Here is a 144,179-nt window from a genome sequence, read left to right as displayed (position 1 = left end):
GTAATGACTTAGGGGAATCGGACACACAGTTGTTTGTTATACATAATATTCAATATATAAATACACCTCAAATAAGATATACATTTTTTTGTAAAACAAAAATCAAGTTATTTGTTTTTGCAAATTAACTCTTACAGTTTTTCAGGACATGAGCATATCTGATGTGTTCACAAGTGAAGAACAAAATGTATCAGTTTTGTGATGTCACTGATAATAAAACGTTGTATTATTTGTGTCGTGTGGGCGCAGGGCCTGTGTTTGAGTTGATGATTCTGAACTTGCTGCCAGCATTTCTCAGCACATCTGACATGTTGATGTTATGTGTGGAAACAGCTGAGTAAGAACAGCTCTCCATCTCCTCCTATTCACCTCTGCAGCATTTTGAAGCATGTTATGCGATTCCTCTTCAGAAAAGAGAGGGCACTTGGCTTTAGGAAGGAACTTACAGTTTGTTTATACAGTCGGTCATTAACTTCTGTGCGCTTTTGTTTGGGTTTACGCATTGCTGTCTGTCTGTGGATTTCTAGACACAGTTTAGTAAGATTGGATCACTTGCAAAGGTCTTTCTCATGAGCTCAGTCATTACATTCTCACGAGAAGAGACACATTTGGAGACTTTTCATGTGCATTGCTTCCTTTTTCACTAGCAAGTTAATGCAGTGATCTTAATTGGCTTCGCTGACTGTAGTTTAATGTCAAAATATAGTGATGACAGGTTTTTAGATCTTGCTAAAGTGAAGACAGGAGCTTTTGGTAAGACGTAAACAGTTATTTGTTGTGGTTAGTTCATTTATGGGCCATTTAGAGCTCTGTTTTTACCATTGGGCTTTGATTACGTTTGTTGACTTCTGGTGGGAAAATATTTGGTCAGATTTCTGTCAGAAACGTGAGACGGGTTTTCATATTTGCGAGTTAGTGATCTCACAAAGCCTCGGGCTAGACAGCCCATACAGTCAGATGTTCTTATGGGAATATTAATAAAGTTTACTTTGTGACAAAGTACAGTAAGCCAGACAGTATCATAGTAAACATTTACAGACATTAAAATATGTCTAAAAATACTCACAGCCTCAGATGGATATTACTACTTTTAATAAAAATAGATAATAAAAAACTATATAGTTTAAGAAAATTATTATTGTAATAATAATAATAATTATTATAATGATAATAATAATAATAAGAAGAAGAAGAAGAAGAAGAAGAATTATTAAATTCTTGTGAAATTTTAATTATTTTTCCCAAATGAAGACAGTTATATTTCTTTTTGTTTTTCTGTAAAAAAAAAAAAAAAAAAAAAAAAAAAAATATATATATATATATATATATATATATATATATATATATATAATGATAATAACATTAATAATAGTAATAATAGTAATAATAGTAATAATAATACAACCAATTATAATAATAACAGTAATAACAGTAATAATAATAATAATAATAATAATAATAATAATAATAATAAATAAATAAACAATAATGACAACAATAATAACAATATTATAAATGTAGTATTTATAATATGCAAAAGTCAACATTTTTAACAACCATAAGAATATTTTATTAGAAATTCGTATTTTAAATTAGTCATGGTAATTATTATATTTAAAAATGTTTTACAAATTGAAATTAAACAGCACTTGAGAAGTATATTTAAAATAATTAAAAAGCCCTATGTATATTAGCTATATGTTGATAATAATAATAATAATAATAATAATAATAATAATAATAATAATAATAAAAATAATAATAATAATATTAACAACAACAACAACAACAACAACATCTATTAATATTTTTCATAATAATGTAATTAATACTATTATTATTATTATATTACTAATATTGCTGTAGTTATCATATACAAGTATATTTATATTGTCTATGCAGGATTTATTGTCTATGCTTTCAGTCTTGCTTTAGTTGAATTCTAACATGCCATTCTCTTCACGTGTGATTTATCAGCTTCAGTCAGGCACATGCAAAAGCCGTGCAGATAAAGACAAGGTTTCGAGAAAGAGGATGTGTTTATGCAACTCAGTTCTTGCTCTCTGTGATGATAAAAATGTTTCTTCACTAAGTGTCTCTGTTCCCCTAGATAAAAACTCACTTCTGAGCTTCCCATTTCTGTTTGGAAGCTTAAGGCCTCTTGGTTTTTTGTACCGGCAGTTCTGTGAAACAAGACTGTGTGTTGATGTTAGAGGCTTCAGTCCATTAGATAAGAGTGAAATCGGCGTGTGTTTTGTGGTTCTCCTCCTGCAGTCGCTGTGTCGAAGTGGAAAGGTGAGGCAGAGGTGACAGCTTTCCTGTGTGGAGCTTCATTTTGTGGAAATGGTGCTGTCTGTGGACCTGAGATGAAAGTTAACTTGGTGAAAAAAGACCAGGTTGGCTAGAGAGATCTGTGGGAGGACATTCAGCTGCAATTCCTGAAATGTTCAGTGTCATATATTGACTATATGTTTGACTTTTTCCGCTGAGCTGAGTGATCTTAAGAGACCCTTTTAAATAAATCTTACAAATAAGAGATTTTTTTCTGTGAAATATTTAACATGTATTTTCAGCTGTGGAGGTTTATGTATTTATGTGGAGGTTATTTTTGTCTTTTAATTTAATTTACTATCTAACACTCAATTAATATAGAAAAATGATTTAATTAATAAATGGTGTCATTAACAAATATCAGAATGATACCTTACAGTGCTCAGTACTCCCCATTTTGAAAATTATTTTTTTTTTATCCGTTTCTCAGTGAATATAGGTAATGTATTTGGTACATTTAAACAAAACAGATTTATTTATTACAATTATTTTTTTATTCCCCAAACATGTTTAGAAATTGAAAGGTAATACAATTCAATTCAAGCTAAATATTGCAAAAAATAAAAAATAAAAGCAACCTACAAAATTTCAACTATTCATTTTTTTTGCTTCTCTTGATTTTTCCTCTTGTAAATTTGTATTTAGTATTTTTCTCTTACATATGCATTTGGGTATACTAGTTTTTGGCTTCAGTACTGACTAATCTAATGTATATGCATTTATACATTTTATATATAACATATATATTTTTCAGTAATATTTATAGTCAGTCAGAATTTTGAGAACATGCTTTACAAGAATTTTATTTTTTTAAATAAATAAAAATAAATAAATGAATCATTTAAAAAAAATCCTTTATTTACTCACTTTTAGGCTATCTACGATGAAGGCTTCCTCAGATCAAAAGTAAAGGCTGTTTTTTTCAACTCTTAATGCATCTGTAGCCATTAAATGGCAATTTATTTTCCATTCATGAGACAATGAGTCCTACGGTTTCAGTTAAAATATTCTTTCATTTTTGTACACTGAAATTATTTATTTTATTTATTTAAGTTATTTAATCTCAGATGACCTGGGCACATATTCCCAATCACCCTGTGTTGGAAACTTAACAGCTATTGTTTTATTTATTCCATCATTTATTATTTTTTGGTGATATCTTTCTTTAACAATTTTGAGAGATGTGTAATCATGTACATGTGTATAAAAAAAGCATACATACAGACATACAGACATTACATACAGACATATACTCACAGTATGTTACATTTTTTAATCTGAAGAAAGTGTTGTATTATTTCGCCTAGAATAAAAGCAGTTTTAGTTAAAAAAACAAAAACATTTTATGGTCAAAATTATTACCTACTTAAGCTATATATTGTTTTTGATAGTCTACAGAACAAACCATCATTATACAATAACTTGCCTAATTACCCCAACCTGCTTAGTTAACCTAATTAACCTAGTTAAGCCTTTACATGTCACTTTAAGCTGTACAGAAGTGTCTTGAAAAACATCCTGTAAAACATTATTTACTGTCATCATGGCATAAATAAAATAAATCTGTTATTAGAGATGAGTTATTTAAACTATTATGTTTATAAATGTGTTGATTTTTTTTTCTCTCCGTTATACAGAAATTCAGGGGGCTAATAATTCCAACTGTACAAACATACATACAGTACATAAATACATACATACATACATATAGTAAAACAATGTAAATCTGTTATTTAGTTACCTTACCAACTATGGTGTAAAACTGTATGCCATTACTAAAAATTTAGGTTGTTGACTTTATTTATTGCATTATTAGTATTAGTCGCAACTATACATTCTCAAATAATCTCAAATATATATTACCAAAAAATGATCAGCAGTGTCCCATCAATTTGTCCCTTTTGATGAACTGAATGAAATGTGTAAATATACAATGAAAAGTTCCTCTACAGCAGCTAGAGTGGTGAGGTTGTGTTTCACACGGCTCATTCCTCCACACGTCCCCCGGGGGCCTCCGCAAGACCTTAAACCTCTGGCACTTATCTAATTAGCTGAGGGAAACGCTGAATTATTAAAGTGGCCTAAATCATTCAGAGCACGAGCCTAATGTCTGCCGTGTTCACAGGAGGTAGAAGGACGCGGAGCAATAATGTCACTGCCTGCCGTCCAGCTGTCAGGATGATTGTTCTTCTGAAAGATGTTTGTCAGCAGCATCGGTTACACCGGCGATCCCTCACTCGCTGTAACTTTACCCACGCATTCCTTCACACGCCTCGCCCTTTACATATCAGAGGTATTTCAACCATGAGATTAGTGTTTTTGGCAACTTCATCTTCAAGTCTGGGAACAATCTTTTTTTGTGTCCTCGTTCAACAGCTGGAAACGCTTGTGCTTACTTTTAATGCGTCATTGTAAACACAAGTGATCTGAGGGACAAAGAATAAAATAAACAGCTTTCTCATCATCTGAGTGTTCAGACAGGCCAAGGGAATGATGGCACTTTGGTTTAAAGATATTGGTAACACTTTATTTTGATGGTCCATTTGAGTATTTGTAGATGGTCTGCTTAGTATCTGTTGATACTGCTCCTTCAAGAGACATTTAACTTACTATGAAAAATTCTGCAAGTACACGTCAACTTATACTAACCCTAACCCTATCCCCAACTCTAACCCCATCCTAACAGCCTATAATCTGATGAGAATTAGTTGGCATGTAGATGCAATATAACTTAAATTCAACAAACAGACCATCAAAATAAAGTGTGACCATGATACTAACTGACAATACTGCAACAATCTGTCTTTAGCAGTGTTTGTTTTTTTAAAGCCATTAAAGAACAGTATGGTCTGACAAGCCAATAAAATATAATATTGATTAAATTCAATTTACATGTAGTAGTAAACATGGCAAAATGTAAAGTGTAGATGTTTTTGTTGCTTTCTTCTTTGACCAGAGAAAAAAAAAAATAACATATAAGAAATGCAACAAAAATGGTGTGATGGAAATAATGTGGTAACATTGCCATCTAAAACTATCCATTTGTCAAGTGTGACGTCACGCAAAGCAGCTTCCAGGTCCAAGCGCTGTATCAAACTATAAAAATATATAGATGTATAAAAATATCTATCTATCTATGCCTAATACCCGATTACCAGAAAGGGATTAATTTTTTATAAATTGTTAAAATATTGGTGCTTGTGATGCAGCGAGTCCAGAGATAGTTGTGTTCACCATGATTTTTAATAAAATTCACTGTAATGTGAGACATGACTAAAAAGTTCCATGAACAAATATTTTCTCAATTCAAACAAGTAGTGGCTTGGACCCTGAAACAGAACTCCATACGTCACGACTAAAGCGGATAGATTCTTTCTTCAGCAACATTTGCCCAGTCAACAATCTGAGAGGATATAGTAAGTCAAAATCTCCATACCTTTTTATCCCATGAAAACCCATTTTCAACTAAGACTTGGACCATCTTTCAATGTATTTAATTTATTACAAGTAATATTAAATGGTTCAATGTGGTGGGATTGCAGTCTTACTAAACTGTGTTGGTCCTGGAAGGCCAGCAGTGTTCATAGCTGTGATGATAGTTGCAGTTCAATGCACTTGAAACCATTTTTTATTCTTTAGCATTTGTCCATTTCTTGGATCATAAGTGGTCTGAAAATCTTAAATCTATAGTAGCCAATAACTTTTGATCTGAAAAATTTTAAATAACACATTCGAATAAAAAAAAAAAAACATCTTTTATCTTTGACCCAGACCATATTTAATAAATGATCACATTCAAATATTAAAATTTAAAAGTAATTAACTTTGGAAACAAAAACAACCCACCCCCCATGTATTTTTTTTTCCAATTTCTGTTTAACGAAGAGAAGATTTTCACATTTCTAATTATAATTGTTTTAATAACTCATCTAGATTAACTAGGTTAATAAGGTTAACTAGGCAGGTTAGGGTTATTAGGCAAGTTATTGTAAAATGATGGTTGGTTCTGTAGACTATCGAAAAACATATAGCTTGAAGGGGCTAATAATTTTGACCTTACAATGTTTTTTTTATTTATTTTTTTTTATTAAAAACTGCTTTTATTCTAGTCTAAATGAAACAAATAAAACTTTCTCCAGAAGAAAAAGTATTAACAGACATGCTCTGAAAATTTCCTTGATCGATTAAGCATCATTTGGGAAATATGTAAAAAAGAAAAAAAACTCAAAAGGGGCTTATATTTCTGACTTCAACAGTATATAATTATTAAGACGAGGCAATGATGATACTTGTTCATACTGAAAAAAATAATGCAACCATCCGTCAAAACCATCAATACATTCTCTAGCAGTATTTGTCCAACTTAGGAGGACTGTAAGTGTTCTGAATATTCGTCCCACTGACCTTTCCTGGCCACAGCTGATGTTGAAGCTGGAAAGAACAACAAATTTGGGTTTTATATAACCACTTGGATTAATATTTGTGGACACAAACCTCTCCAAACCCAAATTTCTCTGGGCTGCTTGATTGATTCCAGAGAGACTTCTCAAGGCCCTTTCACATGAATCAGGACTGCAAGCTCATCTTCTGGCACAAGCGTCATTCGCAGTGTTGACCTCCAGAAAATCAAAGATTAGCATCACAGAATGATGGTTTTATGAAGCTGCTAGTTGGTTGCCAAATACACAGGAAATGTATACTGTTTTGGGGCTGTTTACGTTGTAAGATTTTTTTTGCTAAAGAAAACGCTAGGAAGAGGACAACAGAACAGGATACAAACACTCTGTATGCTTGGCAAGTGGTCATTCTGCTAATGTGATTGGTCCATTGTGGGCGATGCAGTACAGAACATTTTCATTTGGATCTCCACAATGTCTGCATGATGTTTTGAAATTAAATTATTATTGTGAAGGCTGCATTTTAATTAAACAAATAAACACAGTATCCTGAGCTGTACATGTGTAAGTGAACATTCATTCTTAAACCAATGAAACATATATTTTATATATGGTGCTATATACAGTATATACAGTTGAAGTCAGAATTATTAGCCCCCCTTTTATCTTTTAAAATTTATCTTCTTTATCAAAGAAATTTTCACAGTATGTCTGATAATATTTTTTCTTCTGGAATATTATTTGTTTCATTTCGGCTAGAATAAAAGCAGTTTTGAATTTTTTTAAAACTATTTTATGGGCAAAATTATTAACCCCTTTAAGCTATATTTTTTCCTCGATACTCTACACAACAAACCATCAGTATATAATAACTTGCCTAATTACCCTGACCTCCATAGTTACACTAATTAACCTAGTTAAGCCTTTAAATGTTGTCACGTTGTTGTCACGTACTTTGATTATATACAGCTACTCAGCTAATATGAAAACTTTCATATTTCATATTTCTTGGTTTCTTCAAAAAGCCTGCCCTGAAGAGGCTCTGATTGGTCAGCTAATACTGTGCAGTAATTCGCAGAACTGCACCATGTAACAGGGAAAAGCGTCATGCCTACAAGCATGCACTTTGCCTCAGCTGTGTAATTACTGTCAGTCACAGCAGCTGTTAGCCTTATCAGTTTGAGCCTGTCTTTTACATATATTCGGAATAAGCATGTGTAAGTAATATAAAACGTTTGCATATTTTTCACGAGTTTGTTATTTGAGATGTAGAACGCAAGGAAAGCAGCCGCATAAAGAGACACTGCAGTGCTGGTGAAGACTCTGGGTGTTTACAGCGATTTGACTGATAAATATGAATATGTAGCTAAATTGTTAGCGGTGCCGAACAGCATTTACCATTGTTTACATCATTGTTAATGCTAGAAACTATGCATGTATAAGATTCATTTTAACAAATAAAAACACTTACAGGTTGTGGCTCACAGTCCACAGCTTTATCTTTTAAAGTTGGAGCTGCTCCTTCTTTGAGGAGTTTTAGCCGAATCCAGCATTGAACTGGAAGAGACTCAGGAAGCTGTCCTTTGTCAAATTCTAGAGCTATATTTCTTTTTCATAACTTTCTGGAACATAATTAAAATGAAATTCTAAGCGCTTTTCTCTTTTTTTGTCATGTCCTTTTGAAGCCTAAATACAGAAACAGAAGAGGCTTTGTGGAAATAGGAGCGTTTAGAAGGCATTTTAGCTTTCTCTGCTATCACAGAGCTTCCTGTGGCCATGCCCCTTTGCTGCATGTGGTAAGGTGCGTTCGACTTCATGCAGTGCTGCGCAGATCGATCGAAATCTGTCTTAAAGCGGTGCATGCTGGTTAGAAATCTTGTTCGCCACGTGACTGTCACATGTGCCATCAAAGTACCGCGACAGCGCTCCGAGATCAGACGGCTGATTCAGACCGTGCAGCATCTGAAGAGCGACTGCAGGAGCTCTGATGACGACACCGTTATTACACGATTGGCCGAGTTCACCACATGACAACAAACACGTGTATTTCGGGTTTATAATTGGACAACTTCCGATTCAAAAGTTTCAAAACAAACGATTTACTTTTCACACCCTCTCTATCTTGCACACATCTTACTTATTAAAAGAATACCAATATTTTACTGCAGTAATCATCTTTTGTTAAATAATCTGGTTATAAAGACTGGCTTGTTTGCAGAGGTTTATTTTCAACTTTTTTTATACAGACAATTTACTGCATTCATCTCCGTGAACGATTTAATTGATATATTTTAGTGTATATTTTAGTGAATAACCTAAATATGAACTCAAATAGGTCTTACAGACTTGAAATAAGAAAATCATCATCATTGATCCTGCCACCCTAAAGCTCTCTTAACAAATTAAGTTAAAGAACTATTTTATTAAATAATTATAAAATGGTTTTATTATTATAATATAAATATATATTTTATTTCCTGTCTAGCAGTTTATAGGCTACCTGCTCTTTCTGGGAAACTTCTACATCGCTCACTTATTTTACCTTTTGTTCTTTTCAACACAATGTTTTTGGATTAAAGTGCTTTTTTGAAAATGCATTCATTATCCAAAATAATCTCATTTATTAAGACCTAATCAAAACACCTTGTTTTGCTTTTTACATTGGAAATTTTTATATCTATAAATGTACATATATGTAAACCCTTTTTAAGCATATTCAAACAAAAAGTATTAGCCCAAAGATTGATGTTTAACCTAGAATTTATGCTTATTGCTTTGTATTTAACAGACCTGTCCGTTTTTATGTTTATATTAACCTCTTATTTCTCTCATGCATTTGTTACGTTATTTATAATTTTCCCTTATTGTTTAAAAAGGAACTATAGTTTGTAGAGACTGTATTCTGTTTTATTTGCAAATGTTTTGTTGTTATAAATATAGATAAATAAAAAATTATGATGACTCCATGTGATCGATCATGACTGCAGCAACTTTGAGTCCCGAAGTGTCCAGCTGTCCGTCTTGACTGCTTCGTTTTCAACTCCGCCCCCGCCTGCGCTCGGCTAATCTCATTGATCATCGACTGCAGCTGAGCTTCATGTCGAACGCACCTGTAAATGCACGTAACCTGAAGCATTTGTCATCTCACTAGCCTGGATGTTTTGTTTTGTATTTTGATTATGTAATTTATATTTTACTTTATTTATGTGCATTTGTATTTTTGGATGTCTAAAGATGTTAAAATTGTATATTTGCTGTTGTTTAAATACAATAATAATTATAATAATAATAATAATAATAATAATAATAATAAATAGTCCCCAAACTTCATTAGTTGTAGGCTTTGCTAAACCAACTCTGTAAAAGCCAATGTTTCCCTTTGCATCTTTACATTTAAAGATGTTGTTTATATTCAACATCTACATTACACATTAACTAAAGTTTAAAATATGATATCTTAGTGGACCATCCCTTTAATATTGCTATTAAATTAGATAAAGGGTGGCACGTTGGCCCAGTGCTTAGCACTGTTGCAAAACATATGCTGGAATAGTTGGTGGTTCATTCTGCTGTGGCGACCCCTGATAAATAAGGAATTAAGCTGAAGGAAAATGAACTAATGACATTAGATACATATTGCTTGTATAATTTGCTATTTTTATTAAACGTTTTTATTTTTACCTCACAATTGTTGTATATTTTTGTCAATAACAAGACATTCCATTGTGGTGAAATTATGTATTATATAGGGTAAAAACACTTATTATGGCCTTAACCTGTTCCTACCCCTAAACCCAACCCTCATAGGAAATCTGTGGCAAATCTGGAATGTCAAATGATTCTGTTAAGTATGATTTTAAGCATTTTAAATTATGAGAACACAAGGCATGATATTATAAATCACCTTAACAGAGTACAACTCAGTCATACCCATGCCAGTATATAAATTCTTCCTCGTAAACCACTTCAACAAGAACATACACACAAACAAAATCAATAAACAAAAATAAGCCAATTTATATTTGAGATTTTACATCAAATCTCAATACATCATTTTTCCTAGTTCTTTTTGTCATTAAATAACTTCACATGAGAGTTCTATAAACAACAGCTTGAAAATACAGATAATTTACAGTGACATAAATAATTGCTTACATATTTTGACATTCAGCTGAGAATTTAAGAAAATTCAAGAAAAAAAAAAAACTCTTACTTTAGATAAATAATCATTTAAAAATAATTTAATTTTACCTCACAATTGTTGTATATTTTTGTCAATAATTAGACATTGTAGTGAAATGACGTATTATATAGTGTAAAAAAAACGCTTATTACAGTATATGGCCTTACCCTGCTTCTAACCCTAAGCCCAACCCTCACAGAAAACCTTAAACAGGAAAATCTAAAATACCAACAGACTCCATTAATTATGATTTTAAGCATTTTGAATTATGAGGACACAAGGCATGTCCTTGCAAATCACCTTAACAGAGTACAACTCAGTCATACCCATGTCATTATATAAATTCATCCTCTTAAACCACATAAACATGAACACACACACAAATACACAGAATCAAAAAACAAACAAAAACTAATCTATATAACAGAAAAAAATATATATATATATCATTGAGTTTTCCAGTTTTTTGCCATACCAGTTAAGTAACGTCACGTAAAAGTTCTATCACAACAGCTTAAAAATACGGATAATTTACAGTGACAGAAATAATTACATAAATCAATATTCTGACATTCAGCTGAGAGTTTAAGAGCAAAACTTGGGGAAAAAAATAAATAAATAAAAAACGTGAAATAAAGGAATGCATAACTAAGTAAAAACAATTGACATAAAATGACATTACAAATCTCAAGGCATTGAGGCAAGCATCCTGCCTTAACCTTGTTAATACGCCTCCCTCCCCCGCTTCATTTCAATTAAGAAAATTACTTTTTAGTTCAATTAACAATAATTCATGCTTAACTGAATAAAATTTATTAAACAATTAAGGCAGGCGGCGAGAGAGTGTGAGCAATGTGATTAGAAGACAACAATGTGAGCTCCTGGTGGAAAGGTAATGCGAAAATATTGTCTAGGCTGAGAAAAAAGGAATAAATAGCAAGCACAAGAAAAGCAAGGTGCGCATAAGAGACTGTCATCGCCTCTGTTGTGCTTGATCTATTACAGATAAACGTGCCACCATGGCTCGGAATACAAAGATAGCATCCTCTCTTCCCCTTGGGCGATGTCTTGCCTTTCAAAGACTATTTTCACCATATTCTGCTCTTTACAAGGATATAATGAGCCCAGGCGCCGTTTCAGATACGTGCACCAGCTTAATTTAAAGCTCTTTTCCCTTGAAGAACGCATTTAAATATGTTCTTTGTTTTAAGTAACCGCTCACTCGCACTCCTAATCATGGCGGCCCCGTACCCGACCAGAGATGATTTACGCATCCACAATTATTGGATAATCCCCACTGTCATTACTCCAGGCATCTGCTCTGTCACAGCGCTAAGAGCTTTTGGCTGCGCTTCTGTGAGGTTATTGTGCTCTCCTGTAGCGAGGCCGACCTGCCTTCATTCCGCGGAGTTAAACGCTGTTTAAGTCAATGGATTAAAATTAGGATTTTAGTGTAGATGGTTTGTGAGGGTCGCTGGTAATGTTTCCCACGAGTTTAGGTTTTGTAAAGTGAATGGCCAAATGTATATTGAGTTTGAAGGCCTTTTACAATAATGCAATAGTTACTGTAGTTGGTGTTATGATAGAGAATCTAAAAAAATCAGAAGCTATCAAACATGTTATCCACCAGAGGCCGCTGTTAACTGACTGTTTGACTGACCAATGACTGACCCACTTTCCCCCTTCCCCAAACCCAACCAATTATATATTTTAAAAGCATAGACTGACCCGCTCTCCCACTTTATTAAACCCAGCCGACAAATTTAAGAAGCAATTCAGAAAAAGAAAACCCTCGTCTGACTTTTACCACATTTTACCACATTCTCACCCTGTTGTTTACTTGTTTATTTTTATTTTTTTGTCTTCTGTTTTTATCTTATCGCTTTCTGGAACTGTTCTTCACCAGACTCAAACCCTGTCGTCATGGTCAACTCCTCTCTGCATCTCAAGTTCACTGATGTACATGGTAAACTAACTGGACAAACTGGTAACAGTCGGAAAGTCATCTATACGGAGGTAAGTGCGAAAAAAACAGCATCATACTTCACTGTAGCGTTCATTTAAAAAATGAAATGCAGCCATACGTACTTCTGGCAACATGTTTTGCGATCTCTAGAAATGTATATAGGGCTACATTTTCAGAATGAGCCTATGTTGATAAAAAAATATATAGATTATTTAAATAAGGCAAATGAGTTAACTTACTATTGCTAATGGGGTACATATATTTCAGCCAGTTTAGATTTAAGTTCGTACTCTCTGATCAAATAAAAAAGTTTATCTGGATTGTTTAGATCAAATAATTAATTATATATTTTTATCAAAGTCTTGTCACTGTGCACGCATTGTCAGCTGCGAAGCCAAGCAAAAGTAAATCAGGCTTAAAATAAAAAAGATGGCTTAAAAAGTGAAACCCATAGCCGAATCCTGGACATTTTAGAAGATTTAGAAACCGCGGACAGACAAATTTTTAAGTCCCAAAAAGGCGTGTATCAATGGGTCTCAGCAAAGCATGTGAGATTGTCTGTGACAGTGCTGACAGTTCTTGCACACACACAACGAGAAGTAGAAAACATGTAGGGCGAGAGGAGATTTTCCACTAGTTAAACGATCACGGATGTGTGGACACAAAACAAGTGTAAAAGGATGAAAATAATAAAAAGTAAATGTCACAAAATATACTTGTTTATATACCTGGGTGGCCCGCCCAAGTAAAGTCTATGTGTGGGAAGCACAAATGTTGGTAGTTTTTCAACCCTTATGTCGTTACAATACTCTGAGACCTTTATTCATCTTCTGAACACAGATTAAGATATTTTAAATAAAACCTGGAAGCTCTTTCATCCTTTATATACAGCAATTGTTCTCAACTCATTCAAAGAAAGGTACAAAAAACATCCTCAAAGCACATCATATGCCTTCAGTGGTTTAATTGAAATATTATCAAGTAACGAGAATATATTTGTGCACAAATAAAATGTGTTGGACTTGGCTATACATATTACCTTGGACAAACATACGCAATATACTGACACTCAAGAGAATAAATTGTTGAATAAATTCATTGTTTTTGTTTTATGTGCACACAAAACTGTTCTTGTAATTTGGTAATATCCAGATTAAACTACTGCAGGCATATAATCTGTTTTGAGGATGTTTTTTTGGTACCTTTCTAGACTTTGAATGAATCTGGACCATTGCTGTCTATAGAGGATGAGGGAGCTCTCAGATTTCCAACTCAGGCTCATTCTGAAAACTTAACCCTATATACAATTCTAAAGAGCACCAAATACATCCCGGGAGCTATGTTTTTTGCAGTTTTTGTTTTCACGAATCCACCAGAGGCTGCTTTATATGTTTTTTAAGATCTGAAATTTTTCTCGTGAGTGCCACTGAGAAGCCGCTGTTGACTGCCTGACTGATCGATTGACTGACCCACCCTCCTCCTTCTCTAAACCCAACCAATAGTGTTTTCAAAAGGAAAGATTGACATGAGCACCCAATTCCCTAAACTCAACCGACAGTGTTTTTAAAAGCAATCCAGAAAAACAATAGCCCTTGCGGCAGTCTGATTTTTACCTCGTTTTCAGATTTTACCGTCATATTGTTAATAGCATAAATTGTTATGTACACTAAAGTGTTACCATATGTTTTTGTTGTTGTTGTTTTTGTGATGGCTTTACATAAATGTCATTAAATGCTAAATATTTATAGGTTACAAGTCATAGACGATAATGTTGTCATTTGAGTTTTAATTATCTTTTGGGTTTAAAATCTATGCTGTGTTAATGTCACATGACAAAAGGCCACAGTAACTGATGGTTCTTCAATGTATCATAATTATTCACTGCATGTCTTTATCCTATGTGAAGATGCTTTTGAATATTCACAACTTGCATTCATTTGCTGTTTGCTTTGACAGACACACCAATCTGTGAGATTGCCTACAGTAACTGAAAAGATGCTTCAGTATAAAAGTACTAGCAGGCCAAACTCCACCATTCATTCACACAGACAAGCAGAATGTGCACACTGCATATTTAAATAGTCTTCTGTGGTTTAACATACACAGAAAATCGTCCACATTGCGATTTGATTAGGTGTACAGTACTACTTTGGATTTTTTCATCCAACATTTCCTGAAGTCTTTGTCATGTATTATAGTAAATTCAATTTTTATAGCCAAATTCTGTTATTCTGTCCACGTTTCCCACATTACATATCAACTTACACTTTTAAAGTGAATGAGTCGTGTTGAAATAAGCAAATGGCTCATATTAATACCACCAAGTAAGCCTTTAAACTTATAAAAAATGCACCAGTACATTCACAATAACATATACATAATTTTCTATGTAAAGTCAACTGGCTGTGCATTTATTTATGTATTAAATTATGGCAGTTACATGGTTTATGGGGATTAGTGTCATGTATAGTAAGCTTATATAGTACTGTATGTACAGTATACAAATTTTGTTGTGTGTAATACTGAAGTGGCGATTGGTGACGCAGAAGGTAGCACGTTCGCCTGGTCGCTGGTTCGAGCCTCGGCTGGGTCAGTTGGCATTTCGTTGTTAGTTTGTATGTTCTCCCTGTGTTAGCGCTGGGTTTCCTCCGGGTGCTCCGGTTTCCCCAAGTCCAAAGACGTAGTGAATATAGGTGAATTGAATAAACTAAACTGGCCATAGTGTTTGTGTGTGAATGAGTGTGTGTGTGTGTGTGTGTGTGTGTGTGTGTGTGTGTGTGTGGATGTTTCCCAGTACTGGATTGCAGCTAGAAGGGCATCTGCTGTGTAAAACATATGCTGGATAAGTTGGCACTTCATTCCACTGTGGCGATCATTTTGACGGAATGATAACCTAGGATAAAATTTTCATGGTTTCACTGTACGACGGTATACTGCTCTTAAATTGTGTTCTATATTTTTAAATGTCGGGTGTTTCCCCATTGAACACAATATATTTCATTTTAAACATGTCAGGCTAATAATTAAATCATTGACTTCTGCTGTCTTCATTGGTTGCAAAAACAGATTTCTTTACATCTTTGGATATCTTTCTGTTCTGTGGATATAAAGTAAACCCTCTGCACTATTCAGCTCTGTAACATGTATATAGCATCTATAGCAGATGTTTGCTGAATCGTGGCCTGCCCAATAGCTTTTGATGTGGACATACTGTTTCCCCTAAAAAAAAAGTAAAACACATAAAAAAAAACACTTTAATATACCGTGGGAATTGTATAACAGACAATTTTGGCGGTTTTAAACCTTGACTTTTCCAAACCATTGTAAACCTTGAAACGTGTTATTGTGCCATGTCTTCTGATAAATAAAGGGACTAAACTTTCATTTAAAATGTCACTTTTTTAAATACAACTTTATTTCTTGCAAGTATGAGTTTTTAAGCTGTCTTGCAGTTCTGAATTTATTTTATACATTTTTTTTGGATTGATACAGTTGAAACCAGAAGTTTACATACACTGTAGAAAAAGGCACTTAACCATTTAAAAAGGTCAGATGTTAATGTGACTAAACTTTTTCTCTATTAGGTAAATTAGGATTATTGAAAATGTGTTTCTGTTATGCTTAATTGCAGAATAATGAGAGTTTTTTTTTTGAGAAATTGTATCTTTTCTTGAAAGTGAAGTTGATAATTAGATTATTATGCCTCTGAAAAAGCTCAGATGATGGTGTCAATGTTTTGGAAGTTTCTGATTGGCTAACTGACAACATTTGAGTTAATTGGAAGCGCAACTGTAGAGTAGTATTTTAGGAAAACCTCAAACACACTGTTTCTTTTTGTGACAACATGGGAAAATCAACAAGCCAGAATTAACAAAAAAGTCAGATTACAATTAGCTAAATTACACTGGGAAAAGAATACTTTTTGGAGACATGCACTGTGGTCTAAGATTGAACTGTTTGGCCATAATGACCAGTGTTACATTTGGAGGACAAAGGGGAAAGCTTACAAGTCTAGGAACACCATCCCAACTGTGAAGAATGGGGGCTGCAGCATCATGTTTTGGGGCTGTTTTGCTGCAGGAGGGACTGGTTCACTTCACAGCATAGATGGCATCATGAAGAAAGAACATTATGTAGAAATACTGAAGCAACATCTTAAGACATTAGCCAGGGAATTGAAACTTGGCCACAAATGGGTCTTACAAACAGACCATGAGCCTAAGTATACTGCTAAATTAGTTAAAATGTGCTTTAAGGACAACAGAGTAACAACAAATGTTTTGGAGTGGCCATCACAATCACAAAGCTCTGATCTCAACCCTATGGAAAATTTGTGGGCAGAGTTGAAAAAGCTTGTGCAAAAAAAGACAGCCAACAAATCTGACTCAGTTACACCAACTCTGTCACTATTGTGATAAGCTTGTGGAAGGATATCAAAAACATTTGACCAAAGTTATACAGTTTAAAAGCAAAGCTAAAAAAAATGCCAAGGAAATGTATGTAAACGTTTGACTGTCTAGAAATTAATAACAAAAAATAAAAATAAAAAATAAAAAATTCTCTCATTATTCTGGCATTTAGTAAATGTAAATCATTTAGATAATCATAACGGACCTAAAATACTAAACGTTTAGTATAATTTACCATCAGGCATTTAAAAAAAAAAAGTTATGTTCCTTATTTTACAGTGTATGTAAACTTCTGGTTTCAACTGTATCTTGCAATTCTGTTTATATTGGTTAAGTTGTGACAAAGAAATCTGCGGTTGCAAAAAAATAAAGAAGCTAGAATTGTAAGTTTAATAATTTTTAAAATAATAATAATAATAATAATAATAATAATAATAATAATATGAAGGCGGCATGGTGTCACCTTCATATCACCTCACAGTGCAGTTTGCATTACTTTGTGGAGTTTGCATGGGCTTTCTCCAGGTGCTCCGGTTTCCCCCACAGTCCAAAGACATGCACTATAGTTAAATTGAATAAACTAAATTGGCCATAGTGTATGAGTGTGTGTGTGTGAATGCGAGAGTAGGTGTTTCCCAGTACTGCGTTACAACTGGAAGGGCATCCTCTGCGTAAAACATATGCTGGAATAGTTGATGGTTTATTCCACTGTGGTGACCTCTGAAATACAGACTAATCCATGGGAAAAATTTATATATAAAAAATTATATGAGTGACGCAGTGGCGCAGCAGGTAATGCTGTCGCCTCACAGCAAGAAGATCACTGGTTTGAGCCTCGGCTGGGTCAGTTGGCATTTCTGTGTGGACTTTGCATGTTCTCCCTGCAAGCGTGTGGGTTTCCTTTCGTGTGCTCTGGTTTCCCCCATAGTAATGCAGTACTGCTGGATAAGTTGACGGTTCATTCCACTGTGGCGACCCTGGATTAATAAAGGGACTAAGCTGAAAATAAAATGAATGAATAATAATATGCATTATTATTATTATTATTATTTATTTTATTTTTGTATCATCATATATTTCAGTGGTTGAAACTAACTTCTAGATATCAAATGGTAGATTTAGTATATTGTCATGATTGCAAAGCTTGAATATGTGTCTGATCACCTCACCTCAGCAAACATTTAATAGTTTATTGGTGTTATTGTTGAACACTTCTATATCTATCCTTGAGCTCATAACCTTTCAAAAACTTCATATAGTTGAAAACTTTTATTGAAATGGGGATTTTTTTTCTTTTATTTTCTATGCACTGCCCTTCTAGATGCCCATTCATATTTCAATCAAATAAAGGCTATTCATTCAACTTTCATATCTCGTCCTTTCTTGACTATGGGTTTATTATTAATAAGGCTTGTATTGCATAATGTCCTTGGAGTGTCTAAACTGAAAACGCATTCACGATGCCTTCACTCATTTGACAGCACATATTAATTTCTTTCATTGGCAAATAAATGTTTTCACAATTTCTTACATACCTATTTGTTTGACTATTATCCCTTGATGTATCAGTAAGACGGTGATTTGCTCTCTAGTTTTGGATGAATTACAGCAGGGATTTGGATGACTCTGGTCCAGCAGTGAGTGATTGAGATGAATGATCTTTTATTGTCATCTATTTTGTGGGTATGATGGGGGAACACATTGTGACCCTCCACTCCAAGCCGCTGGAGGCCACGCTGGCAAAGGGGAGAAATGATGATTAAAGACGGAAGAGCCCGATTGCAGAATGTGGTTTAATGAAGCCCAAATGAAATTAATAACCCTAGTGTCCCAGCAGAAGACCAACACAAATGAAAATATGTTATGGGAGCTTAGCGTCTCCCAGATTGTTCATGTTTCAAGGTGATAAGGATACTGAAAGTTTTTTGCCCGCTAACCTAGAATTTGAAGGAGTTCTGCTATAATTAAGTAGCTCGCTAGACAGTAAAGGACAAAACAGCTCTGCAGTCGAGACACATCAGGGTTCTGCTTGCATTTATAGGACACGTGAAGGAAAAAGATTTCTGCTTTTTTCTCATCTTTTTATTTAATTTAATTGTTTTGCAGATTTATATTCAGTAATGATCTCTTAGGGGTATGTTTTTAGATCAAATCTGCATTCAAGTTTATGATTTTTCTCTCATTTTTTAATTTTTCAATAGTTCATTGCCGGAAAAGATGAAATGTCTTTAGAATATGGTGTTTTCTCATGTTTTCTTTATGGAAATAGGAAGAAAAGAAAAAGATTACTCTAATTTTTATTGTGATATAAACTTGAGAACTGACTAAAATGAAAAAAGAAGAAACGGCAAGATTAAAGGTAAGAAGTCAGAGTCCTCTGATAATTCAGACTTTAAGTTCTTTATTTTTGCACATTTAGCATATATATAGTTTCCCACTTCTGGGTTGTGGCTGGAAGGGCATCTGCTGTGTAAAACTTGCTAGAATTTGGCATTTCATTCCGCTATGGTGGCCCCTAATAAATAAGGGACTAAGCCAAAGGAAAATAAATGAATGAATATAAAAACATAGACAGTTCTAAGTTTATCGAGAATTTATCTTGCAAATTTTTTTTTTTATTATGTGCAATTTTCCACTCAGAATTGATGCTTTGTTTCCAGTGTTGGGCACGTTCATTTAGAAGAGTAAATTAGTTACTAGTTGGGATGTCTAAATCCGATCATGTGATCGAAAATTGGGCCCGATTAGACTCAATCTGAATCGGACGTTACTTCCCAATCAGGACTGTATATATTCTCGTAATTTTTTAACACATCTACAGTTTTGCGGTGACACAGATCCAATGCCCCACCCCAACATCAGAATACAACCCCCATCGAAAAACCCTAATCGGGACATCAGATTATTAGTTACTTCTCACAAATAACTGAGTTAGTAACTGCGATGCATAATTATAAAAGTGACTAATTACCAGGGCAAGTAACTTTTAAAGCATTAAGTAACTTTAAAATAACTATAAAACATTGTACACTCATCTATGCTATTTTAATGTTGTTGTGAGACAATGTGAGAGACAACGGCATCAACGTCCTCAACTATATGAACAGATAATGTTTTGTTTAATTCTGTCTAAGTAATAAGAGTTTGCGGTGGAGAAAAATTAAGTTTTATTTGCTTTGACGTCATGGCTTCATCTCTTCACGTAAAGCCACTAATTTTGTGGTGGTATGTGATTGATGTCACCGACTCAGTCCCAGTCATTCCCCTCGCTGGCCAGCAGAGGTCATCATCACCGGACTATTGACATTACGTCATCCACTTACACTGATTGCCCACACACCTGATGCACATCCAGTCAATCACTCTCCACACACATATAAGCAGCACTCACACGCTGCTTCACTGCGAAGTCTTGTTCTGCCCTGGCTAAGACTACTGAGCGGTCTCATCCTTGCCTGCTTTCCCGTTGTGATCCTGGTTCGTTTATTGACCCAGTACTGCCTGCCGCCTGCCTTGTACTTCAGCCTGAATCCCGACTTTGATCCTAGCCGCCTGCCTTAAACTCTAGTCTGCTTACCGACTCTGATACTATCCGCCTGCCTCTGACCCATGCCTGCATACTCATCCTGTGTTTACCTGCCGCCAGCCCAACGACAATATACTACTGTGATTGATGTGAGTTTGCGCACCCACAACAACTGTGTGCTATTTGTTATTAAACTGTGTTTAATAAAAATACTGCAAATGGATCCCTCTGTGTCAGCCACTTCGTTACAATCGACATGAGGTGCTTCATTAGGTTAAAATTACTTGTCATACTTTTCCTGGGCATAAGTTGCACGATGCATAAACCTCATCATGGGAAAAGTAGTGCTAATATTTCCAGTTTGTAAATGCTACCTTTGAACTTGTAGGAATTGCCATTATTCTGAATCTTGGTCGTTGGTGTGTGTGCGACTGACTGCATGCATGTGTGTGAGAGAGTGTGAGAACCGGCAATACTCTGCCTCTGATTAGCAAATAATGGAAATGTACTCTAAGCCAACCATCACATTCTCAGTTACACCATGTTCACAGACACACCAATTATCATTGCTGGTTGGTTATGTGTCCCACCTTTGCCCCGAACACACACACACACACACACACACACACACACACACACACACACACACACACCACAGAGAAAGAAATGACCTATTAGACATGCTACTCACATTAAAACCGATTATAGTAACACATTTTATTATCAGTAAAGATAACGGCGTTGTAACAGGGAAACAGTAATTCATTTGAGTATACATTACTACAAAAATCTCGCCGCTAGTAACACCTTTTATTTATAGTGCTGTTATTACCATCACTGCTTATGTCTCAGATTTTAAATGAAAGGCCAGCTCATACATTTCTTGCAACTTTGAGTTGAGGTTATTGTTTTGCATATATAGATCTTCTTATATAGATTCTATCTGCGTTCTGAATGATTTTAGATATTGAGCTTTAAAGTTTTTGCATTTCATATAGCAAACAGTATGTGTGTAACATTTGTTTTTTTTTTTTAAATAAATAGTCTTAAAATGTTAACAACTTATAAAAAAAACATCCCAAAATGTAAGCTGTCATTTAAAAAGAATACGTCAATAACTCAATTTTGAAAAAAATGTCAGATAGAACCTTATAATTCTAAGGTGACAATGTTGTACTTTTATTATTATTATTATTATTATTATTATTATTATTATTATTATTATTATTATTATTATTATTATTATTATCACCCCTTGGCTGCAACTTCTCATTTTCCATTTCCAGTTCCTACCTATTGTTTTCATCATTATACTCTGATCTTATCTCGTTCCCTTAACAGTTACTGATTAATTTGCAACCACCCAACTGGTTAATGAACAGCAGGCTTTTGGTTACCCATTATTATTGACCACAACCTATTCTAGTTACTGATCACAAGCAAGCAGGAGCCCATCGAAACACCACCTACACCCTCAGGAATCATTCCCTTTGCTATCCTCTCTTTTTTTTTTTTTGGTGAATGCGTCTGTCAATGGTGGAAAGCAGCTCATGTGTGTGTGCTCAATATGGCTGAGTGTATGGGCTCTCCAGGCTGCTGACAGCAGGGGAGAGCCGTGATGAGCTCATTCCTGTCCTACTGGCAGGAAGGAAACGGCAGACTCCAGACTCACAGCCCCCAGGCCTCAGGTGCTGCGCCGCTGCTCATTTAGCTCCTGGCTGCTCTGAGAAACACACCAGCAGCACCGCAGGCAGGAGAAAACCTGCGCAGACTTCAGCAGATGATCACCTGCGACAAACAAAGACCAGCAAAGCGGAGAGACGCGCAAATTATGCACTTTTGGGTTGATTTTTAATAGGTTTTCAGGGCCGTTTGTTTTTTATTATTAGGACATATCCACCTGTTTTATGCACCCGATCGTGCTTTGTTTGAATTATGGAAGTAACTTCTGGTAAAGTGTAATTAATCAGTGAACAGGGTTGCCAGGTTTTCACATCAAAGCTAGCCCAATGGCCAATCAAAACTAGCCCAATAATATGAAAACTAAATTTTTAAAATGCATATTTTACTTTTTTTATTTTGATATTATTGTCTTATTTTGAATAAGACAATAATATAATTGTTTATATAAGTTACTATTTGAATGTTCCTTTCATGATCCCGTTTTACATGTCATATCACATAATTTGTTTAACATCATTGCGTCACCAGCTATCCACATGTCCTTCGGTGTGTCGTGTTTCGTTTTTTAATTTGTTGACTTTAACTGCAGTTTGGCACTTTCACTTATATTCAGAAACATTTCATGCATGCCCGTCGTGACAAACAAGATATTGGATATGAGTATGAAGTGCTGAAAAAGAGTTGTTTTAATGGAATTTGATACAGCATGCCAAATGTAGACAGAAAACCTCTGCATTTCGCGATGTATGGTCCTTCACTGACTCAGTAGGTGCAGAGAATAGTGTCAAACAGCCATGAATGTATAGACTATCTTGTTGCAAAATGTGGCGAAAGTCCTACATGATGGTAATAGTTTGATTAAGGTGTTTACATGTCTGTACTGTTAAGTTTGAGTATGACTTTAATCAAATTAAATATAATATTATAATCTTCAAATATATATAAAAATAATCAATTGTTCAAGTAAAACAATTTTTCATTCAAGCTTATGAATAATAAAAGGCTAATGTTGAGTGAGTATTGTATTCCTAAACAAAAAAATATTAATTTATTTTTTCATTCATTTAAAAACGTGGAAATAACACCCTCAATGTAGTCTTTCTCATGTATAGACATACTATACATTTATATTCAAAAGCTGAATGAGTGACGGTAACACACAGATGTGACTTCTTTAGTATCCTGAGCAGCATTTCAGAGAGCGACTCTTACCAGTAAATGTGTCTGAGATGTCTGTTTTTGGCATTGTTAGCGTGAGAGAGCAGTGAAGTCGCAGGTGTTTTCACCTCAGGGAACAGGCATCTGACAGCAGACACGTCTCACCTATTGTCAGGTGTCTGTTACAGCACTGCAAGCAAAACTGATGAGCACCTTTCATTATCTCAACATTCACTTTTGTCAAACATCACACACCTAAGCGTCTTGAGCATCTCTTCATTTGCACAAAAATCAGTTGTGTAATAATAAATACAGTCTTTTGTTGAAATTGATGACATTGCAAAATTTTTGATGAGTTATCACAAGTGCCTAAATTGATATTTGTTCTGATAAAGTTGTTCTGATAAAGGCTATGGGCTATGTTGAAAATCAGCTTGCTTAACAGTATGTAATGTAGATTAGTACAAATCAAAATCTTTTTGTATAAGTTGTAAAAATTAAAAACCTTTTATGGGTATCAGAGTCGACATTTTTAAAAATATTACTGTTTTTTGTCACTGTGTAAACTACTAAAATGATTCTGTGAGAATAGTGATATGTCATGTCATGCACATGTATAGTGTTTTCATGTACACTTATTGACCTAAAACTGACAAGAGATGTTTTTATGCTACAGTATTTTTGAATCCATGTAAACAAATCATTTTTACAGTGTGTTGTCTGAAACTTATTAGAGATTCAAAAAAAACAAAAAAAAAACACAAAAAAAAAAAACATGCATTTCTTTGTGAACTGTGCATTGGGTACAATATATGTATAATGATAAAACTGCATGTCCAGAAGACATAAAAATAGTGTTAGTATTATTTGTAAATCATATTATTTGGTAATTTTATTAATGCTATATTATACTAATAAATATTTTATTATTGAATTAAAACATTTAAATGTTAACATTTTTCTGCAAACAAGTAATATTGTTTACTGAAAAAATATATTTGTTGATATCAAACTATAATTAAATTAAAGGTAACTAAAATTAAATAACAAAACAATTCAATAACTAAACAAATTAAAATTAAACATTTTATTGTTGCATAAGCTAAAATAAATTTAAATCTACGTACAATTTTTCTATATATCTGTGATTAATAAATGAACAAAGCAATGACACCAATGCAAAAATAATAAATTAATTATATTATACTTATTTGTCAGGTAGTAGACTAAGAACATATTTACCAACAATAAATATGTAAACATGTTGTTTGAGTTTTTCTCCTCTAATGGCCTTGTTATGTAGTCTCTGTCACCATACAGTATATACATATATATATATATATATATATATATATATATATATATATATATATATATATATATATATATATATATATATCGACTATAGATATATAGTTTATCTTTTTTGTATGTTGTAGTGCAGTATTTATACCACAGTTTGGTAGTGTTTCTGGTAGTGTTTGCTTTGCTTTTTCATTGTTAACTATTGTGATATCCTGATTGCAACAGAAGTACTGGGAAATGGCTAGACTGATGGCATTTCTTGCTGTTTAGCCTTAAAATCTTAAAATGTCAGCAAAATCACCTGCTTTGTCTTCACTTTAGACACTACTCTGGGAATCATTTAAATACTAGCTAAAGTGATGTTGGTGAACAGGGGCGGACTGGCCATCTGGCAGACCGGGCACTTTCCCGAGCCGACGTACTTTTTGGGCCAGGCTGATCATCGTCTTGTGATCTGATCGGCCCATAAAAGGCTTAGCAGCCTATCGTTTTTTTTTCTGCCTTATTAATTGATGCTGCTGTGATCTGTGATCCTCTGAAAGTAGATGCTTTTTTCCCAGACAGACAGACCGGGCCGGCCCATGTGACACTCTGCAGCCCATTGGCTCTTTTTGGTATTGACATTGGGCTGGCCCAATCACAAACTCCTATTTTGGACTCTTTGTGAGCGTGCGTCGTCTGTGTGTATTTGTCAAAGTAGTCGAGAGTCAGAGAGAAGAAACGCAAGGAAGGCGCAGAGAAATCGCGGGAAATACACCGGCGTTTCATTTAGCGATTCTGAAAAGTTCTCTGTTCATTCTAGTACACGGCTAAAAGCGCAAATCAAGTGACCACACACTCTCTGCCCAGAGCTGCAGCCAGTAATTCATTGGGTGAGCATAAACCCCAGGTGAGAGTATAGTGCATGTCAGACAGTTCATCTGCTGGATGATCTCATCTCACTATAGTTGTTAGACGTGATATTGAATTCATCTTGTTGTCTCTATCTAACAATTCTTATGTCTTTTGAATCACTTGTTCTCAGTTAACCGTTTTGGCTGAGTGCAAAGATAAGCTAATATATGAACTTATGTAACCACATACACTGATTCTGCACATTGACTGGTTGCTTACCTTTATCGTTTAAATTTAATGTACGTTATACTGTTATAATTTCCATTATTGGTTATTAAAACTGATATTCTGCAAAAGAGACAGGGTAAAGTTAATTCTTTTCAATGGAAATGAAAAGAGGCAGTTATATTTAAGCCCTCTTTTGCTATAAATATGCTGAGTGAAGATGATGCTCATATAAATATGCAGCTACATGAGGCTGTTTGGTGTCTGTTAAAGATAATATCAAAATGAAACAAATTTGACTTATATTATGTTTTCATTGTTTAGATAGTGAAACAGCAAGCAGGATGAGGTAAATGAGGTTATAAAGTACACTGTTCCCTTTGAAGATTTACCCATGCATTAGCAGGCAGTTTTTGTTATGTTTATTATTGAATATAGGCTGAGTGAATAGTGTATTGAATAAGCTTAATTGGCTGTAGTGTATGAGTGTGTGTGAATGAGTGTGTATGGGTGATTTCCAATATTGGGTTGTGGCTGGAAAGGCATCTGCTGCATAAAACATGCTGGAATAGTTGGCAGTTCATTCCACTGCGGCAACCCCTGATAAATAAGGAACTTATGCGAAGAAAAATAAATGAATGAATATTGTATTTTTTAGAACTCAACAAATATCTTTATGGACAGTATACGGAAATTAAATTGAGATTAAAGTTTGTATTTATTTATTTATTTCATATATATGGCTTTTGTGTTTTATAGAATATGAGTTGATAAAAATATTGGATGTGCATGCCATGCCCAAAATGCCAGGGCCGATTTTTTTGCCCCAGTCCAGCCCTGTTGGTGAATGAACAAAGGTTTCTGCTGTTCTGTCAGCTGCAGATGTGAATGAATGGCAGAAGAAAGTAGTTCCTTATAAAATAGTTTTTGAGACTCTCTGTCTTTGATTTTCTTTTTTATACATACAAATATGTCTTCCAATTTTGTATAGATGCAATATCACACTCGTAACAGTACAATATGGCTGTAAATTGTCACTGGTGGGACACTTATGCCAACATACGCCTCCCACCAGAGCCGATACAAAGCCATATTGCACTGCTACTTCTGATAGATAGATAGATAGATAGATAGATCGACAGATAGATCGACAGATAGATCGATAGATAGATATATTTTAATATATTTTATAAGTATATTTTTTATTACAGCTTTTCACTGTCCTTTCCAGGTGTCACGCTTTCTTTCCTCCAGCATTAGCTTCATCCGACACAGTGTTGGTCAGTCTGGCACGCTGTTTCACTGTTACGAGCTCCATTCGCAGCTGTTCCCCCCCTCCGATCGGCTTTACCTCCACCGTCGTTCACTGTTAGTGCAAGAGTGCTGCTGCTAATCACAGCCGCGGCCTCATCTGCCAAACAGCCACATTGCTAGGAAGCTCAACAGGGAAGCTCCTGCCAATTTTACTGCCACTCTTGGTGGCAGCAGCAACACCTGTGTCATCCGAGACTTCTGACCCGCGCTCTGTTTTCCCCATCTCTCTACCCTCCCTTTATTTATCTCACTCACTCGCACCATTGTTTGTCTCTTTGAGTTGAACACAGCAAAACACTTCTTGTGGTTTTGGAAATGGAAAGTGAAATTAATGCTGGGTTTGTTTTAAAGGGGTCATATGATGTTGCTAAAAGAACATTGTTTTTCTGTACTTGGTGTAAATGCAGTGTTTATATGGTTTAAGGGTCAAAAGTACATTATTTTTCACATACCGTACATTATTGTTGCTTGTCTCAGCTCCACCTTTCTGAAACGTGCCGAAAGTTCGTCAGTCTGAAAAGCTTAGTGTGCTCTGATTGGCCAGCCATCCATATCATTGTGATTAGTTGAATCCCTCAAGCATGTCTTGAGAGTTTAGATCCCTAACACTAGAACTGTTGAGATGGAAATTTAAAAAAATTGCAGTTTAATAACTTTGTTAAAATAAACCCCATATAACTATAGTAGTAATTCCAACCCAGGCTCTGAATGCATACCGATATATACATTTCTGGAGAGCGCCAAATATGTCCTTGTAAGTGGGTTTTTTTTCACTTTTTGATCTCACATAAATCCACCAGAGGCCGCTGTTGACTGACCGAATGACTGTCTAACTGACTGAGCGATCAACAGACCCATCGTCCTCCTTCTCTAAACCCAACCAATAGTGTTTTCAAAAGCACAGATTGACCTGTCCACCCACCTCCCTAAACCCAAGTGACAGTTTTAAAATGCAACCCAGAAAAAGAAAAGCCCTCACCTGATTTTTTACCATGTTTTCAGATTTTTACACAATATCACCCTATTATTTACTTGTTTATTTAATTTTTTTGGCTTCTGTTTTTGTCTTATCTGCTTTCTGGAACCGTTCTTCACCAGACTCGAACCCTGTCATTGTGGTCTTCTCTCTGCATCTCAAGTTCTCAGATGTACATGGCAAGCTACTGGACAAACTGGTAACAGCGGGAAAGCTGGAGATAAGCAGTCAGTTGGTCAGCATGAAAAGGAACGATGTCACACCACCCTTTTTTAAAGAGGAAATGCAGCATAACACAATTCTGGCTATACATAATTTGCCATGTTTTGCCATTTTTAAGGCGATGGGTTTACTCACTTTTTTTAAGTAAAGTCAAGTATAATCACTTTTTGCAGTGTAGCTGTTTTTCAAATGTACTGCATGACCGCTAGAACAGAATGTTCTATATAATATGAATGTGGATAGTATAAATGGAACTCACCAACATTTGTCATTACCTATAAGCACAAAGAAATAAAATCATTTACTTTAGACATCAGTTTGTGAAGAAAGTGACTGTGAAAGTTTTGGCTATAAAATGACTCCTGACATTTTCCAATGTTGATTACCTTATTCTTCTATTAAAATAATAAAGCTCCGGTTTCCCCCAAAGTCCAAAGACATGCGCTATAGGTGAATTGAATAATTAAAATTGGCTGTAGTGTTTGTGTGTGAATGTGAGAGTGTATGGATGTTTCCCTGTACTATGTTGCAGCTGGAAGGGCATCCGTTGTCTAAAACATATGCTGGTGGTAGGTGAGTAGGTGGTTTATTTCGCTGTGGATGAAAATGAATGAATGAATGAATAAAATAAACAAATGTAAACAATGTATGTTTAGTGGTATGGGTAGCTTTAAGGGTAGGTCATCTGTGTAATTATAAGTCTAACAATAGAAATTAGTTTGAGATGGAGTTTTTCTAAATATAAGTAAATACTGTATTAAAGTCCTACTGAACCAGAAGTTACTGATAGTTTAATTTCAGTATCTTGATCCCGACTAATTTCCAACTGAGTCAGAGTATTGAGTAGGGGACAGAGTTTTCTTTTTGCACTTTATTCCCTTGTAGCAAACGGTCTAAGAATATTGAGAATATTGTGGCTGAAGCATCAAACTGATGTCAACAGAGAAGGACCATCATTCCAATGCGGAAGCAAATTACCAGATTTCAATTGAGAACAACCAAAACAAATGATTCTCTTTCAATGAATTAACTTGCATGGGCTATTTGTTCACCTAAAGATAAACAATGTGCACTAGCACAATATACATAGTAAACCTTGATTTCACATGGACTTTAAAAACATGTGTGTTCTCAAGTGCATTGTACCAAATTGTTGATTTAAATATAAGCAGAAAGTACCCACAGTCCAAGGATATGCTGTATAAGTGAATTGGATGTAGTAAATTGCCATAGTGAATGAGTGTGCATGATTGAGAATGTATGGGTGTTTCCTAGTGCTGTCTTGCAGCTGGAAGGGTATCCACTGCATAAAACATATGCCAGAGAAGTTGGCGGTTCATTCTGCTGTGGCAACCTCTGATAAATCAGGGACTAAGCCAAGGGAAATTAATGAATGAATTAGCACAAGGCAGTTAAGGCCATTTAATATAAAGCAGGACCAAGATATTTAACCCCACAGTTGAGTTTATCCATATCTGACATGTTAAAACAACCCAGTAGTGTTTGGAGTAAAGAGAAAGCCAGACCTGGGACATTTTCTTTCTCTCAGGTGACTGGAATGCCATCAAGGACGTGACTTCAGCCCATGCAGGTGTTGTTTGTTGTTTTTTTTTGTTTTTTTTTTGGGTTGAGGTGTCAAAAGACGACCTGGCTAACCAGTTTAAGCTTCTGCTAGTGATTTGGGACTTGACTGCAGAGCTCTTCATCTGCCAGTAATTCTCAGAGCACATTATCCAGAGTGAGGTTGTTTTTGCCATATTTCTTTTGTATGTCAGAATTATAAATCCATAAAATGCAGTCTTCTAGTTTGGCGAAATGAGTATTTTCTGTCAGATCAAAAATGATGTGGGTTGGAAAGTGCATTTTGGTTTTGGAAAAGGATTTAATATTTGAGCTCATATTGAAATATCAGATTTTTCTCGGAGGCCTTTGGGTTGCTGAAAAAACTGCAAAAATTCATATTAAATTTATGCTTTTCACATCATGTGACAAACAGTCAGAATTATTAGCCCCCCTGATTTATTAGCCCCCCTGAATTAATAGCCCCCTGTTTACCCCATTTCTGTTTAATGGAGAGATTTTTTTCAACACATTTCTAAGAATAATAGCTTTAATTTCTAATAACTGATTTATTTTATCTTTGCCATGATGACAGTGAATAATATTTTACTAGATATTTTTCAAGACACTTCTATACAGTTTAAAGTGACATTTAAAGGCTTAACTAGGGTAATTAGGTTAACTAGGCAGATTAGGGTAATTAGGCAAGTTGTTGTGTAGCGATGGTTTGTTCTGTTGATTATCAAAAAATAGCTTAAAGGGGCTAATCATTTTGAACTTAAATGGCTTTTAAAAAATTAAAAACTGCTTTTATTCTGGCCGAAATAAAACAAATAAGACTTTTTCCAGATGAAATAATATTATCAGACATACAGTGAAAATGTCCTTGCTCTGTTAAACATCATTTGGGAAATACAAAAGAAAATATCCAAAGGGGGGTTAATAATTCTTACTTCAACTGTATGTCTTATTCTAATGGATAATTTTACATTAAATTAAAGTAAATTATAATAGAAATAAAGTGCAATCCAATTAGTGTTACATTAAGTATTGAGACAGTGTTGTCATCTCATAGTAAATTAACTGTTATTTTTACATTTTCTGTTTTCATTTCATTTGAAAAGTTTTAGTAACTTGTGTTTTTGTCATATTCATATAATCTATATATTTATATTTAGAAATACATACAATATACACACTACATATATATATATATATATATATATATATATATATATATATATATATATATATATATATATATATATATAGTTTTAGTTATTTGTGCAGTCAAGTGAAATGAATGAAAAATGAAATGAAAATAATGAAAATTTGTTTCCTTAGCAACTAGCTAGTTTAATTGTGTGTGTGTATGTTTATATATCTGTTATACATTATATATACTAGTAATTTTAAATGAAATGTACCAGTAAAAGAGAGTTTTGAGAAAGAAACATGTGTTTAAAACCAATATCTTGGCAAAAAAATAAATAAATAAATAATCACTGACTGTGTAAGCAATCCCTCAAAACTTAAAGAACAAATAGTTTGTTCTGTGTACCTCTCTTTCTCTTGTCAATGTATTGATGGAACATTTTTTTGGCTTTTCTTTCTTTTGCAATTAGAAAATGTAAATCAAGCAGGTGCTGCTGGCACCATTCGGAATTTGTATTTATTTTACCTGAGGCTTCAGATCCTCCCTTTTTTCTCGACATTACACCAAAGAGAGGCCGACACACACACGCACTCACACACACACACACGGTCCGCTAGCAGCTTGTTGTTGTCAGTTCAATCACGACGGCTCTCATCTGTAGACTGAAGCCGTTCTGACAGCCCCTCAAGATACTGTGGTCAAGGTTACTCTTCCATCATTCTGCCATTTTCATCACTTGACTCCACTGCACAAAAATGCGAACACTGCTCACGTATTCTCATTCTGTCACCGTGTTAAATGTGCTGGAAATACATTTATGCTCTTTTATTTTAGTTTGTTTAGTATTTTTAAACACTAGTTTACTTGTTTTTATTTATTTATTTTGTTTGGTATGGTTCAGTATTTGTTTGTGGTTTTGTTTTGTTTTTTCCGTGTTCTGTTTTCTTTTTTTTTTCTGTTTTCTAAGTAAAAAAAAAAAAACAAAAACAAATTTTGTGTAAATCTTTAAAAAAAAATTTATATGTTTTTGTTTTGCTTTTGTTTGTCATTTCTTTGCTGCATTAGCTGTCTTATTTCAGATGCTGTATCCTCCGCAGGATTCTTTAGAAGGGTCTCAGTTTTTAAAAATTCGAAGGCTTCTTCAAATGCAGCATCAAAACGCATCCTTCTTTTCCAGGTAATAAAGAATATAACTGGTGGATTCTTTACAGCCTCGAACAAACAAAGATTCATTGCGCTCTAATAGCGGCAGGATGTTTATAAAAGAAAACTCTGGATTTAATGTATGAATTAAGTTTGTTTTACTTGGATATCTAAACACATTGTCACCTTGGAATAATAAGGCTCTATCTGCATTCTGAATGATTTTGAGATATTGAGCTGTAAAGTTTTTGCATTTCTTAGCAAACAGTATATGTGTAACATTTGTTTTTTAAATAAAGAGTTTTAAAATGTAAACAACTTATAAAAAACATACCATAATGTAAATAGGATGTCATTTATTAAGAATATGTCAAAAACTCAATTTTGTCAAAAATGTCAGATAGAACCTTATAATTAAGAAGACGACATGTTACAAAAAAGAAATAGCATGACATGTCCTACTAAAAGGGGATTTTATAGACAGTTTACATTTTTATGTGTACATGTTTAAATCAAAGGAAATCAATTTCCAGGTTTTGTAAACCTTCTGATTGCTTGTAGTATGTTTTAATATCACTTAAAAAAAAAAAGTCATAACACATTTTATTACTGCTTAATAATGACAGCTCTTACAGTTGCTACAGGCAGATGATACGATCTGTCCTCTTTAGGCTAAATTGTGTCATTTAAAAATGCTTGGCTTGTTCGATTTGTATCAACTTCATCTGTCATTGCGATATTACTTGTTTTTTGTTTTTTTTGTAGTTTGGCTTGGTTTTGTATTTGTTTTTTTGTTTTTTTGTTTGTTTTTTGTTCTGTTTTCTCGTAAAAAAAACAACTTATTTGGTTTAAAGCTGTATTATTTCTTTTTTTAGGTTTTTGTTTTTTTGTTGTTTTTTATTTTGTGCTGCACTGTTTTTGTGTTTTGTCTCGCTGTTTTGTTTTTCTTTTGTTTGTCTTTTTTGCGCTGCATTGTGTCTCAGTTTTGTTTGTCTGAAAAATACTATATTACTTGTTTTTTAAGTTTGGCTTGCTTTTGTATTTTGTGGTTAAAAAAAATCTCACTTTGTTTCAATCTGTATCATTTCATTTGTCATGTTTTTGTTTTGTTTTTTGTTTGTCTTTTTGTGCTGCATTGTTTTTTGTCCTCAGGTTTTGTTTGTCTTTAAATACTAAATTACTTGTTTTTTTTTGTGTTTTTTTTTATCTTGGTTTAGTATTAAAATTGTCTTTATGTTTTGTCTCGCTGTTTTTTTTTTTTTTTTTTTTGTCAGTTATTTTTTGTGCTGCATTGTGTATTGTCTCTTTGTTTTTGTTTTTCTTTTTTGTGCTGCACTGTATTCTGTCTCATGGTTTTGTTTGTCTTTCATTACTAAATTGCATGGTTTTTAGTTTGGTCCGGTTTTGTATTTGTCTGTAATATCGTGTTTTTTGTTCTGTTTTCTCACAAGTATAAAAAACGTGCTTTGTTTGAAGCTGTAGCATTTAGTTTTTTATGTTTATGTTGTACTGTTATTTGTCTTTTTTTTTGTCTTTAAATACTGTATTAGAGGCCTGCATTTCCGCGGCTGTTCTGCGGGAGCTGCAGGACCCGACCAGTTTTCTTGCGGCGTGGGAATAAATTTCAGAATAGAACGCGGTAGCGGTCGGAAACTCAAGTGTAATTTAAACGGGAGTCGGTGGCCTATCGGTGGTCCAAGAGAAAGTGCGCATGCTCATGAGTGAGAGAGAGAGAAAGAGAGAGAGAGCGAGAGATAGAGAGTGAGAGAGAGAGAGAGAGAGAGAGAGAGAGAGAGAGAGAGAGAGAGCACGCATCCGCTGTAGTGTTGTGTGTGTGGGAGAGACAAAGAGAGGGAGCGCTACTGCTTTGCACTACTGCCCTTATATGGGCTAATATGTACCTGCTACATGTATAGAAATAATGCTGATATGATTTATGAAACGCAATAAGTAGTTGGCAAATATATTGAGTGGATATGTTTGTAAATCTGACTTTGAAAGAATCAATGCCTCACCAGCCACAAACCTCACATTTAAAATGGCACTCATGTCTCATCACAAAGGGCCAAACAAAACTAACATTTAGCCTACAGTCGTTGCACAACCTACACTTTTATCTGCTATATCTCTCTTTTGGTATAGTGGGCAATTTTAATGCAAGATTTTGAAAACCAGATCTAAAATTATCGCTAACGTTTGGGTCGGGTAGAAAATGGGGCGGGGCGGCGCAGGATTAAAATTTTAGTCCCGTGCAGATCTCTACACTGTATTACTTTTTTTTTTTTTGGTTTGGTTTTGTATTTGTTTGTGGTTTCTGATTTTTTTGTGCGTTTTCTAGCAGGTGTAAAAAAACTCGCTATTAGTTTTTTGCTTTTCTTTATCTTTTGTATTTTTTTTGTTCTGCACTGTATATTGTTTCTTTGTTTTTCTTTTGTTTGTCTTTTTTGTGCTGCACTGTTTGGTCTCATGGTTTTGTTTGACTCTAAATACTATATTACTTGTTTTTTAGTTTTGCTTGGTGTTTTATTTGTTTGTGATTTCGTTTTTTTTCTGTTTTCTATAAAGTATAAAAATTCTCACTTTCTTTGAAGCTGTAGCATTTAGTTTTTATTTTTCTGTTTGTCTTTTTTGTGCTGCACTGTTTTTGTGTTTTGTCTCTTTTTTTGTCTTTTTTGTGCTGCACTTTCTTGTCTTTTGTCTTGTTTTTTTGTCTTTAAATACTAAATTACATGTTTTTTTAGTTTGGCTTTGTTTTGTATTCGTTTGTGGTCTTGTGGTTTTTGTTCTGTTTTCTCAGAGATTAAAAACACACTTTGTTAGAAGATGCAGCAATTTATTTTTTATCTTTTGTTTGTCTTTTTTGTGCTGCTTTTTGTTTTGTTTCTTTTTTTTCTTTTGTTTATATTTTATACTGGATTGGGGATTTGTTTGTCTTTAAATACTATATTGTCTATATTTGTTTGTGATTTCTTGTTTTTTGTTTGGGTTCCTCACAAGTTTAAAAACTCATTTTGTTTGAAGCTGTAGAATTTCATTTTTTCTGTTTTTGTTTTTCTGTTGTCTGTCATTTTTGTGCTGCATTGTTTTTTGTGTTTTGTCTTCTGATTTTGTTTTCCTTTTGTTTGACTTTTTTGTGCTGCATTGTGTTTTGTCTCATAGTTTTGTTTTGTTGACTGTTCCCACTTTTCCATACATATTCTCACACGTTAAAAAAACAACACTATCTTACTTAAAGCATTTTTTGAAACAGAATCATTTGCATTGCAGAATAATTTGGACGTGCATTAAAACATCTATCATCAGTTGTTAGATCTGGATCCCTAGTCACCATTAATACTCTGTGGAAAAGAAATGTTCTACATACTTATGAAGGGAATCTAAATAAAATAAAACAAGAACACTAACAAACATAAAAAACCCTTATCAGTATGCTAATATTAGGACAGTGGAAAGTAACTTTTCTCAGGGCAAGAAAAATTTCAGAGGCCCACCACTGAGAATTAGAGCCATCAGGAGTGGTTTATGTGCACAGTACTTATCTCTTTGTGTTTTCATGTACGGCCTTTTTTTTATTCCACTGGCAAGAGTCTTATTCCCACCAGCTGTCGGAATGCATAAAAAAGCAGGCTTGTTGTTAAGTCTAGGGCTTAAGTCTCTGCCAAAAAGAAAAGCGTGGCGAATAACGGCATTAATTCTATGATTTGAGCCACCACTCACACTCGCATTTAAAAGTGCTTAAAAACTAGCAGCTGGTGTCAACAAGGTAATAAAACGAGACACAGGGGAGCATTCAGTGCGATTAGTGGGACACGCGCAGGTTTAAACTAGAGCAGAGGCGCGTGCTACTCGCTGGCATGCAACAGTGCCACTGTTACGGTTTAACTGGTTTCAGTGTTGACTGGTGACCTGCTCCAGATGTAAGCGGTTCAGATTTGCACATTTGCAGATTCCTCAGTTTATCAAGTCTGTACTATATGCTCATACTGTATCAATCATACAATCTCATTACATGCTGGTGCTATCATTGTGTACAGTAGTTATGTTATTGTTTCCAATGGCAGAAGAGCATTTTGCTGGAAACAAAACATAATAAACCAAATGCTTGTTATGGGATTCAAACTCAGAGAGAAAAACATTTCAAGAATTTTCACACAGAAATGCATGAAAAGCTGAGCTAATCAATCATTAAGAAATATTTGGATATTTAAATCAGATGGACACATGTGTTGTTTCATTTTAGTAATGGATGGTTTGTGCCTAATGATCACAATCTAGTCTCTCTCTCTCTCTCTCTCTCTCAAACACACACACACGCACACACACACACACACACACACACACACACACACACACACACACACACACACACACACACACAGACACACACACACACACACACACACACACACACACACACACACACACACACACACACACACACACACACACACACACACACACACACACACACACACACACACACACACACACACATCATTAGTATATGCAGTGCTTGGTGTAATTAATTACAAAGTTACTAGTTACTGTAACTAGATTACTTTTACACAGAAAGGGGGATTACATTTTATAATATAATATAATATAATATAATATAATATAATATAATATAATATAATATAATATTAATTCATTCATTTTCTTTTCAGCTTAGTCCCTTTATTAATCTAGGGTCACCACAGCGGAATGAATCGGCAACTTATCCAGCATATGTTTTACGCAGCGAATGCTTACCCAATTCACCTGTATTGCATGTCTTTGGACTGTGGGGGAAAACGGAGCACCCGAAGGAAACCCACACGAACGCAGGGAGAACATGCAAACTCCAGACAGAAATGCCAACTGACCCAGCCAAGGCTCGAACCAGCGACCTTCTTGCTGTGAGGCGAAAACACTATATTTTGCACCACTCTGTCACCATAATATAATATAATATAATATAATATAATAAAATATAATATAATATAATATAATATAATATAATATAATTACTAATAACTGTAAACTTGCCTAAATACTGTAAAATAAATTTATTTATTCATCTATTTATATTTTATTTTTATTTGTATTTTTATTGAATGTTATACAAACAAATAAATATTTGCAGAATAATTCTATTTGGCAACTAAAGAACACATTTGTCAAGACAATTGAACATGCTTAAGAAAACTTATTAAGAAATTATTTCAGAAATTCAGAGAAGCAGAATAATTGTATATAAATATATATATTTTTTTGTACAACTCTATTTTTCAACTGAAGGTAGTGGAAATTAGATTCATCCAAGAATTGCACGCACTCTAAAAATGCTGAATGCATAATCCAACATTGGGTCAAATATGGACAAAGTCAGTGTTGGGTTATTTTTTAATTAAATTTAAATTATTTTTAACCCAAGCATATTTGACCAAATTTGATTAAAGTGCATGCTTAAGGAAAATGTATTGAGTAAGAAATTTATGAGAGTGTACACACACACAAACACACACTCAGAAATAAAGTTACAAAATCTGTCACCTGAGCAGTACCTTTTCAAAAGGTGCACTTTTTAACAATCAGGTCCACATTGATATCTTAAAAGTATGTTTACAGCTGAAAGGTACAAATCATGTACCTCATAGTACCTTTAAAAAATTTTCTTTTAAGGTACTAATGTGCACCTGTAGGTACAAAAGTCTACCTTTTGAAAAGGCACCACCCAGTGACAGCTTTTAACATTTATTTCTGTATGTAAATAGAAAAGTCACTTAAATACAATTTTAATTATGTAATTAGTAATTATACTTTTTTTCAATGAACATACCCAACACTGACAGATCATTTATTATAGCTTGTCAAATTTGCTTCTGTTTGGAGTGTGAGGTATCACTTTAAATGCAAACGAGCTGCTTCTGCAGGTAGCCGGAGCCTTTATATGATGTTCTGACACTCCAGAAACAACAAAACAATTGACTCTCACACAGGTTAATATCAGAAATGACCAGTAGAGAGATAAAACCTTACATTTTCAAAACTTGTATGATGTCATTCCTGATCCAGAAATTGTAAATATGTAACTGCTAAAGCATCTATGCTAAATTGTGTTCTCATGACAGAACAGTTTGCATGCTTAAAAAAAAAAAAAAACTTTTAACCAGTACACCCTTTTTACTTGCAACTTGCAAAAACAAATGCATAAGACATGGCTAACGTTTACCAACACCAACATAATGTTCTGAGAATCTGTAATTTAAATGAGTAAATCATAGATTTGATTAATTAAATAATCTGAATAGTTAACATCTGGATAGTCACTGGTTAACATGGAAATCATTAAATTCATACACAAAACTAACTTTCTTTCTGTTTCTTTACTTTGACTGGTCAGATTGTGGTGTTTGTGATTTGTGTGTAAAGGTCATGACTGCCTCGATTTCTTTTTATTTCTTAATCTTGTAGTAAATGTTATTATATGATTCACTGAAAGAAACCCAAAAGTGAAGTGCTGTGATTTTCATTCGTTCCTTTTATTTAACTTTATTTGAAGCAAAAACCTTGATTTGCTGCGCCTGTGGAATATTTGTGTCTAAATATACACGGTAAACAGGAATGAAGGCTCTTTGATGTGAGCAGCCATGCATTCAGGACTAACGCGATTAATTAGAAGATAAACTAACCTCAATTTCACCTCAGTAAGCTTTACCAAAAACAGTGAATTGTCAAAGCGATGGCCTAGCCGTTAGCATACATGCTCCTACACACTGGGCTGCATGGCTAGTGTGAATCTGGCTCACAATATGTGCCCCCTCTTTCTGTTTCACTCCTTTCTCGCTTTCAATTAAAGTGGCGAAAGGCCAATAATAGCCAAGCAAGGCCAAACAAGAGGTGAAAGTGGTTAGAGAGAATGTAATGCTCATCAAAGTGTGAAAGTTTTTATGCCAGAGCGAATGTTTATAGTAATTGATACCACTATTGTGATATTTGTTTATAAAGTAGATAGTGTAGTGGGGGTATGCAGAAGTGAGACTAGGCCTAATTATTATCGTTGTCTCTATGTCTATGTCCCAGCAGATATTTAGAAGGTAGATTTTCCAGATGAATCATCTGTTGACCTGCATCCCAATCATTCCAAATACTGCAGAAGACCTATTGTAACCCACATGGACCCACGATACATAAATAAATCAGTCAAGTTTGGAGAAGAAAAAGCCATGGTTTGGGGTTAAATTCAGTATGGGGGTGTGGGAGAGATCTGCAGAGTGGATGACAATATCAACAGCCTGAGGTATCAAGATATTTGTGCCATCCATTACATTACAAACCACAGGAGAGGGCAAATTCCTGGATTGGCCAGCCCAGTTACCAGAACTAAACATTATTGAGCATGTCTGGTGTAATATAAAGGAGGAAGCATTAAAGAATCTTGATGAACTCTGCAAGATGAACTCCTGCAAGAGCCCTTTCTTTGCCATTCCAGATGACTTTATTAATAAGATATTTGAGTCATTGCAAAGATGTATGGATGCAGTCTTCCAAGCTCATGGGAATCATACACAATATTCATTCTCTTTTCACTGCACCATCACTTTATATTCTATACTGTACGTTATTTCAATTAAGTATCAAGACTTTTTGTCTAAACAAAGTCAGACCTTACTGTTCTAATTAAATAATTAAAAATCAATGCATCATTATGTTTGATTTTGGTACAGTAAGTTTAATCTAGAGGCCTTTGCCTTTCTTATTAGCCACTTCTGATACCAAATGATCAACTAGAAGTCAAGTTATTATTTGTTGTAACTAAAAAGTGTATGTGTGTGAATGGGTTTGTATGGATGTTTCTCAGTGATGGGTTGTGGCTGGAAGGGCATTTGCTGCGTAAAACATGAGCTGGATAAGTAGATGGTTCATTTTGCTGTGGTGACCCCGGATTAATAAAGAGACTAAGCCGAAAAGAAAATGAACAAATAAATGAATAACAATAATAATAATAATAATAATAATAATAATAATAATAATAATAATGAGGATGACGATAATAACAACAATTATTATCTTAAGATAAAATAATACATTATATTATCTAGAATTTACAGTTCTAACACAGTGGTGTACATTCTTCTAGTTTAACTGTTTAGATTTAGTTTAGAACAGATTATAACAGACTGTTTAATGTCATGTTCTACTGTGACAAATAATATATATATATATATCAACATCACAATCCCATTTAGCTGACAGTATCACCTGCTGACTTTCATTCCAGCTCCTTCCTGCAATCGTCTTTAGACATTTCAAGTATCATCCTCACCATCCCAAATTGTAAGCCTGTGTACTACATTGTGGCACATTTCTTCATATTGGTTTCTCCATCCACTTCTTCCCTCATCTCTACCTACAAGCAGCATGACGACCATATTTAGAGCATCCATTTTCGTCTTGACAATTTACAGCAGTTAGTGCTCCACCCTGAGCCATCTGGTCTCCTGTGCCTCGCCGCTCGGCAGAAATACGCCATGTATAATTCATTTAACAGATTATCTTTAGAATAGATTAATACAATAACGACAGTGTGTGAAAGGTCATTTCAAGTACAGCTACCTATTTAAAGTAATGATCCCTGTTTAACAGTATGAAGCTTTCTGACAGTCCGCACACACTCCGTTTTATAGTTCATGCTCAAACGCCTGTCTGCGGGGGAGGGTTTTCTTTATCTGAAAGCATGGCATAAATATATGCCCCGTTTTACATTAATCAACTGATGTGTAAAGGACAAAGACCCGAATTATAGAGATCAGTCAGTTTTTGACGAGGAACGGACGCCTCTGCAGAAGCTTAATTGCTTCAATCAGAAGGTTGAAATAAAAATAACTAGACATTTCAATTACAGTGACCTCCACTAATATTGTCACCCTTGGCTAATTTGAGCGAAATAGGCTGTGAACAAAATGATTTTTTTTTATTTATTTATTTTTTTTTTGTTGTTTGACATGTTGATCATTAATGTCATAATAATATAAATAAATAATATAATAAATATATAAAATAAATAAAATTAAATAAGATAACATCTAATAATAAATAAATAAGAATAAATAAATAAATAAATAAATAAATAAATAAATAAGAATAAATAAATAAATAAATAAATAAATAAATAAATAAATAAATAAATAAATAAATAAATAAATATTTATAACTTAAATAAATTTACTCTTATTTAGAGCAAGCAAATGCAAAGACAACACATAACAACACATCAAGTTACACTTTATTTTGATGGACATTCTGTTAAAGATACATTACAACTGTTTGCTAACTAACTCTACTCATTAGAGTATTAGTAGGCTGTAAGGTTAAGGTTATTGTAAGTTGACAATCTTGCCAAGTTTCCTATAGTCAGTTGAATGTCTGTGAGAGCCGTGTCTGCAGATTGTCAATTAATAGTCTCTAAGGGCGTACTCACACTATGTACAGTTGCCTTGAACAGGGCCGAAGCACGCTTGTCCCCCCTCTCCTCTCCCCAGTCGGCCTGCAGTCACATTGCAATCACGCTTAAGCACGCTTATGTCATCAATGATGTGCTGTTCAGTTTAACAGAAGAGAAGCGCTCTCGCTTCATCCCCAGTTGAGGGATGCAGTCGTTTGGGATGCAGTGACATGCAGTCAAATATTTTGGCGAACAGATCTGCCACTTTTGATGTTCACAAACAATCATAACTTCCTCGTGGTGCAGGAATTAGAAGGTTTGCTAAAGGTTCAGCTGTCGAACAGCGAGGGGTTTGCGTCTTCTATAATGTAAGACAGTTTGCGTTCATTCAACAGTAAGAATGATTAATAAACTCATATGAAAGGGTCCCTTAAAAGTCACGTCTCGTCTTCAGTTTCAGGCTCAGACATGCTTTGCAGCGCTCTGGCACACTTCTTCCAACCAGGCCAGGGCCGGCCAACCGAACCATGCCTGAGCCCGATTTAGAGAACTCACACTTTTCAAACAATGCAGAAAACGGGCCTGGGCACGGTTTGGATAGCATAGTGTGCCCTAAACTTCTAGTGGACATATAGTTGCAATGTAAATGGAGAAAAATGTTTATTGCCTGGCGTTAAACGAACAGAAATGCGATTGGTGTGAAGCGCCAGTAATGTGAGAGAAAACCATGAATGTGCGCACTCTGATACATTGATTTAATGAAGGAACAGTACAGATTCTAACAAAAACTAAATGTTAAATAGTTTTTATCTTTTTGATTACGTTTATTTTCTATGAAATTGGATACTGATAGTCACTGTTAGTGTCTAATAAAATTTATGTCATCTTGTCTTAAAGGTGCAGTAGGTGATCTGCCAAAATGCTCACCGGTTAGCATAATATCTTTGAAACACAGTACCACCCCTGCTGACGAAAGCCACGCCACCTGAAATCGCGAACGCGCACACCTTAAAGATGACAGCAGATAACCCACTAGATCATGTCATTCACCAGTTAGAAAACTTTACAGTACTTTATAAAACTGCAATTCTAGCACGTTTTCAGTTGTGTAGCCAGCAATACTTGTCATAATGTGCAATATGTCATGCTAATAAGTTAGCAATTCATTTTGCTGTGGCGACCTCAGATTGATGAAGAGACTATAGGTCGAAAAGAAACTGAATTTATGAATTGCTCAGTCCAACACCTACATTACCAGGTTGATGAAAAGGAAACCAGGGTGGACATTTCAGCAAGACAAGGATCCCAAACACAGCCAAGCAAACTCTCAAAGGCTATCAGAAAAAAAATTTAACTGCTAAAATGGCCCAGCCAATCACCTGACTTGAATCTGAAAATAATAACTAAATAATAAGATTAAGAGTTCGTAAAATAAACCCACAGAACTGTCAAGATTTTCAGATAAGTCTCTGAGCAATGCATGCAACTCAATTATTTACCTTTTAAAGATTTTTATTCAACGGTTAGTTCAGTTACTTTCTCCTTGTGTCATTCCATTGTTATTACAAATACCATTATTTCATTTTTTTTTTAAATGGTGTAATTGATTGGGTTTTCATTAAAATTGGTGCAATTTCATGTCAGCAGCACTCTTAGAAATATATTTATCTGGAAAAATCATGTTGAAGTCTTTTTTTAACCCGCTGTACGTGAAGAAACACAAAGGCCAACTCACTCAGTCATTCATCACGATGAGTAAAATCAAATAACAGAGCTCTGATTTGCAGCAAAAGGATGACAAAAAGCTTCACTAAAAGGGAAGTGGCTTTTACGAAAATACTGTAGCAAAAACACTGAAAATGCCAATTTCCTGCCATCAGAGCAATAATGGAAGAGTTGTGAATCAGTCTGGAAAAGCATGTGTGTCTGTCTTGTCCATACACACTTTTAGGACGCTAATTTGAGTGGTAATTTTTTTAAAGAGGTTGTTAAATGGTTCTTGGGGTCAGAAATTCTCCAAAACTACAATCCGACATCACTTACTCTACATTCGGTCTCTGCACTGATTTTTAAAAATAATATATTGAGCAAAATATCAAAATGTTAATCAACAAAGACATTTATTTATTTTTTTTGTCAGTGCCTCTTTGTTCATATTTACAAAGGGTGCCAATATTAATAGAGGACACTGTATATCTAGCGCTGAAGGTCAATAGAGGTTGATGAGGAAAAGAGAAATGTTTTATTAATTACGCTCAGGGAGCCATTTGGATTAAGAATGGGGCTCAAGGATTATTTCCTGATTCAATAAATTGCTTTTCATCACCATTAACACATTTCCTTAAATTCCCCAGAGGCACGTCTGGAAACGATGTTTACTGTGAGATTGTTCAACAAACCTGCACCGGTCTCCGATTTAGCACATATTCGCGGGTCCACCCAGGGGAAGCGGTCCAGAAACAGCTGTTCTTTGTGCAAGAAGTGGGCTGTACCTGCTATAGTGCTTTGCGTGGGATTTGAACCGTCGCCGCAAGATCGTGCCACCAATTTTTTTGTTTATTAATTTATTTATTTTAAGTCGAGGAATATGATAATCAACCTGGTTTGATAGGGTAATTAACTTGGCTAAATGAAAATCCCATGAGATGAAAGGACGGAAAACAGATGTTCCATTAAAGAGGAACACGTCTCGCGAAGGACTGTGTGAAGATAAAGGGAGCGTGTTGAGTTGTGCTGGCAGCTCTGGTTGACAAAACACCTGAGTTTGTGCTCAGGATGATGCTCTTTTGTTGTTGTGGGGGGCTTTATTTGGGGACAGCTGTTCAGTCTATCCCTTCCTGGTATTATCAGGTAGGTATTATCTGTTAACCTGTTTACAAAATGTATGAAAAAAGAATGTTGTTTAATTTAATTTAATTTATTGTAATTTTGTATTTTCTTTTATTTTCAATTTATTTTAATTAATTAATTTTATTTTTTATTTATTTATATATTTTATGTTTTATTTTTATTTTATTTATTTATTTATTTATTTTATTTTGTATTTAATTTTAAAATTTTTTTCATTTCTTTGTTATTCATTCATTCTTTTTCTTTCCGGCATTCCGCCACAGCAGAATGAGTTATCCAGCATGTGTTCTACGCAGCGAATGCTCTTTTAGCTGCAACCCAACACTGGGAAACACCCATACACTCTCATTCACACACATACACTATGGCCCAATTCACCTATGGACTTGTGGGGGAAACCGGAGCACCTGGAGGAAACTTACACTAACTAGGGAGAACATGCACACTCCACACAGAAATGACAACTGACCCAGCCGAGGCTTGAACCTGCGACCTTCTTGCTGTGAGGCGATCGTGCTACCCACTGCGCCACCGTGGCACCCCTTTTTATTTTGTTTCATTTTGTATTTTATTTTATTGTTTTTAATTTAATAATATAACTTAATTTAATTTTTGTTATCGTGAAAATCCGTGTTACCGTGTTGTTACCGTGAACAATTTTGAATTGTATTACATTGTCTGAGAATGAAATGTCTGAGGCATATGGTTGATGAGAAAATTCCTTGTGTTATTTTGTGCCAAGTTTTATCTAATATTGGTTGATTTAAATCTGTCTCCCATTTATTGTTACACTGTAAAACCCAACAGTCAGCTTTATCAAATGAAATGTGTATTACATACCTCATTACTTCAACTTAAATGGAGTAACTTCACAGTACTCATATAGAATAATTTTGAATCAAATGGTTTGTAGCAATTGGATTCCTTAAACAGTTTGAGTTGCCTTAACTTACTTTTACAGTACTCAATTGTTTTGAGTTCTCTTCATTTATTGGGTTGTACTGTTTAGTCAACTGGATTTCACAGTACTCATTCGGATTTGAACTTAAGTGATTTGTTGCAATCTGTTTCCTCAAATGATTTGAGTTACCTTAAAGGGCCATGAAATCCCCTGTTTCAGCAGGGTGTTTTCACACCTCTAGTTTGGAAAAAGTCAAGAAAGTGGGTGTGTCTAGCTCTGTTTGGGTGGGAGTGTTGGAGGAGGGATTTTCACCAGGGAAAAACAAACACAAGCAGGCGAGAAAGACAGTGACTGTTTAAAGACGGTAGAATGTTTGATACCGCACGCTGTATAAGAGAAAAAACCTCTGCATTTCTCGGTAACTTAGATGCACTCGGTAGTTCAGAAAGCTGTGTGTGTGTAGACTATCCTGTCACAAAATGCAGCGAAAATTAAACACAACAGTCGGCAATAGTTTGCTTGCATTGTTCACGTTTACACTCTGAGAGCAGCATTTACAGCAGATCTTTTAGTCCATAATATTGTGATGATATTAACGTAAACTAAGTAACTTAGAAATCATTTTGACGAAGGTCTGTCTTTAAACACTGAAAGAGTACTGCTGAAGATACAAATTATTACTTTGCCATTTGAATGAACAAAGAAAGGGCACTGATCGCACACACTTACTAAATATGCAGAGACAAGACAATCAACACATACTGGAGCCGCGTGTTTTTTAAAGGAGACGAGCAGCAAATCTGGATTTCACAATTTCCAGATGCGAAAAGCTCTCTGGTAAAAAATGTTCCGTACAAACGTAATTCTGCTGCGCGTCACGTGCACTGATCCACACGTGAGTCCAGTTGTGCTCTTATAGAGGGAAAATAAAAAAAACAAAACCTTCGTTGCAGCACATTATAAAAGCAACACTGACGACCCATATCTCCAAAAAATTCTTATTCTTTTCCCACTTCTTTTGGCAACACAACGTGTCGTTTCTCTGCCGTCTGAACACTGTTCAGGTACAAACAGTCTTCGAAGCTAGCATGCATATTAATGAAGTTGCACGCATACACAATAGAGCGCACTGATTGGTTTGAACCAAGTCTTACTTATGAATTAATGTAGCACACTCAGAAATGTAATACGGTACTCCCAGGTACAGACGTCCAGTCTACAAGCTGGAATACATGCTAAGATCTCATGGCCGTGACGCAGCTTCAAAAATTTGTTTCAAATCAGAAGTACGAATTTGCTCGAAAAAACGCAAATACAACCAATTTTCAGTTTTTAGTGAAATATATCTGTCCTATTAGTGTTTTAAGCAGTAACAGCTCAAAAAATGTGTTTTGGTGTTTCGTGACCCTTTAAGTTAGTTGGGTTTTACAGTGTAGGTACAGTAAGTCGAATGATGCTAAGTTATGTATGTTGAGTAATTCATAAACCTTGCTTATAGTTTGTTTTTTGAGTGGTTTACATTGAAAATTGAGTGTATTAAAGTGATTGGGGGAAACATTGGAAAGTTGCTGGAATTCAAAGCTACAAAGTTCCTAAGTTGCAAGTACCTATAAAAGTGTAATTCGGGAACGTCATATTTCTGTACCAGCTGTTCAAAAGAAGCAAAGTTTTCACTCTATTTTATTTAAATACCTTATTGTAAATCATTTCTAAACATGTAAGTCTTTGTAAACATCTAATTAATATATGAATAGTTCAGATGAATTTATTTTTTCAAAATTCCATCAAAATTGAAAATTTTTCTCAGTCTCCTTTGTTTAAGTTAAGGTATTTTACTTTTAATACCAGGAAAAAAGACTTATTCTTCACCATAAATGTGATATTACTGGACCTACACACAGGATCCTGATGAAAATGCTAATTTTTTGAGGAAATTTTTATATAGCATTTTTATCTAAACTCTTCATATACATAATAGTTTTATTTTATTTTACACTTTATTTTGATGGTGCGTCTGTTGAATTTACATTGTAGTAGTTACATTGCATCTACATGCCAATTAATTCTCATTAAATTAAGTAGACTGTAAGGTTGGTGTAAGGGCTGGGGTTAAAGTTAGCATAAGTGTAAGTTGACATGTACAGTACTTGCAAAATTTCTTATAGTCAGTTAAATGTCTATTGAAGGAGCAGTATCAACAGATATTAAGCAGACAGTCTACTAACACTCAAATGGACCATCAAAATAAAGTGTTACCAAGTGAGTATAGTGTAAATGTCAAATTATCTTCTTTATAACACTTTTTAGTGCTGTTTTTTTAGTCTGGTGCTTAACCTCAACATCTTTAATTCACTCTCATCATATGAGTGGCTGGATTATAAAAAAAACGGTTCTACATTCTGTAAATTTGGACCCACATGAAAGGAATCATGACTGGAATAAGAGGAATCAAGCAAATCATGACAGATTTTAAGCTTTTAATCTAAGACCACATAAAGGATATTGAGATTGAAAAAAGACACATTAACTTTTAAATCTGACAAAAGCACTATCGGCGTTCACACTCACTGATTTGGATGGTTGCATCATTTGATGGTTTGCGAAAATGCGCATTGATGTATTTATTTATGTTTGTGTCTTCACTAAGGCACAGAGTGTCTTTTTGTCAGAGGGTGGGAGGACTGAACAGACTGACTTCACCGGTTGGCTGTTGACTTGGTGGAGAGCAACATCAGTGGCACAACCAGAGGCAAAGTCACACTCCACGGCAAACTCACACGGAGTGAAGCCATCTGCTGCTCTCTCACAACTCTGGAACAAACACACAAAACTGTCAAAAGTTCCCCACGTTCGCCTTACGCTCTCTCCTTCACTCGCTTTCACACACACTCTCTCTCCCACCCTTTCTCGCGCGCTCAGTAACACTATCCACATCCCAAATGAAGTCACATGCGCTTTGAGAAATGGTCATCGGGTTGTGTGTAATGTTCTGACGCTGCGGTTTTCCTTTGTTTTAAAATTGGATGAGAGTGCAGATGGAAGTGAAATGTGGATTTTTACAGCTTCGTAAATTCCCACTGTTGTGTCAGAATAAGACTGAAATGATGTGTCACTTCATTTACCGCAAGACTTAATGGGTTAGTTCATTCACAAATAAAAATGATGTTATTAATTCCTCACCTGCATGTCATTCAAACCCCTGAGACCTTTGATTTTCTTCGGAACACAAGTTCAGATGTTTTAGATGAAATCTGAGAGCTCCCTCATCCCCTATTGACAAAAAGAAATACAAAGTATAGAAAGGTACCAAAATTGATCTTCATAGCAGATCTTTTGTCTTAAGTGGTTCATTCGGAATATTATCAGGCTACGATGATACTTTTGTGTGCACATAAAACAAAAACAACGACTTTATTCAACAGTTTCTTCTCCTCAGTGTCAGTATATTGTGCACATTCATGAGCTCTGTGCAGTGAAATATACCAATCTAAATGACTGTACGCAACTTTTTTTTTTTTTGAGAGAAAGCACAGGTGCATCTGAAGTAATTTTCCGAAGGCGGTGAGAGCATCAAAGGTCAATTTGGCCACCCTAGCGACAACGATGTCTGCCTTCAGCTCAAGCGGTGAGAGCGTCAAAATTTGCTACATTGATATCGTATTTAAAGGGGCCGTTGCAGCATATTACATCAGTTACGTTTCTGCATAAAACATGCCTTCTGGCGTGAAAATGTTGCACACTTTTTATCAAATTCATTTAACAATAGAAGATCAAGTTGCATGTTTTGTGGCTTCACTCCACTTAATTTTCTAATATGTCCATATGTCTGAAATATTCTGAAGCAGAAATACTGTTTTGCATTGTCGCATAAGATTCACGCTTTTTTTTAAAGAAAAACATATAAAAATAACATTAATGCACATCAGTAACTAGCCAGTAAAATTTTTAATGTATGTTCCTGTAAGAAAACATTGTAAATAACTGGACATCCGGTGAACGGAATAATCAAAACCTTGGGAAAAACTGTGGTCGGAACCAAAGTTCACAGTGACTGTGTTCTCTGGACTCCTTTCAAGAGGTGGACCCCTCTACATTCTGATTGCTTGCTGCCGAATCGCGTCATAGCTCATTACCATACAGTTGACTTGATTTCAACTCTCCTTGATACCGGCGAAGATGCACCACACGGCTCGTCGCTGCTTATCACCGCCGGCTCCCATTTAAAATAAATGACTTTGACTACTTTAAAGTACTCAGCGCTTTTGATGTGAACGTACAGTAAGGCAGACATGGGCATTTTAAAACTTTTTTGATTGGCCCGCGTAAAGTATTTATTTATTTTAGATTCAACCACAAACAGGACCGATATTGCAAGTCAATATCAGGTGGACTTTAACATAAAGCATCTTTTACGTGCTCAGTTTCATTATCGCGCCTGTTCTGCGCGCAAATAAGAAGGGATGCACATGTGGCATGTCACACTCATGTTTTCCAGGCGTGCATGGCGAGTTGAAAAAATCTAAACATTTCAGAGTACCATGAGCAAACCACAAGTCGTGTGACAGGAACCAACCAGGCAGCTTTACACTTTGTATAGAATTACACTGTAAGAAAGGTAGACTTTGACCTCAGATTAACAATTTAACAAATCTAGATACAGATACTCTCTCAGCAATGATCATTGCTTACATATCCACCTCACATTGACCTGACTTCAGTGCACTTTTTCAGCCCAACACAGGCTAGAATTCTCTCCAAAAATCATAAATAAATAAAAATAAATAAATAAATGTACGAATAAATAAAAATGAACTTAGGTGAAGCAATCAAACAAACAACCTTGTGGCATTTATATGAAGTTGATATTGTGATGCTGGTCTTTAAAATACTTTTTGTGTAAAACTGATTCTTTTTTAAACATTTTTATGATGTTTGTTGAATAGTTTCACAGAATGTGTTTTTTTTTTTATTAAACAAAATACCTGTATTGGTCTGGCCCTCTAAAACCTGCACCAGAGTCTAATGTGGCCCCTTTAAAAAATCAATTGCCCACCCCTGCTCTGAGGTGAATAATTAATAACATTTTTAAAAAAAAAAATTTTTGGGTGAACTAACACCCTAAAACTTGCACAAGGTTAATCTAAATCTTGCTCATAAAGTCCCAATTTACTTATTGTGATGTTCTCTTTTGTTCTTAATACACAGGAAAAAAGAAGAAGTTTAAAATAGAGTATAAAATACTTCTAGCTTAGATATGATATAATGTAAAGTTTTTTTAATTCATTTTTACATATTGTAGCAGATTGCTTTAATGAAAGATGTTTTACAGCATTAAACATGAGGAGATGGTTTTAGTGTTGGTGGAGTTACAAAAAAAAAAAAAAGAGTTGCTAGTGTACTCTTGATGAGTAATGTGCCTTCCTATGATTTTCTTTTTAAAACTTTTCATAAATGATGTTTAACAGAGCAAGACATTTGTCACAGTATTTCCTATAATATTTTTCTTCTTCTATAGAAAGTCTTGTTTTTTTTATTTTGGCTAGAATAAAAGCAGTAAAAAAAAACATGTTAAGGTTAATATTATTAGCCCTCTTAAGCTATTTTTTTTTTTTTTTTAATTGTTACAGAACAAATCATCATTATACAATGATTTACCTAAATATCCCAACTTTCCTAATTAACCTTTTCAAACAAAATAATTGTAAAATGATTTTGCAAGTGCAGTGTAATACTGACTAGAATGAAGCTGAGTATATACAGTTTAAGCCTTATATTGTATAAGTGTGGGCCTTTTTTAAGTTTTCACAACAGCCTGCATGTTGTAATAAATAATGCAATCGTCCACTGTTCCCACATAGCATGAAATATTGTGATAGGACAGCATGTTTTATCAGTATCACCAGAAGCCCTGTCTGTGGTGAACATTTCTGAACTTCCTCATCACTGAAATACAGCACCAACAGAAGTTATAAATCACATCTGTGCAGGCCTTCCTCTCCTATGATGCCAAACATGATCTATGACGCTTTTATTGAACATATAGCCACATCGTATTTAACTACACAGCTGATGCTGTGAACACTAAATCATATTAAGCCTTTTACAATGATCTGAAACAAGGTTTGCAGTTCATCTTGTTGTGAAAGGGCACATTTAGTGCTTTCCTTAAGTGAGTAAGCAGTTAAAGTTTAACTTAAAAATTCCCGTTACGGCTTTCTGAATAATCAGTACATCATGTTACATTACAGCCACAAATTACTCCTAGAAAAACCAGCTCTGACCAGCGTGAATTTCCACATTGGGTTAGTTTTTGGTTTATACAGAATAGTTCTGGTGTTATAGTTAGTGACTAACAGTTATGGAGAATGCTAAGTTGGTGACTGAAACAAGAGTTAAGTTTATTCAATGCCTGAGAAAGACACATATAATTGATCTACACTGCAAAAAATATAAATAAAATAATAATAATAAAATAAAAAAATTTAATAAATAAATAAATAAATGCTTTTCTTACTTAGATCTTTTGTCTTATAGTCTAAATATCTTTAAAAAAAATCTTAAATCAAGAAGCATTTTCTAGACAAATAAAAAACATTGTCTTGTTTTAAGAAATATGTCAAAATTAACTGACAAGCACATTAATCTGCCAGTGGGGTAAGCAAAATACTCTTATGCCAGAAGAAAAAACAAGATTATTTTGCTTACCCCATTGGCAGATTATTTTGCTTGTTCTAAGGGAAAACGTTCGAGGTTACTAAAGTAACCCTTCGTTCCCCGAGGAGGGGAACGGAAGCACTATAAGTGGATTTGATTGTAAAATCCACGCATTGGGAGGTTCGGTTCAGAAGCTACTCGTCTGAAAGAGTATTGAACGGGCCAATTAAGAATGAATTGGCAGCGCAAGCCTGCGCAGGTGAGCAGCATAAGCAATCAACTGAGTATATAAGCTCACCTGGCGCCAGCAGACGCTATCCTTTTTAAGCTGAAGAGACTTTTAACAGCTAAGGGACAGTCATTATGGCGACGGAGTATAGTGCTTCCGTTCCCCTCCTCGGGGAACGAAGGGTTACTTTAGTAACCTTGAACGTTCCCCTTCGGGGGGAACTTCAGCACTATAAGTGGATTTGATTGTAAAATCCACGCATTGGGAGCCCATTGAAAGCGCCATAATGACTGCACCTTACCAACACCCCCGATGAGGAGATAGTCAAGCAAGCGTGACGCACCCACATCATGGGGGGCGCGGTCCTCCAACGTGTCCCTGGCCCTAATTTATCCTACTTCAACAGAAGTTTTACGGATTTATATATATTTTTTGGGAAGTCGTGAGCATCTAGATAATTCTAGGAAAATACGACAGTACGTTGGGAAGCGTGCAATCCCGATAGGGAGGACGCTGCGGAGGCCATCCGTTACCCAAGGGGGGATAGATGGCAGAATTTACATATGGTCTAGCCCTAAAAAGGGGGAGTACGCATAGCAAAAGAGTGGTTAGCGGGGAGGGAAGACACGGGTCCGCCCAGGGGGGGGGGACTTAACCGTGGCTGAATAAGCATATGGGATCGCCTAGTGGGGACCACGCATAGCAGGCACCTTTACCCAAAACGCGGGCTGACCAGCGGGCAGACCTACAACGTAGTGGGCCAGCAAGTGACTCCTCCGCTGAGTCAGTGCTGGGGGCCACGGAGGAATCTGCAGGGCTCACCTGACGGGGAACTTTACTGACAGATAAAAAGGCGCACGTATCTCCGTGTTAGGGAAAATGGCGCATCAAGCGTGTTTCAACACCCTACCGAATTGTTTCCTCAATCACCAAGGGTTACCTAATACCCTTGAGGAAACCGGCTCCACTCGCAGATTGTAAAACCTTGCAAATGTGTTGGGTGTCACCCAGCCCGCAGCTCTACAGATGTCTGTTAGAGGGGCGCCGCGTGCGCGCGCTCGAGAGGATGCGAAGCTCCGAGTGGAGTGCGCACGCGCTCTCGGGGGACGCGGCTCATCTCGGCTCTGATAGTGAAAGAAAGGCATCCACAATCTAGTGGGAACTTATTTCGGTACGGCACTTCCCTGCTGCCGACCGCTATAACAGACGAAGAGCTGCTCAGATGATCTAAACTCTGAGTGCGGTCCGGATAATACGCAAAACGCGAACTGGACAATAAAGAAGGGCTGGGTCTGCCTCCTCCGAGGGCAGCGCTTGCAGGCTCACTACCTCGTATTAAAACGGAGTGGTAGGAACCTTGGGCACATATCGCGGGCGGGGTCTCAGGACGTGAGAGAAGCCAGCCCAATTACAGGCACGAGTCACTGACCGAAAAATGCCTCCGGGTCCCCGACCCTCTAATCGATATCAACGCGACCAGCAGAGCTGTCTTCAGGGACAGAAATATACTGAGTCGAGGATCGAAGGGATCTGACGCGGCTTGTGTAGCGAGGGCGAGATCCTAAGAGGGCATGAGAGGGGGCGGGGTGGATTAATTCGCTTAACGCCCCTGAGGAACCGGATGATGAGGTTATGCGTTCCCACGGTGCTGCCAGCCACCGCGTTATGAGAGCGGAGATGGCAGCCACGTAACCTTGAGTGTGGAGGGCGACAGCCTGCTCTCCAACTTCTCTCGGCGTAAAGAAAGCACAACGCTGATCTGGCAAATTACGGGGGTCTTCTCAGCGAGAGACACACCATTCAGTGAATAGACTTCACGTCAGGGCATAGGCGCGCTCGGGGAGGGGGCTCTAGCCCGAGTGACGGTATTAGCCACCGCAATCGGAGGTTACCTAAGTCTTCCTCGCGTCTAAAAATCTCCAAAGATCGGCGAGGGTGCCAGGTGGTGCCCTGTCCCTGAGAGAGTAGGTGCTCTCTCGAAGGGACTGCCAGGGGAGGGCTATCGCGAGGGAGAGCTCTGACATCCAGGTCCGGTTGAGCCAGAGGGGCGCAACCAGTAACCTGTTCCTCGTCCTCCCTGACCTTGCACAGTAACTGCGCGAGCAGGCTCACTGGGGGAAACGCGTATTGCACGTGCCCCGAGGCCAGCTGTAAGCCAGTGCATCCGTGCCGAGAGCACTCGGTCAGGGAAAGAACAACTGGCAATGAGCGATCTCGGGGGAAGCAACAGATCGATCTGGGCTTCCCCGAATCGCGCCCATATCAGCTGAACAGACTCGGGGTGGAGTCTCCATTCTCCAGGACGCAAGGCTGCTGTGAGAGCGCATCGGCTGCACGGTTGAGCTTGCCTGAATATGAATGGCGTGCAGCGATTTCAGCCGCGGATGACTCCAGAGGAGCAGACGGCGGGCGAGCTGAGACATGCGGCGAGAGCGCATACCCCCTATACGGCTGATATACGCCACCGCCGCCGTACTGTCCGTCCTGACCAGCACGTGTTGCCGCTCCAACACCGGAAAAAAACGGTGGAGAGCGAGGAACACTGCCAACAGCTCCAGGCGATATGCCAATGCAACTGGGTACCTTTCCACAGGTCCGCAGCCGCATGCCCGCAACGCACAGCCCCCCAGCCCGTGTTGGAAGCGTCTGCTGAAACGACAACAAGACTGGACGCCTGTTCTAGAGACACCCAGGCCTGTAGGAACGAGGGGTCGCTCCAAGGGCTGAGGGCGCGGCGACACAGCGCAGTAACAGAGACTCGATGTGCGCGCGCGTGCCATGCGCGTCTGGGGACTCGATCGTGAAGCCAGTGCTAAAGTGGTCTCATATAGAATAATCCGAGCGGCATGAAGCGGTTGCGGATGCCATATGCCCCAGGAGCCTCTGAAATAGTTTCAGTGGGACCACTATTTTACTGTCCAGCTCTCTCAGACAGTACAGCATCAGCTGAGCGCGCTCTCCGGAGAGGCGCGCTGCCATGGTGACCGAGTCCAGCTCCAGCCCGAGAGAAGAGATCCTCTGCACGGGGGCGAGTTTGCTCTTTTCTCGGTTGACCTGAAACCCCCACAGGTGGAAGTGCCAGAGCACTTTGTCTCTGTGCATAATCAACTCTGTGCATAATCAAAAGAGAGGGCAAAATTCAGCCAGTCGTAAAGAAATTGAGTATGCAGATGCCCGCGAGCCGAAGGGGCGCTGAGGCACCCTCCACGGGCTTGGTGAGGACCCGTGGAGACAGAGAGAGCCCGAAGGGGAGGGCTTTGTATTGCCAAGCTCGACCTTCAAACGCAAACCGCAGAAACTGTCGGTGGCGAGGAAGAGTGGAGACATGGAAATACGCGTCCATCAGGTCTAATGCTGCAGACCAACCCAGAGGACGAACGCACCGGAGGATGCGCTTCTGCGTGAGCATTCTGAACGGCAGCTTGTGCAGGCAGCGGTTCAAAACGCGCAGATCTAGGATTGGCCGTGACCCACTGCTCTTTTTGGGCACGATGAAGCGTGGGCTGTAAAACCCGCTCTCCATCTCGGCTGGAGGGAGCGGCTCGATTGCATCCTTCGCCAGGAGGACAGCAATCTCCTCTCGCAAGACAGGGGCGGACAGGGGGCTGACCCTGGTGAATACACACCCGTGACTTGGGGGGCCGTTTCGCGAACTGAATCGCATAGCCGAGTCTGATTGTGCGTATGAGCCACCGCGAAGAGCTGGCCCGCGCTAACCAGGCAGGCAGAGCTCTCGCTAATGGACTCATCGCTACAATCGCTGACGTACCAGCAGTGGGGCAGCGCGGAGTGGGTGTGCTGATCCGGGAAGCTCGCGGGTCCCACGGAAAAGCTGGAGGTGAGATATTTGCTCTCACTCCAAACCCGAGCTCCGGAGGGGAGGCTCGAGGGGTGGGAGAAAGGAGACCGTCCTCCCAGCGCTCGTGAGCCACTGGCGAAACGCACCGAATCTGCAAGCTAGAAAGCATAGCGTCCCAGACTGGCAGATTTCGGGCTGTCACATCTGGGGAAGTGAAAAGTGCCCTTTCATAATGTTTTCATGGCAGTAAAAAGTGCCGTTGGAAATGGGGCCCCGCCCTCCAGCGGGGAAAGAGCAAGTTCCCTCTTCTCCAGATGGCCTGTCCCAGGGGCGCTTCGCGGTCCGTTGCCGGACTTAGCGGCGTTCTGGGCAGGGGGGCTGCCTGCTTCCGAGGTGCCCGACGCGCTCGCTTCGTCTGAGGCGTGTGCGGGGGCGGAGCAGCTCTCGTAGGCGGGCGCCTTCGGCGAGGAGCAGGTATGAATGGCACGGCGGGCGGAGCGGGCTACGGACCGCCGATAAGACATCACCCACCAACTGCTCTCTCACCGCCTTGAATTCCTGGGTGAATTCACAGACAGTGTCGCCGAACCTGGCTGGGGATATGGGGAAGTCAAGAAAGCGGACTTTGTCGACTTTGCGCATATCAGCCAGGGGTGGCGCTCCTGGACCACTAATGTGGACATCGTCCTCCCCAACGCACACGCAGCGGACTCAGTAGTCCGAAGAGCTAAGTCGGCGGCGGTGCGAAGCTCGTAAGCCTGGGTTGGACCCACCCTCGTGCAGCTCGGCCAGCGCCTGCGCTTGGTAGCGCTGGTAGGTGGCTATCGCATGCAAGGCGGAAGCAGCCTGGCCCGCAGCTATGTAAGCTCTAGCTCCGAGGGAGGTAGATAACTTACAGGCTTTGGATGGGAGACGAGGCGGACCCCGCCAAGAAGAGGCGCCGCGCGGATTTACCGCCATCGCGCACTCAACCTGAGGAATCGCCACATACCCCCTGGCTGTTTCACCGTCAAGAGTGGTTAGGGTGGAGGAACACGCAGCACGAGCAAAAAAAAGTGCTTTAAAAGACCGCGTGAGCCTACTGTGCACCTCCGGGAAGCACCTCTAGTCGGTCCGGCCGCGGAGCTGGGGGATAAACCATCTCCAACCCACGGCCGAAGCAGCCCGGGAAAGCACGGCTAACATGTCCGTTTCAGGATCCGTAGTGACAGCGCTCACCAGCCCGAAGGGGGCGAGCGGGTCTGGATCATCATCGGACAATGAAAGCCCACCCTCCGATGCCGCGGTGGACATCTGGTCTCCGGTGTCATCGGGCGTAAGGGCTACCATCTGTTAGACGGATCGCTTCCCCCGCCCGAAGCTTGGATGGAGCGCTTAGAGGAGCGGGAGGTCCGCGGGCCCGTGGGCGACGGATTATCTCTCGCTGAAACCCTCAGATCTGCCCGAGTGCCCGCTGCAGAGCAGGGGACAACTGGGGTGGTTCGCCCTTTTGCAAAGGCTAACCGCGATCTTGCGCAACAGTCATGGCATCGCAATGACGACATTAACTGCCCGCGAGCAGCGCATTAACATGCTGGACCCCCAGACATGTAACGCAGTGCCCGCGCCCATCATCCGAGGACAGGAAACCACCGCATCCAGAAACGCACAGTCGGAGTGCCGTCCTGATAAGGACGTGCTGCACGACTGTGTTGCTCTTTCTGTGAAGTTTGCAACTTTATACGCACCGCTCTGGAGGACCGGACCCAAAGAACGCCAGGCAAGGGAGAAACCCAGCTCGACCGTCTGCCACTGCGTGTACACACTCTGGACCGGGAGAATGCTCTCGTTCGCTCAGAATCGCTGGTCACAGCAGGAGGAACCCTCATCGACTCGATCAGAAAGTCTCTGAAGCGAAAAGGATAGCGTCTGCTGGCGCCAGGTGAGCTTATATACTCAGTTGATTGCTTATGCTGCTCACCTGCGCAGGCTTGCGCTGCCAATTCATTCTTAATTGGCCCGTTCAATACTCTTTCAGACGAGTAGCTTCTGAACCGAACCTCCCAATGCGTGGATTTTACAATCAAATCCACTTATAGTGCTGAAGTTCCCCCCGAAGGGGAACCATTGTTAGCCAACTACATTCGTAAGTGTAAAGTCTAAATTCATAATGTTTTTAATTTATAGATTATTTATTAAGAAATATTTGTGCTGCAGACCTGTATGACATGGGCTGTTGGTTAGAACATTTCTGCAGTGGTTTTAATGTCAAATTGTACTTTAAAAAAACATTAAAATAAAAAATAAATAACCAATACCCTGCTTAATAATAATAGTAATAATAATAAATAAATTAAAATATTATTATATATGATTTTTTTCATTTCTTAATAAATATCCTACTGTAAATTATAACCATTAATGATTTATATGATTTATATATGAGATTACATGTTTGTAAATTGGGTTTATGTTAAATAATGGCATATTCTCAAATAATATTTGTAAAGGAAACATGGGCCCTATGTGCCATTTACATATGAAAAAACAAGTGCATGTTTTTACCAAAACTAATATTGGATTATTTTTTTAAAATGTTTGCACGTGTAAAACAGCATAAATAGCACAAAAAATTATTATTATTTTTTTTTCTCTAAAAAAGTTACTCCACACTGTTTAGAGCGTCATTATGGGCATTTTACATTATAACTAACGTGGTTCAAACAATAAATCTGAAGAAACTACAGTTTTGGGAAACACTGGTCACTATATCGCTCTTTTCCCAAACAATTCTTACTATTTCTAATTTAAAGGCAAATGAAACTTATAACAAACAAACAAATAAACACGCAAAAACAAGCAAACAAACAAAACAAGCAAATAAATAAATGAATATATAAATAAATAAATAATGTGATTTACAGATGACTCATGAATTCTAAAATTTCACTCAGGTGTAACCATATTATTATATTTCTACATATATTTAATTTCATAACCTATCAGGCATTTTTAGAAAAAAATACAAGAAAAAATTTAATTGATGACAATTTATAACACTCTGATTAACCCTGTAGGACCTGAGAGCTGGAACTGATTATTAAGTCTTCTAGTAAACAAATTTTTCCATACGCAGTTTTGTCATGGTATTTATTTTGTATCACATTTGATACATCAGTCATTTGTGCAACTTTTTGCTCACAAGTTTGTGACATTTTGGCAACAGAGAACATTTCAGGCAATTTCAGGCAGTTTTACTTTGCCACTTCAAACCACTGTAGGTTTTAACCATTTGTCAGCAAGATTTTTTTTTATATTATAAATTAAAAAATACTTAAATTTAAATTGAACATTTATATTTTTTTTTATTTAATATAAGAAGAAAAAAGATTAGAAAAATAAGAAAAATGCATAATTATTACAGTTGAAGTCAGAATTATTAAACCCCTGAATTATTAGCCCTCTGTTTATTTTTTTCCTCAATTTCTGTTTTACGGAGAGAAGATTTTTTCAGCACATTTCTAAACATAATAGTTTAAATAACTCATCTCTAATAACTGAATTATTTTATCTTTGCCATGATGACAGTAAATAATATTTGACTAGATATTTTTCAAGATACTTCTCTACAGCTTAAAGTGGCATTTAAATGCTTAATTAGGTTAATTAGGGTAACTAGGCAGGTTAGGGTAATTAGGCAAGTTATTGTATAATGATGGTTTGTTCTGTAGACTATCGAAAACAAAAATAGCTTAAAGGGGCTAATACCTGTAATTTTGACCTTAAGATGGTTTCAAAACATTAAAAATTGCTTTTATTCTAGCTAAAATAAAACAAATAAACTTTCTCCTGAAGAAAAAATATCAAATATACTGTGAAAATTTCCTTGCTCTGTTCAACATCATTAAGGAAATAATTAATAAAGAAAAAAATCAAAGAAACTGAATGTTGTTTAGATTTTTATACAAATGTATCATGCTGAATGAACATGGATGTACTGTATGTCAGCTACATTTGTGTCTTTCATTTTCACAAAAGTTTTCTTGAAAAATGAAAGTAGACAGTTTACTTGAACGCAATATACATCCTACATCCTGCACATGGAGTCACAAAATGTCATTTTAACGAGAAAACTTAAATGGGAGGTCTCATCTTTGCAACTACTTGGACTTGCGTGAAAAGTTTTTCTGAATCTGGATTTAAGCCACTTTGATCATGTGTTTCCTCGTTGTTGTTCATCAGTAGGACTTTTATCTTTTGTTGACCATGCAGGGCTGCCATGGGAACACTTATAATAGTTCATTTAAAATCCACAGGGTACTTGCCGCTCAAACCAAAGAGCGTCACATTCCTCAGCAGTGCTTTTCCCCTGCTTTGTTCGCTGTTTTTCTCATACTTTCTCTCTTTCTCCATATGTGGAACTTCTAGTCCAAAGAAAAAGGCTTTTTTTCTGTGCTGGTGAAGCATTTCCTTTACCAAAGTCAATCATTAGCATGAGTAAATGTTAAGCAGAAGTCTTCACCCCCCTCCCCATGCATGCCATGCCTCTAGCTTCTTGTCGTTCTTGTTGACATTTGGAGGCCTGTGACAAAGCTCTCCTTTCACGTGGTCCCAAGCTCGTGGGAAATGCTGGTGTATGTCGCAAATGCAGCTTGGCACCATCTGCCACCAGGCTGGGAGCGGATGATAAAGTTAGCATGATCATCGCTAGCGTCTTCGTCCCACTGCATCCTCCTCCTTTTCAGTGCTGGCCTCTTCCAGGAAGTGAGTGTGAGTCAGACGTCCAGCTGAGTGTGGCTGACCAGACTTGGCTCCCATCACGGCCCTGTGGGAGGGGGAAACGGGGGAGAAATCAGAGGATGGGATGAAGGGATGTATTGTGGTTGCAGGTGGTTGACTGTCACAAGGCTGCACAGCGGAGTAGTTGACTTGAGTTTGGTTACTTATGCTGAAAATGTATTGACAGCTTTCAAGTCTTATGTAAATCTGTCCCAAATTAAGCAACTAAGGGGAATCTCTGAAATGGGGTTTTAGCAAGTGACATTTTTAGGGGGGTGGGTGGGCGGGGGTAATTAGTATGTCATCGGTGTTGGGTAAGTTACTTTAAAAGAGTAACCGATTAAAAATTACTACTAGAAAATTGTAATCTGTTTACATTACTAATTACTTCATGTAAAAAGTAATCAGATTACTAATTACTTTACTTTGAAGTTACTTGTAAAAGATTTAAAATATACATATAAAAATATAAAATAAACAGAAGCTCTTTCAGTAATCTAATATTAATTGAAAAACAAAACAATTGGTTGACCACAGCAGCTTGAAAATACTTAAAGAAACTCGCCCAAAACTTAATTCTCTCATAATTCCCTTGTTGATACCTGTAACCACTCACATCCATAGTATACAAAAGCTCTGCAGTGTTTGGGTGTTCTGTGTTTGTGTGAGGTATTTAGTCTACCTATACTGTATGTGTATATTCCATACAAAGCATGAAGCTGATTGGTCAGTTCTTGTCGTGTCACCCGTGGTTTTCAACTGGCGCACCTGGAAAATGTGAGGGCATGCAATATGGGCTCCAAACATGTGTGCGCAAGCCGCGCACCTTCATTGCAAAAGACGTGGTTTGTAAACAGCTCCATAAGCAGCTATGCTTCTTTTCACATTTAGACCTTCACTCCGATCCTGCACACAAATCCAATTTAGCCTGTTTAGGCCGAGTTGCGCTGCTGTATTTTTGGGCATTGGTGTCCTTAATGGTGATGAATAATGTCATACTGTAGAAAGCTTTTATTTAAATGCTTAAACAAGTTTCTGGTTGAGGGCAAAGCAGTGGCGCAGTAGGTAGTGCTGTTGTCTCGGCTCAGTTGGCGTTTCTGTGTGAAGTTTGCATGTTCTCCCTGCGTTCATGTGGGTTTCCTCCGGGTGCTCTGGTTTCCCCCACAGTCCAAAGACATGCAGTACAGGTAAATTGGGTTGGCTAAATTGTCTGTAGTGTATGAGTGTTTGTGTGAATGTGTGTTTGTATGTTTCCCAGAAATGGGTTGCAGCTGAAAGGGCATCCGCTGCGTAAAAACTTGCTGGATAAGTTGGCGGTTCATTCCGCTGTGGTGACCCCGGATTAATAAAGGGACTAAGCCAACAAGAAAATAAATGAATGAATGAAGTTTCTGGTTGAGTTAAAAGCAGATGAAAGATCTTTAGAGACTGGACATAGATTGAATTTTTACAAGTGGTGCTCACTGCAGAGCCATTTGGGCAGAGCTGAGCTCCAGCGAGGGGGAGCTTGAGCTCTCACTCCTCCTTTCTTGCACTTCTTCTACGTGTGATGTCAATGGGGCTAGGGTTAGGGGTGGAGTTGGTGTACGCATTAAAACAGCTTATAGGAGGAGGAGCGAGAGCTCAATTTTTATCATCAATATTGCTTGCTTTTACATTCAATGTAATCAAAATGTCTGTATTTCCACTTAAAGAAGCAGCCACTCTCATCGGCAACCATTTCAGCTAGCGTTCTCCAGCAATTTAAAAGCACATGTTTTTTTTTTAACTGTGCAGTGGAAAATGTTATTTAAAAGAAGCATTTTTTTTCTTCTGAAAAATATATTTGTAATGTAAATAACCAAATTACATTGACTTTAGTAACTGTAATCAAATTACACAAATTTAAAATGTAATTCATCACATAACTGCATTTCACAACATTTTTATAAGAATACAGTAATGCATATTCCAACTCTGATCATGACAAAGGTTGCATTTAAAATTGCATTTAAAAAATAGACAAAATTATGTCAGAATTCTCAGTGCTCATTAAAGGTTGCATAGAATGTATTGATTCAATGTGATAGATTGTTCTCTGATATCTACTGAGTAGTTATGTACAGAGATAAGTTAAAAAACTCTCCCAAAACAGTTTAATATGCTCAGTTATAACTAGGTCCACACAGAATCTGTGCATGCAGGGATTCGCAGATTTTAGCCAATCATTGAATCTATTAATTTATTTGTGTAAATTTGTATTTATTCAGTTTTTAAATTAATTTCAGTAATATTATTGACTAATGTAAAAATATTCCTATGATTTTTTTTTTATAATACAGTTTGTTAAGTAATATTTCCTGTGTTTTAGTAGATATTTTATATGAGGGACTTTTTTGTTGATCAAAAACTTTTAATTGGATTTGCATTGAATAAAAGTTAAAAACTCATTATTTTTATTTCATATATTAAGTTTTAGTTACGATATTACCATTACCATGACCTATCTGGCCCAAATTATAACCACAAAAATTCTAGAATGAAAAGCTCAGTTTTGACCATATTTGGAAGGGTTGTGAAAAATTGCTTTTAACACTCCTCAGCTTGTTTCAGTTCCTGCTCTCATTTTTTCTCCCTACTTTTTTTTTTCTTTTTTACAGAATCTACCATGTAAATAGCAAATCCAGCATAGCGCAACCATACTCTAACAGAAAATAGGAGCGAAGACTCTGATTGGCTTTATGCAAGTTAAGCTCAAGACACACCCATATTTCATTAAGGGAATGATAACAAGCCTTTTATACCATGTGTCAGATGGGCAGACTGTTATTTCTGTCTTTAAAATAGCAAAAGTGCATCTGCAGCATGCACTTTAGACCAGTGGTTCTCAACTGGTTTGGCCATGGGACCCACATTTTTACATGGTCATCAAGCCGCGACCAAAATGTTTAGGAACTATAATATAACTTTAGCAATTATAATTCATTTGTATTTATTTCTTAACACACACAAGTAGTGACAGATAAATCATAAGAAAATCACCAAGAGTTATATAAGATAAATTCTTGCTTATTGCTGTCATTTAACAAAGATTTATATTGTGCAATTTCATTGCTGTCATTTAACAAAATGTATCAAATGATAAAAATATTACAAAGTAAAAACTTCAAATACTGTAAACAGTGGTTAGGGTAAGGAAAAGTTCAGTTACCATTAACTCAACTGAACTGTTAATAAAACATAAACACTGATCCTGTTGAACAGAACAAACCAGCAAATAAAGTAAAAAGATTAAAATAATCATAACCGTTTTTATGATAATCACCAGTTATTTGCTCTTCTGCTGTTGTGTGGGCTTTCTTGGCCTAAAGTGCCTTTACTTGCTTTGAACTTGAAGATGTTAGGCACTTTTGTAATGTCCTCAGTTATTGGAGTCATCTTTGAAAATAGTCCACAGGTTTGTCCTTGCAAATGGGATGTTTTGTCGTTTTAATTTAGAAGGTTTCATGATCTCTTGTGAGAGCACCTCACTACATATGACACACGGAGGTTTTAAGCCTTTTTTGTGGTCAACATAAATAAATCCACACTTTACATATTCGGGGTTGTACTTACACTTCAACATATTTGTCGCCATAATGAAATGAAATTTCACATGTCAAAGTGTACGGTTTTCGCCTGTGCATTTCAAAATAAAAGTCTGATATAAGCAAAATAAGTTAAAAATTAAACTTTAGTTGTTTTTTTGACCACACACTCCGCGACGCACTGAAAATGTTCCCGCGACCCACTTTTGGTACGTGATCCACCAGTTGAGAAACACTGCTTTAGACGATGTCCTTGGATTGTTAAAATAGAGCCATTCAATTCAAAGTACCACATCTGGATTAATGTGAACATATAGCCTCTGATTCACTTGGAAAGATTCTGTCGTTGCCCCTGGTCAGGACACGTACTGGCAATACTTTTTTAGATGCTAAGTTATGATAAATGGCAGTCATTTGAGTTTTATCAGTTGTGTTAGTTTTTAATTTCAGTGTGACGAAGAGGCCATTTTGGTTTAATTTCACCTGTTATTAATTTCCGGAATTTCTGATTTGTATCTCTGTGTCTTCCCGGGCTAATCTTTAATTGCTGCTGTTTAGGCCACAGAAGGAGGTTGATTAGCTGACCGGATTTTCTGGGCTCTTTCCTGTATGTGTGGCAATGGCCACTCATCTCTGCTGGCAGAGACTAGGAGCAAAGAAGCGTCAGGAGATATTTAATTAAGACAACAGTTCAATTAACAGCTCAATTAGCTGAGGTAATTAGAAGCTCTGTTGGAACAAAAGCCAGCACACTCAGTGGGTCCCTGTGCAGAAGCAGGGTGGCTCAATTCTGCCATCAGCATCATAATCCTGCTTAAGCACTGGACTGAATTTTCACCTTGAGTGCCTGGAGTGGAAGCTTGTACAAACCTATAAATTTGACATGCTCATTTCTTTAATGGATTGAGGGTATTTTTGTTAATCTGAGCAAACTTTGGATTGGCGTGTTGTTGTTTTTATTTCCCGTAACAAGAATTATAAATACCTTCAGTTTGCTTTTGTTTGACTAAGCTGTCTGTGTTTTGACTAAGTTCAGCTGACTAACCATCTCAAGTGAGCAGTGTCTATAGTTGTTTACACAACTGCATGTCATGGTCAGTTGGGAAGAAGACATCAGCACTAGTGACTGAATGGCAATTCAAGATTTTATCTATGTAAGTGCTAGAAACATTTTTAAACTATATGCAACACAATCATTTCATTTTAAGGAACTACGTATAATTGGCCAGATTATTTGAGAGCTTGGTTACTTGGTTATTTTTTTATTTATGTTTTGTTAAACTTAATAAAAACCATAGCAGATCAGGAGTATTTTTTTAATTACTCATGCCAGCCTGTCCAGTTCCAGGAAACATGTCACATTCAAAATCCCCCCAAAAATCATCTTTCCTTCTGATTCTGACACTCAATTTGAAATTTAGCAAGTCAATTTGACCACATCTACATGCCTAAGTACAAAAAATTTCATCTGAATAATGAAATTGATCTCATGGGTCTACACACTATAGATGTTTTCATTGGGCAGAGATAATCTTAGACTATTCGATTGACATTTACTGACTATTCAAGGAAATCTAGACATTTGCCATTGAACTATTATTGCTCACCCCCAATCTCTTAATCCCTATTTTTTAGCAGCATTGTAAGTGTAAATCTGAGGCCCCTTTTACAAAAATACGTTTTAGTTTTAAACTGCATACGTTTTGCAACAGTTAAACCTTCTGTCCACACCTTCTGTTTGGAAATGAATTGGCTGAAAAGGCCGTTTTGGTTTTAAAATGCTGCTTTTCCATGTCAGTGTGGATGGGGAAAAACTGAGACATTTGAAAACGGACACGTGGCTGTAAGTAGCCTACTCAAGTTCAGACTTGCATCCTTTCCTTCGCAAGTTTATAACAAACTAACGAGGACACGTCAGGAGAATCTTAAAATGTAACAGCAGTTTACTTTTATAACGTCATTCACGTCATTCATCTTAACAAAAAAAAAAAAAAAGAAAACATAACATAAAGCAATGTCTCTTTTAATTTTCATATTTACTACTTAAACATAACAGACACCAAAAATGTTAAGCCATCATGTACTGTACATATTTAGGCTATATGACCGTCATCTTGACTGTGCAAATTTATAACAAAATGAAGCCTAATAACTGCCTCCTTTTCAAAAAAAATAATAATAATAATAATTGAAACATCAGGCTCACTGGGTGGTTTTAGCCACATGTGCTTAATATGCTATGTGCGGGAATGCATGATGAAATACAAAATAGTAGTTTCTTTTTCTGAATATAATAAGCTATATCAGTATATATCAGTAAGCTATAATTTTAATAATCCATAATAATTATAAAAGTATTATGTACAATAAGTTTATACAATATAGGAAATAAAGGCAAATTGGTCAAACGTGCGAAATCAGTGTATGTAGCTACATAAATTAATAGGTATATTAACTTATCTTTGCGCTCAGCCAAACACGTTACCTGAGAACAAGTAGGCTAATAGATTCAAAAGGCCGACTCGTTAGATATAAATCTACACATGATAAATTATAGATCGCGATTAACAACCAGGGGCGGACTGGGACTAAAAATCAGCCCTGGCATTGTCAGCCCACATTACCACACCAACACAGCCCCACCCAAGGACACGCACATTCACTACTTATATTGGTGTACAGATGGTAAAATTATATAAGCAGTACCATATTTAAGAGATATTTAAACATTTAATGTATGTGACTGAAACAAAAACAACCCATTTATATATGCAATTATGTCATTCATTTTCTGTTTGGCTTAGTCACTTTATTAATCTGGGAATTGCCAACTTATCCTGCATATGTTTTACACAGCAGATGCCCTCAAAGCTGCAACCCATTACTGGGTTACCCAATTCCCAATTGGCCTACCCAATTCACCTATAGCATGTGTTTGGACTTGTGGAGGAAACCAGAAGGAAACCCACGCGAACATGCAAACTCCTCACAGAAACACCAACTGTCCCAGATGAGGCTCAAACCAGCGACTTTCTTGCTGTGAGGCGACAGCACTACCTACTGCGCCACTGCACTGCCCCCTTTCGAGATTAGTTCAGTTAATTTTATGTAATTGTCAATGTCTGACTTGACTGCCTTTCTCTTTTTATGGTCCATCTCTGACAATTAGCTTGTGTTGCACTCACTGTTTGTTTGACATTCTTGCCAAATTTTAATTATGTCTGCGTAAGCTCAGATTGGGTCGGCCCATCTCGGTTGTTGCTGATTGTGCCAATGCTTAACATTTCCTATTATTCTTACTATTATCACCATCATCATCATAATATTCACATCTCGAGATGTGAATAAAACGAGATAAAAGCTGCCTACATTTAAAAAACAATACATATGAAAAATAAAAAATAAAAAAAATAGCTGACCGGCCCACATTTTTAAAAAATGGTACGGCCCTTCTGGCATTTGCCAGATTCGCCAGATGGCCAGTCCGCCCCTGTTAACAACTACAGAGAGATGATATCCAGCGGCAGATTCGGGATGGACTGGCCAATGTTCAGCTGTTCTCAGTCAGGCAGGTGTGCTCAGGGCTCCCGCTGACTGCCTGTAGCAGACGCGTAAAATACCCTGAAGCAGGTTTCAGTGCATTCTAGAGTGGGATCTGCATTTTCAGCTGTGTAGTGTGGATGGAGATCTTCTCGGAACTGCTAGATGAAACACCACCGTGAACGTGGATTGTTTTTGTTCTAAAACGCCGTTTTAAAATAAAAAAACTTATTAGTGTAAATGGAACATGAGAGTTGTCCCTTTAAGAATGATTAATTTCCACCTTGTGTATTGTAAATAACAATAATGCATAGCTTCAAACAATTGTGTTGACAATACAACAATACAAATGCAAACAGGGCAAAAATGTGTTTAAATATTACAAGTATTTGGAGCCTCATAAAGATTTATACCTTATACCTTTATACCTAGTTCACCTTTACCAGAAACAATATCTCAACAAGAACGCATCTTTGCCATATTTTTGTAAAAATCTAACCCCTAAGCTACTAATACTTTAGAAAACGTATAATTCCTTTAATGATAGAGTCAACTACAGTTTCACAGTTCTTGACACGGCTTCATCAATATGATGTATGTTTGTTAACTTTTTGCTTTTTTGTTTAAAATTGTTACATTTGTGTTGTTCAGTCCAGTTTCTTATCAAGATTTTAAATCCTGTTTAGTTTATACCCATCAGTTTTAATAGGTGAGCTATTGTAAAAGAAAATGGCTAAAGTCTAAACTAAAGTCTTAGTTAACCTAAAACATCCACAGCGCCCATTTGAAACATCTTTAGCCATCAGTTTATCCCTCTGAGGTACCGTGTACTCCAAGTTCTTGTGTTGGTCTTGTCTGCAGAGTGTGTCAGCCTCCTGTAGAGGGTAGAGATCACAGCGGGCGCAGCTGCTATGTTTAGCCCAGTCCTTGTGTGCCTACGTCGGGTACGACTTCATCCCCTAAATCCTGCCTCACCTAATCAGCCTTTGTGTAAATCACCAGGTGAGGCTCCTTATTTGCTGTTGTGCATAGACTGAGATCTCCAGCATTAGTCCCTTTCGGAGAGCAGCTGAACACCTGATGACATGTCCGTCAAGACGCGGTCTTGTCTCCAAAGCAGATGGGGTGCTGACCTCAGGGACTTTTGGAGGCGGCGTGTGGGACTGTGTGTTGGCTGTATTGGTGAGGAAAGAAAATTCACAGCCATGGTCCTGGTCCTCAGCATCTCGCTGTAATGAGATCTGCAAAAGCTGAGGCCAGCTGGGCACAGCAGGGCAGGTCAGGAGACAGATATGTAGACCGCAGGTAGAGTTAGACTTACAGATGAGATGAGCTCATTTTTGAGACCTGCTGCAGATGCAAGGCATCAGGCTAGTTTATATGGTTTAGAACACTGGAAATACTGTACCTGGTGGGAGGTGTCAGAATGTTTTTTTTTTTCATTATTATTACGTGATAATTTGTTCATTATACTAATTGCTTGACACTTAAAATGCAGCCTAATATTGATAAACTTTTTTTTTCAGAACCCTGTGTTATTGGTTTTAATAATTACCATGAAAGCTTTCCGTATTTACTTCATGTATATTTTAGTCCTATTGTGCGCAATCAGTATCTGCTATTTTAAAAGAAGATTTTTTTTTTTATCGTGATGTAACATATTATCTCTTATCACAAGGCTCTGTTGCATGTTAGCATTATTTCAATTAAACTGATATTAAATGATTATATCAATTGTTTGTATGTACAAATTGTACAAATGATTGTATCAATTTAATACATTTTTAATATTAATAAGAACAAGGTCATGAAGCACACAAAAAGTCACAAAAAATAGATAGATAGATAGATAGATAGATAGATAGATAGATAGATAGATAGATAGATAGATAGATAGATAGATAGATAGATAGACAGACAACTTAACTATTCACAAGACTGTTTTCTAGTAAAATAACTGTTTGTTTCAACATATAGTCTAAAAGTAAAGTCAAATTACATGCACAGTTTGACTGAAAGTGACCTCAGAAGTACCTAATAGGATACTGCAGGTCAGAATACACAAAATATCCCACAAAGCATTGAAAACTTAAATACATATTATTAATAAATTAGATGTAATTTAAACAAATACATACATTTGATTAATCGAAGAGTGTATTACAAAAACTAACATTACTGAAAAAGTTGACCCCCCTGATCGTCAATGTATAATTTGCACCCTGAACAAAACAAATTTTCTCCTATAGAATATCCAAGATGATCCCAATTTCTGAAACCATATTCGCTGTCAAGTCGTGGTAAATCTTGTGACAGGATGAAATGGCGCTCGTCACTAACAGTCGAGGGCTGAGGGCTGTTGCCACATGCCACATGTTGCCCTGCACTTCCCCCGCTGTTACCTCATCACCCCCCGACAGCTGGGCCTCCAGACCACTTTCTGACAACCGCAGTCTCCGCAGGGCATGTGACTGCATCACCAGTGGACTGGTGTTAGCATAGCGCGGACCTGACTTCCAGGCTTCCTGTCAGCAGCCCTCATCACTTCCTACTGTTGGTGTGAGCTGCGCCCCCTCATCCTGCCAGCTGCTGCCGAACACAGAGCAGTAGATTCACGCTGAAAACACCATGTTCCTGTGACCTTTCCCTATTTATGACATTCGCCATTAACAGGAATCATCTGAATTAGCACAGAGGCTACAAGCTAATACGTTGGACAACATTTGAAGGTGGTATTGATCTTCTCAGTGTATCTATGAAACACACTTTTTATGTTTCACGTCTGTGCATGTGCATTTATGAGGACGTTTAAAGTAAGGTTTGTGAAGCTTTGTCCTTGCGCAGAGGTAGGACGGCTGTTTCCAGAGGCTATATTGACAGTGACTTTAAATGAAGGGCTGCTGTTAAAAAGAAAGAGCCGGAAAGACAGAATGTGTGAGAGTGAATGCTGATAGAGGTATTATGGTTCACTTCTAGAGTCTGCCAGGGTCACATTCACTCAGCCAAGCAATCAACTAACCTGAAAATCACACATATATATTACACTAAGGTGAGCACTAGTACCACGGTTGGGAGCTTTGTCCTGCATCCCACAAGATTTGCGCAGATTCATATTTTCTATTTTCTTTTTTCTCCTATAATTAAACTAGCACAAAAATGCTAATACTGTATCTTTCGTCTTTCTTTTGTTGTGTGTGTTTGTTTATGTCTCATGTTGCTCCCATAATGAATCCTTTTATTTTATAAAATATGTTAGTTTGTTTTGTCAGCTTACTGTAATTAATTGCTATTTTATTCATCAGTTTTATAGTCTAAAAAGGTACAATGGTTAGCAGGATTGCCTTACAGCAAGAAGGTCACTGGTTCGAGCCTCGGCTGGGTCAGTTGGCTTTTCTGTGTGGAGTTTGCATGCTCTCCTGTGTTTGTGTGGGTTTCCTCAGGGAGCTCTGGTTTCCACCACAGTCTAAAGACGTTCTATAGGTGAATTGGGGAAGCTAAAATGTCGGTAGTGTATATGTGTGTGAATGAGTGTGTATGGATGTTTCCCAGTGATGGATTGCAGCTGATAGGGGATCTGTTTGTAAAACACATGCTGGGTAAGTTGGCGGTTCATTCTGCTGTGGCGACCCCAGATTAATGAAGGGACTAAGCCGAAAAGAAAATGTATGAATGAATAATAACACTAATAATACTAATAAGGCGTCATGGTGGCGCAGTGGGTGGCATGATCGTTTCACAGCAAAAAGGTCGCTGGTTCGAGCCACGGCTGGGTCAGTTGGCATTTCTGTATGGAGTTTGCATGTTCTTCCTGTGTTCATGTTGGTTTCCCCTGGGTGCTCCAGTTTCCTCCACAAGTCCAATGACTTGGTACAGGTGAATTGAATAAGCTAAATTGGCCCTAGTGTATGTGTGTAAATGAGTGTGTATGTGTGTTTACCAGTGTTGGGTTGCCGCTGGAAGGGCATCCGCTTCTTAAAACATATGCTGGATAAGTTGGCGGTTCAACCCGCCATTACTACCCCTGATTAATAAAGGGACTAAGCCAAAAAGAAAATGAACGAATTAATAATAATAACAATAGTAATAATTTTTTTTCTATTTTTGTATTTAATTTCTATATTAAAATATATATTGCCGTCAAAAATCTTCTAGTTGAATAGCTAACTTACTTCTGCCAAACTGACAAATAAAGAAAAAATAATAATAAAAAAATAAATTTTATATATATATATATATATATATATATATATATATATATATATATATATATATATATATATATATATATATATATAGTTTTATAATATATATAAAACAGAACAAACCATTGTTATACAATAACTTGCCTAATTACCCTAACCTGCCTAGTTATCCTAAGTAACCTAGTTAAGCCTTTAAATGTCACTTTAAGCTGTATAGAAGTGTCTTGAAAAATATCTAGTAAAATATTGTTTACTGTCATCATGGCAAAGATAAAATAAATCAATTATTAAAAATGAGTTATTAAAACTAATATTTTTATAAATGTGTTGGAAAAATTCCCTTCATTAAACAGAAATTAGGGGAAAATAAACAAGGGAGTTAACAATTCAAGGGGGCTAATAATTTCATATATATATATATATATATATATATATATATATATATATATATATATATATATATATATATACACATACATACACACTGTATGTATATATATATATATATATATATATATATATATATATATATATATATATATATATATATATATATATATATATAGTTTAACACAAAAACAGATTAACTTAAAATGAAAGGAACAAAAACATTTGTGGTCATGACTTTCTGTCAAAAATTCTTATTTGCTATATAATACTGAATATTGTTTAAAACTATAAAACATGTCACTTTGTTACACTTGTTAATGTCAACATTTGTCTCAGCAGAGATCAAGGTCCCATAATACAATTATATTATATATAGGGTATATATAGGGTTAAAGGCTGGAGTTATAAAGGGTATATATAAATAGTTAAAGTAAAGACTACTAGACTGTACACAAGACGTGTCACTTGTATAGTTTTGCATAGGGAAAAGTGTAATGGTCAAAAGGGTGAATGAAACCCTGCGTCCTCCGCCTACTAGTACAGGAGCCAATAAGCAATTGCTGTAGTCTGAAATTTCTCAGAGGGAGAAGGCTTGAACAGACGTGTGCTTTAACAACAGACATAAGAAATATATCCAAATAAAGCACAAAATCTGATGAATGAACCAAGTGCACTTGAAAACAAACGTTTTTTGGTATGTGTGTATGAAACAAATGCAATCTACAGTCCGTCCTGTCAAACGCACATCACATGACAGCAATTACTCAAACATCCACAAACTTGTAAACAGAGTCGATTTCATTTCTGGAGGAGATTCGCCATCAAGACCAAGTTGTGGATTACTTCAGAAGAGCAGCGCGATCTGATGATCATTATTCAGAGGATGATAATATGTAGAATGGTCATAAATGAAACTGGTGTCTTAACCTCGTTCCTTTCGAGTGCACATGCGCATTAGCTTGGGCACCCTGAAAGTATGCAGATTTTGTTTGATTTGGAAGTTTAGAAACAAAACTTATGAGACAGATGTTGTTTAATTTTATTGGTGATTCAAAATATGTAATGTAATCATACGTTTGCCAAACCTTTTTTAATAATTTGATGTTTTCCCATTTAAACAGAATGCCTGAGTATACTGCCCGAGAGGTGTTTCAAAGATGGCCGCCAAGTAAAATAACTTGCCTTAAAGGGATTCGGTTAAAGGTAAACATATTCAGTAAGGTAGAAATAATGGCTCGCTGTATCTAAATGCGCATATTCAATGTAGAGCCTATCAACTGTTGATGAAGTGCATTATGTATATATTCAGATGTGCTGCATGAATACATTCCAGAGAATCCAGAGAATGATTTCCATACTATCCATCATTTTGACACAACAAAAATGTGTGTTTTATATCAACTTTATATCTCATCAGCTTTTGTGGCCTCTTTCGATAATAAGCTTTGTATTGAAGGCACTGGTTGAGAAGCAGTACATTCTGCAAGCTCCATAGTGTCTTGGTTATCTTCGAAAATCAATTTAGCACACAAAAAAAGAATTGTACGGTTTTAAAAAATACACCCTCTACCTTATAAGCCTTCTTTTGACTGTGTGTGTATGTGTGTGCATGCATTTAAGAGCAGCACTGAACCTTGGCATCAGAGAAATAGGTCAACCATTTTACCCTGGGGAAACCTGCACAGTTTGCATTCTAATAGCTGATACATGCTCTTTTTTTCTCTTCCTTCCCACCAGCTCACTCTGCAGCGGTTTCATCAATTTCGCTGCGTCTTTCTGCCCTGCCCGAGACCTTTCAGCAGTATTGGTCATTTATAATGATAATAAGAGATCTGGCTGTTTAAAAATGAATGGCGTATCTGTTTCTGCGTTTGAAAGGAAAGTGCAGGCTATGGAGAATTCCAGCGCAGTCCTTTAATTGGCCTGAAGTCGTTTCTCTGGCCGTGTGCTATCTGAATAATGCATGGCCTTTCTTAATGAAGCGTGCTCTTGTTGTTTTACTTCTGTAGGATATAGGGTAAAATTAGCATAGTCCTGTGTCTGCATCTTAATCGCCTCTGATAATCAAGCTCTAGCTTTGTTTACAGCTTCCCACGGGCCTGCTGTTTACCAACCGACCCCATAATGCCAGTTTACCTCCAGCTTACCATGGGTCTCCTAGCATACCATGTTAGCCATGGCTCTGCTGGATACTGCAGGTCTTACTGTGTGAAATGGAATTTTAAACGATAATGTGACTGGTTTCTGTGACTTTATTTATTTGTTTGTGGTCCTGTGCTAGTTATTAGAAATAAAATTTAAATATATATATATATATATATATATATATATATATATATATATATATATATATATATATATATATATATATATTTAAGGCTAATGTTTTACAGGGGTTCAGATTATTGTTTTATGGCCCAGAATAATCAAATGTTTTTTTTTGTAAGGTTTTTTTAACATGTTTTGTCGAAATCCATAAAATACCTAAAGCCTATGTTCACATATTTTATAGTTTTTTTGTTTTTGTTTTGTTTTTTACAATTCTATAATCACGTTTTTTTGTTGTTGTTGTTGTGTTTAATTTTGTTTTTAGCGTGTTTGTTAAAATCCATAAACTCTTAAAAGCCTAATGTTCTATTTATAAAAAAAATTTAAAAAATAATAATCCTTGTATAGCAATTTTTAAACATAAAATGCAAGTCAGAGGGATTCACAAGCATACGCAAATATTTAAAACAACATCAACATAGTGTAATCAAAGCTTTGATTGATTTGACAAAAATAAGAAAACAAAGTAAACATAAAACAAGAATAAAAATGATCAACAAAAGAGACAAACAAATAAAAGCAGATAAAAGCAAATACACTTAAACAGTAGTTTTGTTTTGATTTGCTCCGCTTTGTTTCATTTCGTTTTGTTTCGATTTACTTTGTTTGTTTTCATTTAGTTACACTTTACTTCATTTTGTTTTGTTTTGATTTGTTTTGCTTTTTACTCCGTGTCCATTCACTTTATTTTGTTTTGTTTCATTTCATTTAATTTCGATTTGATTTATTTCATTTCGCTTTGTTCCATTTTGTTTAATTTTTTATTTTGTAAAATAACCAACTTTTCTCATTAAATTAATTTATATTTAGTCCTGTAGCAGTTATTATTAAAGATGCCCAACTGATCGATGGTCAGCTCAGAGTTTCTGCAGATCCTTTGCAAACTGCAGCATCTGTCTAGGATGGTGAAAGCGGTTGCAATGCTTTCCCCCCCTTTTTTTCTCCATCCTGAGGGGGCAGGTGGTTTATCTCATGGAGTGGAAATAACTCTACCTCTGCCTTTGGTGTGTGCAAAATGGGAAGTCAGCAAAGATGATGTACTGATGGAAACAAGGGAACACTGGCCATGTCCTTCATTTGTCATATTCAGGAAAATTGTGCAAACCTCATGCTTTAACCCTCATGTTCTTTTGAGATTCCTCATCTTTCCTTCCATAAAATATTTTAATAGCTTTACTGATAATTTTATACTTATCTTCTGTTGGGGTTATTTAATTATATTTTTATTTCTATTTGTTTATTTATTTAATTATTTTTTATTTTATTATTATTTTTTAATTTTTAAAATGAATTATTATTTTTTTTTTTTTTGTTAAAATCGACGTTTAAGAAATACTTTAAACCTTATGATCTGTTGATGTACACATTACAATTTTAGGTCCCAAAAAATGTCAAGAAAAACAGAATTTATTGATCAAGCTTTTTTATTGATCTTAAAAGATGTCCAACAGATGTCCAAACATAGATGCCTTGGCTAAACAATGCACAATTTGGGCTGTCAGTGACAATTTAATAAACATCTAACTCTGTCTAATCTCTTTTTTTTTTTTTTTTTTTTTTTGACAATTGTAAGACATATTATACATTAGATTTAATGACAGCTTAAAAGTTTAGCCAAGACATATTTGGTACATCTATTAGATGCCATTACAAAAATTTTTTGGTGGTCTGTTTTAAGCGTCATGATACTAGTCATATTTGGAGTAAATTTAATCCCCACAAAAAAGATATCAACTAAACAAACAGAATTAAAAGTTCAGTAGAATGTTTTTCTACAAAGTTATCAGATTGGAGATTCTGAACCTCAATATTAAGTATGTTTTTTGAAAGATAAAAAGGTTTCTTAATAACCAGAAATTGAGGGTTAAATTTCAACCAAGCTAAAAGAAGCTTCCCTCATGTTTCAGTGTAAATCGTCAGTCTGTCCTGTTGTGTTTGAAGCATTTTGAGAGCATATTTATCATTGTGTGGAACGCTTCCCGAAACCGTCGCTCCATATTTCAAAGCCAATGCATACTGAGCTGAGTGTCCCTTTAACAGATTTCATCCAAATACAAACACCACATGGCCACATGCAGCACCAGCCTATTTTTGGTCGCAAAAAAAAAAGACCTTAAAGATTGCAAACTTGGAGGTGGAACATTCCAACGTCTCATCAAGGCATGCAGAACGGATTCAGCTAATCCAACGATGCCGTTTCTTTCATCTGTTGAGGCTCTCATCTGTTTCCAGTGTGAGTCCGGAGAGCGAAGCGGCAGGTGGGCTTTTGCAAATGCAACACATCTCACCAGTCTATCAGAAAAGAGCTGAGCAGATCTCACTGTTTACCAGATCCGTTCTGCTCACCTTGTTTTACTAGACATGATCAGGACTGGATGTGTTTGCTTTGTTGAAGCTCATCTTTTGGTATTTGCCTATAATTGTGTGGCCCGCTTTAAGGATCCAAAGAAAGCCATTTTGAATCAATTCAAGCTGTTTGTGTTACTGCTGAGAGAGAGTTAACATATCTAACTAAAAACAGATGTCTATTTAATATGATCTTTAAATCAAATGTATGAAAAATAATGTTTAGCAAAAAAATCCATACACTATTATAAAAATCATGTTCTGTTCATGTACTGTTTTACATCTGAATTTTTAATGGTTTGTTCAAAGATTCATGTAAAATTGAAAAATACTTCAAAATATTTACAAAAACTGTAGCATTGTATTTGCAATAAAAAAAACATTGATAATAATAGTAATATTATTATTAATAATAATAATAATATTATTATTGTAATGTAATGTAATATAATAATAATAATAATAATAATAATAATAATAATAATAATAATAATAATAATAATAATAATAATAATAATATTAATACTACTACTACTACTACTACTACTAATAATAATAATAATAATAATAATATATAAAATAATAATATAATCAAATAATAATGTTTTGCTTGTTTGTTAGCTTGTTTACCTTCACTGGATTATATTAGTTTTTTTTTTTTTTTCAAGAATGCAGTTTGGTGCAGCATTTTGGAAATGGAAAGGTATTTTTTCATGTTAACCTAATGTTTCGTATCCCCCATGCAGGCATATAAAAATAACTGGTTCAGTTCCTTTCACCCTCTTCCCAGCATGTACTAGCATATGAATTATTCATATGGTTGTATTTTTTGATACTGTTTGGCAGTTTTATTTACACTGCAGTTGATTTTTGTGTTCGGTAACTACATATTGCTCAGTATTTTATACATATGTATATATACTGTATATGTTGGATCTTCTATATTTCAGAAGATGAAGAAAATCAAAAATAATTAAAAATAATAAAAATAAATGTATAATAAAATAAATATAAAAATAATTATAATAATAAATAAAGCATTTTAAGAGCTTAATCTAAATCAAGGGTCAGGAACCATTTCTGATTTTTTTATTTTTTTGGCAAATGCTTTTTTTAAGAACTATTGGGGTATATATATATATAGATCTTCTATATTTCAGAAGATGAAGAAAATCAAAAATAATTAAAAATAATAAAAATTAATGTATAATAAAATAAATATAAAAATAATTATAATAATAAATAAAGCATTTTAAGAGCTTAATCTAAATCAAGGGTCAGGAACCATTTCTGATTTTTTTATTTTTTTGGCAAATGCTTTTTTTAAGAACTATTGGGGTATATATATATATATATATATATATATATATATATATATATATGTATATATATATATATATATATTTATATATATATATAGTTGAAGTCAGAATTATTAACCCCCCTCTTTATTTTTTCCCCCAATTCCTTTTTAACGGAGAGAAGATTGTTTTCAGGGCGACGTAGTGGCGCAGTAGGTAGTGCTGTCGCATCACAGCAAGAAGGTCGCTGGTTTGTGTCTCGGCTGGCTCAGTTGGCGTTTCTGTGTGGAGTTTGTATGTTCTCCCCGCGTTTGTGTAGGTTTCCTCCGTGTGCTCCAGTTTCCCCCACAGTCCAAAGACATGCGTTACAGGTGAATTGGGTAAGCTAAATTGTCTGTAGTGTATGCGTGTGAACAAGTGTGTATGGATGTTTCCTAGAGATGGGTTGCAGCTGGAAGGGTATCTACTGTGTAAAACATATGCTGGATAAGTTAGTGGTTCATTCCGCTGTGGTGACCCCGGATTAATGAAGGGACTAAGCTAAAAAGAAAATGAATGAATGAATGAATGAATGAAGATTTTTTCAACACAGTATTAACATAAAAGTTTCAATGGCTTATTTCTAATAAGTGATTTATTTTATGTTTGCCATGATGACAGTCAATAATATTTTACTAGATATTTTTCAAGACATTTGCTTATAGCTGACATTTAAAGGCTTAACTATATTAATTGGGTTAACTAGGCAGGTTAGGGTAATTATATTATAATTATATTGAAATCGAAAAAATATATATAGCTTAAAGGGGCTAATAATTTTGATCTAAAAATTGTTTTTTTTTAAAGTAAAGTTCTGCTTTTTTTCTAGCCAAAATAAAACAATTAAGTCTTTCTCCAGAAGAAAAAAAATAAGCATATTAGACATACAGTGAAAATTTCCTTGCTCTGTTAAACATCATTTGGGAAATATTTAAAAAAGAAAATTCAAAAAGGGGGCTAATAATTCGGATTTCAACTGTATATATAGAATTTAAACAAAGCCTTTATTTATGTCCATGCACAACTCAACAATAAACAAATATGAAGCATCATATTGAACAAGTCCACCTCTCCTGCAGTCATACCAACACTGACTCACATAATTAACACATCTCTTGACTCTGGTTTAACCCCACTGCTAAAGAAACCCAACCTGGACCATACACTACTTGAAAACTACAGACCAGTATCCCTGCTTCCATTCATGGCCAAGATTCTGGAGAAAGTAGTGTTCAATCAAGTCCTGGACTTTCTTACTCAAAACAATCTCATGGACAACAAGCAATCCGGCTTTAAGAAAGGCCACTCAACTGAGACTGCCTTGCTCTCGGTCGTGGAGGATCTCAGACTGGCTAAAGCAGACTCAAAATCATCAGTCCTCATTTTGCTGGACTTGTCAGCTGCTTTTGACACTGTCAACCACCAGATCCTGCTATCTACGCTCGAGTCACTGGGCGATGCGAGCACTGTTATACAATGGTTCAGATCTTACCTCTCTGACAGGTCATTCAGGGTGTCTTGGAGGGGAGAGGTGTCCAACCTACAGCATCTAAACACTGGAGTACCTCAAGGCTCTGTTCTTGGGCCACTTCTCTTCTCCATCTACACATCATCTCTAGGACCAGTCATCCAGAGACATGGATTCTCCTACCACTGCTATGCTGATGATACCCAGCTATACCTCTCTTTTCATCCTGATGATCCCTCGGTTCCAGCTCGCTTCTCAGCCTGCCTGTTGGATATTTCACACTGGATGAAAGATCATCATCTTCAGCTGAACCTCGCAAAAACGGAAATGCTTGTAGTTTCTGCCAACCCGACTCTACATCATAACTTTTCAATCCAGATGGATGGGGTAACCATTACTGCATCCAAAATGGTGAAAAGCCTTTTGCAACGATTGATGACCAACTAAACTTCTCTGACCACATTTCTAGAACTGCTCGATCGTGCAGATTCGCACTCTATAACATCAGAAAGATCCGACGCTTCTTATCTGAACACGCAGCTCAACTCCTTGTTCAAGCTCTGGTTCTCTCCAAACTGGATTACTGCAACTCTCTACTAGCTGGGCTTCCAGCTAACTCTATCAAGCCTCTTCAGCTGCTCCAGAACGCAGCAGCACGAGTGGTCTTCAATGAACCTAAACGAGCACATGTCACTCCGCTGCTAGTCCGTTTGCACTGGCTGCCAGTTGCTGCTCGCATCAAATTCAAAGCTCTGATGTTTGCCTACAAAGTGACTTCTGGCCTTGCTCCTTCTTATCTGCTCTCACTTCTACAGATCTATGTGCCCTCCAGAAACTTGCGTTCTGTGAATGAACATCGCCTCGTGGTTCCATCCCAAAGAGGGAAGAAATCACTTTCGCTCACGCTCACGCTCAATCTGCCTAGTTGGTGGAATGAACTCCCTAACTGCATCAGAACAGCAGAGTCACTCGCTATTTTCAAGAAACGACTAAAAACTCAACTATTTAGTCTCCACTTCACTTCCTAATCTGCAATTGCCTCTCTGGATATCACACTAACTGTACCCAAAAAAAAAAAAAAATACTAATACTACTAATACTTTCCTTCTTAGACTTTACAGACCTGAAACTTGCCTATAGCACTTATTCATTGTTGCTCTTATAGTTGTGTAAATTGCTTCCTTGTCCTCATTTGTAAGTCGCTTTGGATAAAAGCGTCTGCTAAATGACTAAATGTAAATGTAAATGAAGAAAAAACAATATATTTAAATATTTGGTAAATTTACAGTTACTTTAAATAATTGAAAATAAGGTATAGCAACATTTTAATTTTGGCCGGTTTTAAATAACAAAATCCTATTTTACTATTATTGATAAAATATAGCGCAAATAGCTTGCATTTTTATGGTAAACAGAAATATAAGCTGTTATGCATGTGACTTGCAAGCCATAGATTTAAAATAAAAAAAGTATAATTAAGAAGAATACATCTATTTTCACTCAATTTGTTTTAACATATTTTTTAATCATCATTTTTCAAACACTTATTTATAATGTGCTTTTAACGATATACTTTTAACTAGCTTTTTGACTATACGGTCACAACTCTGCAGTCCAAAAATGACCATAATGTCTACAATTATTTCAAAATGCATCTGTAGAATTCCAGCCTAACAGAAAGCTCTTCCATGAATTCATATGGCTGTGATAACAAGGGTTTTCTGATCGGTTTTGGTTTCTGCGCTCTCCTTGGAATAGAAAGTTTTGTCAAAGTAATTGACTTTTCAGCTTTTCCTGAGTTTATACACTTATCTCGGCTTCTCAGCCCAGAGGGAGAGAGAGGCTGTGAATATACGCGCGCTGAATTATTTAAGGCAGATCTTGTGATGGCGGAAGATTCAGACAGCTGATTTTGGCAGCCATTGGAATACCTGTCAATTCACACATTCTGTGCTGTCTACCAGGTTTAGACAACTCTCCTGTTTTTTTTTTCTTGGCCAGAAACACAGGCTGGCAAAGAACCAAAAAATAAAAATAAAAATAAGAGAAAAAGAAGTGCAATCACAAGACATTTCTTCTCCGGGCGAAGTTTGCCAATCAAAAGTTGCCGCCTCCACACTCTCAATAAGAGATCTCGCCATTGGCAGTCCTGTCACCTGCGCTGCTTACCTGTTTCTGATGGCATATCATACAGTATACCATCTTCATCCTTTATACCCACTGCTGCTTCATCCTGTTCTCCCTTTGTCTTTTAATCTATTTCTTTTGTTTTTTTTTTGTTTCCTTTTGTCATAATTTTATTCATCAGGTTTATACTGATAAATGTCCCTGTGTGATAATAAAAATAAAAATAACATTATTTATTATATCATATTTGCACAATTAAAATTGCAAATATTCATTGCACTACGTTGCACTAATTAATCTTGAATTGTACATACCCACTATACACATACATTAGTAATTATGTTCATATCTATCTGCATACCTCCGATTATTAATCGCAACATGTACTGATATTCATCTATTGCAAATCTCTTTTCATAGTTAACACAATCTGTATATAATATCCATCTGTAAATATCACCATAGTTTTTCTATAGCTGCACGTTGAATATAATTTCCATATAGCTTATACCTATATCCAGCACTTGCTGCTATTCCACTCATAGTGAGACCTAAACTGCATTTTCTTGCCATGAACTTGTACATGTGTAATGACAATAAAGTTGAATCTAATCAAATCTACACTAATCTAATCTAATCTAAATTGTTGTAAAATATCTGATGTGAATAATAATACTAATAATACTAATAATAAAATATCTGATTATTGAATAATGATATTAAGAATAAAATGTCTGATAAAATAATAATAACTGCAACAAGAATAAAATAAAATATCTAATAAGTAAAAATGATAATAAAAATAAAATATCCAAGAAAAAAAAATATTAATAATAATAATAATAATAATAATAATGTTATTAGAATAATAATAGAATAAAAATAGAATAGAATAAAAAACAAAATAATAATAATAATAATAATGTTATTATAATAATAATAGAATAAAAATAGAATAGAATAAAAAACAAAATAATAATAATAATAATAATAATAATAATAATAATAATGTTATTATAATAATAATAGAATAAAAATAGAATAGAATAAAAACAAAATAATAATAATAATAATAATAATAATAATAATAATAATAATAATGTTATTAGAATAATATTAGAATAAAAATAGAATGGAATAAAAAATAAAATAATAATAATATAATAATAATAATAATAGTAATGATGGTGATGATTATTATTATTTTTTATTCTCATTAATTATATATCAGACATTCTATCATTATTATTATTATCATTATAATAATGATAATAATAATTATTATTATTAATATCATTATTATTATTATTATTATTATTATTATCATCATTGATTTATTAGACATTTGTAAGCATTTCTAAACATTTTTAGAGTTATTAATTTTATTTGTATATAATTTGTGGTTAATAATAATAATAATAATAATAATAATGATAATAAAATGCCTTATAAGCAAATAATGCTAATAAAAATAAAATATCCCATAAAATATTATGGGATTTTTTTTATATATATATTTTTTTTTATTATTAGAACATTCTAAATATTGTATTATTATCAGTATTAAAGAGACAATTTAATAATGCTAACCAATATCAAATCTTATATAAGTAAAAAATTTTAATATTTAAAAAGAATCTAATATTTGCTGTTAATAACAAGGCATTAAAAGTGTTTGATGATCTAAAAAACTATGGTCAGTGAAACACTGACCTACACCAAATAAGTACCAATCTTTAAATAAAAGCAAGGAACATGCCAGACACACAGAGCTGCTGAGAGCGGAGCCTAAGTGTTGGTTTGTGCAGCATCATCTGTCTCTGCTAATGGGACTGTTAGTGTGAGTCTGCCGGTGTCCAAAGCTCGGTGTGTCTGTGCGAAGGGTTAATGCCAGTACCTTCACCCTGGTGGCAAACAGTGACCAGAGACGTCTAGTGTCCAAATCCAGGCCAGGCATGTACACACAACTCGAGCTGTGTGAAAACTGTGTGGCTTTTATTGACGAGGTTTGGCACAAGTCACAGCCGTTTTTTGTTTGTTTGTTTGTTTGTTTTTTTGGATAGAGAGATGCCTAAAGGAAATGATGAACAAGTTCTGGAAGACTGTGTTAATTATGTTTCAAATCATTGTCATGAGAAATCCCCTGCTATAGTTTTATGAGTTGGTCTGAATGTAATGTTACTCAGACGCAACAGGGGCTTTTTTTGAAGGGGGGGTGGGTATTTTAAATAGGAAGTGTCCCTTGTTAGACAGCAAGATGTATTTGTGGTTATTATTTCATGTCATCAGCTCGCAAAACAAAACGATTAACAAAGCATGATGCTGACAAATGTTCACAAGCAGAAACACATAAAAGACAGTTTACCTTGGGGCATCCAGCTAAAAAGTGTCTCAAAAATAACAAGGAAGTGGTGAAGAGAAATGTTTCAGAAAACAATGAGGTGAGACTTTCTTTTGCAAAACGCGAACTAATGAACCACCTTTTTTTTTTTTTTTACAAAGAGGCTGTAACAGTGTCGTGACTCACATATACTCAGATATTGTTTATTGTGGTTAAATTTCTGTTGCAAGAGTGTCTGTAAACAGTTTTCAAACTGCTTTACTAACCAATTAATGTCTGCCATTGGTTGACTAAACTGTTAGCCCTTTCCACAAGCTCATGCCATTGGATTTAGTGAATGTTGCTGTTGTCAGGCAAACTCTTTTTTATATAGTTATTTATACAACTGTATCAAATTTATATGTCTTTCCGGGAGAAATCAGTCTATAAATGTCGCATGAATAAATGTCTACAGTAAAGCTGTACAGGTCGTTCACATATCATAATGAGCAGCACTTCTCACAAAACAGATGCTTTATACACATCAATACTTGTTTATAAATGTTTATTACTAACTTTTCTATGAACATGATTTAATTATACTGTAACTGCAGATCAATGACAGTGCGAAATAGGCTACTGTAACGTCTGTAATTGTATAAAATAAATACATAAAGGCAACATATATGAACACATACAGCCCCAATATATTATTAATTACAGAAACACTACACACAGCAAGCATTTAGTACTTATTTGAGTTCAAAAACACACGCAACACAGCCCACAGTCAGCGCAAACCTCTCATCTGCTCGTCTGTAATCTTTAGCAGCACATGTAAACTCTGTTAGAGAGTAATTTTGTCATTCCCAGTTCATAATAGTCCAAAAGGCAGTTTGTTCACGGCAGTTTGTTCATGATTCAGTTTGCTAAAAAATTTTGCTCCTGTGTTTTGACGGTTTCACTCTCGCTTCACTCTCGCGCTTGTCCTTTTTTTCTGAATGGATCAGATGACGAAGACACTTCAATAATCGCACTCACGTTATTATCATCAGCTTAAGAAGTTCATCAAATATAGAAGCGATCGCAAGCTCCCGGAAGAAAGCGAATACCACTCGCACTTTTAGACGGCTCGTAAAACAACAACAGGACAGGGCAGATTTTTCTTCTTGGCTTTGTGTCTGTTCATCAAGACGACAACAAGGTTTTTTTGAGCCAGGGTCATCCATGGCTGGTTATTATATGCATATAGTATTTCCATTTAATGTCTCGACTTTGTATTAAAAAAAAAAAAAACATGGCGGTTCCTTTGTTTACATTCTGTATAGCTTCACGAGCTCATCACATATCTCTGTAACCAATCAGCGTTCAGCTGCATGTAGCTCCACCTTTTAGTACCCTTTCTCCTGTTTGGTACCCTTTCGAAAGAGTGCTGAAAAAGTGGTACGGTACGGTTTGGTTCGGTACGCTTTTGACAGTGGAAACGGCCATAAAAGCGTACCAAACTGAACCGTACCACTCAGTGGAAATGGGCCATAAGACATGTAGACTTGGTCAAGATGATCTGCTGCAGTTCAAACTGAGCATCACAATGGAAAAGAAAGGTGATTTAAGTGTCTTTAAACGTGGCATGGATGTTGGAGCCAGACAGGCTGGTCTGAGTATTTCAGAAACTGCTGATCTACTGGGATTTTCACGCACAATCATTTCTAGGGTTTACAGAGAATGGTGCAAAAAAGAGAAAATATCCTGTGAGCAGGAGTTCTGTGGGCGCAAATATCCTGATGACAGAGGTCAGAGGAGAATGGCCAGACTGGTTCAAGCTGATAGAAAGGCAACAGTAACTCAAATAACCACTCACTACACCTAAGGTATGCAGAAGAGCATCTCTGAATGTTTACAACACGTCAATCCTTGGGGCAGATGGGCTACAGCAGCAGAAGACCACACTGGGTACCACTCCTGTCAGCTAAGAACAGGAAACTGAGGCTACAATTGGCACAGGCTCACCAAAATTGGACAATAGACGATTGGAAAAATATTGCCTGGTCTGATGAGTCTCGGTTTCTGCTGCGACATTCAGATGGTGCTAACAACATGAAAGCATGGTTCCATCCTGCCTTGTATCAGCAGTTCAGGCTTGTTATGGTGGTGATGTAATGGATGTGCAGCAGACAAATCTGCAGCAACTGCGTGATGCTATCATGTCAATTTGGACCAAAATCTCTGAGGAATATTTCCACTAACTTGTTAAATCTACAGTATGTCCTGAAGGATTATGGCAGTTTTAAAGGCAAAGTGGTGTCCAACCCTGTATAGTACGTTGAACCTAATAAAAAGGTAGGTCAGTATGTATATAGTTGAGTGCAAAACGATTAGCTCCTGTGAAGTTAATTTGTATTTTTTATTTTTTTTAATATTTCTAATATCTTCCAAGGTATGTTTACCGAAGGAACACTGTAAAAAAATGCTGAGTTCCATACAATAGAATTGTGTTGAGAAAATTTACATATTAGTTTTTACAAATTTAAGTGGATTAAACATAAGTCTTTTAAGTTGTCCCAAAGCAAAAACAAAAACTGTTGTTTCAGCTTATTTTAAATGAGTAGTTTGAACAAGCACAGTTATTCTTATTAAGATGTTTATCGCACAATGAATGGACTTAGTTGCAATGTTTTTGCACAAGTTTTTTTAAACATGTTTCTCAAACAATCTCTTGCCCCTTTTACACAGTGATACCGGTAAATATCGGGAACATTTCTGGAACGACTTTACCGGTAGATTCAAAAAAGCACTGTTCATACAGGCGAGGAGGTTGCGCAATTTTTCCAGAAAAGACCATTCACACTTCCATTCCAATATACCGGTAATTTCTGACATCATTAACCAGAAATGACCTCTAAACGTGCAGGCGCTCTTTCCGGCAATCTTCCTTCTGCATTCACACAGCGCAGCATTCTGGCAAATTACCGGTAATGTTACAACTTCTCTTTCCAGAAAACAGCCGGAACGAATTTACCGGTCTTTTCAAAAAGGACCTGCTCACACTTACAGACCTTTCCGGAAAATTTCCGGTAATTTTCTGCAAAGGTCTGTATGTGTAAAAGGGGCTCCTGTCTACTGCATCATTGGTTAATCAAACTGTTAACCCCACCTACTATCTCGCATCATTGGTTGAGTGAATGTTCCGGTTGTTGTGCATGTAAAACAAAATCGTTTGATTTGGTAGTGATGCAAAACCACACTGTTGTGCTTTTACTTTGAAAATAAAAAAGAAAAATGCTCAGTTATTGTCACATCTAAAATTCAGGAATTTTTTATGTAAAAAATGACACACTTCAGCCCTAAATCATCAATGAACAGGGATCCAGACGAGCAGCAAACAAACTATGTCGAAGGCAGATGCTCTTTGAGCTGCCAGACCTTTGTTGCCTGGTGGAAAACAATGAATAATTCTCTTTATGCCGCATGTGGGTGTGAAATGGGGAGAGAAAACGGCAAGAGTATTATGCGTTTGCCAGATCAAACAGCCCTGTGAGCTCTTTATGATCACCCTGACTAACAAGGTACCAGCACAAAGGCAGAAAATCGCAGGAATGTTTGTTTGCATACCGAGCCCTATTTAGACATCCTCAACCTCTCACTAAGGTTACACATGTTTTTTTGTTTGTTTGTGTGTGCAGTGTGTGTGTGAGTGTGTGTGTTCGGTTCCCCGGTAAGTGACAGCTGTGTCTCTTGTAAGACGTCTTGTTTCTTATCCCGGATAAACATCCTCTATTTGTCTGACGCTTGGATATTTGTCAATATGTCTGCTTTGATGGAATGAATTTTATCTTCTGTGTTTAGAGTGAATGTGATATGCTTGCCAGTATATTTAAACGCATACTTTCTATACGCAGAAGCTTCCAATTTATTTATTTTTAAAAAAGCATTAACATGACATATAAAGGATTTTTTTACAAGCATAATTTTAAAGTCAGTAGTTTTATGAGGTTTCATTGTGCTTTTCATCCTTTCTGAAATCAGAAAACACAAGGAACATAAAAGTTAAAAAATAAATATTTTCTGCATACTGGTCGCACAGAAATCCACAGTTTTTGTCTGTATTTGTTGATTTCTAAAAAAAAAGTAAATAATAATAATAATTATATATACATATATATATATATATATATATATATATATATATATATATATATATATATATATATATTTATTTATTTTATTTTTTTTTTAAGAAAAACAAATAGTTTGCAATGATGTGTAATGTAAGCCCTGTGGATTCCAAATCTTCGTTTCACGCAAAAAATAAAATAAAATGATAATAAAAATAAAAAAATTAATAAATTTTAAAAAAATATTAGTTTTCAATGTTACTGTGTTAATTGCATTTACATATTTTTTATTATTTAAAATTGTATATGACATGACAATTTTTTTCTTTCAATATTACTGATCAAACTCATTTAGATTTAATTGTATGACATTTAATAGAACATTTAATATCAGAATTATTTGTTTTAACCCATATTGGAATAAATGAATACTTATGTTATTTGAATATATGACTCACAATTGTCCAAACAACAACAGTCCAAATTTGAGAAAAATACATATTTATTCCTACAAAATAACTTAAATGTTTGTTTTATGAATGAAATAAAGTAATTTGCATGAACTTACAAATCAAAAATTATCAGTGTTTAATGCTGTAATGATTAATCAGAAGAATTACATACAACTAATTGTGTAACACATTGAGAAAAGGCTAAAAAACTATTTCCACTACACTCTCAGAAATAAAGGTATGCGAGCTGTCACTGGCATGTTACCTTTTCAAAAGGTTCATGTTTGTACTTACAGGTCCATATTGGTTCCTCAAGAGTATACATTAGTACCTAAACATTTTAAAGAGCAACACTTTGTACTCTTTAGGTACTAATATGTACCCTTGAGGTATTAATATGGACCTTTTAGGTACAAATGTGTACCTTTAGAAAAGATACCACCCCAGTGACAACTTGCATATCTTTATTTCTGAGTGTACACTAACTTTAAAAATTATTCTATTGTTCAGTTGTAACACAATGTGTTCTGCATAAAATATTGATATGATTATGATTTTTTTAAACGTTTTATTGTTATTTTTATTTTAGTGATTATTATTTGGATTGTTCTTTTATTATTTCCTTATTTAACTAGGTTAAAAACCCATTGAGATTGAGATCTCATCTACAAGGGTGATCTGGCCAAGACGTCTACAACACACATCTTTGAAATAAAGGATAAAAATAATACAGCTTAGTCTTTCAAGCAATTTGAATTAAGTATATTAAAAACACCCACAGTGAGCAATTGATTCTTGTTGTCTGATGTTTAGAAAAAAGCAAAAGGCTTCAGTCAGATATTTTCAGTTCTTTAATTATAATTACTTATCAAGATTCTCCAATTGATTTATCAAATTTAAATTGAAAATGGCTGAAAGTTAAATCATCACTTTTTGAAAGCGAGTAAAACTGTAAAAAGCCAATCAAAGAATGAAAGAGAGAGAGAAGATACAAAATGCCATTTTGAAATAGCAACACTGCACTGTAAAACCCAACAGTAAACGTTATCAATTTACTGAACTTAGATTAGTTTTTTAGTTTTTTTTTACTCGAATGGTTTGTAATTGGTTTCCTCAAATAGTTTGAGTTGCCTTAAATTATTGGGTTTTACAGTACTCAGTTGGTTAGAATTCTCTTCATTTGTCGGGTTTTTACTGTGCTCAAAATGCTTTGTTTACTCAAATGGAGTAAGTTCAAAGTACTTATTAGGATTAGTTTTGAACTTAATTGGTTTGGTGTGGTCTGTATTCTCAAATGGTTTGAGTTACCTTAACTGTTTAAGTTTTACAGTGTGTATCATTGAATTAATTATTTAAAACATTTTATGGTCACACTTTATTTTGATGGTCTGCAGGGGCCTTGCTTGACATAAAGCTCTACAGGGGCACAACTCCTCCTCCAAAAAAATAAAAAATTAATAATAATAATAATAATAATAATATATATATATATATATATATATATATATATATATATATATAATCATTAATTTTCTTGTCGCCTTAGTCCCTTTATTATTCTGGCGTCGCCACAGCGGAATGAACCGCCAACTTATCCAGCAAGTTTTTACACAGCGGATGCCCTTCCAGCCGCAACCAATCTCTGGGAAACATCCACACACACACTCCGGACAATTTAGCCTACCCAATTCACCTGTACCGCATGTCTTTGGACTGTGGGGGAAACCTAAACACACAGAGGAAACCCACGCGAAGGCAGGGAGAACATGTAAACTCCACACAGAAACGCCAACTAAGCTGAGGGAGGATTCGAACAAGCTACCCAGCGATCTTCTTGCTGTGAGGCGACAGCCCTACCTACTGCGCCACTGTCTCGCATATATATATATATATATATATATATATATAAAGAAAAAAATATAATAATAAATGAATAACAGTATTGCTACTATATACAATTATTATTCTAAAGAAATAACAGAAATTAATCCTAAATGTAACTGAAAAACAATCGAAAGACACAACTAGAGTGATGCTAAGATAATTTAAGAAATCTTTTGCATAAATATTAATTTTATTAGAATGAAATTGAATAGACAACTTTATAGAATACAAAAAAATATATATTTTATAGAATTGTGAGTTGTGTGTTGTCTTAGGCCCGACTCATGGTTGAGAATTAAATTTATTGAGTCTTACCTCCCTGACTCCTCATCCGTTTTTTTGCTTCTCACAAAAAAAAAATCTATCAGAAGCCAGGCTTAGTCTAAATAAGATTGTATCACCACCATTTTTTTTACTTATTTCGTCAACTTGCAAAACTCACTTCTAGCCGACACCCCGCATATAAGACTGTTACGCTGGTTTCACAACGTATGAACAGCGGTTAAGCAGCACGCCTATTTTTACGGCGTGCAACCGGGACACAGGGAGCAGAGCAGCAAATCAGTGTCAAGCAGGAGCATTGCGTGAGGCGCGCAGGCATGTTTTTTTTCTGCGCAAATGCACAGTTTGCTTTTTAATTAAACTACACTGCTTCAACCAGCGCCGGTTCAGTTGCATTTAGAATAACGCCTTTATTCTGGTATTACCACTCTTAATAAATACACTTGTATATAATGTAAATCAAATCTCAAAGCATTTTCTGGGGCAATGCTGATTTTTACTGGGGCACGGGTCCCAGTAAATGGCCCTGATGGTCTTTTTGTTGAATTTAAGTCACATTGCATCAACACACCAACTAATTCTCATTTAAGGTTGCGGTTAAGGTTAGTGTAAGTTCACATGTACTTGCAAAGTTTCTTATAGTCAGTTAATTGTCTGTTGAAGGAGCAGACTGTTAAGCAGACAGTCTACTAATACTTAAATGGACCATCAAAATAAAGTGGTACCCATTTTATAGATCCTGACAAACAAACAAAAACAAAACAAAATATCATTACACTGAGAGTGAAAATTTGAATCCCTTTTTAAAATAGCTTTATAAGCTTTACACTAGCTCCATAACCTTATCCCTTTTTCATCTCTCACAATCTAGGCACCAATATCTTATTATGTTTCTCCTTTTTACCCACTTTCATGCTCTGTTCAAATTCCCAGCCTGCACTGCACCGGTGTGGTCTGAATCAACCAGCCACTACATTACACACACAACTCCATTTACATCCATCAGAGGCTTCCCTTTTCACCAATTAACTTACAACTTCAGGAACACTCCATAACTGCGCTTTTTCCTACAACTTTTTTGATGACAACCGAATAAAGAAAGAGTTACAGAGAGTGGGCGTCCATCAGCAAAGGGCTGTAATCAATCCTAAAAGCCCCCCGCCATGATACGGGGGTCTCGGCGAACACAAATGCAATGTAGAAACAGATCGAGACAGGAAGCTTTATTATTACAGAATGTGCCAGGAGGTGCAGTCACTCAATGAGAAAATGATGCAGTGTGTGTGTTTAGCGTGATTGGGTTTAGAGAGAGAGGAATCCAATAAAGAAAATGGAGAAGGCCTTGTGTAAAGTGTAGAGGGCGGGTTGCTCTAGTGTATTCATATTAAAGACTGCAACGCTGGGAGGGGAAGTGATTACTGTCAGTAACTCCACAGGAAATGTTGCATCTTACTGACATTTAGAAATCATTTCAGCAGCTGGGAACAATAAAAAAGTAAGATTGTGCAATAATTGGCTTGCCTCGCAGGCTTACGAACAGGGGGAAAAGGAAAAGGAAAGGAAAGAAAGGAGAAAAAAAAGCAATAATAGATGTTACCTCTATTTCCCCCCACACCCCCTGCTGCTTTAAGCTTTATCACTTATGAGACACAAAAGTAGATTCAATGTTTAACAAGCTTGGTTGTGTGTGTGTGAAGATAGGTTTATGTATGTGTGTGTGTCTTCTGGTTTGGACGAGTGGTTTAAAATTGGCTGGGTACTTTTTTGTACTGGAGATATGAAAGGATGAACTAATCAAAGTGGTTTGTTTTGATCTGTTTTGTTTGATTTTGTAAATCTTATCAAGTATGTTTTTTTGGTTTGTTTGTTTTGATTTGATAGGATGTCAAAGAATGCTGTCACTCCATTTTGTTTTGTTTTTGTTATTTGTTTTTTGTTTTGTTTTGGTTTAGTTTTTAGTTTTGTTTCTTTTTTGTTTTGTTTTGTTTATTTATTTTTATTTATTTTTTTGTTTTGTTTTGTTTTGTTTTGTTTCAGCCCTGGGTCCGTTCCTCTTGCGTGGTTTACTCAATTAGCAGGCTTAATTCATAAAAACAGGATTAGATTGGATGGTTTCAAGCAAAGATAATACTGAAAGTATGTACTGAATTCTATCTGTTTTCTTACAGTAGTAGTTTTATACACTTGGGAAAATAGTAAATAGTTAAAAAAATATATATATATCTACAAGGGGTCCAAAGAAAATATTTATTAATATAGACTTTTTAGACACAAAAGTATACTATTTTAGGCACCACTTTTATTACAATTTGTGTATGATAATAGACATGACCAATATTCAACTTTTTATTTAGAGAAATAATAATTTATGCAGTCATGCGCGTTTTGGCAGCCATTATGACTGTGATTTTATGCTTCGCAAAAGTTGCAGACACCTTAACCGATATCAAAATGCTTTTTTGATTCAAATTAACTATAAACAGCCAGTTATTTTTTATGCCGAATAATAAACTTAAATAAGCCTAGGCTACTATAATAAAGAAAATCTGCTCTAAATGTAAAGCTAAATAAATTGCTATACACTCTGTTTACGTGAAAGTGTAAAGCTTGCAGTCCATGACGTTGACAGTTACTGCGTATCATATTTAAAAAACCGTTTACTACGAATTTTATGTAATTTTGCTCACATGGATAATTGAATATTAATCAGATGATGTCATAATGCTGCTGTGCCATTAGCCAACTGTTGCATTGCTGATCATAATTTCAAGTATCGATAGATCTGTCCTTCGCAACACATGCAGTGATCTCAGATCAGTTCATCCAGACATTTTAATCTGATTCACAAACTTCTTTGAAGAACCAAATTAGCGTGAGATCAGTTATCAAGATTTAAAGATTCAGGTTCTGTCAAATTATCTTATATCATTTAAAAAAGGTATGAAAAACAGAACCCTGATAGAGGTGGCTTAAAAGAAACAATTTTAGATGTTAGTTTTAGTCTAATAGTTTTGAAGATATCTATAAGCTAGTGTGCTTCAAAACAGTGACAAAATGTGTGTTTAGAAAATATAAAACTGATTTAAAGTTTGCAGTTTGTCAAATGGATTTTTGTCACCTCAAACTTTAGTTTTCCTTCAAATCTTGACCAATCAAATGCTCTCTAAGATCTAACAGGCCCCACCTCCTTCAAGATGCATCTCATTTGCTTTTCATTTGATGCGCTTCAGGTCAACCACTCTTACTGGCAAAGCTGTGATAAAAACGAAATGCTATTGGCTGTTTTTTTAAAGGGGAGGAGCTACTCTATGCCCCACCCTCTCTTCATTTTTTGTTGATATTATGTCAAACAATGAATTAAAAAATGCACATTTAAAAGCAGGCGTGGCACAAAATCGAATGCCTAAACTCAACTGTCATTTTGGGACGACCAAATGCTACTCATACCTAATCATGAAATATGAACACTAAATCTTACATCTTTTTTTTTTTTGGTATGATAAATGGATTTTAAGTAATGTAATTATCTGGTCTTTGCTTATATTCAATCATTCATTATTTTTATTTATTTATTTTTTTTACTTTGTTCGGTTTGGTGACCTAAAATTTAATTTTCAGGTCTGTTTGTTTTTATGCAGTTTGTTTTTATTCTCCTTGGTTTGATTTGGTGAGATATTATATTACAGTTATATCATTACAAATAACATGTCCTTATCATGTCTATTTATTATTATTATTATTATTTATATTATTTTTATGTTTTTCTTTGCTTTGTTTGGTTTCATTCTGTTTGTTGCATATCAAATAATCTTGTATTTCTATATTAAAAGGAACATAATAAAAAAAGGTGCAATTGCTGAAAATATTGAATAGAATTTACAGAGTTAAAAAAATTGAGACCATTCTAAAATAGATTTGTTTTTTAGCACAAAGTCTTTTCAGAAATCTAGCAAAAAGCGCTGCAGGGAATCCATCTCATATACCTCGAGTGCTCGCGCTATTTTAAGCATTCATTTGAAATGCAGAAAAAGGGTGATTTCCCTTGCTGTAGAGGAAAGAAGAGAAAGAAAAAGTAGAGGAAGAGGAAGACCTTGCTCTACGCAAAGAAAAAAAAAAAAAAAGAAAAAGTTGTGTGGTGCAGAACACTCCGGAAGCCTGCTGCGCCAGATATAGCAGGTGAGAGCAGTCTTCCGGGAGACTTTCTCTTCTGTTACGGCTTTGAAGAGGAGTATCAAAAAGCTGCTCTCTCTCACTCTTTCATCTCCTCTGGCCCGTGCCTCTGCTGGCCAGGTGTTTTCCCCTAGAGGGCTTCCTCTAATCTCTCTCTCTCTGTCTCTCTCTCTCGTGCGCGCACTCATTTCACTGCCCTATAAGCTACTGTCCTAACAGCAGCAGCTTTGACTCAAAATGACAGTCAGTACATTTACATGGATAGCAGTATTCTTAATATTGCTTTAGATTAGAATATTTCAATTACCAAAATCCATATAAACGTAACAATTATTCTCCATACCCCTATGCACACAGGTTTATCAATACCTGGGGAGCTTGTGTGATTTCGATATTACCTCTCCACATCGGAATTTCATTGGCACAGGATAAGTGAAGCCTTTGATTTTATTTGAATTCACTGACTTTACTGACTGCAGTCAAGGTGATGTCAGGGTGTTCTGTGGTCTGATTGGATGGGTAAAACAGAAACAAGTATAATAAACAAAATAATAATCCGCATGCAGCTCTATGTGCAATTCATTTCCATCTAAAGTAATTGTTCTCTTTGTTTTCACTATTCTGATGGTTACATTTTTTTATTTTATAATTGTATGGTGTATCAAAACACTCCAGCACAGCCTCGGTTCTTTGTAAAAGATGGCACACAGAAAACAAATTCTTATACAACTTATTAAATCCTGGATGATGTTGATATTCTGATTCACACGACACTTATTATTATATCAGCACAGAACCAATGTGTACTGCAAAATATGGCAGGTCTTTTGCGGTGGAATGTTTTGTTTACAAATTACAGACATGGCCGATTTGGATGGGATTAGGATCACAGGAACCTCCACAATTATTATAAATGACTAGAGGTCATCAGGTCATATAATCCTACACTATAGCATTCTTGTTGTTCTTACTGACAATCACATTTTTTAATCAAGTTTTCTAGTCATATCAGCTAACATAAATCAAACTCAATTAAAATATTAGGTTAGTATAACTTTAGTTGAAATCTGATTAATTTATTAAAATAAGTTTAAGCAGCATAAAAATATTTTTTGTCTTGACTTTTTGTCAAAATGCAAGGTTTTGGTGTGCACAATAGTCATTCAGGTAAAGTGGTGCCGAGCCAATGTTTGGTAAGAGCCTTGAATTAGATGCAAGAAACTTAAGCCTACATTGTAAAAAAAAAAAAAAAAAAACCTAAAACAAACCGTTTTCTACAGTGTAGGCTTACTGTATGCTTCTTGCATTAAATTCAAGGCTCTGTTATTTGCCTATACTGTAACAAAATCATATGATCAATTAGTGCTAACAATGTTTTCATGTAATTGTAACTTATTAAACTAAGTTTATCATGTTCTAACATAATATTATAAGTTACGCAAGCTGTTTTAGGTCAGTTTAACATAACATACGTTCTATGGACTCATGGTCAATTTAATTTGGTTTAAAAATGTAAGTCAGCCAAAAAAATTCACAGTGTACAAGCCAAACACTGGCTCATCACCACTTTATCTGAATGACGATTATGCCCACCAGAACCTTGTGTTTTGCTAATGAATGGTACTTTTTGCTACAGTACCATCCCAAAGAGACACAAAATCATGTTCGAACACTTGAAAAAAAATTATTAGTTGACTTTACTTGAGTAAAGTGAGTAAACATGTTGCCTTAAAACTACTAAGTAAACTATTAAGTGAAATTAAACGTATAAAATTAAGTCAACTTAACAGTTCCAGATTACAATGGGTTTACTCAACTTTTTACATAAAGTCCAGGGTCAAATTTATTTAAGATTAGTAATCGCTTTTGTTTTGCAGTTAGGACTTTTATCTTTAACACATGAACAAATGTAACCTTTTGCAGCTTTTCAAATTTACATAACATATTTTCAATGAAATCTGGTTGTTGCTAGATCGGATACATTTGCGTTGAACATAATGAGAATTATTTCTATTATTTATTAAATTTCCCATTTATTCTATTTTATTAGCATCTACCCCCACCCCAACCCTGAACCCAACCGTCACAGTAACGTAAAAACAGTAGTTTTACCGATTATTATTTATGTTATCTATTAAATTACCCAATAAATAGTATTTTTTTTAACACCTACCCCCACCCCAACCCTAAACCCAACCATCACAGTACAATAAAAATATTAACTATTGTTATACAGTGCCATAAAAAATGCTGCTATATTAATGTGCATATTGCACTTTCGGCCAGCCGCATATCTGATCTAGAATATACCATGAAGTCTCCCAGCCATTACATTTTCTAAAATGGTGTTTTTATTTTTTAGATAAAACCAGATTTAAAATGCCAGATTTTTTACTTATTAGGGCCATCATTTTAACTTCATATTACAACTTAATTTTCAAGCTTTTGAGGCTTATATTTTATCATTCTATACTGAGATAGCATTGATTAGTATTAGTCTCAGTGGATAAAAGAAGGTGATTTATGAATGCCAAACATGTATTGGAGGCACCAAATGACATGAGTGATGGTTAGTCTGATGGCAGATCAATGTCATGAATGGTTGTTGTCACCTGGTTGACTCAAATAATGTCCTGGTGACTAAAAATAATCATTTAATGAATGTAGACATTACCTTGTGAAGACAATGAGAGATTATGCAATGACATTGTATTTATTTATTCAATTAATCATTCATTTGCTGTATTAAAAATCTATCATGTGCATGGGCAAATTTGACCTGAAAAACTGACCTGTTGGCGAGTTTTAGGTATAAAATGACCTCCAAGAAAAGTCTAAAGACACATTTTTTGTCAACATTTGATTTTACAACTTTAGCACAGTCTAATATATTCTAAATCTCTCAAATTTTTGATCTGTTCTTTCTTTTAAAATGTGTTATGTTAACTATGCTAGAATAATAGAGACTTATAACAGCATCTACATAGTCTAATAACTCTTCAGGTAATTTGACTTGCCTCTATAGCCCTTATGTGTAGGTCCCGTTGGATAAAAGCACCTGATAAATGAATAAATGTAAGTGTTATGTTTAGATGTGCATGTGTGTTTGCATAGTGATTGTTATGGTGAGCGAAATCACAATTTTACCGTGGGCGTAATCAGGTGGCATTTAAAAGCTCTGCCTGATCATGTGCTGAGAAATGACAGAGTGACTGATGTGACACGAGAGGGTGATGTATCAGAAATACCTGCGCTGACAATCCAGCGCGTGTATCAGGGGGGCATCAGCGGTGACATTTGAAGAGTGATGGTTTGAATGTCACTCTTTACATAATGCAGGATGGAAAGTTTCCGTTTCAAGGTTGCGACTGGAGATCAGATGCAAAGTCAGCTTGTCTTTTCAAAGCATCAGAAAGCCTGTGTGAGGTGTTTGCTTTCATTCAGCGTGCATTTTAAAGAAGATATATTTTCTGTTCCGAAAGCCTAGTGCCTTGTTCTGTGTGTGCTGCAAAAAAACTGCGAGATCCTAACAGAAATTAAGTTAATTCAGATGTTGTTCATACAGTAGGCCCTGTTTACACTTGGTATTAAGAAGCATTTTGGCTTGGGTTAAGGTTATAGAGTTAAGTCATGACATATCGTGACGTATGAAATATTGTTTCCGTGTCCAAGCCGCTACTCATTTGAATTGAGAAAATATTTATTTATGACCACTTTTTACTCATATCACACATTAAAGTCTTTTTTTTTTTTTTTTGTAAAATCAGGGTGTACACAACAGTCTCTAGACACTGCATCTCTGACACCAATAATAACAAATTATAAAAAATAATCACTTTCTGGCCATCTGATATTAGGCATGAATATATTGCGATTTTCGAAAGTATTACATTGCTTTGTAAACATTTATTATTACCATTTGTTAAGTCTCCGCATACTGTTTGATAAGGCGCTTGGACCCGGAAGCTGCAGTACATGACGTCACACCTAGCAAGCGGATTATTTTCCTGAGGAATGGTCTATAAAGGCATTTTCTGATCTTTGAAACCACGGTTACATACATACAAACACAAATATTAATATAAACTAAAACTTTTTGTTAAATGAAAAAAGTCTAACCATCACATTAAAAAAACACACATGTTCTCATGTCTAAAAACAACAGAGTAATTGTTTTGTGGCTGTTCCTTGTGCATTTTATCACATGAGCCTCTATACCATAAAAGCATTCTAACTCACTTTCCATAAATCATTTAAAACCATTAATTACTTTCTTTAAATTGATAAACCATTAAACCATTTTATCATTATCTCTCAGGACTAAATTAAATATTAATTGTAGTACAACAGTTTTGTTAGCCATCTTGGACAGATTTATTGGGTATTACCTATTTTAACTGGCAATTTTTATTTCTGTCAACTGTCAAAATGTCATTTTGCTCATTTTTTAAATCTTGTTTACCTGTTAACTAAGTAATCAAGTAACTAAAAATGAAATAGAACAATGATAAAAAAAAAAAAAAAGATAACAGTTTATGCATACACAGACACACACAGAGAGATGCGTGACCCTGGACTACAAAACCAGTCTTACATTGAACCGAAAAGGCCAAAAAATAAAAATAAAAAATAGCATAGATCAAAATGGTTATGTCAAAAATCTAAAGACCATTAACTTAATATATTAACTAAAGACCATGTTCCATAAATATATTCAAGTTCTCTGGTTCGGTCGAATGGTTTGGGTAAGCAAAATTGTCTGTAGTGGATTGGATTATGTCCTGGTTCTCCAGAATGGTGGTTGGGCTTTGGGCTAACAACCCACCTCATAAAAATTAGATGTTAAGAAATACCAACATGGTGCGGCTAAATATCAACTTCGATTTAAATGGCCCTGGGAGTAAGCACTTCAGTTAGACAGATTAGACTTTTTTTTTTAAATCCTCAGATTTCAGATTTACAAATAGTTGTGCCTCAGCCAAATATCATTCACAGCCTATTAATGAAAAGCTTATATTTATTCAGCATTCAGGTGATTTATAAATCCAAATTTCTATAAAAATGACAAATATATATATATATATATATATATATATATATATATATATATATATATATATATATATATATATATATATATATATATATATATATAATTATTATTATTTTTTTTTTATTTTACTTTAAATTCCACAATGATGCCCCTAGTACAGGAGTGGCCAACACACCTGAACCAATTAATTAGGACCTGAACACCACGTGATAATTACAGGCAGGTGTGTTTGATATGGGTTGCAACTGAAATTTGCAGGAAGGTGGCTCTCCAGGAACAGGGTTAGCCACCCCTGCTCTAGTACATCATCATATTATCTTTTGGGGAAAAGCCTGTGTCATTTTCACTCAAAGATGTGTGTAAATGGATGTTTCCCAGTGCTGCGTTGAGCCTGGAAGGGGATTTTCTGCTTAAAACATATTCTGGAATAGCTGGCAGTTCATTGCATTGTGGCGACCTCTAAAACAGAGACTAAGCCAAAGGAAAATGATCGAATAAATGAATCAATGTAATTTAAAAAAAGTAAGTCAGAATTTGCCAGTGGTATGAATGATTTCGGAAATCCACACACACATATATATACACCTCCAACTGTCCAATATGCATCTCCATTTGTCTAATGCACAAAATAAAAAATAAAAATAAAAACATACACGCACACACAACACTTTACAAAACAATAACACGCATACATTTTTATGCAGAATATTGTGATATTGCAGGTATATACTCCCATTCATGTTTGAATTATGCATGAATAGCACTTTATAAACAAAATAAAACTTCTCCTTACGGACCGCTGGGACAAGATAACTACATGTTCACATAAATTATCAAAATGAGAAGCAACACTATTACTATCGTAATTATGTGACATCGTGGCACATGAGAGCTGTTTTTGAATTGTTGGTCATGTCGCTCCCGCAGCGGACCATTTAGCAGTGGCACAGTAATATATAGCCGACTGTAAATTAGTCATAGGGGAGTGTTGAGACTAGTTCAGGTGGGCCGCTCCTGTCAGTTAAACCACAAAGATAATGAGACCATAAAGATTTACCTGCACTCTCTGCCTGGGCCATTAGTGATGACATCACACCTGTGGGACACAAAAAACAAAAAAATGTGGTGACGGTCAGACGGCAAGGAATGGGCAATTAAAGTGTGATTTCAGACCCCTGCAGGGAGGAAGGGAGCGCGTGGGGAGCAGGGGAAGGAAAAAAAAGGGAGAAAAAAGCTGATCAGTGGTGCCAACACTCACAAGACAAATACACAATCACCACAGCTTCAAAAACAAACCCAAAGTCATTACATTATTTATTGTCATCAGATTGATCATTATCTATTACGTTACTCATTATTGATTACACTAAGAAAAACTGATTTATTTTTGCCAAATAAAAAGAAAAAAACTAATTGTGAAATCAAAAAAGCTGGTGACACACTATTCTGTAATCTCCGGTCACCTCATTATATAGCCTATTATTTATAATAAAATAAAAGTCACTATATAGTGGTTAGTACTGTACATTACACAGTTTATTCATTCATTCATTTTCTTTTTTTGGGGCTTAGCCTCTTTATTAATCTAGGGTCGCCACAATGGAATGAATCGCCAACTTATCCAGCACGTTTTATGCAGCGGATGCCCTTCCAGCTGCAACCCATCTCTGGGAAACATCCATAAACACTCATTCACACTCAAACACTCCTGCCAATTTAGCCAACTCAATTCACCTGTACCGAATGTCTTTAGACTGTGGGGGAAACCAGAGCACCCGGAGGAAACCCATGCGAATGCAAGGAGAACATGCAAACTCCACACAGAAATGCCAACTGACCCAGCCGAGGCTCAAACCAATGACCGTCTTGCTGTGAGGCGACAATACTGCCTACTGCGCCACTGCGTCGCCACACATTTTATTAATTTTATATATTATTTATCTATTTATTTTTTGTTTTTTTTACAAAATTCGACAATAAAAATTTAGGCGATAGGATAGGACAGGGGGGAAAACTCTACAGCAGTTATCCTTTTTTCTTTCGCTAATACCACATGATGCTTCTGAAATCAATGCCCATTAAACTGTAAATAAGCAGTAAATGTTTTTAAAAGCTGGGTTTATGGAGGTGTCATTATTCACCTCACTACGGTGGTCGAGAGAGCTTATTGTGCTGCAATTTAAGAAAACAGGTGCAATTAAAAAAAATAAGCAAATTCCAACAAATTAAGATCTTGATAAGTTTGACAGCACATGTGCTGCATTTTTTCACAACACAATGAAAATGTTTTAAGGAGACCCTAAAACATGACAGACCAGGCTATTTAGGCTATACTACTAAACACGAGAATCGGGACATTAAAAAAAAAAAAAAAAACTTCACCTTTTAAAGATCACAACGTCACTGAGCAATAGTCATGGTACAGTGGCATCTGTCACGTTTTTGGGTCCCCTTGAAACATTTCTGTTGTGTTCCTATTTTGTGAGAAAATGCAGCGCGTTTCATTAATTTATTTGCATTGTGAGAAAATGCAGCGCGTTTTTTATATGTATGTGTTGTGAGAATTTGCAGGACCTGTGCTGTCAAACGGATGAAGATCTTTTCTTAATTTGCTGGTGTTTTTTGTAATTTAGCCTCATTGTTAGAGCAACTGACTCCCATGCAGAAGGTGGCCAGTTAGATCATTGGTGCCGTGACCCGAATGGTAGTGAAGTTTAGGGGCATTAATGTGGTAGAGGCCAGATAGTGAAGTGCTGTGCAGGTAAACCTCACTCCTCTGACCTCATGAGAGGTCACGGTCTTTAGCCTCGTTAGAGCAGCTGACTCCCATGTGAAAGGTTCAATCCCAGCTTGTAACGGTGTGGTGTAGAGCCGGTGGGGTTACACATGAGTATTTTTAAATTGCAGCACATTAGGCTCTGTCTGCCACTGTACCTCACAGTTTATCTATTGAATAATAAAACCAAAATTATTAGAATTAACAAATTACTTTCAGCAGACCACTAACTCCAAAAACTCAAAATGAGTCTTCACACAGCAATATCATAAATTGTATATTGACTATTATTGTACTGTTGGGGAAACAAAGAGTAAAAAAATTTTATATGTAGGAACAAAACCAAGCAAACGCAAAAGATAAGCTTCTGATACTGATGTTAGAATAACTTAAATAACAAAAATAAATCACAAAACACAACGTTTCTTAAAATGGAGGGGCATTCCCATAATTAGGACATGTGTAGGAAAAGTGGATATTATTGCAATTAGTGCCTTTGAGCCCCCCTTAAAAAAAACACACAACCCACGACCCACAGTTTTTAACGCAACTTAACACAAAAGAGAAGCCCAAAGTGGCGTTTTCTAAGCAGACTTGGCAACTCTGAAGCTGATGTAAACGAGGTGTTTGTTGAGAGAGGCAGAGGGAGAGAGAGAGAGAGAGAGAGAGAGAGAGAGAGAGAGAGAGAGAGAGAGAGAGAGAGAGAGAGAGAGAGTAGGCGTGTCGTGTCTGTCAGCTGTGCTTGGCTTCGTCCTCCCCCTGATCAGCGCACTGGCCCAGCCCGCCGGTTTCCAAACAAACTCGCCGGAACATGTTGCGCGCTCGGCCGTCCCTACAGGCCCCCCTGCCGCGCTCCAAAGCTGCCGGCCACAATGCAAGCAGGTGGCCGTGCCGCCTCGCTCAAAGAACGGGCACGCTGAGTGGGTGTCAGGCGACGGAAGAAAAAAAATTACCAAAAATCCCCGCTGACCTCCAGCCTTGCTTTTGCTCGCCAAAAAATAACGAAAAAAGAATGGTGACAGCAGTTTTGGGTTGACCGTTTTTTCTTTGTTTTTTTATTGTGTGACACACTTACAAGTTGTCATTTGCTCAGCTTGTTGTGGCGAGCATTCTTTTAATGCATGTGTGTGTCAAAGTGTGTCAAAGCGAAACTGGCAGTAGCCTGACTCAGAGGGTAATGTGAGGAGCAGTGGTGGGAGCTTCTGAGAGGAGTTGTAACTCTGTTAACTGATTTTTCCTCCTCCGTCGTGGTGGCAGGTGCAGCGTTCAGGCAAGCTAAAGAGACAGCAGCAGTAAGCAGGTGATTTCCACCCTGACTCACATTCACGCTGTCTGATTCCCCATCTGATCACAGTATCTCTCATCGTTCAGACAGTTGTTTTTTTCCGGAGCTGAGGCAACCGCCAGTTTTACCACAAAACTTCAGCGTTTTGATTAATCAATCACAACGTAAAGACTGGATTTATTTGAAGTGACACCTGCTGAAGCTTCTAACTGTCCAACAGTGCCAAACTATTTGTTTTCAGAATCGCTTCGTTTGTGGGTTGCCTGAATGATGAGCTGATTATTTGGCCTTGAGGAAAATTTAAATTCTGTCAAAAATATACTTGTCTTCCTGTCGTTCCAAATTTGTATGACTTTTTTTTTTTTTACTTGTTTCTTTTAGTCTGAAGAAAGTCAGTGAAGTCCAAATTATTCTTAAAATGTGTTTTTAATTGAGAATGATCTGTCATTTAAGGACGCCAGCATACTTATTTCAATTTCCACGTTCATCTCTCCTTGGGCTGCACGAATAATCAAAAAAAGATCACAATCTCGATTCGACCTCCCAAATCCTAATCCACCATTTCTACGATTCAGCCAATTATATTTTCAAGGTCAGAAGAGAAACATAAAGCCACTCACACAAGTCTTCACACTGTTTTATATACAGTACGTTGCTCAGCAACGTAGACACCTCCAAATGGTGTTGAAAGTCACATACTGTATTTATAAGGTATAATTAGGCCCACACGGAATCTTTGCGCGCAGATTTTAAGCCCATCATTGGTTGTGTTTATTTACTTGAGTAAATGTGTGTAAATTTAGATTTATTCAGTTTTTAAATAGTTGCAGTGTAATTAATTGAAAATTAATATTAAGCATTAATGAATAATTAAGTATAGTTATTGATTAATATAAAAATATTCATATGATTTTTTTTACAATACAGGTCGTAAAGTAATATTTTCTGTCATTTTCTATCGAATAAAGTGCATCTAATTGGATTTGCATTGTAAACACTAAATAAAAGTTAAAAAAGTATTATTTTTTATTTCATATATTAAGGTTTTAGTTACGATACTTCTAAAATCATTCCACATTAATTAGCAGATTTTTAACAAAATTCTCTGCAGAAATAGCAAAACATGTCCACAGACTGGCCCTAGATATAATTCACCCGACAATGTAATGTCTTTCTTTATGTAATAATGTATTCACGACCACAAAATCACACGTGAGATGACCATGAGTTGTGTGTTTACCAGAGAGGATGTGCATGCCCGTGTTTACTTAAGTGAACAGAACCTCCATAGGCGGTGAAAAACAAGTAATCAAGTGCTGAAATAACGTTCAGTGATCATTTGGGAGCCGCACTGGAGATTTGATTTACGTGTATGTTTTTTTTTTTATCTCAGAGTGATCACAGCCACGACATAAGCGCATTCGGCAATGAAAGTGAAACCATAAGCGCACACATGATTTTAAATGATCACATCACATTTTAGATTTATGTTTATGATAAGCAGATTATATATGTTTTTTATTTCATAGCAAACACAGTGTTGTCAATGAGAATAAACATGTAACAGTGTCAGTATAAATACTCTAGCCTATGTAATGTTAAATATATTGCAGGAGGAAATCTGATATTGACAAATGTATCATTTTTAAAAATGGTCTAATAATGTTGACAATGACAAATTGCAAGCATATGTCTCAAACATAATCATTTAACTTCAGAATTATGATGTCATCACTTCACTGTGAATTAACAACCAGGACAAATTGAAAGTCTATACAAAACTGAGCATTTTAACCAACAGTAGACCAACACATAGACATAATATTATTATTGTTTATCTTACTACATGTTTGAGAAATTACAATATTAATTGCCTACCCAATCTTTATTTTACATCTACTAAATCGTGAGAAAAAAGTGATCTTGATTTTAAGCAAAAAAATAAAAAATCATGATTCTCATTTTAGTTAGAATCATGCAGCCCTAAGATCACCCCAATTGGACAGTTATTTTTTGTAAGTTTGTGTTCAGAAATAGACATACAGTGTTCAAATAAATGGGAGGTGAGTAAAAAAAGGCTGGAAAGTATAAAATTGTGTGTTTTATATTGTAATGGATCATTGTAGAGTTTGTTATAAATGGTTAGAGTACATGGATGTTGAATGTTTGATCATGATCGACAAACCTTCTAAGTTAGCAAATATTTGTATTTTTTTATAGAAACACACAGGTAAGGTAATTTCAGTAGGATCTTTGATGAATTACAGTTACGTATCACTTCGCTTAAATCATTTCTGTGATTTTAAGTCTTCCTTAAAGCCTTTAAATAAATAAAATAAAACACTAAGGAGTGTCATAGTTACAAGTTAAAAGCCATATGACATTTCTCACTAGCAAGGAAATAATGGCAACTTTCTTGAAACAGATAAACATAGATTTTTGTTATGAGTAGAGACACTATTGCAAACACTAATGCACAGACTCAGGTAATTCACACATGCTAAATCCCATGCTTAATCATCTATTCTTGCTTTAATAATCGTGTTAATAATTGCATTTGTCTGCCTTTAATGGCTCAAGCGTCTGTTACTAGCTCTAAAATGACCTTTTTAATTGGGATGGGAGGCCGAATAAATTAGTTCTATACCATACAATACCACAGAAGAGCATTTTTAACACAACAGTCGGACAATTTTTTTTAAAATAAAGGATCTGAACATGTGGTAAACAAAGTATAAGCAGAACACCCAGAGTGTGAATTATTTTATTATAATCCAACAGGAAAATATGCCAGTTATTCCTTGCTTTATCTATACAGTTTCCATCCTCCAGCAACCTGTCACTCATATGAGATTGCAGCAATTAGCAAACACCCGCAATCCAAACAATTCCCGATGGACAAAATCAAGTCTTGCCCTACATTTTTTTTCTCTCTCAAGAAGCCATTTCACTTTATGTCACAATAGGGGAGCAAAGATATTTCATGATTTTATTTTATTTTTTCCATCGCAATGTTTGCTTGACATAGCTTCTCAAAAATGCAAGAATTGTGACAGAATGCTAAAAATGCTGTGTGAGGTGCTAAGCAACATTTAAAGATGCCTGTTTTTACAGTATATGGCCCTAGAGTTTATACTTTAAAGGGAAGAATTCAAAAATGCTTTTCAGTGTTACCATGAAACGAGTCTAAAAGGATAACTAGCATGCTAATTAGCATAGACTTACTGCCACAAACTATCTAAATCTGGCTAATCATGTAGCCGTCCCATCCCTAGAAGGTTTAGCTGCTTCATTTAAGCTTCCACTTCCTGTTCTCATGCCTGAGGTCAAAAGTCTTCACGTGACAACCCTCGCTTCAAGCACTATTGCGCTGAGCGTGGCTTTCTAAGCTCCTTGGCAATAGGAACAAAAGCCCATATTGGGTTCTTTATCCACATTTTTACACCATTGTCACATTGAGCCAAGTGTCACGCAGAATTCTGCAACATTGTTCCGCAACACACATGGTGGAGAACAAATGCGATAGAGACGAGAAGACGTGATTTTCCTCAGAGAGACACAATTTGGCTGCCCGTGAGCCAGTCCAAAAATAACAAAGAACAAAGAGGGATAAATGAGAGCATTTTGAACACAGGCTACTGGCTTGGCAGAACAGGCGGGGGATGAGGAGCGCCCGTCCGCACATCTGTCCACGCAGCACGGGGTTCCAGAGACACCCACCCGAACGGGCTTAACCTTCCCTCTCCCACACCACCTGTTCATTAGCATGGGCCCCCCTGCCGAGCCACAGTCATTTTCACTCCCCTCGATTTTTTTTCTCCCTCTTTTCTCTTCTTTCTCGATGGCGGGAGCGGAGAGCCTTTGGGACGGCGGTTTTCAGTGGAACGTAATCTACCATCTGATTCAGGCCATGATGGTTGGGAGGCCAGCGCCATGGAGAGATATGGCCAACTTTATTGGACACAGGGAAAAAGGAACTGATGAATGGTCTCCAAATGCGTTTACCCCCGAATTGTCGGAAGTTTTTAATTTTCCGTAGCTCTCTGCATCAATCAGAGCTGGCCCATTTTAATCTCTGCACGCCTTCATTAGAACGAGAGAAAGACTGGTATTAATCTCATTGTGTTGTGCCAGGGGATGTCCTTGAAATGCAGCACATTGCGGCCCACGACTCCACCATTAGGCCTATTGTATTATTCGCATTGTAAAAGGACCAGTCCAAGATTCCCATAAATGCATCTGATCCCTGAACGGCTCCAAGCATATAAAGGATCGGTTACATTTTTTTGATGCAAGCAATACTACCAGTGTGACCGTGGAGGCGAAGAATCTTGATTTACTGTGGAAATTAATAGGCAGGTCTACTCATTAAACGCAAAAGCACAGTTAAACAAACACGAAGCTTTAATGATTTCAATCTGTCACCCCCCATCCCAATTACTCCGCGCCCCATGAGCAGCCGCGGCCCCCTGGTTGCCCTGCGTTCTGCTCCCTTGGATTGCGTAGAAATCCCTGACATCCTCCTCTGACTCCCTAATTGCTTTTCCTCAGTGCCCAGGCGATGATAGGGACGACTGGGTGACAACATCTCAATTTCTGCGAACCCCCACCACCCCACCCAGATCCTTCCGTTCCAATTACCATTGATGTTTTTTTCCCCACTGCGCACATCCCCATATTAAATTTAATTTTCTGAGAGCCTGCCAAGATTCAGAATCCAAGGCCGTTTCACTCGAGTCTCCAAGCAGGTTGGAGATGAAGAAAAAGAACCGCTGTTTGGATGAGGATGGAGATGTTGTTATTGTGGACAGTGTAAAGAAATGCAGGATCAGCTATGCATTACCTTCACTCAATATATCAATTTACCTTACATTACCACTGAAAATAAGCTATGAACTAGCTGGCTTAGAGGGATGGTTCACTAAATTAAACATTTCTGTTAACCTGTTAGATGTATTATCAATTGAGAAACAACGATAGGCAACTCGATGGTTAGCACTGTTGCCTTACAGCAAGAAGGTTGCTGGTTCGAGTCCTGGCTGGGCCAGTTGGCATTTGTGTGTAGAGTTTGCATGTTCTCCCAGTGTTTGCGTGGGTCTTTGTCAGTTCTCTGGTTTCCCCCACAGTCTGGGATTGGAAACAGCGGTGTATGGTCAGTTCTCCCTGTTATAAACAGCGAGTCTTGGATGTTTTTTTGTGGCTGCAGACAGAGTCGCCTATTTTCCTGGAGTCAGGCCATGATCTGAATAGAGCTAACAACATTTTGTTTAGTAAAATGAGCTAAAATAAATATATATTTTCTATCTGCACTCGTCTTCTTATTTGTGGTGACAACAAATACAGTATGTGGTCAGAACAAATGGGTGAACTAAATTGACTGTAGTGAATGAATTATTATCATTATGTGTGTGAATATGAGAGTATATGGGTTTTTCACAGTACTGGGTTGCGGCTGGAAGGACATCCGCTGTGTATAAAACATATGCTGGAAAAGTTGGTGGTTCTTTCCGCTGTGGCGACCACTGATGAATAATTGACTAAGGCAAAGAAAAATGAATGAATTAGACAAAACTTACTTGCAATTGACACGTTTTAGCTCTAGCACATGAGTCCTGGGTAAGGAAAGCAAAGACAATCAGTGTAGATCAGATCAAATGATAAAACGAAAGTCTAGATCAGACAGAATATAAAAATGTAGAAGTATACAACTAATCATGACTTGATGGACATGAAAATTCATCACATCATCACTGAGATATGCAGTCTCAGGTTGCATCATCAGTGTTCAACCCCCCAGCATTTTCTTTGTAAAAATGGTTGTTTTTGATGAAACCTATCTGCTATTAAAAAAAAAACATATATATATATATATATATATATATATATATATATATATATATATATATATATATATATATATATATATATATATATATATATTAGTGCTGTCAATCGATTAAAAAAAATTAACTAATTAATCGCACCTTTTAAAAAAAATTAATCGCGATTAATCGCGATTAATCGCATTTAAAATACTGAAACTTGTAATTTTGGCTATTTAAATTTCAAATTAATGTAAACGCAAGACAAAAGATATTTTAATTTAAAATATAATTGTTTAATAGAATTTTTGTTTAACTTGTAACACAGATTTCTTCATGTAAACAACATACCCGAAATAAACCATCAAGATCCTGGCTTTTCAGCCATATTTATTACAGAAATGAAAACACAGGCATGTTAATGACATTTAAATTTCAAAACAATCAATGCCAATATAGAAAACATTGATTTCCATGTTGGATTCTAAGTGGACCGCAAAAAAAAAATGCCAAAATACAGGAATTGCAGATATGGAAAATAAAAAATATAATAAACTATAGAATACAAACTGTTGCACTCATTGTAAAGTTTTATTGCTGTGAGTTGAGCATATTAGTTATAGAGTAGAAACAATTTTGCTTAATCCTCCTTTACATTCATCCAGTTGCTAAGACTATCTTATGAGTATGACTATGCTAAGAGTATCCCGCAAGTGCACAGAGACTCCCAAATGCCCACAAATGAAAGATAATTTCTTGCAAACCAGTCGTTAAATACATTGCACACCCCTCTCGCCCCTACTCAGATAAGTCGCTCACTCCACCCCTGACACCCCTCAACGGACCTGACACAGACACACACACACACACACAGACACACACTGAACGCTCTGCAGACGTTTTGGCCCCAACGACCTTCCATACTGAAGCGACTACCCTCAGATTCAACACGCATGATCGCGTTCATCAAATTTGCTTAAACTAAGCGTCCTAAAGTATTACTGTATTTCACAAGGATTCTGACACAACAACGCAAAGCATATGCTTTCGTTGCGTTTAATGATGAAACACGCTTAACTTGGAGGGCTCATGCTGAAAGGCAGTGTAATGCCCTGTCTTTGACAGCTCGCGACTTCACCAGACGTTCTGAGTACATTTACATAAGACACCAATACTCCGATTTTAATATGATTAAGATAATACTCCTATTAAAATTCTACCGTGTAGCCTTTAAAGGAACCTTACCTTACAGGAACGCCGAGTCACGAAATGCGGAGGATTTTCTTTCTGTTCACCATGCGGTATCAACTTACAACAGAAGTCGAAAGTTAAAAATGAAACACCCGAAATTGCATGAAACTCTGGATAACCTGTGATGCAACTAATTGTTTTATACTGGAACTTGCCTTCAAAAAGTGCTTCCTTGGTCTTATCCACATTTATTTCATGTTGAACACACGTCCACCACAACAGGAAGTAAAAAAAAAAAACCTTCACCTGCGTTAATTGCGTTAAATTTTTTTTAACGCGTTAATTATTTTAAATTAATCGCATGCGTTAACGCGTTAATTTTGACAGCGCTAATATATATATATATATATATATATATATATATATATATATATATATATATATATAGAGAGAGAGAGAGAGAGAGAGAGAGAGAGAGAGAGAGAGAGAGAGAGAGAGAGACATGATATCCTGATATATTCATGACAGAAAATATTATAGATATAGAGTAAAATTCGTCAAAAAACGCTGGCAGTAGCTAGCATCCTAAAAAACAACATCAATGGAGGCGAAAAATATATATTGTCATCCTCAGACCATCCAAGATGTATGTGACTTTTTTATTCAGAAAAAAAAAAAAAACATTAATGATGTTGCTTCATGCATCAGCAACCAACACTTTAAAAGAAAAAAAGCACATATATATATATATATATATATATATATATATATATATATATATATATATATATATATATATATATATATATATATATATATATAAATGAATACAGGGAAATTAAAAAGAAAATTGCAACAGTATATAATATGCAAGAGCAATAACATTATTTGCAACTGAATTACTTTCAATTTATATCCTTTGCAAATGGTCCTGGGCACATTTATAACAGTTTTCCTAATTGTCGCAGTTTTCCTAATTATCTCTGAAATCTCAAGTGGGATTTGACACTGTTTATTTACATCAAAATAAATATAATGAATACAAATTTAATAGCATTTAAATATACAAAATGTGTATACCATAGGTTTTGTGGAAAAATGAATATATATATTTTTGCCATTTTTTTCTCTTTTTCTTTTCATTAAACAATTTTATTTAAATTGCTTAAATGTAATATATTAACTGAACTTCTTCTGTTGAGTGTGATTTGCGCGCATAGTAATGAAACATATTTGCTTCATCAAAGCAAAGAAGCAGATGAAGCTGATAGAAATGCAGAGGCCTGACTGTCTTAACCTAAGCTTAGCTGTGAAACTTCCTGTCAGCAAAAATGTGTTACAACTGAACACAGAATATGTGCTGTTGAAAAAAAGTTCTATGTTTTTAATGTTGTGTAGAGAATTTGTGGAAAAAGAGGACGTATGTATGGGTGCGGCCAATGGAGGACTGGAGATTAATTGACAAGTAATGAATTCCACAAAACTCCACCTGTTAATAACAGCTACGTTTAAAAATGTGAATCATGAAATTAAATTTGTTGCGCACCTCCTAAATGCAACATTTGCATTGCATTGAGGATACCAGAATTCTGTAAATCGAATTATTCATTTGTCTCCAATAAATTACTAAAATCTTTGACATTGAATAAAAACCTCTCCTAACCTTTTTTATTGAACACGCATGGAATGGATTAACTATTCCAACATGTGGTTTTGGAAGCATTCCCTTTTTGATGATGTGCTAAAATTATTAAATGTACGACACATTAGCTCTGCACATATCTAAAGTACACCTCAACAGCATTCTGTTACACTTACACAATAAATATCACTGCTAACTTTTGCAATAGTTCTAAAACATGTTTACCTTTGATAAAACAGTCATATTTATAAGTTGAAAGAGGCCAAAAACGATAAGAAGAAGCGCAGAGGAATGTTTGATATGTTGGTAAAGGTAGCAGTTGCGATGGTACAATTGCAATTATTCCTCTATAAACACACAAGCCCACACAGTTTACTGCTCTCTGGGCACACAACAATAAACATGTAAACCTTTGAAATGCATGGCGGTGCAGATAAGATAAGTCGCTTTACAGGATGTTATTTCAAAAGGTTCCCACAAACCCTTATGTTCAAAGGTCCACCGTCTTAAACATCATAAGTTCATAAAAGTCAGTGGGTTGGTGTGTGACAAGCGTGAGATACACATTAATAAATTCACACTTTTTTATATATATCAGTGATGTGCCAGTTTTTCTTGTTATATGACTGTACTAATATGAAAGTAGAGTTATTATTCTATAGTTTGTGTAATTGATGCACGTGCTAACTGTAGGCACTTATAAAAAAAGAAAAGAAAAAGAGAGCATCTTATTTTTTTTATGATCTACATATTTCACAGATCTTCAAAACTTATTTCCTCTTACAATAATATGCTGTATGATTAAAATATATAATAATATATTAATAATGATTTCAGTTTAACATCTGGTCTGTCCTAGAGCTTATGTTTTTTGGAAAATTGAGAAAATTAAGATTAAATGAGTCACTTTCTGTAATTCCTTCATCAAAGTTACTTAATAAGAGTCTCTCATTTCTCCTAATTTCATCTGTTATCTGTGGAGTTTAAAAAAAGTAATAATTAAGCACAATTAGATATGCAGACTTATCAGTCTGATGCCAGCAAGACACTTTAAATTTGATTTTGATAGAGTTCAATTAGCAGATGTTCAGTATGTGAATGTTATTAAGAAGGCCTGCGTTCGGAAAGTGAAGTTGAATATGAAGAAATTTTAATTTTTTTAATCATAATTATTAATGTATCTATATATAGCTATTTCCTTAATAATAAAATACACTCACTGAAGCTTTGAATATGGACATAGTTTCAAATGTTCAAATGTGTTTTTTTCCACCCTTAATTTAAACTTTCTGTTTATAAAGTGGTGGACTTTGCAATGTTACAGTTATGAAAATGCTGTTTTGTACTGTATGAGATTTACTTTTACCTTTCTGCTGTTGCAATAATCAAAATGGTTGTTACGTCAATGAATTTAGCACACTCAGAAAAATAGTATTTGCTATTTGATCAGATTACTTATTTGAATTAAACTGAAAAAAACATGCATTAAGTTTTTTTTTTTTTTTTTTTTTGGTGGACAACTTAAGTATTTTGTTTTTAATCCGTTTAAACTTGTAAAGACTGTTAAGTTAACTTAATTCCTTCCCAACACAAATCGATTGTGTGCAACCCAGCATTTTTCTTCAATGCAGTCAATGTAAATGAGTATAAGTCTCATCTTCAGGACTATAAAGATGAGTAATAATTACCCAATGTTTCTAGCTGACGCTTTAAGACAGCGAAGTGTGGGTCTCTATGAACTGCACTAGAAGGTTTCGTATAACTAGGATTTTGGTGTGCACAGAAAAAGCATTATTGTGTGCCTATTTTCTCTAGAGTTACCTCAATGACGAGCTGAAGCTCTGAAGAGAATAATCAATAGAGCAGCAGATAAAGATGAAAGCTGTTCAGAGAGATTTTCTCCCGCTGGGTGTCTCATGTCACAAGGGCATTGGACAGAGACGGGCTGGTAAGATAGTAAATGAGCTTTCAAATTCTTGTTATGGCTATCAGTCGCCAGTTACGCAGAGGAGGTCAAATAATAAGAAAGTGACTGACATTTTGCATGAATAGGGTACAGATATGGGTACAAAATACGGCTTAGAAATGCTACAGTTCTGGCTCCAATATGCTCATCCCAAACTTCTTACGCTGGGCACACACAAGAAAATCTGCCATATTTTGACAGGATTTTGGTTGATTCTGACTATCCTCAGCAATATCTTTATTATTGTGATGTTCTTAAAATTATTAAATCAGATAATATATGGAAAACCAATACTATGGAAGTCAATAGTTACAGGTTTCCAGCTTTCTTCAAAATATCTATCTATCTATCTATCTATCTATCTATCTATCTATCTATCTATCTGTCTGTCTGTCTGTCTGTCTGTCTGTCTGTCTGTCTGTCTGTCTGTCTGTCTGTCTGTCTGTCTGTCTGTCTGTCCGTCCGTCCGTCCGTCCGTCCGTCTGTCTGTCTGTCTAGCTGTCTTTCTATCTGTCTATATATCTGTCCGTCCGTCCATCCGTCCATCCGTAAATCTATCTATCTATCTATCTATCTATCTATCTATCTATCTATCTATCTATCTATCTATCTATCTATCTATCTATCTATCTATCTATCTATCTATCTATCTATCTATCTATCTATCTATCTATCTATCTATCTATCTGTCTGTCTGTCAGTCTGTCTGTGTCTGTCTATCTATCTTTATATATGCCTGTCTATCCATCTATCTATCCATCCATCCATCCATCTGCCTGTTTGTCTATCTATCTATCTTATTTATATATATATTTTTATAAATTCATTAGTTTTTCAATTACTGCACTTTCTAAATATATTGGAGAGTGTGAAATCATCTAGCAAACAATACATGATGCAAGTTCTGAAAATGAAGACAAATCTTTTAAAGTGAAACCCATACATGAGCAAAACTTTATCATTTTGTGAGAATTCTAGCCACTTAATTTTGGATGTATTGTAAACTGGCGACCATTTTTTTGTGGGCAAGCCAATGAAAAGGCAGTTACAATAATTAAGATGTCATTCCATGGACTAGTTTTCCAAATCCACTGAGCAAAGAATGTGCCAGTTGGTTGGTGCTGCTATAAGTTGTCACACCAATAAGAATACTGTATAAACTTGTTTTCAACTAAACATAAACTCCAAAAAAAAAAAAAAAAAAAATACTGCCAATTGATTCCTAAAAGCCTTACGCTCTGCAAATCGGGCCATGTTTTATTTTCTTTTCCATGCTAGACTCATCCGAAGTTACCACACACCCTTTCAACACAACAATTTATTAATTACCAGTTACTGTTGCCTTTTAATTACAAGCATCTCATTAGCGTCCTCAGCTATCATCACAGCTAATCCCTGCTTTTTTTTTTCTTTTCCCCAAGACGATGCTTTCAGAGGCCTCACGCCCGAATGGGACCTTTAAACCCCCACCTGTGCATTATGACTCCAATAAACCTGTTATCAGCTCATGAAAGTGATGGCAAACAGGTGAGTGCAGATTCTCGATAAGTCAGCGGCTGAGATTAACGTCGTTTCTCAGTGGTAAAAGGGCTCCCCACCACGATGCCAGAGCCCAGCCTGCGAATTTTACAGCACTCCAAAATCATTATTGGCAATTAGCGTTCGTCAGGGAAGACAGCAGCTGGATGTAATTACAGGTAGCCCCTCATTACTCGTGCATGTACTGAGAAAAAAGCAGGAAAAAAAAACGAGCTGAAAGCTGCTGTTTACCCTTATTTATTTATTTTTACAGCAAAATGTTGTGCTACGTACAGTACCTCCATTGTGGTGCAATTATTGCAGGTGCAAAGAGAGGAAGGGAAATCTGCTATTTTGAAAGAATAAGGTTTGATATTTTCCTGTAGTGTTTCCAGCTGCGATACGCTTCCCGGGCAGGTATAAGACACAGATGGTTACGGCGTCCTTCCAATTATCCCTGAGTCAGTCTTAGATTAGTACCTTTCGGTTGTTGTTTCCGGATTTTGTAATTATGTAATTAAAAGTATACTATATAAAAATTTCATTTTATGTCATTAAAAATATGGGGGTGCTTTTAAGCAAGACACAGTGCCAGATGTAACTATAATCATTGAACTGTTTAATGATTTGTCCTATGCATCCTATACAAAATGTTATTTGTTTGTTGGTTTACTTAAATTTATTGATTTATTTATATTTATTGTTGTTTATGTAAGTAATCTATATAAACATTAAGTATTCAACATTAAAAATATGGGTTAGTTTTAGGTAAGAAGCAGTACTAGAAGTGACTGTAGTCGTGTAACCATTTAACAATGTTTCATATACATCCTATACAAAATGTTATGTATTTATATATATTTTTATTTATACTATATAAACCTTTTATTATACGTCATTAAAAATATTGGGTGGTTTTAAGCAAGATAAAGCACTACATGTAACTATACTCAGAGAATAGTTTATTGATGTTTTGTACTGTATACATCCCATACAAAATGTTATTTATTTGTTTGATTATATTTATTTTTCATTTTAAATATACTATATAAAATTCTATGATATGTCATTTAAAATGGGTGGCGCAGTAGGTAGCAAGAAGGTCGCTGATTCGAGCCTCTGCTCGGTCAGTTGGCGTTTCTGTGTGTAGTTTGCAAGTTCTCTGTGTTCCACCGGGTGCTCCGGATTCCCCCACGGTCCAAAGACATGCGGTACAGGTGAGTTGGGTAGGCAACATTGTATGTGAATGAGTGTGTGTGGATGTTTCCCTGAGATTATTTATATTACATTTGTAACTGTTGTTGTGGAACTGTTTAATGATGTTTCCTACAGTATGCATCTTATACAAAATGTTATTTATTCATTTGTTTGTTTGTTTACTGATATTTCTTTATTATTTTATTTAAGTTTACTATAATATATTTTTTATATGTCATAAGAAAATATTGGGTTGATTTAAGCAAGACGTAGTGCTGGATGAGTCGTTGAAGCGTTTAATGATGTTTCCAATACATCCTATATAAAAATGTTATTCCTTTATTTGTTTGTTTGTTTACTAATTAATTACTTAAGTAATTTATTTATTTATTTACTTATTTATTTTGTATTTTAGTGTACTTATAAAATTTCTTGACATGTCATAAAAAATATGGGGTGGTTTTAAGCAGGATAAAATTTCCTATACGCATACAGAATTTAATATTTATTTGTTTAAATTTTATTTTATTTAAGTATACTATAGAAAAAATGTAATTATGTCATTAAAAATATTGGGTGGTTTTGAGCAACAGAAAGTGCTAGATGTAACTAGTTATGGAACTGTTTAACGATGTTTCCTTAACATCCAACAAAATGTTATTAATTTGTTGGTTTACTTGTGTGTGTGCGTGTGTGTGTGTGTGTGTGTGTGTATGTGTGTGTATATATATGTATATATATATATATATATATATATATATATATATATATAATTTTATTATTATTAATATTATTATTATTTATTTTAGTGTACTCTATAAAAATGTTATTACATGTCATTTAATATATTGGGTGGTTTTAAGCAAGATGAAGGTGCTGGAAGTAACTAGTCATGGAACCATTTTATGATGTTTCCAATACATCCTATACAAAAAGGTTACTTATTTTTATTTATTTATTTATTTATTTATTTATTTATTTATTTATAAGTTTTATTTTAAGTATAATGTGTAAAAATGAAACTATATGTCATTAAAAATATGGGGGGGTTTAAGCTAGACGCAGTGCTAGATGTAACTGTAGTCGTGGAACCGTTTAATGATGTTTACTAAGAAAACTCTGACTGAATAAAAAAAAAAAAAAACGAGGTTGTTGTGACCTGACGTTGGAGGTAAAATGGATGTGTTTTTAAAAATGAGATAAATGACCCTCTCAAAGGAGTTTACAGCACTCCCTGAAAACTCAGACCAGTAAAACACTCATCAGCAAAGACCGTCCGTTCTAATCACCTCACCTGAGTATCATTTGGCCAGAGTGCCGCCATAGAGAGCTATGTGCCATCTCAAGGTGATCCAGCTCATTAAATTCAACATTTCTTTGGCATTACACTGCACTATCTCTGAACATTCCTATAAAAAAAGTGCCTCAAACAGTTCTGCCATTAATCCTCAAGTCATCCCTTTCTTCTGTGGAACATGAAATGGAAATTCTGAAGAATTTGAATTTGTGTGTTCCATTGAAAATGAAACAAAAAACAACAGCAAATGTAAGAACATGATATTTTTTGTGGAGAACTAAAGATACGTTCACACAACATTAATGTGCTAAAAACATTGGGTCTCAATTATAAATGTGGTGTACACACAAAACGGTCGAAAAGTTGTGTAAGCCTCTTCTCATGCAAAAGTTGTGATCTATAAAAAACTTGACGGGAGAATTTCTGTAATTCAGCTGCAAGTGAACCCTAAGTTCATATATTTAACTTAAATATTGACTTAATTGAACCACTTTAAATCTTCACATGAGCCATCATTTTTAATAAATAAATTACAGTTTATTCTGATGTACTTTCACTTTTAGAAAGGCGTATTTTATAAAACAGACCAATTGTCTTCCATTGCATTTTTGAGGACTTTGATGTACAGTCTGGAATGTTGGCAAAACTTTCCTTGATCACACATATCCATGTAAAAATACTTAAAGCTTTGTATTATGTATGCGATAGGATTTTCTCAATAATCTAATATGCATGATTTGCAAATAAATAAATAATTGTTCAAATTAGAAAACTGATGAAAACGCAAAATAGACTTGGCCATCCAAAAAGAAAGTGTTTAGGAGTCAAAATGAACTCCCTCAAAACGTTTGCTTTTGTTGTGCTGTTTTGAACAGCCGCAACAAACTCAATACTGATTTTATTTATTCCAGATTTTGCTCAGAACTACACTTTCAGTTTGTTCTTCAATTTTGTTTGAAAAATTCTGGGGCCTTAACAGAGACGGTCTACCACATACCAATCCATTCCAGTAACATCACAAAATAATTTCACATATCATTCAAACAAATAAACAAGATACGACAATACTCATTCATTCATTTTTAACTGCTTTTCCGGGGCCCGGTTGCTGGGGGCAGCAATCTTAAGAGAGAACCCCAGACTTCCCTCTCCCCAGACACTTCCTCCAGCTCCTCTGGGGGGTCCCGAGGTGTTCCAGGCCAGCCAAGAAACATAGTCCCTCCAGCATGTCCTGGGTCTTCCCTGATGCCTCCTCACTTTGGGACATGCCTGGAACACCTCCCTAGGTAGGCATCCAGGAGTAGGCATGGGCCGATATAGGATTATGATGGTATGATAACCTTGGATAGAAATATCACGCTTTGACAGTATTGTGATTACTGTTCTTAAATATATTCTTTATAAATATCTGGGTAAAAAAAAAAAAAAAACTACTTTTTTCCACTTTAAACAGAATATATTGTATTTTAAGAAACATTTAAAATAAGTTGGAACAGTAAACATGTCAGCTAATTGAACTATTATAATTAAAGTAAATCATTGACTTCTGCTGGCTTCATTAGTTTCAACGACACAGATTTCATTGCAACTTTGAATGCCATTTTTGGATGTATTTTCTGCTGGAGATACTGTTGTCCATATACCATAGAAACGGTAGAGCAGAAAATTTTGGCGGTTTTAAAACCTTGACTTTTCCAAACCACGGTATGACTTGAAAATGGTTATCATCCCATGCCTATCCAGGACGCATCCAAAAAAGATGCCTGAGCCACCTCAGCTGACTTCTCACGATGTGGAGGAGCAGCGGCTCTACTCTGAGCTCCTCACAGATGACAGAGCTCCTCACCCTATTTATAAGGCTGTGCCCTGCCACCCTGCAAAGGAAACTCATTTTGGCCGCTGGCATCCAAGATTGTGTCCTTTCGGTCATGACCCAAAGCTCATGACCATAGGTGGGAGTAGGAACGTAGATTGACCGGTAAATCGAGCCTTTTGGCTCAGCTCCTTCTTTACAACGGGCTGGTACATTACTGCTGCCGCTTCACCAGCCCGCCTGTCAATCTCACATTTTATTCTTCCCTTACTCGTGAACAAAACGCCAAGATACTTGAACTGCTCCACCTGGGGTAAGGACTTTCCTACAACCTGGAGATGGCAAACCACTATTTTCCAGTGGAGCACCATGGCCTCACACTTGAAGGTGCTGATTCTCATACCAGCCACATCACACTTAGCAGCAAACAACCCCACAGTGCATGCTGAAGGTCCATGTTCAATGAAGCCAACAGAACAACATTGTCTCCGAAAAACAGAGATGAGATCCTGTGGTCCCCGAACCAGACCCTTCCAGCCCTAGGCTGCGCTTTGAAACTCTGTCTATAAAAATTATGAACAGAATCGGTACCAAAGGTCAGCCTTGCTGGAGTCCAACATGCACTGGAAACAAGTCTTACTTATTGACGGCAATGCGAACCAAACTTCTACTCTGTTCATACAGGGATGAGATGGCCATTAACAGAGCGCCTCTCACCCTCCACAGAATGCCCCAAGGAACACAGTTGAATGCCTTCTTCAAGTCCACAAAACAAATGGGGACTGATTGGGCATACTTCCATGAACCCTTGAGTACCTTGGTGAGGGTATAGAGGTGGTCCGGTGTACCACGGCCTGGACTAAAACTGCATTGTTCCTCCTGGATCCTAGGTACAACCAATACTACAATACAATTATAAAAAAAAAATAAAAAATCAATGAATTATTTATTAATAAATTATTTATTTCTGCTAATTTTTACAAGTCATTAGCATGCTCTATAGTGAACAAAAAACAACCAATTTAGTTTATTCAATTCATCTATAGCGTATGTGTCTGGAATGTGTGGAAAATCAAAGCAAAGGGAGAAGTAAATAAAATAAAAATAAAAAACATGAAAAATGAATACATATGTGAACAAATCAGCTTATCTAATAAACAGTTAAACCTTTAAAAAAAAAAAATGTAAGCTATGTTTGGCCTCTGTTTTTATACAGCATGTCATCATAAGCACTGTTTTGTGATCTGTTATTTAATCTTTACAATGGACACCAAAAGGACTGTAGAAGTGGTTGATAGAGGTAAAGCAGTTGAAGCCTGAAGTAATGTGATAGCGGCATTATCCAAAAAACAAACAGTAATTTATTCAGTTGGAATAAGGTCACATTAGTTCTGTATACGTTCACATTATGCTATTTTACATTAAGTGTCTAACTTCATAAAGCTTTTTGATTTGTCACACACATACACATTTTATATATTTATTAAGTGCTTCACATACTTTATTTTGTATTTAGCACTTCTGATGTCATTAGCTCCGTATTTGTTCTCTACAAAAAAGGGGAGGAAAATGAATATATTTTGTTGCAAACAGACTGATTTGGAACAACATGATTGTTAGTGAATGATGGCAGTATTTTCATGTATGGTTAAACTATGGCTTTAACTGTACTGTATGAGATCATTTCCACATATTCTTTTGGTTATTGGAGCCGCACTCTGTTAGCTGTTAAATCAAAGGTGCAGATCTCAGCCGTTGAATTTCAACTTTAATGTTTTTATGCGTCGGTTCAGCAAGCCAAATATTTTTCCAGTGACTATTTCTATCTCACCTTGGACATTTTTGAGAGATGTCTGAGCACTGAACTGCTTTTAAAACGTGTTTTTGGCCATGATGCCTAAACTAAATACTTACATGATGAGCTCAAAGAGTGTTTAAAAAACTTATTTCTAATAACTGATTTATTTTATCTTTTCCACGATGACAGCAAATAATATTTTACTTGATATTTTTCAAAACACTTCTATACAGCTTAAAGTGACATTTAAAGGCTTAACTAGGTTAATTAGGTTAACCAGGCAGGTAATAAAATTAATGCTTTGTTAAAAAATCATTTGGGAAATATTTAAAAAAGAAAATCAAAATCAAAAATGGGGCTAATAATTCTGACTTCAACTGTATATATTCAATGTGATACATTGAAGAAACTGCCATGGCCTTGCTTGAATTTCACCCACAGTTCCACAGTTAATTAATAGCATGTGAGCCCAGAGTCTACATTAGCAGCTGGGGGTTTGAATAACTGAATAACATTGCCCTTGGCCAGTGTGTAATCTGTGATGAGGAGTGATGACCCCAGTGACGCCTGGTGTTTGTAAGACAAGGGTCAGCATGTTTCTGGTATCAGGGTTCAGATTAAAGTGAACATCAACATACTGTTAACGGTCCAAGATGCAAGCATGTACAGCAAATCTGTCTGTCTGTCTGTGGTGAGATGTTCACAAATTTTTAAGTTTAATTTGTATCACTGTTCTGTAGTCATGCTTTCCAGTTTGATTTGATTTAAATTTAAAAAATCCCTTATTGTAACAATTAAATACCATTTATAAATGCCATACATCAGCATAAAATACATAGCCTTAAAATTCCCCCAATTACAGTATATATATCCTGCATACCAGTGGTTCTCAAACTGTAGTACGCTGGCTTCCTTCTAGTGGTACTTGGAGGAATCCCTGAATAACCCTTAACCCTTTAACGTGTACTCTAACAACGATGTGATCAGTAAATTGATTTTATCAGGCTAAACCAATTATTTTATTTTCAATTTTCTAATGTTTCCTATTCTATCATTTGAAGCTAATTTCCTCCCCATATTTGTAATGGTTGTTAGGGTGTATCCTGTATTTTTACATCCCAAGGTTGACAGGTATTGTTTCAATCACTTGCTTTTCTGACACACAGCCTACTCTAAAGTGCAGTAGGTAGATCTAATTTCTAATTTAAATATGTAAATCGAATTCATATATTTAAAATACAAGTTAATGTTTAGATTTCAAAGATATGCAAATAGGTCATGTGTACATGCATCATAAATTTCAAAACTTATCAAAAAGAGTTTATGTATAAATATGATGACACATAGCCTATATTTATGAGGTCCGAGGAACATTTCCAGGTTTTAATGAATAGGGTACTTTATATTAAAACTTTACATTTAAGAACAGCAGTTTTCTTTTTACTTTTTAGAAACAATGCCATTTTAATTTAAACGTTGATGTTTTATTTATTGTTTAACTGTAAGCACAGTACAGTGGTAATGTTCAAACTATTTATAATAGTTAAAGTGGCTGACAATAATAAATATTCATAATAGTAATAATTCATCTGCCACGTTTTTAAACTGTGCGGAGCTTTAGCTGCTTAATTAGGCCTACTACACTACTGTATTTCCATGTTGGTCATTATGGTGGTACTTTTTTTTTTTTTTTTTTTTGAGGTGGTACTTGGTGAAAAAAGTTTGAGAACCGCTGCTGTAGACAGTATATAACAAAAAAAAAAACAAAAAAAAAACGTTATTCTCAAGGCCATGTATTTTAATTTTATTTCATTTTTGTCTTTTGTTGTTGGTTAATAGTAAAGACAACAGCAGGTTAAATTTGGCTGCTATAATTTAAAAAAAAAATCCACGAATGTGTACATTTACTTTAGACTCAGACTTGGCCAACTGTTAAATATGGCCATTCTGAAGTTATGTACTCATGTTGCAGCACAAGCATACCTGTCAACCCTCCCATTTTTTTCCGGGATTCTCCTGTATCTTACAGTTCTATCCCGTTATCATCCTGTAAATGTATTTCTCCCATATTTTCAGTCTTTCTCTGAAGGGTGGCAAAAAAAACATTAAAGAACTGATCCTCCCTATACGCAACCCATACTGCCAACTACCAGGGATTGCCCCTTACTCTTAAATGAGAGTGTGTTCTGTGCTTTCGCTTTGTTTAGGCATGGACACACTTTGAAATAAATATTAAAACGGCAGTTTTTAAAGTGACATCTCTGTTATTTTGTGTAATCAATGAAAAAATAGAAATAAATAAAAAATAAGAGTTCATTCTGTGCTTTTTAATCAGAATGTGTAATACAAGTTATACAAGAAGAAAAGATTAATGAGATTTAATAGTTTAATTTTTTTTTATATAATAGATATTAATTTTAATAAGCTGACCTGTTTGCTTATTTATTTGCTGCTTATGTCTACTGTTTATTTTTTCTTTTGTAAATAATAATAATAAAACATATTACTGACTGATTTATTTACAATGAAACAGCTCCAGATTAACATATTTAGTAAATTGGGGATTTTTTAAATGGGCATATCCCTTATTTTCACATACCAATGTTGACAGGTATGAGCACAAGTGATGGCTGAATTATACTTCTGTGCCGAGTGACCGCCATATCCCATGGCACATGGAAGAGAGAGCTGCAGATGGCAGATACCAAAACACTCCAAACACTAGCAGCCCCATAAAAGGATAAACAAAAAAATGAATAAAAAATGTGTGAATCGTTCAGTATATACGCATACCAAATCATGTCTAGAAAACGGGTACATTTTTTTCATGAACCATCCCATTCTGATTATTTACTCTCCGTCAAGTGTTTCCAAAGCATGGAGTTTCTTTACTCTGTTAAAGTAGATATTTTGAAGAAAGCTGAAAACCTGTAACCATTAATTTGCAAGTCAGTGGTTACAGGTTTCCAGCTTTCTTCAAAATATATCCTTTTGTGTTCACAAGTGTCTTGTCTTTTATTTTTCTGTCTGTCTGTCTGTTGGTCGGTCAGTCAATCTATTGATCTGTCTCTCTGTTTATTTTCCTATTCGTCTGTTTCTTTGTCTTTACAATCTTACTATAAATTTAAATTTCAAATAAAACTCAAGTTAAATGGTTTCTTGACATAAAATGTAATAGTTTTTTTTAAAGAGCCCATATTATGGGTTTTTGAAAATTTCCCTCCATGTAGTGTGTAACACAGCTCTAAGTGAAGTGAAGTATCCAGCTAAGGCTTAAATCTGTAAGAATACAGTGTTTAAAACGGTTGATTTATCTATAAAAGAGTCGACTCATAGTGCTTCAAACGAGTCGCCTTGATACCGATTCATTAGGTGTTTCGCCATGACGTACGAACGAAACCAAGTTATTCACGTGCACGCGCAAACCCGGGAGATTTCAAACCTGAGGCCCCGCCCTCTGACGCAGAAACCCAGAGACACACACACACACACACACACACACACACACACACACACACACACACACACACACACACACACACACACACACACACACAAACATGCCGGTGGATTGAAGTCACACTGCAGATGGATATATTGAGTCTCTACCCAAAGATGAAACCTCAGCATTATAGCCAAGCAGTTGGAAACTACTGGAAACTTCTGGAAACTACATGCTACAAAGAATACTTCATCAGCGTTTGTTAAAGGAAGGATCAGTAAAGAGTAACTTACTGATGGACGTCAGGATGGATTTTTCTTCCTCCATTTCTCAAGTGTAAGTACGTGCGATTGAAGTTGCCTCGTTGACTCTAGCTTGCAAATGTATTTAGTTGTGATTTGTTACTTGTAACCGAGTGTACTGTATCAGGTTAACTCGCTATATTCTCTTATCGCGTGCAAAGTCACGTTAAAAACGCGACGCGTGCTGCTTTGTTAACGGAGCTCCGTGGACGGGGAGTAGTGTGTGTGTCTGTGTGTGCGTGTGCGCGCGTTGTTGTCCGGAGGTGTGTGTGTTTGTGTGTGTGCGCGCGCGCGCGTTGTCGTCCGGAGCAGGGTTAAGTGCGTGTGTGTGTGTGTGTGTGTGTGTGTGTGTGCAATATGCGTGTGTGTGTCTGTGAAAAGAGCAGAGTGAGAAGCTAGGAGATCCCTCAACTGTTTTTGAGTTTTTGCTCAATAAAATAGTTAGTTGTCTGTATTTTCAAGTCCATAGTCTGTATTTACATTGACCCACTGGCAGCTAAAATCCACGCCTACACTATCGAGCGTGTATGAACTGTGATTACTTTTATATTGCTGATTAGCTGTTTGGCATTTCACTCTCTGACTGAAGGCAGTCGACCAATCGCAACAGACTGTCATTGGTCCAATCAGCACAGATTAGCTTCGCGCTAAGGAGGGGTTTGGGAACAAATGAATCACTGGACGATTCATACAGGAGTCGCTGGGATAATTAGGTAAAAATAAATGCAGATTATAAGTCCACGAAAGTGTTTTTTGACCTTGCATGCATATTAAACTGTTGTTGGAGACCCTTACAACCAATATATGACCCTATTTCATGTATAATATGGGCTCTTTAATCGCTTTGGTTTATTTCTCAGATCAGCATTCCCAAAACTACCCATTCAATCTTCACACCCATGTGTCACTTGTGCACATCAAAAAAGCAGTTTCTCATTCTTTTAAATGAGTTGCAAATACTTGCGTACATCCATGAAAAGATTATGTGCAGTTTCCTACATTATCAATTGCTTATGTCATGTGGAACAAAATTCATTATGCAGGCTTCTGTCTGAATGGTCTCACTCCCTACAACATTTAGGCATTAGTTCATAGCATACGTCTATACATGCAAAATGCTTGAATAGAATATTTTTCTATAAGTTGTCAGAATTAGTTATGACAGAAAAAGTTGTCAGGATATTTTGTCATAAATCGGTTTTCTATACATTTTCATTAGACTGTATTTTTTTCTGTTTCACAATGATACGATCGATCAACAAATTACAGTACAAACAGCAAAAAAATAAAAATAAAAATTCAGAGCAAAATCCTCTGAGTAAAACTTAGTTCAGAGAGTATTTGGTTCCTCTTTAAATAAGAGCAAATATGTTGGTGAGTAAAGCTGCTGTATGTGGAGTTGCTTATTGATTGAGTTGATTCTCTGCTGAGATTTTGAGAGATTCAATGTATTCTATTTCAGCTGATTTAATCTAAAGGCCTGTGCACACCGAGCCATTTTTTGCTTGCATTTTTTATCGACCTTTAACGTCTCGTGACTAAACAAAGGGCGCCAATGTGATTGTGCACACCAATGTGCAAAACGGCAGGAGCAAAAGCGTCATTGTAAAAAAAAAAACGCCTCATGCTCGTTTTTTGTTTGTTTGTTTGTTTTTACGTGCAGCGTCAAAACCTTCTCCTCCAATCAGATCGGCACTTTTGTTCACGTGCACGGAGCTGCTGAAGTTACAGTAAACAGCACTTGGAGGTGCTCAAGCGCAAAACTGTCATTGTGAGCGCACATTGAAGAAGATGCCCAGAGGCGATATAAACGTTTAGCTGCTTATTGCTCTTGTGAACAATAATCATTTCTTCATCGCTGGAGCTGGAGCTGCTGCTTGAACCATCCATGCTTGTTCGAGTCACCAGTAACTTTAACAAAAAGCGTGTGAACTTCCTCTCCTCCTCTTCATCTGTGTTATAAGCGGGTGTCATAAGCTTAAAGTTGTGTAGCGCCATCTAACGTCAAGGAGGGATTTTGCATACTCTTCTGCTTGACGCCAGTGAAAATTGCTTGGGTTTGAATGTGGAAAAATGTCTTGTAAAGCGCAGACGATAAACGCAAACAAAAAGTGTCCCGGTGTGTAGGAGCCTTTAGGCTGTGACTGAAATCAGTTGAAGTTTTGTGTTTTTCTTCTGTGTTTCTGCTTAATAACATGTTCATCAGCAATCCTCAATCATCACCTAATTAATCATTTTGTTGTCTCATTAACTTGAGTAACATTCATTCAATTTAGAGAGGGACAAAATACTATCGACTTCGTACATTTTTAGGATTTTGCTGTGTAGTTTACATCAGAAGACCCCTCCAGAGTACACTGTTATTTTGACAACATGACTAAGTAATTGGACGGTCTTATCTGCATACATAGGACTTGCCATTCTGATAACACTGACAAATTAATTGACACTAATTGAGTTTTGAGAAATGAACTATGGACTTGTAATCTTTGGTCAAAAATGCTCTTACCGTTTTGCACATTTCAATTCTGATCTGTGAAATTTACCGAAGTGACTGGGAAAAACTGCAATAGACCAAAACATTCATTCACTCACTTTCTCTTAGGCTTAGTTACTTTATTAATCAGGGGTCGCCACAGCGGAATGAACAAGCCTTGAACTTACCCAGCATATGTTTTACAGCGAATGCCCTTCCAGCTGCAACCCAGTACTGGGAAATACCCGTACAGACTAATTCACACACATACACTATGGACAATTTAGCTTACCCAATTCACCTATAGTGCATGTCTTTGGACTTGTGTGGGAAACTGGGAGAACCCGGAGGAAACCCAAAACATACATTCGAGGTCAATTATGCATCCTCGGCAATACTACTATATGCATTTTGCGATAAATACAATGCATCCCACAAGATCCTGAGGTGATTTCGGAGTTGAGGAAACACCTAATGTCGTGTAACCTAGTCGAGCATTATCTTCTCCTCTTTCTCTGGAAACAAACTGAACTACCCATCAGGCTGGCTAGTGGACAATTTTCCATATCTACTGCATTTCTCAGTTCCACTGTAGCCCAGCCAACACAAACACAAAGAGCAACTGTCACGTTAAAAAATGTGTAGAAAAAAAAGGAAGGAGAAGAAATGTCTGTCTTTCTGGTTCATCTCGCATGTTCCGTTTCATATCATGCCACGAAAAGTTGGAACTGAATAAGAAATGACGCTTTTGAGGAAAGATCAAGTGTGTAACGATCTAACAGATGGGTAGCTGACTAAATGAGCAGCTGATACATAGATAGTATTTATACATCGTGGCCAGTTAGATGAAGTGTTTTCTGTTATTTGAGATATCATTTGTGTAAAAATATTTTTGGATGAGAATCACCTCTGCTGTGTTATATATATTTAATCCTTAAGCAATATTTAGCGTATATATATCATGCAAAAATATGTAGGAACACTTTTATGGCATTGGCTTGTTTTTGCGAAAGCCTCCATGATTTTTATTGCTTTAGATTTAATCAGCATTTATCTGGCTATGCAATGATGCATGTAACGACAACTTCAATTAAATGAAGTGAATTACTTGCATAAAATTGCAAACGTTGTTGTAGCTATTTAAATAAATGAGATCCGTAAATCTGTTATTTCTTCGAGTGTTGCTCACATAAAGTCTAGTCCAAAAGCAGGAAAACACACTAGAATGCTACATTTTTGTCTATTTTTATATCTATTTCTGATTTAAAACATGTAAAGAATAAGAAACCATTTCTGCTGTATTGCTAGGTGTATTGTCTTTGGATCATTGTCCTCATGCTTGACAACATATTCATTGGGTTTTGAACAAACCAGTGCATTCAGGGTTAAGTCATGTTATCATTAAAGGAATAGTTCAACCATTTTCAATCAATGCCCATTTCTGGATCATTTACTCAACCCTAAGCCATCAAAATGTGTTTCACTGATTTCTTTTTTTTTTTAGCTGAAGAAAGTTTGGGATGGAAGCATATTTACTATATGTGTGTGTGTGTGTGTGGGATGGAAGCATATTTACTATATGTGTGTGTCTGTGTGTGTGTTTTCCCCGCCCACCGAATTGATTGACAGGCGCCATGTTTCTATAAAAATTTGGGGTTGGAATTAAAATGCCTGTTTAAACTCTCCGTGATTTTTATCACTTTTATACGTTTAAACGATTTTGTAAAACAGAGCATGTTTGTGTGTGTGTACTGCAAACAGCATTTGTGTATGACTCATCATTTCAGAAAGGCTTGAATAAACTCCACCACAAATACATCAAATAAACATCAGTGTTTCCTCTAGGATTTTTTTCCAGCTGTGGCGGCAGACTCTGTTAGCCATTTACACAGATCTACCACTGCATGTGGCATTATTTCATTGACAAATGTCATGGGCACAGTATTAAGTCGAGATCGCATTCATGTAATAGCTTACGAGCATGTCAATCTCTGCTTGAGCTCCGATTTCCTCAATTCGTGCACAAAACTTCTTGCGCCCCCTCAAATATACAATGCTCAAGTGCAGATTTTCTTGCGCACCCTCAAATAAACATGGCTGAAGTGTGATTTAGTGCATTTATGTACCGAGTATGTCTCCAACATTTATTAGATTTGCAAGGAATATTTATGAATGTTTCCGATAGACTTGCGGAGCGGACCACGGCATTAATGCATCCTGAAGTAAAGTGAAACGGCTATAAACTCTAGCAAGATAAAGTCATTATGCAAAGCCACAGACCTTTATCTATAATTAAAGTATAATTATGAGAACTGCGTTCATCATAAATGAAAGATACGCCGTGTTTGCTCACGCATCACGCACCTGTCAGTCAGTCAGTCAGCATGTCACCTTAAAGGGTTAAACAGAACGCACAGCACTACTACGGTCACAGAAAAGTTTGCGCTGTTATTATTCACTTACCTTTTCATACGTTTTCGGTGCGATTTTAACCCGCTATTTAAAAAACGACCAAATATTTTTAATAAGAAGCTGTAATGTAGCCGTGGCGGGATGAATTTTGGTGTGGCGCCCCGCCATGGAAGAATGAATGTAGCGGAAACCATGAACATACTTGGTATTTGTGACTAGTGAGCTGTATTTTAGCTTCATCCGAGTCTGTATGTATCACTGAATGCTGTATATTTGATTTAATGCAATAGAAGTAGACACGCACGTGGGAACAGTGGGTGGGGAGAAGCAGCTCATTTGCATTTAAAGCCACAGGCTACAAAAACAGCTACACTGTATTCAGACACCCAAATGGGCAGATTCTGGAGGCTATAAAAAATAATCTTATGGGTATTTTGAGCTGAAACTTTACAAACACATTCTGGATAAACCAAAAGTTTTTCTTACATCGTGTAAGAGGTAAAATAGGTGCCCGTTAAGCAAATTGTTCACCTGAGTTTACATTATCAATTATGCAAAGGCAGGAAAAACATCTATGAAATCTAAAAAAATACATCAAAATTTTAAATATATATATATATATATATATATATATATATATATATATATATATATATATATATATATATATATATATATATATAAAGAATATTCTTTTTTTATGTTCTTTCTTTAAAACTAACAATTGCTTTATTTTTTATTTTATTTTAAGTTCTAAATGACAATAATCTTTTAATATATGCCATTTGCAGAATGGCCAATTAGCTACTTTAATCACAAAAAAATATATGTGGAATGCATTTTTTTAAATAACAAAAATAAAACAATTATTGTGAATTTCACCATGGTGACTTATGTCCAGGGTGCAAATTACAAGAGGGTTTAGCGGGGATTGACCCCCCTATTTAATGCTTGATCCCCCTTGAAGGACGTGAAAACAACATGTATGGGGTTAGTTGGTCCTCGAAATCAGTGGTCCTCAACCTTTTTATCATTGTCAACGCTTGACAATTTTAATCCGGAACGAGGGGTTCCATCAAACCTTTTCTCAGAGAATGACAAGCTGACAAACATTGCTGTAACTCTGATACAAGTTTAATTTATGGAGAAATCTACAAAGCAGTGCAGTGTTTGGGTGTTCTGTGTATGTCTGGGATAATTAGTCTTACCAAAATTTGTATATTCCATACAAGCTGATGCTGATCGGTCAATTCTTCCCACGTGACTCCCGGTGCGCTTGTGGGATTCATTCAACTGTGTGCGTCTGGAGGGAAAAGATGCAATATGCCAACAGACCCTAAAAGGCCGCCGTAATTTGCGTTCTCTAGCAGTAGACCTTCTTGCACAGCACAGACATAGTGGATTCACCTGATTTGTTGACAAATATATTGCGGATCTATTCCTTAGCAGTTCTTGGATCCTTTCCACATCTGTTTCTTTCTCATTTTGCTGCTTGTGGGTTAAATTTGGCCGCTCAAGTGACTGAGATGTAACCAAGAGAATACAGTCATTTTTCAAAATAAAATACTTTTCAAAATAAAACATCATTCATATATATATAGCCTAAAAGTAAAGAAAGATTAGATTAATTGTTTGTATAGTTTGACCTACAGTAACCTATAAAATGGCTAACCAACGGGTAATTTTAAGTCAGAATACACAAACTATCCCACAAAACACTGAAAATTAAATGTTTCATTAATAAAATAGATTTAATTTAATTTAACTCATTGCAGAATGTATTACACAAATTAATATTATTAAAAAAGTTGACCCCCCTGATTGTCAATGTATAATTCACACCCTGCTTATATCTCACTCTATGGAATTACATTAGGCATTAGGTTTAACCAGTCTAAACAAAGTGAAGCCTTTTTGAAAAATATCACCTGTTTTGTGGCAATAATTTGAAGGTTTTTGAACACTCCCACACACAGCATTGCGTGATTCATAATAGCTGCTTGTGTTTGACGTGAGTTGAGTTACTGCATATTACTATTTCACCATATCAGACCTGGCTGTCAGGAGGAATAAATCTAATCCGTTCTGATAAATCCTGCTGAAAGATGCTGCACAAGACCAGAACAAACTTATACATCAATGCCTCTGTACGCATTTGAGACACTGCATCCAAGTCAAATTAGGCATGTGATTTTAATTATGCCATTTGTTATGTATCCATTTCAGGTTTGGAATTGAGCTAGATAAACTCTACAAAAGTGTGTGAGCATTAGCATTAAAAAAGCTTTCTTAATCATGATTTTTTAACTTTTTTTTTTTTTTTTTTTTTTGCATGAACATCCTTAAAAGAAAAAAGAAATTGTGTAATTGTGCAAGATAATAAGAGGTATATTATCTGGAAATGGAAAACAAGTTTATTTTGGTAGATAGCTTTTTTTTCACCAAAAAACTTCTTTTTTTTTATTGTAAAATATATTTCATTTTAAAAAGTGACTTTAATTGTAAAAACAAAGTTTTGTTTTATATATGTTGAAGTTTCCTTTTTCCCCCTTTTAAATTGTGAGATAAATTGTAAAACGTGTAACTTACCCAGCACGTTTTTACACAGCGTATTCCCTTCCAGCTGCAACCTATCACTGGGAAACATCCACACACACACTCATTCACACATATACACTACAGACAATTTAGCCTACCCAATTTACCGCATGTCTTTGGACTGTGGGGAGAAACCGGAGCACCTGCAGGAAACCCATGCGAACACAGGGAAAACATGCAAACTCTACACAGAAATGCCTACTGACCTAGCCTAGGTTCGAACCAGCAACCTTCCTGCTGTGAGGCAGCAACTGTGTCGCCTATATTTATATATATATACATACACACACATAATGGTATATATAATATAGTATCTCTGAGTTGATATACCCCTATAAGCCTACTCGTTCTCTTAGGTCAGCTGATCAGCATCTCCTGACTGTGCCAAAACAAAGTGTAAGCTTAGAGGGGATTGTGCTTTTGCTGTTGTGGGTCCTAGACTTTGGAATGATTTGCCGCTGCCCATTAGACAGGCCTGTTCCGTGTTCTCGTTTCAATCAGCTTTTAAAACTCTTTTTGTTTTTGTTGACATTTGACACCTGATCTTAATAACTGGTTATTTTCCTTTATTTGCCTTTTCGGGTAGTTTAGATATATTTTATCTTGTATTTTATAGACTATTGTGCTTTTTTTGTTGTATAATCCTGTACAGCACTTTTTCTCACTTCTGTGTTTTTAAAGTGCTCTGTACATTAAATAAAGTTTGACTTGACTTGACTTGACTTATATTAAAAAAAAATTATTTGTAAATTTACCAGCAATTTCTTATTGCACAGTTCTTCATCAAATCAGGCATAATTATATGGTTGAAAGGGCTTCCATAATTCTTACAAATGTATTATTACATTATTACATATGATGCCATTTAAATACGTGTGTTAAAGCTGACCCACAGGTGTGTTTAGTTTTTTCTGTTGTATTCTTTGTCCAGCACAGCTGAAAGAAACCAGGATTTTCATGCGAGGCATTATTTGTTGTGTGTATGTGTGTCTCTGTGTGTGTGTGTTTGTGTTTTAAGAGGCGAGCGAGAGGCGGCTCTATTCAAGGCTATTATATGGAGTCAGCAGCATTATATCCAGCATGGCGGAGCACAGGACCTCACCTTTATCTGGCAGCGCAGCCCTGCAGCTGTGCCTCTGCTCTTTTACCCCTCGCTGGCACAATATACAGCGTACAGGTGTGCCATCAACAAACACACAAGCAGACAAACAGAAAAACACTGACTCAACACACATATATGACTTATTATCTTTTGTAATTAAAGACATTGAAAAAGCGATGGATTAAGAGTAATTAAAAGGTTTTTATTCCTTGTGAACAATGCAGTAAGAGCATAATTACCTTTAGATTTCAAAAATAAAAATGATATATTATAATTATATATAAAAAAAATTAAATACATAAAATTTGTAGTATTATATTATATTAGTGTTGTATTTGGTACAACCTCTCTTTCTGTTTTACTAATCTGATTGGCTGATAGCCCTGTGATATACTGCCAGTATCAGAACAGTTACAGCCCATGCGTATCACTCCACCCGCAGCGAGTGCTAAGCGAAGGACTAAACTCACTATATAGTTTGGAAAATACTGCAGCTGCTGAACCACATCCTATTCATTTGAGACTTTTTTTAAGAATGTTTTTTTTTTTTTTTTTAGATTGCAAATATGAGGTTTATTAACTATCTGAAGCATAGTACCTATTTGAACATGTGCTTAGATGAATTCGGAGATGAGACTTATTACACGGAATGAGATGGTATAGAAACTGGCATTGTTGTAACCCAGGCTCATTCTCAAAACGTACCTCAATTTACATTTCTGAGTGCCAAATACGTCCCAGGAGATATGCTTTTTAGCCGTTTTTGGCCATTGTGTACGCTTTTTCAGATCTCAGATTTCACTCACAAGTGCCATTCATGTCTGCTGTTTTTGCATAAATGAGGCTGCTGTTGACTGACTAATTTACTGACTGATTGACTGACCCACCCTCCTTCCTCCCTAAACCCAACCAATAGTGTTTTCAAAAGCACTGATTGACCCATCCACTCACTTCCCTAAACCCAACCAGCAGTTTTAAAAAGCAATCCAGAAAAAGAAAAGCCTTCGTTTGATTTTTACCACGTTTTCAGATTTGACCACATTCTCACCCTGTTATTTACTTGTTTAATTTATTTATTTTCAGCTTCTGTTTTAGTCACACGCTTTCTGGAATTGTTCCTTGCCAGATTCAAACCCCATGGTTGTGGTCAACACCTCTTTGCGTCTCAAGTCTGCTGACATACATGGCGAGCTACTGGACAAACTGGTTACAGTGTGAAAGCCGTCCATATGGAGGTAAGTGCGAAAAAGAATGGTGTTATTCACCCTGTAGCGTTCATTTTAAAGAGCCTATGTTGCATTGTTTTGCCACCATATGCCGACAGAGACCATATAATAATCAGTCATTCAGTTTTTAAAAATGCAGTATGTAGAATTGACAGGATTTACATAGTGGTTGAATTAAGTATTGCAGTCTAAATAAAAAAAAAATTGGTCAACAAAATATTTTGAAAATGTATTAATGTTGAAATGATCTCTGAGAATATTAATAACTGCTTTAAAAGTGCTGTTCATTGCTGTTTAGTATAACTTTTTTAAGCCTGCGAAACTGCAAGAATTTTTTTTTTTACTTTTAGTAATTTTTTTTTACTTTACACTCAGTTTGAAGTTTTTAAACATACACTATTAAAAATGTTTCTGTATTTTGTGATTTATAAGAGCTTTCCGCATTATGGGATCTTGATCTCTGCTCTTTTTTTGATGGTGAAAATTTTTAATGGTGAAAATTTTACTTTGCAGTTTAACAAAGTGTTAATAGTTTGAAATAAAATAATGAATAAGAAATAATATAGAGTCAACAACAGAAAATGTACTGCCATAAAAGTTATGTTAATAAAAGTCACTTTTCAAGGTTGAAAGATCAAGGTCCTATAATGCAATTCGAAATAAACAGGCAAAATAAAACAATAAATAAAAACATGAATCACAACATATGGAAAACTACTAAATTACGGATATGTTAAACAGTGTACTTTTTTGGGAAAAAAGAAAAAGAAAAAAAAAACACTGACCAGTTCTCTATATTAGACACAAATCTCTTGTGTTCATTTGGAAAATCAAATGTCACACATTCTTTCTGATTCTATCAAATGATCAGGTGTAAAACATATTTACATCATTTGTTTACTAGATATCAAAACTTCATTTTCTGATGAATAATCTTTATCCCCTTGCAATATTTTTGTGAAGACGTCTAATAACACTAAGCATTTAGTTTTTATTTAAATCTTTGTTAACCTTTGTACAAATTAAGTCTGTTGTTCTTTTTATTCTGCAGTGCTTTCACAAATATGACTTGGATTTTAAAAATGTAGCAAATTGTTGTAGACAAGATTAATACATTGTCAGAAATAAAGGTTTGCGAGTTGTCACTGGGATGGTATCCTTTCAAAAGGTACAAATTTGTACCTAAAAGGTCCATATTAATACTTCAAGGGTACATATTAGTACGTAAAAAGTACAAAAACGTTCCTCTTAATTTTTTTTTAGGTACTAATGTATACTTTTGAGGTACTAGTACCCTTTAAGTACAAACATGTAGCACCCTAGTAACAACTCGCGTACCTTTATTTCTGTGAGTGTACAGTAAATACAGTAAATAACTGTAGGTGTTACTGCCTATTAACTTATAAGTTATAAAGTTATAGGCCCACACAGAATCTGCACACGCAGAAATCCACAGATTTCTGCAGATTTTTAGCCCATTATTGAGTCTATTTACTTGTGTAATGTGTGTAAACTTATGTTAATTCAGTTTTTAAATTATTTTCACTAATATTACTGTGATATAATAATTCTAATATTAAAATGTTCATATGATTTATTTACAATATAGTTTGTAAAGTAATAGTTTCTGTCTTTTAGTAGATATATTGTCAAAGAGACTTGCTTTGTTTACCAAAAAAGTGGATCTGATTGGATTTGCATTGTAAACATTAAACAAAAATAAAAAAATTATTATTTTTTTATTTCATATATTAAGTATTTAGGTTTTTAGTTATGACACTATTAAAATCAATACAAAATTATTCGCAAAATAAGCAAAAAATGTCCGCAGATTCTGTCTGACCATAGGCTATTATATAGTTACAACTATTTCCTATTAACATATTTAATGTTGACAAAAGAAAATATTTCATTTTATTTCACAGGTGGTCAAAAAGGTGAAGTCACAAAAGAAAGAAAAGGTGTTTGAGGGGCTGCAAAAAAGAGAGGCGGACAATAAGAGGCAGTGGCGGTGAAAGAAAAAGGCAGATGAGAGTGGAGAGGCGAGCAGGCAGTGTGAGAGAGAGCGAGTAAAGCGTGGCTGGATCTCAATGGGAGGTAAAGCCCGATCATTTATAAAAGGTAAACGCTGTCAGGACGCGGGGCGTTTAAGAAGCGCACAGACTCAGGTGTGATTTACGAGCACACTGCAGGGGTTATAAATCACCACAACTCTCTCTCCGTCACACACACACACACACACACACAAACCGCATTACAATACCAGCAGTGCAGGAGCAGCATTGCTGGAGATGAATGAATGATCGAGTGAGTGAAAGATAGAGAGACACTTCTTTATGATACAAATCAGAAGTGCACCACTAGTCAAAGCAGAAGAAGAGTATTTTCTCTCCGGCTCTCTCTCTTTTTGTGAGTGTGTGGTCTACAGATGGCATCTCTTCCAGATGAGACGGATAATGAGATTTGTCAGAACCTCTTTATTTTCACTTGCTAAAATCCTGTGAAATTGCATTCTAACAACTGTGAAACAAGTGTGAGGACATTGTGATTATACATCATGTTCCAGTCGGTGTGGTAATGGAAACTGACCTTTGACTTTATTTTGACACACTTAAGACTTCTTAAAATGCTTCTAAACTGCTTATTGTACTGTACATAGACAGCTACCTTGAAAAATTCTCAATAATTCTTTGTCTTTTTTTTTTTTTTTTGTAATTTACCTTTACATGTTTATACACAATTCCCAGAGATGGGTTGCAGCTGGAACGGCATCCGCTGCGTAAAAAAACCTGCTGGATAAGTTGCCGGTTCATTCTGCTGTGGTGACACCGAATTAATAAAGGGACTAAGTCGAAAAGAAAATGAATAAATGAATGAATGAATGTTTATACACAAAGTAAATTCCATTTAATAGTGTGACTCATTAAATATGTTTCACTCTCTTTTCCTGATTCAGCTGAGATTACATCAACAATCTGAATAACTCTGCTCATTCCAATGCATTTCAGTGGACCTAAGGATTAATTCTAACTGAAACAGAACAGGAAATGGAACAGAATAGATATAGAACAGGTGAGTAATTACGAATGTTCTTCTTTTGTACTCTATTTTAAATGTAGAAAAGAAACAAGGTGGCTTAAAGTAGAAAGTGAGGGCTTCGACTAGCCGTTTATTTTTAGGCACCTCTTTTAAAATGTCAAACATGAAGTGCAAGTCATGTGACAAGAATGGCTCCACTCTTTTCTTAACAACACTGATGGAGTGTGTGTGTATATATATATATACAGTTAACGTCAGAATTATTAGCCTCCCTTAAATATTAGACCCCCTGTAATTTTTTCCCCAATTTCTGTTTAACAGAGAGAATTTTTTTTTCACATTTCTAAACATAATAGTTTTAATAACTCATTTCTAATAACTGATTTATTTTATCCATCCACTGCCATCCACTAAATTTCATGGTTAATTCACCGTAAAACCGCCTGTTCTTTTGTGATTAATTTTGAAATAAGCTAGCAGCAAGGGTACATTTTTTTTTATTTGTTTAAATGTGTTTGTTAAAGTTGTTAATGTAATAATCAATGTTTCAGATTGATCTCAACAACATGAAATCAGGGATCCATCCTGCCTTGTATCAACGGTTTAGGCTTTTGGTGGTGTAATGGTGTGGGGGATATTTTTCTTTGCACACATTGGAACCATTAGTACCAATTGAGCATCGTATCACCACCTGAGTATTGTTGCTGACCATGTCCATCCCTTTATGACAGTGTACCCATCTTCTAATGGCTACTTCCAGGAGGATAACGCACCATGTCATAAAGTGTGAATCACCTCAGACTGGTTTCTTGAACATGACAATGAGTTCACTGTACTCAAATGGCATCCACAGTCACCAGATCTCAACCCAATAGAGCACCTTTGGAATGTGGTGGATCTGGAGATTTCCATCATGAATGTGCAGCCAACAAATCTGCTGCAACTGAGTGATGCTATCATGTCAATATGAACCAAAATCTCTGAGGGATATTTCCAGTGCCTAGTTGAATCTACACCACAAAGAATTAAGGCAGTTCTGAAGGAAAAAGGGGGTCCAACCTGGTACTGGTAAGGTGTACCTAATAAAGTGGCTGGTGAGTGTATATAGAGAATTTTACTGCCATTTCAGGACCCATCAGATTCCATAATTTAAGGTCTTAAAAAGGCTTTAGTCTTTTACTATCCAATACAAATATCTAAACATTCTTAAATCAAGAGACTTTTATTTAATTGTTTTAATTGCAAAATTAAGTGTTTTATATTTCTCAATTTAAGTGGAGATTGGTACAAATTTGTATTGCTAATACAACTACTTATGCACTCAATTTACATTAAAAAAACATATTAAAGTATTAATTTCCATTAAGTACTCATAAAAATTTTTTTTTCACTTGGCCTTAAATTTGCCGTCATGAAACTTGCGGAAACCTTGAACAAAAGTGTGAATTAATCTAATGCAACAGCTTCAGGAAATGTATATTATTCCGTTTACACAGTGTCACAGTGTTTTATATTTCCAATGAATGAATGAATGATTTGCTAATAAGGATTAGTTTCAGAAGTGTAACTGAAAGTGCTCAGTATGACCTCATGTCGCCACTCCTCCAGATGAGACAAGGCTTTTAAAGTCTGTCCTGGGGTCATTTTAAACATGTGGGTCATGATCAGAAATGACCCGCTGCTCCTTCAAGCTTTTAGAAACAAAAGCAGCAGCATTTGACAATGATTTGTGCCTACATGCATTTAGAAAGCAGCTGTGTTTCTAATAACTCATCTCTAATAACTGATTTATTTTATCTTTGCCATGATGACAGTAAATAATATTTGACTAGATATTTTTCAAGACGCTTCTATACAGCTTAAAGTGACATTTAAAGGCTTAACTAGGTTAATTAGGTTATACTAAGCAGGTTAGGGTTGAATATAAAGTCATGGTGCAGTGGAAAACAAATTAATTTTGGGTTTGACTCTGATGCAGGACGATTGCATCATACATCTCTGCACTACACTTATTATTAAGTCATATGGAACGGCAAAAAAAAAAAAAAAAAAAAACATTTTGCAGGACTCCCAGAATTCATCAAGATTCTTTGGTTTCATATTTAATGTCTCCTCTTTCATCTTACCCTAGACATGCTGAATAATGTTCATGTCTGGTGACTGGGCTGGCCAATCCTGGAGCCCCTTGACCTTCAGGAACTTTGATGTGGAGGCTGAAGTATAAGAAGGAGCGCTATCCTGCTAAAGAATTTGCCTCCTGTAGTTTGTGATGTAATGGGCAGCCTAAATATCTTGATACCTCAGGCTGTTGATGTTGCCATCCACTCTGCAGTTCTCTCGCACACCCCCATACTGAATGTAACCCCAAACCAGGATTTTTTTTCTTCAACAAACTTGACCGATTTCTATGAGGATCTTGGGTCCACGTGGGTTCCAAAAGGTATTCTGCAGTATTTGTGATGGCTGGGATGCAGTTCAACAGATGATTCATCTGAAAAATCTACATTCTGCCACTTTTCCAAATGATTATCTAGAGGTCGAGTAATTATTTGTTGCTCTTACAACTGGGATCAACTTTGGTCAGGTAGTGTATATTATATGTATTTGCGAAAACAATGTGTAATGTTGCTACCTTTTGTTTACTTCAAATAAAACCCGAGTATGCCTTTAAACACTGTCTGGTTATCTAGGTCACTAGGCTTTGTAAAAAAATCTTAATTTATAGGCTTCATTGTTCTGGCAAATCCATTGTTTGATAAATAACAGACTAAAAACGATCAGAGTAATATAATGATACTTGGCTGATTATAACAGGATCTTATCTGTCATTGGGCTAATTGTAGACTTTTGACAAGGGCCCCTAGAAAAATAACCCTAAAAAGAGAGCAAGGTGTTTTCACAGCATGTTCAAATAAGGTCCAGAATTCAACACTGCAATATTTGTACTTCACCATCTTGCTGGCACGCACTGTAACAGACAGAAAAAAGGCCTAAAATGGATTCAAACCACCACATTTGGCAGGCCTTGACGTATTTAATCATGTAAAATATAATACACATTTCACTTATAAATGCTGGTCTCAATTTTTTCCCTCTATCTGTGCCAGTGGGGGCTAATTTTCAACTAATCTCTTCCAAGACGCACTGGATTGAAAGTGTGTTTGTGTGTGTGTGTGAGTGGGAGGCTATGCGTCAATGCTAGGTCACTGCTCTCTTGTCATGTAGATGACAGACACATAGTTGGCATACTGGAGGTCTCGAGATGTACGACTTCTCTCTTGTCTCGTGCATGTTTTCAGCATTGCCTCTTTGCTGGAGGAGAGGGCCGTGTCAGCGTGACTGCGGACCCTCGATCACACGTCATTGCTGGGGTGTGAGGGGTCTTTGGGGTGAAGTGAACAAACACACACACAGCTCTTTGTTTTTATCACTAGAGTGTAGTGTTCGCTTTTTTTGCTGAGCCCAATCAAAATGGCTGTGTCAGTGAACTCTGCCTTGTCTACCAAACCACTGAAATGTCCTTACATCGCTTTGCATTTGTGCACGGCCCACTTGAACAGACTGCACACTGTTTAGTGAGCCACTGCGGTATAAGAGAGGTCGGGGAAAGATGATGAGATGGGCTTTAGGACTTGATTTGGTTGAATCAGAGCAGGCTAACCGCTGACTTGGCCTGCGAAAAGATTTAAGTGGATTTTAAACAGGGTATTGATGGAAATTTGGGAAGGTAAAAACAACAGCCATTCTTAAGGTTATTTAAAGGGCCATGAAACCCCCTCGTTTCAGCAGGGTGTTTTCACACCTCTTCTTTGGAAAAAGTCAGAAAAGTGGGCGTGTCCAGCTCTGTTTAGGGGGGAGTGTCGGAGGAACTAAAGTGGGAGGGTGTGGGAGTGTCGATTTGGGCACGCGCGAGTTTCAGAGTCAAAATACACACACACATACATACAGGAGAATGTGATGGTGTTTAACCTACATGGACATCTGTAGTCGAATTATTAGCCAAATTATTAAATGGTGGACTTTAACTGCAGTTTGGCTCTTTCATTCAGGGAATTCATTCATGCCCCTCGCGACACACGAGATATTTAATTCGAGGAGCTGCTCTAAGCGTGTATTTTTCATGCAATGTTTTATACCGCACGGCGAATGAGAGAAAAAAACCCTCCGCATTTCCCAGAAACTTAGATGCACACGACAGGTAGTGTCAGAAAGCCGCGCGTGTTATTCCGGTCACTAAATGCGGTAAAAACCCTACACGAGGTTAAAGTTTGGTTGTGGTGCTAACGTGTTTACACTCTGTGCAATAGTTTGTTAGATACGAACAAACTGAATAAACAAAGAGCACTGGTCGCTCACTTACCAAATCTGTAGAGACAGGACAATCACCAGCAACTAGAGCCGCGTCTTTATGAAGAGAATACTACAAACGATTCCAGATCCCAGCGTTTGCAGATGAGAACAGCTCTCAGGTAAACAATAATCCTCCTTAGACACGTAATTGTTGTCGCGCGTCGCGTACACTGTAATCCACACGTGAGTCTGAGCTCTCACAGAGAGAAAATGAAAACGAAACTCAACTGCAGCAAACTATAAAAGCAACACTTCACGCTTGTTTTGCCAACACAACATGGCGTCTCTGTCCTGAAAACACGGTGATAGTAATGAATATTAATGAAGTTGCACAATAG

At 35.9% G+C, this 144,179-nt stretch overlaps 1 long non-coding RNA gene across 2 annotated transcripts; it reads right to left on the bottom strand.

Moving 5' to 3' along the window:
- Positions 1-47,493: 47,493 nt before the first annotated feature.
- LOC137488125 (uncharacterized) lies at positions 47,494-111,970 on the bottom strand. 2 transcript variants are annotated; one of them, XR_011007041.2, is made up of 5 exons: positions 111,718-111,836; positions 110,227-110,262; positions 101,647-101,685; positions 48,747-48,836; positions 47,494-48,377 (listed from the first exon to the last, which is right to left on the bottom strand). It is a non-coding gene; the product is annotated as an uncharacterized lncRNA (long non-coding RNA). The 2 variants fall into 2 exon arrangements; XR_012393044.1 differs by lacking the exons at positions 47,494-48,377; positions 48,747-48,836 and adding exons at positions 60,179-61,052; positions 111,879-111,970 and having other exon boundaries at positions 111,718-111,780.
- Between the last annotated feature and the right edge of the window lie 32,209 nt (positions 111,971-144,179).

Source organism: Danio rerio, chromosome 17 (assembly GCF_049306965.1).
Source record: "Danio rerio strain Tuebingen ecotype United States chromosome 17, GRCz12tu, whole genome shotgun sequence".
Lineage (NCBI taxonomy): Eukaryota > Metazoa > Chordata > Actinopteri > Cypriniformes > Danionidae > Danio > Danio rerio.
This window is presented reverse-complemented; position numbering and strand designations above follow the sequence as displayed.